The 102,645-nt window shown below is 37.4% G+C and overlaps 1 protein-coding gene across 1 annotated transcript; it reads left to right on the forward strand.

The window, feature by feature from the left end:
* The first annotated feature begins 5,448 nt into the window (after window positions 1-5,448).
* On the forward strand, window positions 5,449-100,088 carry cnksr2a (connector enhancer of kinase suppressor of Ras 2a). Its single transcript, XM_038291111.1, has 24 exons — window positions 5,449-5,877; window positions 30,416-30,579; window positions 31,155-31,357; window positions 44,116-44,203; window positions 44,635-44,676; window positions 53,413-53,532; window positions 56,207-56,266; window positions 56,497-56,565; window positions 58,571-58,717; window positions 60,290-60,402; window positions 60,491-60,645; window positions 60,910-60,999; window positions 63,634-63,848; window positions 70,018-70,069; window positions 76,734-76,909; window positions 78,598-78,671; window positions 78,782-78,853; window positions 79,040-79,107; window positions 80,353-80,450; window positions 80,782-81,000; window positions 81,322-81,463; window positions 84,499-84,723; window positions 89,776-89,963; window positions 98,959-100,088. Exons 1-24 carry the CDS (start codon window positions 5,814-5,816, stop codon window positions 99,175-99,177), a joined length of 3,063 nt encoding a protein of 1,020 aa, XP_038147039.1. The 5' UTR covers window positions 5,449-5,813; the 3' UTR covers window positions 99,178-100,088.
* Window positions 100,089-102,645: the final 2,557 nt, after the last annotated feature.

Raw genomic sequence — 102,645 nt, forward strand, 5'->3', positions numbered from 1 at the left:
CTAACCTGGCTTGCTTCAGACAAACTCTATCATTACCATTTTAGTCAATTTAGTTATTGTCTACTGGCTTCCTGCTGCTGCGGTATGACAGAGAGCTCTTCTAGTTTGTCCATCAGAAAGTGTGCAGTCTATTTTTGACGAATGAAAAAAGCATTAATTCATTAAAAAAAACATTAGCCAGGTCTTATGCATGTTGTTGTAAGACATGCGAAGAGTTAAGGCCCCCTAAAAATTTAGCAGACATATGTTCATGAATGTCTGGGAAGAATTGAGGAAAACTCCATGTGGACATAATGCTGTTTTTTTTTATGACAGCATATGTGTTGTCTAGGAATGATTTAGGCTTTCCAGGCACTAGCTGGCAGTGATACACTGCTCAGATAACCAGTCACTAGCATCACAGCCACTTTTTCTGCCATGATGGCTGGTTTGCAGTGGAGAAGAAATGGCACCCTACAGTTCTAGACTTTCTCTCTGTTGTTTCTGTAAAGCTTTTCCAATGACAGCATGGCAATGTGAGAAATTAAGGTAAAAATAAATGTGGTAAAGGTATAGTAGATTACGAAGACTAAAATGTTACAGCTCCTAGTATGTACACAGTAAATGAATGTATGTGAGACCCTTAAAATGTACATTTCAATACAAGAGGTGAGTACTGTATGTCCAAACCTAGGAACTGTTCTTAGTTATGTCCAGTGGGCATTGCTAAATGGCACATTTTGTGATGGATGAAATGAAATGGAGTAGATCTAAACCCTAGGTTAGCCCTAATCCAGAGGAGGGAGTCAAACTTTTTCCAGTCGAGAACCATGGCCTGGACAAGAACAGCTGCATCTCTCAGACTTGATGACGTATTGATGAGGTAATTCTGTGCTTTGTTACAGCAGAAAAACATCTAAAACTTGTAGAAAACTGGTTTATGAGGAGATGGACACAGATGGTTTAGATCAAAGCACATTTTTTGTGTTAGAAAAGTTCAGTTAAAGATCAGACCGGGTTTTTATATGGGCCTTATGGCTCATTGCTCAGAGCGCATGCCATTGGGACAGCACAAAAACTTATTATCTCTCACTGGGGCTGTGACAAAGCTTTCTATTGGTTATATACATATACAGTCAATGGTATGCGGGGTTACACATAGTCTTCTCACAAAAGTTTTTCTTCAGATTATGTTAAACTTAACATTGTTCATTTTAGTGTGAGGATCTAGACTGAATTAGGCTAAGTTCAAGCGCAGGCCTTAATGCTCATTTCCGATTTTTTTGTGAAATCCGATTTTTTTGTGTTGCATTTACACTTCCAAATATATGCGATATGTATGTGATCGCCTGTATGAACTGCATTCATACAAGTTTCCCGCGTGCGCAGTAGAGGAGGTAATGACGTCACAAGCCAGCATGCTCTGTGTTTATGGAAGTAAACATGGATGGTAGTGCTGGAGCACATCTAGCGATGTCATCGCATTATCATCTGCCATGGTTGTTGTTTTCTTTGCCACTTCTGCGTAGCAAGACGCAGAATATTGAACTTTGTCGGGTATTAATGGGGTATGGGTCGGATGAATGCGACCTGGCCATTTGGACACAGGTCACATTTGAAAAAAATCAGATTTGTATCGGATTAAGGACCACATAGCCAGGTGGCCTAGGTCGGATTGGAAAAAAATCAAATCTGTGTTGTTCAGATGGTCATGAAAAGATCAGAAACAGGTTGCATATGGGCAAAAAATATTGGAATTGGGTCACTTCAGGCTGCTATGTGAACATAGCCTTAGTTTAGCATCTAAATTATGTTGTTTGCTCAAGCCCTAACTGGATAACTGCTCAATCTTAACTAGGGGGGCAGTTGGAAGGGTTCACCAAGGCCAATATTTTCTCCTGAACTGCTAATGGAAACTTTGTCGGGTACATTCAGACACATTCTTCCCAATTTTATTCATTTAGGGCTTTTTGTAGAATAGATGCAAATTTCAGTAAGTAGATGTGAAAAGCTGTTCGAGGTGGACCTTTAAAACCTTGCAGATCTGCTATTAAAATGTGAATTATATAATGACTATAATGGCACACATTTTGAAACTCTGGATGGTGGCAGAAGAAAGACAATGATTGTAGGAAAATGGTGTAGCAACATTACTTTGTGGCCCTAAGGTTTCAAGGTAAGCCATTGTTAACATCTTGACACAAAAGCCCCTCTGTCAACTGTCAGAGTGAGATATTTAAAATGATTATGTCACAGAGCAACAGCTTCTATGACCTTTGTCTGCTAATTAACCAACATAAATGCTCTTATCATAACAAGAACAGATTACTTGTATAAATTGTGCATTCCCAATAGAAGTGTTGTCATAAATGTAACCTTACAATTATTTATCTTGTTGGCCTCAACTTTTTTCAGTTGTTTAGTATCTGCACATTGCAAAATCATATCTTTACCTTTGTAGCTGCTACAGTGTGTAGTGCTTATAGGGGATTTACCACTAGGCAATACCAGGCAATTGCTAGGGCCCCAAGTTTAGGGCCCAACAAAACTCTGTTTCCATGTATGGTTAATACAACCATTCCTTATTTGTGCACATGAATTTTGTTTTTGATGAAATTCCTTTCGTTAAAATACCATCAGTACGCTTATAATGTGTCCACCACATTGGATCAGTCCATTTGCTGCACATGTTCAGAAAGTTACAAACAGACAGTAGCCAACCATTTGAAAACAAACGGCGCGATAAGCTGTGTTGCTAACTTAACGCTTTTGTCACTATATTTAGCAACTTTTCAGACCCCTCGAGCCCTTTTATTTAAAAAAAAGCACCTAGTGCCAAATCTAGCAATTTTTTTCTGCAATTGGAGACTTTGGCAACAACATATAAAAGCACCAAACTCTGCTCTCTAGAGCAAGTAGATTGGTAAACATGCCTCCTGCTCTCCTCTATCTTGTCTGCTGTCATGAGCTATTATTTCATCCGAATGAAAAATGGAGAACAGGTAAGCAGATCATGGCTTGTTTACAGTGAAAAGAAGGACTGCGTTATTTACTTTTGCCATCAGCTTTTTGGAAACACAGAAAGGAGCAATCAGCATGCTTAGTGATTGGAAAAAAATCTTTCATTACTTTTGGGACAGCATAATAAGTCAGTTGAGTACTAAACATAGAGAGAAAAACATCAAGAAAGGGGACAAGAAGAGAGGGGAAAAATGTAGAACGAATAATGTATGTCTATTCTATTAAAATTTCTGTATCTGGGTCTGTTTTATGTGTTGTCTTCTCAAATCAAAGGGCCCCCTGCCTGTTCTTGCTTAGGGCCCCAATTTTCCTAAATCCAGCCCTGCTTATAGGTGACTAACAAGTGCAGATCTTCAACTCTGTATTAACTGGGTCACTTTTTCTCAGCCATGACAGTGTCCACATTCTACTCCTACTGCTTATTCTTTTTAATTTCTTTTAATGTTGATAAATAGGGTGTACTTTCTTTGTATTGTTTGTTATGTATGTTCAAAGCAATTTAGCAGTAAACTATTAATTCAACATTTCCACAAATCAACTTAAGATCTTCTAAGATTGCTAATATCGCAGCCTTGCTGACAAATGCAGGCCACATTTTTCAGGTTTTACATGTGTTAAATTATGGTCTTCACTGTCACTGTTACCTATGGTGACCCAGAGGTGTCAACACTAACACAAAAGCTGAAACACAAATACAAAAGCTGCAACGCCAAAACAAAAGCCACAGCACAAATATTTTGCTCTGTATTTGTGTTGCAGCTTTTGTATTTGCGTTGTGGATTTTGTATTTGTGTTGTAGCTTTTGTATTTGTGTTGTGGCTTTTGTATTTTTGCTGCGGCTTTTGTTTTTTTGTGCTTCTGTATTTGTATTGTGGGTTTTGTATTTGTGTTGCAGCTTTTGTTTTTGTGTTACGGCTTTTTTATTTGTGCTGCAGCTTTTGTTTTTGTATTGCGGCTTTCTTATTTGTGTTGCGGCTTCTGTATTTGTGTTGCAGCTTTTGTATTAGTTTTGCGGCTTTTGATTTTGTATTGCGGCTTTCTTATTTGTGTTGCGGCTTCTGTATTTGTGTTGCAGCTTTTGTATTAGTTTTGCGGCTTTTGATTTTGTATTGCGGCTTTTGTATTTGTATTGCGGCTTTTGTATTAGTGTTGCAGCTTTTGTATTTGTGTTTCGGGTTTGTATTTGTGTTGCGGCTTTTGTTTTTGTAATGCAGCTTTTGTAATTGTGTTGCAGCTTTTGTTTTTGTGTTGCGGCTTTTGTTTTTGTGTTGCGGCTTTTGTATTTGTGTTGTTGCTTTTATATTTGTGTTGCGGGTTTTGTATTTGTGCTGAGGCTTTGGTATTTGTGTTGCGGCTTTCCTATTTGTGTTGAGGCTTTTGTTTTTGTGTTGTGGCTTTTGTATTTGTGTTGCAGCTTTTGTATTTGTGTTGCGGCTTTTGTATTAGTGTTGCAGCTTTTGTATTTGTGTTATGGGTTTGTATTTGTGTTGCGGCTTTTGTTTTCGTAATGCAGCTTTTGTAATTGTGTTGCAGCTTTTGTTTTTGTGTTGCGGATTTTGTATTTGTGTTGCGGCTTTTGTTTTTGTGTTGTGGGGCTTTTGTATTTGTGTTGCAGCTTTTGTATTTGTGTTGTGGCTTTTGTATTAGTGTTGCAGCTTTTGTATTTGTGTTTGTATTTGAGTTGCGGCTTTTGTTTTTGTAACGCAGCTTTTGTAATTGTGTTGCGGGTTTTGTATTTGTGCTGTGGCTTTGGTATTTGTGTTGTGGCTTTTGTATTAGTGTTGCAGCTTTTGTATTTGTGTTGCGGGTTTGTATTTGAGTTGCGGCTTTTGTTTTTGTAATGCAGCTTTTGTAATTGTGTTGCAGGTTTTGTATTTGTGCTGCGGCTTTGGTATTTGTGTTGCAGCTTTTGTATTTGTGTTGCGGCTTTTGTATTTGTATTGTGGCTTTTGTATTAGTTTTGACACCTCTGGGCCACCATATGTTTCTATTTTGAATCCCCAAAAACAAACATTTAATTTGATTACAGAAATGCTTCTGTTACTTCAAGAGTCATCTATTGCACTGTTAACTGCAAACATTTGCACCAAGTTGTGCAGGCCTTGAAGGGAAGATGAACTGTCTCGCTCAGGTGCAACACTGCACCTGATTTATAGGGTCCAAATTGGGAAGAAGAGACATCAGCTGGAGGCTGAAGACTCATTAGGTTTCCTCACAGCAGCTGAAGCCAGCATCCCACGTTTTCAAATCTCAAATGTCTCCCCACCGACAATATCTTTTTGAATCATCCCCATCTCCATCATCCCTACATGATTCCATCGCTCCTTTGGGAAATACACCGACACGCGCGCGCGCACAGCCACCCACAAGGCGCGTGCGTGGATTAATCATATCTGAAGAGGGGGAAAAAGAAGAGAGAGAGAGATGTTGACTCCGGTGTGACTTAACTATCCTACACTCACTGCTTCTACGCACACCTACACGCGCTTCTCGTAGCTGTCACGCACACACTCAGCAGGACTGACGCACTGAGAGAGAGAGAGCCAGAGAGAGAGGCTCTGGAAGAGGGATGCAGCCAGCGGACACTGCCGCCTCAAACTGCCGCGGTAACGGAACCTACCGGCACCCCGGTGACAGGACCGGGACCAGTGTAGCCAGCCTTGATAAGTAAGGAGTCATCTGGCTGTGGGGAGAGGTGGAGGAGGGCTGGAAAGACACAGGGAGGAGGAGGAGGAGAAGGAGGAGGGGGCTCTGCTTTTGGGGTTACCACCACCAGGTTGCGCACAACGGAGAGTCCAAGCAAAGTTTCCTCGATGGCGCTGGTGATGGAGCCGGTGAGCAAATGGAGTACGAACCAGGTGGTGGAGTGGATGAAAGGTATGCTTTTGAAATAACAACCTGACTTAACTTGGAAAGATTCATAAAACTGAAAAACCTCGCATGGGGATAAAGAAGAGGGGAGGGTTGGAAGGGGCGCACAGGAGTAGATGTGTGTATGTTGCGTGGGAGGTGCGTTCACGGGAGAGTGTCCATGTATCATTCTAACACCTGATGATCAGTGGCTGATGATACATCCTGCTGTGAGAGTGACAGCAGGAGAGACAGACAAACTCCTCTGATGCCAGCAGAGGCGAGCATAGGGACCTCAGAGTCTGAGTGGGGGCAGTCAAAAACCTGAAAAAATGTGAAAAACCTGAAAAACTGTCAAAAACCTGAAAAACTAAGAACTACTTTGTATTTCATTTCACATAAAATACAAAGTAGGCGCCGCACAATGGCAGCCCACTGCTCCCCAAGGGGATGGGTTAAATGCTAAATGATAAATTTCTCCAATATGAGATTATTAAAGTTCAATTATTTATTATTATTATACGGGCCATTTGTGGAGAATTATATTTCTCTATTTTTTTTGCCCCTCACATGGGTTTAAGGATAGTAATCTTGTCCCTCTTGCATCAGCAGTTGAAGTAGACCTTTTAGGTAGGAACAATGGTGTAATGCAGAGGTCTTCAACAGGGGGTCCATAATCCCTAGGGGGTCCATGGAGTTATTGCATGGGGGTTGCAAAAGTTTTGGTTTATTAGACATTTTTATATTCCGCCCTGCAATTTTTTCCACTAATTGAAATGTCTTTAAATGCACATTAACATGAATTCAACATAGTGTAGTGAACAGATAAATAGAGGCAGAAGATGTCTTTCAGTCATCGATGCACACATTCAGCAATACACAGGAACTCCTTGAATGGAACCATTGGTGACAGCGCACCACTACATGTTACAGACAGCGCAAGGGCTTTTTTAACAAACCGTCTAATAAACTATACACAGTTATTAACATAGTAATTAAAAGTACCCCTGTCTGCTTTGCTATTGGTCTCGTGTTTAAATGGCTCACCATCATGTTAAAGGCACACTATGCAACATTTTTCAGTTAATTAATGTGTTCCATAACGTTTTGGATGATTAAATGAGTCATTTCAGGTTGAACAAAGGTATTCTCGGCCGCCCCGGTGGTCTGTGGGGGAAATACCGCACTTGCAATTGCAGGATCCCTCGGCCCGCACCCACAGGCTCAGAAGTCTCGCGAGAGTCGGTCTTGCTTTACGGCGAGAACTGCTACACGCCCCCAGTTAAAAGCATGCTCGTTGCTAGCACAGTGGCGATCTTTGTGCAGTTATCATGGCGGAACCAGCGTGAAAACAGCGAAAGCCCATGTCGGAGCAGGCAAGAAAGAGGAAAAGGGCTCCGGACAGAGAGAGGAGTCGTACACGGGTGAACATCGGGCAAGCTTTTTCCGAATGGAGAGAGCTAAAATAAAAAGAAGGCTGCAAGGCTGACGCGGACCTCGCGTTTCTGCTGATGCGATTGTAAGTAACATTGGAATGGTTTCTCTCTCTCTGTGTGCATGTTCATACTTTCACTGTGTTAGTCATTCGTTGCATTCGCCTGTCTGCTAAGCTCAAAACAACCGCGCCTGGCTTGACGGAGAAACCAGGAGAACAGCTGTGCATATTTACGACAGTGCACTTTTACTTTCGCCCTCTGGGGGGAGCCTCGCTGGAAAATCAACACCGGTTGCATAGTATACCTTTAAAATCTGGCATGCATGCAGTATAATTACCATCCAGCGTGGTCATTCCCCTTAGTATCAGGTGTGTTTTAGAGGAATTTTTCGCACCATTACATCTGCATAGAGACGTCAGAGTCAACAATTGCGTAGGGGGCCTACCAGATGTCAGTGATGGGGCCCCTAAGAGGTCAGGGGCCCGTAAGCACCTTCTGTCTCTGCTTACCAATATTTACACCATAGGGTAGGATGAAATTTGCACAGAAAATTTAAATATGAAAGGTAATATAGTATGTTTGTTCACCATGCATCTTTTATTACCTACAGTATTTTGCTTTCAGTATAATTTCCCTGCATCACAAAGATTGAGTTCCATTGTTATCAGTGGAGGCCTGACACCAATGTGAGAGCGCAAAAAAGAAACAAATAAAAAAAAACATTCATAACTTTACTCTGCAGAAAAATGGTACAACTTTTAAACAAAGAAAATTGTGAAAATTGACAATATATGCTTATTCCTGTTTTGTAAGTTACAATTAGTCTGAATCAGATGAAGAGTTGGTTTATGCCTAATGGACTTACATTCCTGTATGCTGATTACACAGCGTTTGCAGCTTTTTATATTCATTATGGCTTTTACCTGCTGTGCCCAGTATCCTGATAGACTCTAGGTGGCAGTGTAGGACACAGACCACGACCTTACAACACAGGTAGAGGTAGAAAACACAGTTGTATCCAACATTTTCACAGCCCCTTTGTGACATCCAAAAGTGATATGAATGTATTTCCTAGAGTTGGTATTGGTAATATTTATGGGCGAAACCATTTGATCTCTATGTCTATTTGATGGGAAAATGTCACTGGTTGGACCTGTTGCCTGCCACTAATGTCTTTTGGCTATGAACTCTCTGCACAGTAACCTTTTTTTTCTAGGTTGGCATTGTGAACAAAATTAAAGTGATGTTATTTTCTCAAGTGGTGCCCTGTGGACCTCTCAGACACGTCAAGCATTAATCAGCCTTTGGTTCAATTAGATATTAATTTGGACTTTGACTGCACCGTTCAAAAAATAATAATATTCTTTAATTCAAACTAATTCCTTGTAGCTAAATATTTTGGGTTGATGTCCTGCCAGTGGCTGAGTATATTACCACTGCAAGCTGTTCTGTAGAACTCATCTTTGTCCCTGTACTGTATATATATATATATATATATATATATATATATATATATATATATATATATATATATATATATATATATACCGTATATAGTCTACTTCAAATTTTGATGATGAAATACTTCAGGGCTAAATGGTTTTTCCAGAAATCAAAATTGCATTTTCTTTCTACCAATATTGCGATTCCACTTTCCTTTGCTTCAAAAACAAGCATGTAGATGTTTCAACCCAGGGTTTCATTGTTCTTCTGACCTTGAAAGCTTGCTAGTCCAAAGTTTATTGTAGAAGCTATTTGCTGTTACCGTTGCTTGGAAAAATGCTTACTTCTACTGCGTGAATCTACATGCTACAGTAGCTGCTATTCTTTCTTCCCTTCTGTGTGGTGGCAAACCCACTTTAAGAAATGACCACCATCTATAGGGCTGCACTGAGAAAGTCAATGTCTTATTCTAGTCAAATGGAATGTGACCAAAGTTGACTGCTTCTGGGATTTATTGCAAATGCAATTAATTGCCCAGCCTAATGTGCACAGGCACACAAACCATAATTGATTGATTGTTAACAAATAGAGTTTTGCATCTTGTTTTCAGCTGACAGATGGTTCCCAACCCTGCTCCTCTGGGACTCCTTTCCTGCTTGTTTTATGTTTCTCTTTGCACACCAAACACCTACCTTAACTGAATAGGTGATTAATAGACCTCCGCAGCTCCTGATGGTATACAGAGGAGGAGCAATCGTTTAAATCAGGTGCAATAGAACAGAGAAACATATGAAACATACAGGGCAGAGATCTCTGAGGATCAAAGTTAGGAACCACAGGAATATAACACCTTATATCGATCAAACAACATACAGGACTTCTTTTTTTTATGTAGGTCAGGTTTGTTGAGTGCACTTAATCTGATCTTGGATCTGCAGCTCACGTAGTAATTAGTATGGACCACTTAGCTTTTGATGGATCTAACAGAGCTTGTGAGATGTTCAAGTATTGGGATATGTTTTATGAGCTAACTCAGCTTTTACCTCCTCTATAACTTTATCCCTGACCTGTCTGTTAGTTTTCCTTATTCATGATGCGGTTTGTTCTCCAGTGAATGTCGGAGGTATATAGAACAGCTGGATTTATACTGAGGTTAGGTAAAACACAAGTGAACACAGTCTGATAAAGAGGGCAATCGGTTGACCTGATCTTTATTTACACCATTGGAGGGAGCTGAGCACACACGTACATTGTATTTTTGTCAAGGTTTGTTCGAGGTTTTTGAGGATCCAAATGCAGAGAAGAGGAGGCAGAGATGAGTTTCCAGATTTAATGGAAAGTTTCAGAGGCTAAATCCAAAATCAAGATACTGAAAAGCAATAAACCAGGAGAGGCCAGAGAGAAACACACAAAGGGAGCCAAGTAACAACAACGCAACAAGAAAGCAGCAATGAGGAACTGCAGAGGTGGTATATGTGGGGAACAGAACAAAGAATGGGCTAATGAGCTCATATGGAGCAGGTGTGGATAGAAGTCACTAGAAGGGAGCCAATGGGAAAAGAAATGGGCACCAGGGGGGCAGCAGAGAGTAACACAAAATCACAACACTACAAGAAAACAACTACAAAGACACAAAATTACAAAAAACTAAAAATAAAACCTAAAAAAGATGGCAAAAGCCTGACAATTTTTTTTACTTTATAAAGAATTTTTACATTAAATTTCACATTCTCTTCTCTTGAAAACATTAAGAAATACTACTTGTTTTGCTTTAATTCTACAAAATTTGAAAGACTTAAAATTTTAGCTAGACTCTGGATCCTAAAGACTAATACTTACATGGGAAATTTGTCTTAATACTATATGGGCGCCTCTTATATATTTTACTTATCTTATTTACTTATATTTACTTATACTTGTCAACAATAATCTACATAGCAATATCAGGTGAACTAAATGACTAGGCAACAAAAAATAATTTTGTTTGGGTTATATCAAAAGTAGTGGTTTTGAGTTTTTTGGTTAGGAAAATTAGGCATGAAGAAAGTGTTATGAGCACTTGGCAGAGCTTGATAAGGGCTGCATTTTTGGTATGCATGAAGTCAGGTGTTAATATTTTAGTTTGTCATACTCCCCGTCCTCATGTAAAACAAATATGGGACTTGGTCAGGTGAAAGCAGTGTCTGGTCCTTGCTAATTTAATGATTTACCCATTACTGCACTCTTTGTATCTTTAATTAAAGCCAAATTTGTTTGCATCACACATCTTTCTATTACCAAGTTGGACACAATTTTGCGTTGAGTACCACTTTAATTCTTTGTGGCAGAGATTCAATGACGTATTGGGGTCCATAATGACATGGGGCATCTCTCAGTCACTGCAGATGTGTTGTCTAAACATCCATAAATCTAATTTGTCATCCCAGTACATCTTTAAAGGTTCTCCATTGCTTTCAGGTTTAACAAATGTTGAGCACTCTAAAGTAGAGTACAGTAATTTTCTTTAAGGGACCATTTGGAGATGATTTGAGTTTTTCTGACATTGTATAGAAACTAGGATGACATGTTACTAAAGATGGGCACATACTGATCATATGGAAATCGATATTAACAACAACACATGTTGTGGGGTTTAAACCAGATTCAGTTGCTCTAAACTGTGCCAAGAAATTATGTCCTCCACCAGCATTTTATAAACAAGCCAGAATGAAGCCATGTTTTAATCAGAGATTGAGATTAATCAGACTTGGCAATGCTTTGCAATCATCCAGTTATAGTTGTGCACGGAGAATTGTAGCTTCAGTTTTTAAGCTGACAGAAGGCTTCCAGTGTGGTCTGTGTTTTAGTCCATCTGCTTCATGGATTGCTGTGTTGTGCATTCAGGGCTTGCTTTCTGCATACCTTAGTTTTAGTGAGGGTTTTTTCTTGTCTTTCCATCATCTCAAATCAGTGTATTCTTTTTCATCAGAAGTCTTAAATCAGTTAGCTGTGTTTGTCCTCAATGGATGTTTATGTGAAATCAGCATGTCTATCTCTATCGTCCATGCTATGCTATAAATCATTTCTCCCAAATTTAATGCTACATTTGAACATGCAGATGTCTGTATGAATTGAAATGTGACAGTCTGATTTGCTGGCTTTGTTAAAAAGCAATTGAACAGGTATACCTAATATACCTAACATGCTACTAGTTCTCTAACTGTATATGTTTATGAATGTCAAATGTTGGAAACATTTTTGTTTCTTAACTAAAATATGTCTGCAATCGGTTTTTCAATTCAATTCAGTTTATTTCTATAGCGCCAGTTCACAACACATGTCATCTTAAAGGAATAGTACACCCAAAACATGATTAGCCTTCATTTTCTACTCACCCCCATGCTGAACAACACCCTGGAGTACTTTTTTGATATCCCAAATGCATCTGGAGATCTGGGAGGCTTCTTGCTGTCTGCTGACATTCAAATAATGGAGGTCTATGGTGACCAAGACAGAAAGGTCCATAAAAGTCCACAAAAAACGTGTCAATATTCCTCCATACTGCTCGTCCAATGTATTCCAAGTGTCCTGAGTGGGTAGCATTCAGAATTTACTCGAAACGAAGTCATGTAGAATGTTTTTAGAGCATAAACAGTAGTGTAAAGGATTTCCTGAAAGCGCGCACATGCGTGATCACGACACTACGGAAGCCGGCAGACCAAACCAGATGAAAGTGCGCATTCAGCGTCTGCTCTGCCGATAATGCAAGCGTAGAAGAAGAAATGTGCTGTTTACCTGTGCAAAGAAAGAAACAACGAAAGAAAAATGTCTGAGGACTTCAGTGTTGAGGAAGAGCATGAGTTCTTTGCCGAGCTGAATGCGCTGGTTTGGTGTGCCGGCTTCCGTAGCGTCGTGAACGCGCATGTGCGCGCTTTCAGGAAATCCTATACACTACTGTTTATGCTCTAAAAACATTCTAAATGACTTTGTTTCGAGTAAATTCTGGATGCTACCCACTCAGGAAACTTGGAATACATTGGACGAGCAGTATGGAGGAATATTGACACGTTTTTTGTGGACTTTTATGGACCTTTCTGTCTTGGTCACCATAGACCTCCATTATTTGAATGTCAGCAGACAGCAAGAAGCCTCCCAGATCTCCAGATGCATTTGAGATATCAAAAAAGTACTCCAGAGTGTTGTTCAGCATGGGGATGAGTAGAAAATGAAGGCTAATCATGTTTTGGGTGTACTATTCCTTTAAGGCATTTTACAGTTCAACAGATCATCCAGTCAAAGTGATTCAAAGTTTTCTGAGGAAAACCAGTTTATTGCATTGACTCATTGACTCGAAAGCAATCCCTCACACCAAGCATGCTTGTAGCGACAGTGGAGAGGAAAAACTCCCTTACAACAGGAATAAACCTCCAGCAGAACTTTTCATGTGAAGTATTTTAAAGTTAAAAACATACTATTTTAAAGTTGTACCACCTCTATTTCTTGTGGTTAGCTTCCCCTTTTTCTAAAACATTTTTTCAAGAAAATAAGTTGAAAATGTATCTCCATCCATCCATCCATCCATCCATCCATCCATCCATCCATCCATCCATCCATCCATCCATCCATCCATCCATCCATCCATCCATCCATCCATCCATCCATCCATCCATCCATCCATCCATCCATCCAAGCTCAGCACTTTAACACGGTGGACGATTTTACTTGTAAGAGCGAAAGAAACCCCTCCAATGCAACTTATAAGCACTTTTAAAATTTTCTGTTTGCTACATCTTCACCAAATTGTTGCATAAACACAGCTAAAGGTTGTTTATCTGAATTGTTATTTGCAAGTTGGTATCCTGTCAGAAGAATAAACAGCTTCATCATGATTTTTCCACAGGTTGCTTGTTTAATTATTCAAATTTAGTCTGCCTGTGATTGTCTGCAGCCTTAACCCACTGTCAAAGTTGGACAGATTTGATCATTTGGCTCACTCTGGAGATTTTACTGCAATGCAGCCCATGAATGCAATCATCAAGTACTAACAAAGCAGCACGAAGCTTAGCCTTTAACCCAACCGCAGCATTCAAATACGTTATTCATAAATGTCCTCAGACTGAAAGATGTGCCAAAAATACATTCATTATGCAATAATATTGTTGAGTTTTTGTTTATGAGGGATTGTTATACCTGGCAGTGATCAGATGAGAGATTAATGCATGAATAATTCAGCAGCCAAGCTGATTAGGTCTGTACCCTCAGGCCTCACTGAACATTGGAGTAGACTTTTCAATTCAAAAAAGGACGTTAATGTGGAAGGGCAACTTATTTTTTAACATCTATATTCTAAAGTAATGCAGTTAAGTGTGCAAATACGTGAAAGATTGTTAGATCTGGGTATTTCTTAATTTGTTCGAAATCATTTTGTTTCAATCTCAGTCCTTTTAAAACAAGTTTCCCCTTAGCTTCGGCATTTTGGCTCTACTGTTCATTTATCTTAACCATAATATTCATGAATTATTCCAACACATTACGCATGTTGGTAGAAACTCATTTTTGCTCCACATGCATCCAGGCATCCCAAGGCCCCTGCCAACTCTAAGGACTAATACATTCATCACATTTATTATCTAAGCTCAAATCAGCTGCCAACCTTTTACTGTCAAGGCGATGATATAGAGCCCAGTTCCATTAGGCGAGTGATATATGTTCAGTTTGGCTTATAAAGAAAAACATGTGAAGGTCATTTATGACTTGATATACTGTCCAGTCCAGTTAGTACTAGCATTTAGGACAACCAGAGGCCCATTTAGGGCTGTTAAACTTTATTAAATGTTAATTTTAGATTCCTCTGGCACTTCTAAAATCAATTTTAAGCTTTGTTGTTTAAAGTCTCCTAATTTAGAGCATCATCACTTGCAAGGCTTGTTTGCTTTTAATTACTGTTTGTATTATTGAAATGCTAGTTGTTTCATCTTCAAGTACCACTAATACTTCTAAAATCTAGTAATTCATAACTTCTTAAGAAGTGTTTGTATTTCTCAAACCACGTAATTTTGTATAAACCTCAGATGAATGCAAAGACCTGCGATGCATTGAGAGTTTATGCTTTCCCCTCTTTTTCAGCAAAATCTAGAAAGTTGCCTCTACCCCCCAGACTCAATACTTTCTGGAAAGATTTTTTTCTCTCTAATTACAGCCCCAGGTTTTTAAGGGAATGCATTCATCAGCTTTGCACATCTAGACTTAAATTCTGTTCTGGTATGAGCTCATGAGAACAACTCAAGATGAACCAGATTACAAGAAGAGCATCTGTAGCATTAGTTTTCAAATCACGAATTTTTCATTTGATATAGGTTTGGGCTGATTAGGCCAGTGCAAAATCCTATACTATATAATTATAGTTTTTGTTGTATGTTCAAGGTGGTTTCCCTGCTGGAGGGTGAACCTCCACCTCACTCTCAAATCTTAGGATTACTCTTTATAAAGATCCACAAGACTTTCCATCAACTAGGACCAGTTTCCTTGCCCCTGTTAGCGTAAAACTTCCCCACAGTACGGTCCTTCTAATAACAATTTGTCCACCAAGGCGAGGACGTGTTCAGGGCAAAGAAGTCCCACTTATAGCATCTTCCTCCCGTCTAGCACATTATTATATATGCGTGCTGTGTTGCCTATGTGGTCAGTGGGAAACAGTAAATGCAACATCTAATGATTTCCTTAAAGCAAAGGCTCTAAACCTGTCACTAAAAGCCAGATTTCTAAAGTCCATGAATAATAGTTGTCCTGTTGGACAGATTTTTCTACCTGAGATGTGGATCTTGGCACTGCAAAAATAATCTAGAAATAAGTAAACATTTCTGAGTGAGTATTTTGACTCTTTAAATAAGATAGTTAGATAATATGCACTTGAAATAAGACAATGCAGTTGTGTCTTTCTTATTTTAAACGTAAATTGTCTTGTTCCATTGGCAAAGTGTCTCAGTTACCTCCTCAATTCAAGAACGAATGCACTTATTTAAAGAAAAAATGACTAGTAACCTCCTTGCCTAGCCTTTCAGTTTAGTTAGATTTCCGTTGTATTTCCAGATGGCTTAAGTATCAGAACCTCACGGGAAGCTCAAAGCTGGGGATCATGTTAAATGACCTAACACTTCTTTACCTTAATTCTAAAATTCCTGTTGTCTTCCTTGATCCTCATGATGCTGTTTGTTTACAAAGTTCTCTTACAGACGTTTTCAGGCTTCACAGAATAGCTGCATTTTTCTGAGTTAGATTTAAAGACAGATGGGCTCTATATGCTGTTTAGGTGACCGATCATGGTGGATTTTCTTTCAGGGCATCGGAGTAAATGAGGCCAAAAACAAATGCACACCTTACATTTAGGAATTATTATGTGTTAAATGGGGCTGAAACAATTAATTGGATTAATCGTGATTAATCGATTACTGAAATAATCGTCAACTAATTTAGTAATCAATTATTTGCAGGAGATAGTTTGCAGATCGGATTATTTAGATGAAAAACACCTACCAGCTGCCGCGGTGAACCGCGAGGAGGCGCCCCGGCCAGAGGCTGCTGATGAAGGGATTCCTACTGTTGGCGCACTGCTGGCATGTGGGGGGTCTGAGCGGCTCCGACAGAAATAACATTGGAAGGCAGGATTGTAATCTGGATGAACTGACTGCATTTATTAAGTTTTCAGGTGTATTTTCTCACTTAAAAACATATTAAAACTACTTTATTCCCACTGATCACAGCAAATATAGCTGCAAGGCAGAGAAAGGATAGAGTAGCTCCGCCCAACTCGCGTCAGACACACTTTTGCCCCGCACAGCCAGAGCAGCAAAGCTGCTTCAGCCGCATGTCAGAACTAACTGGTACAAGCAGCAAAAATGAAGCAGCAGACGCGATTTTGCTGCTCTTGCTGCGTCCGGTGTGAACGTAGCATTAAATGCGTGCGAGAGAATCCATTTCTCCTAATGCACACTCTGTTTAAAAGTTAGTGTTTGCATCGCTCATACAATCTTATTTTCCTGAAGAAGATTTCCACTATGTCAGACTCACCATGTGAGTGAAAATGGGGACGAGCACGTAGGACTTCATTATGTAAACATATCACCAGAATGATTGACAATTAGGACAAACACTTATTTTTATGATCCACCCTAAAAAAGAGCATCCTCGACTAAACCTTTAAGATAAAAAAAAATGTTTTGGTCAGTCAATATGCTCTATCCAGAACTCCTCAAGTTTTATTTTCACTTGGTTTAATTTAAAAAAAATCTTCCTTAAAGAACCTTTGGCTATCTGATTATTTATCGAAAAAATCATTAAAAGATTAATCGATTTGCTAAATAATCGTTAGCTGCAGCCCTAGTGTTGAATAATTTCTTCCAGCTCTTCAGGACAGTAACTGTTTTTTTTCCCTCCTGATTTTACCAAAGAGACGTCGTCGCCTTTCGATTCATCAGGCGCAGATAGCAAAACATGACCCACTCTCTATAAAATCTGTGACAAATGAATGATACCATCAAGCACTTGTTATTCATCATATCTCCATGCATAAAAAGCAGGTCAGAGGGTCTGTTACTTCAAATGCAGCAATAAAATGCAGGTGGTGATGAAGTGTTGTTTACGGGGCGTGGGGGGATCTTTGTTGTTCATGCTCATGTGGCATGTGCTTACATGTGTCTGGATGGGTGGTGGCTTGTCGGTCTCGGACCGTCTGTGCTCAACAGCTGACAGACTCACACACCGGCTCTGAACAGAAGGCTCCACCCGAGTCCTTGGTTATTTGTACCAACACGCACACACACATAAACCAGCTTAGACACGTGGCTCGCCTCAGTTTGGTATTCAGTTCATGCTGGTTCTGAGATGCGTCAGTGGCGACATTATGGGTTATGCGATACACCGTATTTTTCTACGTGTGAGTGTGTGTACAGTAAGATGTACAGTCCACACATGGGCCAAAAGGTTGCCACATTGTTGACTCTGTGCATCGATACACAAGCGTGGCTCTTTAACAGTAACGTGAGCGCTCTGATGGGAATGCCAGGAATTTTTCTCCTCTGTCATCTGTTCACGCTGTGATCCGGGCAGAGTTTCACCTCATTTCCATTTGGACAAATGTCGCCGCCAGACTTGAAAATCAGCAGCTAAAAAGACTTGAGAGTGTTTGATGACACTGTTTGCCATAAGAGAAATCAAACCAAGTGATTACAGCATTAAGGATTACTGGATTTCCTAAATAAATCTTAGAAATTTAGGATGAAGTTTTGATAGATATGGATTGAGTTCACATCAGTAGCTGTTTGTTTTTGTTTAATTATGTCTCCACTGGGAGACAGTTTACTGAAAGACCTAAATGAATACATAAGATAGATTCATGCAAATAGGTTTAGCGTATTTCAGTTTAATTTACAGAAATCTGAAGTGAATATTTGCATTAAAGCAAATTTGCATGTGGTGATGGATTATATTTAGCTTAAATGTTTTAATCTTTTGGTTGCTGATGCAGTAAACAAAATCAGAGAAGTTAGCTTGTGCTTTGCTTAAAGATTGACATTGTTTATCAACGTCACTTTAAAAATTTTCGTTCCTTTAAAGCTACTCAGAGTCTTGCAATCCTGTGCATGACAGGACATAAAGGAAACGCAGGGAATTTAACAGGAATAAATCATTTCTTCCATGTACTGGAAATTTTCAGCACTTTGTACATCTTTTTAACTTGCGTTTTTTTGTAGTTTTTTTTTTTAAAAGGCTGTAGTCCCACTTTGACAAGTAGAATTCCTGTATGTTTCCACACCTTGATGTCATTTGGAAAGCTAAAGGCTGTCCAAATTCAGCACAGCAGTCCAGAGTTCCTTTCCTACCCTTCCTTTCTCACTTTTCAACCTGTGAAAAGTGAAGGAAAAGGAGCAAGGAACAGGACCTAGGGGCTACTTTCTGCCATATTCTAATATACCCTCACCTGAAAATACGGATACAGTAAAAAAATAGTATTATTATTTAAATACTATTATTGCTAAGAATAGAATCTGCTTTAAGTTCAGCTGAGAAGCTTGTCCTTAATGTTCCTACAGATTTTAATAATTTATGTGAACCTGTTCTCAGAGAATGCACAGATAAACCTGTTCTTTATGGTCAAACAAATTGTTTACACTTTTAAACACACTGCAAAAAATGTAAATCTAAGTAAGTAAATTTTTCTTAAAACGAGTGCATTTCTTCTTGAATTGAGCAGGTAAGTAAGACTCTTTGCCAATGGAATAAGACAATTTAGATTTAAAATAAGAAAAAAAGACTATAGTCTCTTACTTCAAGCGCATAATATCTAATTTATCTTATTTTAAGGGTAAAAATGCTCATTCCATTGGCAGATCATCTTATTTTCCTACTCAAATTTAAGGTAAATACACTTGTTTAAAGACATTTTTACTAATTTTCAGAACGTTTTTGCAGTGCAGGATCTAGTTTACTCTGCTTGTTACATTTTAAACAGATATGTAGATGTGAAAGGGATGTTTAATATTATTAACTGTTAGTTTTTGTTGAGGCCGGGGAACTCAGTCTCCACAGACTGTAGCTTAAGCTGGATAAAGGTCTTTAGTTAGTTCTTCTACAGCTCTAGCATCCCTAGGGGAGGCATGTCTTTGACTTTGAAAAGCCCTTCCCAATCTGAAAATGATGAGACATCCAATGAAGAAATCCCTAATCAATGCCAAAATGGGCTTTAAGTTTGCCTAAAACACAGATGACTTTTTTCTGTAATCTTTCTGACCAAATATTCATCACAACCAAAAACATTACCTCCACGGTGGATAATAATAAACCTTTCAGAGACTCAACGGTGATAATTTGAAAATCACATCTGACACTGCTGGCCTATAATTATCTTTGGAAAATAACTCTCCAATTTTCGGAAATTCGATGGGTGAAGTGTATCCATGTTTTATATATTAGTGAAAAGACATTTGCAAGAACAGGCATTTCAACAATGAAAAATAATAATAATGAAATAAAATATATGATGTTGTTGTATAGACTGTGGATAATAATTACTATAAAACAAATGAGAAACATCTAATATATTTGATGTATCTAATGTTTTGAGTAACAGAGGGGAAGAATTTTATTTATAAACTATCTCCTGCAAAAGTAATGAATTCATCTGTAAAAGATTTTTATTTTACATACAGACTGGAAGGATGTATTTAGTGAATTTGAAAAAATAAGATAAAAAAATCAGAAGACTTATCATTTCATCAGGCAAGAAGGGAAATTTTCATAAGATTTTTAAGAAAAAAACAGTTTTTTCCTACGGTGATCCCATAAAAATGCAATATTCAGACATACGATGGGGGGAAAAAATAGATATTTTCCTAAATGTGTTTAACGCTAACAAAGTTTTTTTGAAAATAAAATGGATTTAATTGGACAGAGTCGCTTTTTCACGAACATCCTTCCTGTATGACTATCAGAGGCAGATAGAGCTGCTAGTCTAACATCTGTTGATCCTGAAGCTTACCAACGCGTAGACCAGATGACACACAAACCAAATGGAAGGGCTGGGCTCTTTTACCGGATTCGTGAACATCTCAGGAGTGAGTGCAAAATCTGATTTTATTAGCCGCACGTATGACCGAGAAAAAGAGGGTGTTAGTGGGAGTTTGGCTCGCCTGCTGTTGTGAAAAGTGTACTACTGTGGGAGTTAAGTATGTGAGTCAGCTATGAATCACGCTTTTTCCAACCATCCAACACAAGGACACACATGATTTCAATCTCTCGCACAAATGAACTTATTGAAATACAGGTAGAAGCATATAAGTGCACTGGTTCATTACACAAGAAACCCACGCAGACATCTACAATGATTTTCTCTCAATTTATAGAAAAAAAAATGGGTGTAAAGATGCCCGTATTTTGTTACAGTGGGAGTTCTTGTAATGAGCTAAATCTCTCTGCAGCTTTGAGGGGGCACATGCAAACAGTAGCTCATTTAACTAGTGAAATGTCTGAAATGCAGCTAAATGAAAAACAACACATAAAACTAGCAGCCATTAATAACAAGGAACTATTTAAGTGACTGACCACTAGTCATTAATTGCATCTTTATAGCAGTATGTTGCAGAAAAGATAAATCTTCCATAACTAATATAAAAAAGATGAGACTACAGACCACAAAATTACCTTATACTTGAAAAAAAAAATAGTGAGTATTTATCAGTCTGTTAAGTGGCAAATATGGAGTTTGCATAATTTTATAATGGCTTTTTACAGTGGTTTCTTTTTTTTGCAAAAAAAATAAAACCCTAAAACATAACTTTTATTCTAGTAGGCAGTTATTTATTTATTTATTTTATAGTGCCTTTCATAACACTTTTTTTTATTTTATTTTATGTAGTGAATTCTAATTGTATTCATACAAAAGTAAAAATATATTGTTAAAAGGTTTGAAATACTGGACAGGCACAGAATTTATTCACATATTCCAGGGGAGAAAATAAAAAAACATTTGGTTTTAGGTAACTTCAGAATAAACAAAAAATGTCAACTTTAAAATAATCCATAACATTTTACAGTAATCCCTAAAACACTATAATCTTGTAAAAGAGTACTATCTGGAGATTTGACACAACGGCACCTCATGGAGGACTTTAAAAGATGTATGATGTGTCCATGTAAAATTTTATCAGAATCTTAATGGATCATTCTGATCCAGTTCTGACTGGTATTACTATTGATCCCATGGTAACACTCCCATCCCCTCAAATAACTGTGTCTGTATACTCTAGAAAACTCTTTTTTATAAAGCTTTGCTTTGCAAAGTCAAATATTTTCCTCTTAATTTGATAGAATTAGAAATAATGTTCCAGTAGTTGATTCAAGAAAACAGTTTTCTATCTGTTTATATTTATACATAGACACAACCTATGTGAATGACTGTATGATCTGGCTGTTAACTACCTGCTCTAGCTATCATTCATGCATGTTGCATGAATGTTGTGTTCTCCTGTTTTTGGTGAATGATAAAAATAACTCCTTGCCTTTTTACTTTCACAATGCATGCTTTTATGTACTGCACAGAAGAGACTGACATTTTTTCGGGAATCCCACGGGTCACGGGGTTCCCGTGGGATTCCCGTGGGATGGGAGTCAGTATTAGTAACGATCAGGTGATTGGGACGGTACAGGATTAAACATTAACGGTAGCAGACGGGAGCGGGAGCAAACCAATAGTAACTAAAAAAAACTAGGATCGATGCCAAAAAAATAAATAAAATAGAAAGAAAAAAATCCAGTACTGGTGCCGCCATTTTGTAGTTTTTTTCCTTGAAGCCTACACTATAATGCGAGTCAAAAAAACTACACGACCCAAAAACCAACAGTGCTTCCGCTCTGAGTTTTTCACCCGCGCTCAAAAACAACAAGAATGGGAGTGGTGCAGGAGCGGGAGTCATTCTGAATGGGAGTGGGAGCAATTTCACCAGGAGTGGGACGGGACAGGATTTAGATTGCTACTCTGGCCCGGGATCGGGATGGGACACATTTTTTTCCCGTGGGAGTGGGACGGGACAGGAGTGAAAATCCACTCCCGTGTCAGTCTCTACTGCACAGTCAGTCTTTGTAGCAAAATGACTTGCTAACTTATCTTTTGGTCTCACCAATAAGCAGCTATACATTTGACACACAATACAACATACTGCCATCACAAAACAAACTGCTAAGATGCATTTTAAAAACTAATTATTTTTACTGTAAACTGTGCAAAGAGGCAGACTTTTATTTTTTGTATTTTATATATTGCTATTTATATATTTTGTTTTTTTGCACTTTAATCCTCTCTTTGCTTTTAAGCCACATAGCAGCTAATGGTGACACTAATATAAATGTATACCTGTAAAGTGCTGTTAGGTTTGCATAATGGTTGTTTACAATGTAGATGCCATCCGTGATAATATTGAGCTTCCTATATATAATAAACAACTAGTGCAACACAGTACTCGCATGAAGTATTTGGAAGAAAAAATGCAAATAAGTGTAATAATCATTTTAATATTTTTTTTTTGCATTAGTTTTTGCAAAGCTGTCATGCCTGTCATTTTCTTCTGATGCAAGAAAAAAAACTTAACAAAAACACAGCGATGCAAGAGGTATTATATTCTTTGCAAAATGCAAAAATATTTATTTATTCAAACATTAATATGTGATTTCTTTTGTATTTTCTTCCTGTTTTCTGGTAAATCTGGCTGTTGTTTCACAGTACTATTGTTCATTGTGCTGCTGCTGTGTTTTTGCAATGAATATCCATTCTTTATCCTGTAATGTCATAACTTATAAATTTGTTTTGCACTGTGTAGGAATATGCATGAGTGCTGTAAAAGGAAGACGAAAGTGTGAATTGCTTGAGTTGGCAGCTGCGGCTAAAATGGTTTTTAAAAAATTAAGGTTTGAAGAAAGAACTTAATGAAGATGGTTTAATAAGCTGATAAAGGTTGTGTTTAAACTGAGGATATAAAGACACTATTTTGCATGTACATATACCTACCGTATGGGAGTGCTTCACTTTTTGAGTGTTGCATACTGTGTGGGCGTGTGTGCTTGCTGATGCCACTTAGAATTTGACTCATCAGTATTCAGGGCATTCACGCTCTCCCTCACTGCCAGCGATAAGCGATGCTGATTATCGGTGAACTTTCGCCACACAGTACATCTCTCCTCTTCTGCTTCTGTACCTCCCTCTGCCTCTTTCAGCACGAGTAACAATCTGCCTGTGAGAGCCGGAATTGTTTTAATCAGCTACACTTCTTTCACTTCTGCTAAGACTCTGCCGCTTTTAAGAGTCATCACATCACAAGTTCAATTGTTTTGGGAGAAAGGGACCAATCTCTTATCAGAGCAAAAACAAGACTACAGTATAAAAAATTCCCAAACCCTAACTGGATGGCCGGAAACCATCTCAATTGTTAGAGCCATGCAAGGGTAAAAGTTTCAGATAGTTCAGATTTCTTTAATGGGGTTTTGTAGAGTTGCTATCTGTGAAGCTGATTTTGCCAGGAGCAGGTAGCACTTAATGTTGCCTTAGCTTGGAAAGCTGATGAGTTTTCACCAGGGTTAAACCCTGTCACTATAAAGTCAGGCAGAAGAATGCTTTAACCTGAAACACAGCCTCACAGTTAGCAGGTCAGACCCAGAAAGAGATTTAAACAAACAGCTAGTGATTTAAGCCAAAAGAAAATGACTCAAGCCAACAGTTTTTTTTTTTTTATTGAAACCCATACCCATCCCTTGATCTGAATACATGGAATCATAAATCCTAGCTCTTTACCTTTTATGGGGTTTTCATTCTGGACCAGAGTAGGAAAGCAAAGAGAGTATTTTTACTCTTCGAATAAGAAAATTAGATACTATGCACTTGAATTAAGACAATGCACTAGTTTTTTCTTATTTTAAATGTATATTGTCTTGTTCCAAAGTGTCTCACTTATCTCCTAAATTCTAGAACAAATGCATATATTTACAAAAAAAAAAATGACTTGTTGATATTTAAATTTTTTGCAGAACAGTATTTAGTCTTCTGCGCGTCGTAACCCAATTGTTATGCAATTGATGTATAGATGAAGCATGGCATGTTGAAGCTGAAGCTTTCCTTTCTAAAACCCAAAACATAGGAAGTTGTGTACGTTTGGATGTGCCACAAAGAGTACATGTGAAGAATGAATGTATTTTTGTTCAAATCCATGAGGTGGGCTGTGCCTAAAGGTCCTATCACCAAAGGATTGTTGGAATCCACATAGATCCCAATGACCAGATAACAATGTTCAGAGGTCCCTTTGCGAAATTACTTTTTCCTAGACCCTCCCTTATTGCCAGCACTATTCGTACAGCACCTACTGTACAATGGCCACTGCTTTGGGTTCAACTTATAAATAGAAAGCAAGAGAGTTATAGGCTTTTCAGAGAAGATGTATTTTGGGGTGTACTTACCATTGGGTTCAGCACAGTACCGCCCTGCCCTCTAGAGGCAGTGCACACTAGAGGGACTGCCCTCTAGTGTGCGGTCTTTTCAGCGTGGTGCTGGTTGGATTTGCAGTCTCTTGTGACTGTCCTGATAGCTAGGAGAAAAGAAACTGCAAGATCCAAGGTGGCATTTGATCAGTTTTCAGAGCAGCTGTTTCCAGATGTATTTGTGGCTCAGTATGGAGCAGTTTTAGAGTTTACTGAGTAGAATTGGACAGTGATATAGAATCTATATGATGAATATATATATTTGTCTAGCTTCTCCCGCATTTTGCTCTCTGGTCACATGCCTGATGAAACCATTTCCATTGCTTGCAAGTCTGCCACAAAGTTAATCACAGTTGAACGTTGACTGCAGCGTGTGTGCGAGCTCCCATGCACTGTGCTTGGCTCCACACAGTGCTTTGATCAAAGCACTGCTTCGCTCAATGCTGTGCTTTGGTACCATGGATTACAGAGTCCAGTAGTGTTCTTGCAGTGTCCAGTCTTTAAGGTGTTTAAGTGTATACCAAGTTTCACCTCTTAGCTGAGCTTAAATCTGTAAATCAAGCTAATGTTTAGTCCAACCTCTGAGCTTAAAAGAAATCCAAGATGTTAGTTTTTGTGCCTTTCATAGTGTTTTTATTTTATTTTACAGAGTTGGAGTAATTAGATAAATATCATCAGCCGTTTAAAATAACTGCTAGTGTCACCAGTATTTGCCAGAGATTTGTTGTTTATTTTTGCTAGATTAGCGTATAATTAGGACCTCTCCAATAGGAGCTGTCTAAATGACTGATACCAGATGCATCCACTGCTTCGACCAAGCAGGTGCATGGGGATGAATGAAGAGACAGTCTACCACAGAGCCTCAACTGCTTAAGAAATATTTTGACTGTAATATTTTGTGGTCAAATTTAAAGATGTCCCACTTCCAAAAGTCAGTAGTGAGGATCACTTGAAAATGGAGCAGGTATGGAAAGCCAAAAGTGCCCCATATTTAATACATTTAAAAGTGTAAGTATTAAAAGGCAATAAAGTGCTTTACACCATACAAACATCAGAACAAATGTGCAGTAAAATAAGTTAAAACATCAATCAAGCACACAACAGATTATCAAAACATCATCATACAAATTAATGACAAACATTTAACCAGATACACATGGTAATCGTAGAAGGATGGTCAATGTGTAATAATATATTTTGTTTAGAGCAGCTTTTCACCTGGATTTGTTCGGAGACTACTTCTCTAAGGAAACTCTAAACAGATGGGTCTTCAGCCTTGATTTAAAAGAATTTAGTGTTTCATATTTTTTCTAGTGTTTGTTGGAGTTAGATTGAGATTAAAGTTGCAAACAACTGAAAGCTGCTTCTCCATGTTTGGTTCCGGTTCTGGAAAAACAAAGTAGACTGGAAACAGAAGACCTGAGTGGGTCTGAGTAAGGTTCATATGACTATATAGTAAGTCTTGTGGTGCTGAACTGTTCATAGATTTACAATTCAATTAACATTTTTTAAAAGTCAATTATTGGAACCACAGGTAGCCAGTATAGGGGACTTTAAAACCAGAGTGATGTTCTCTAGTTTTCTGGTGAGAACAACAGCAGGAGCATTTTGGAACAGCTGCAGCTGTCTGATTGATTTTTTTTGTGTGAAGATACTCTTGTAGTAATCAACTTAAAGGGCAAGATTGATATTTGTAAATGTGAAAATGTCAGTGTTTTAACTCTTTAATAACTACTTAATTTGGGCTAAACCACCATCATTAATTTATTCTACCTCTCACTTTACACATCAATTTTTCTTACCGGATAAGTTTACTCAAATATGTTCATTTTTATGCATGGCTCTAGCAAATATTGGATTCAGGGATTATCATCATTATAGTTTGATATTATACATTATGATAATAATAACAGCTACTACTAGGTGTCATAACTAGTAGTAGTTGGTGTTACAAATAATGTTCTTTCTCTTTTGCATTAATTATTTTTGTGACAGCTCCAACTTTAAACCCAACTAATACTGGAATTAAGTAAAGATTAAATGTACATACTCGAAAAAAGTGCAATGACTAATCATTAAAGCTTACCAGCTTGGGAGTGTTTGGCGATCTAGATCATGGGGTTTCTTTTTTCCACATTGAGATAAGTTTCAGTTGGTAATGTCCTAATTTTTAAGTTGTATTAATACCCTTTATTTTAATGCTACAGAATCTATATTGCATTTCTTTATATTTTTAAAGGGGTTCAGTATATTTCAAAGTTATGATGGATTGCAGTCTGAAGCTGTTTATTTTTTACCCTTCCTAACTCGATATGGGCCATTCTGGGAACGAACGCTTCATTTAGACTTCAGAATTTGGTGACAGCTTAGGGAAGGAGCCGAGGCAGAAAAAAGGTCTGTTTGCTTGTCGCTGATGAGCAAAGAAATCTGTGTGTATGTGAAAGGGTTGAAAGCAATTTAGCAGCTGGCTTCGGAGCTTTTCCCTTTTCCTGTCCTCATCCTTTCTTCTTCTTCCTTTCTTTCATCCCGATCTTTGTTAGTGTGGTTATGATAGATGACTGTGTTATAAAGCTGGGGCTTGAAGCGAGGGAAATCAATGCTTCGTCCTCAGAGAGATGTGTGTGTGTGTGTTTTCTGTTGCCTGTTTGTTGAGCTGTTGAATGCTGGATGCGTTCATTGTTTTGGGAGCCAGGGGCTGCAGCTGAGCTGCTCTGTCTTGATCTGCTTTCCTTTGACTCAGCAAAACAGTGTCTGACCAGACACAGGCACAAACACCTAAACAATGCATGCACACGGATACTTGGATGCTCATGCTCTGGTAGGCCAATTATCATCCCACACATGCTCATAAATGTTATATAATCCAGCAGAATAAAGGAAGTCATGAACAGCCTGATTGCTCCTTAATTTCTCCTTTTAGTCCTGGCATCCTGATTCCTGCTTCAGGTTCAGCGTTGGGTCCTTTAGAGCAGAGGCTCCGAATATTTTTTCACACCCCGGATATTTCCATGGACCAATCTGTAGCAGAATCCTCTTCTGTCCCTTCACTGGACCAACTCTTCTTCCAAAATAAACTTTCTAAAGACACTTGCTCATTACTTGTTTTTGCTAGCAATGGAGTTTAAATTGGGGCTTTTAAAGCAGGAGGTACCACCTGTCATGGCTGACATATTTAACCACTGAGGATTAGACGGGTGTAATGAGGAGAACACATTCAGACTCAGAAAATAAATCAGTTATCAGTTATTTTTTCATTTTTTATAGCCTGGGACCCAATGACAGACGGACCGGCCTATTTGAACTTATCAAATCTTTATTTATTTGTTTGTTTCTTTCATAAAAGTGGACAGCAATATTTGGACATAAATGCACTCTACATTTAAAACAAATCTTGCTGAAAAAAATTGCTTGATTTCTACTAAGATACATCAACTTTGAAATACCTTAATCTGCTGATGAATTTTCTCTAAGCGGTGCATGGTAAATGCAAACTTCAGAGGTCTGAGGAAGTCTTATAATGTCACTATTTACCATCTCTTTTATTCATGATATTAGTCTCACAAGAATACCAACATTATAAATTGAAAAGCTCAAAGACAATAAACATGACAGCATCATGCTGGGGGGATGCTTTTCTTCAGCAAAGACAGTGTGCTTGGTGGAAGTCGATGAGAAGACGGGTGGAGCATATCAATGTTAAAGTTTACTCCTATATCTGATTTTAAACTAGTAGGAAATCCTGAAAATCTGTCTTTACAGTTGTCCTCCATCCTATCTGATTTAGGTTGTGCTGTTTTGTGAAGAATCTGTTTGGCCAAAATGATGAACGGCAGAAAAACAAAGTATGGTGTGTTAACATGAAGCTTGTGTTGGAACCCTGTGGGAGAGCCGAAGCACTGCTGTAGAATAATTTACAGTAAAAACACTTCTAGTTACAAATGGCTTTCAATAATATAGATATTTTTTATACCCTTGTAACTACCACCTCCAACATGATGTTATGCTGAAATGGCTTTTTTAGCCTTTTGATACGATGCCTTTGATGTTCTACTGTAATATTAACAGAGCAAGGCAATATACAAAACTGCAACCATAGAAAAAGCATTGGGAAAAACATGACGCAGCAGATGTTGTATTAGGAAGAACAAACAGAAACAAGCAGCAGTTTAACTGCCTTTTCCTGTGCAGAGAAAATCTGTCCTCCCTGCAGGCATAGCTTTATGAGGGAAACCACCAGTGAAAGCATGGTAGCAGAATCTGATGAGGAAGTCTGAAGTGCAGCCATATGTTGCTACTTTGGGCTGGGTGTGGTGCATTGATTGCAAAATTAGCACATCGTGGAGTGAAAGTGAAAGATGACACCCCTGCAGTGACTTAAGCTAATCATTTCTCTTTGTCTTATAAAAGAACTACAGTATTATTTTTTATTTATTGCTTTCTATACCCTCCGCTCGGTCAAAGTCACAGGGGACAACGAGTGCAACCTGGACAGAGCATGGGCCCATTGGCATACCGGACAACCGGGGAGGCCCACACACCATTGTTTAGTACCTACGGGCAGCTTTCAGACCCAAAGAAATGTAATTATAATGTTTCTGGACAATGGGAGGGAGCAGAGATACCCAGAAACAACCCTCATTGTCAGGCCCAGAACAAAGGACCCAGTATTCAAGGCGGAAAGTCAGTTAGATGCAACATAATGTTTATTTAAGACAGAAACTGCAGAGAACAGTCTCTAAGGCTTGAACCTCTGCAGGAGGAGAACACAGTTTAGTGAAAACGTCTTTCTGGTGGAGGATGATAATAAACGTGTGAGTTACTAACCTGGTCTTACAGTTCGGCCCGAGCCCAGAGGATGAGCTTGTAGGCTGCCAATGGGAGATGACGGGCACTGCTCAGAGAGTCCCAGACGCTGGTTTCACGGAGGTCAGGAAACGGGCAAGAGAACAGAATTAAACAGACAAAGGAAGGCAATCAGTAATCAGTACAAAGAGATCAATTGTCCGAAAAGGTACTGAAGGGAAATCTAGAACGGACTTGGGGAAGACTTCCAGGTTTGATAAACAGGCAGGCAGAAATCAAGCAGGAGTCCTAAGTCAGGACTAGATCAGAATCGGAACAGGCAGGCTCAGAGGTCCAGGGGCAGAATTGGAGGATCAGGATCAGGATCAGGATCAGGCAATCAGAAACACTAAGGTACATTAGAGAACTCTCACCAAAGGCTCGAACAATCTGGCACTGATGACTGGTTAAAGGCTGGTTGAATATAGGTTCGAAACAGGCGGATCAGATGAAAGATAATGGGAACTGGGCAGAGGTAGATAGATGAATGAAAAAAGTAATCAAGCCAGAGATAAGCGCCAAGATCATGTCACTCGTAAGCAAAGGGGAGAAGTTCCAATCTCTAAAACCTTCTTGCTGTAACACAAATGTTTCAGTATGTCACATTTGTACTCCTGCTTTTTGTTGTTAATGGACAAAAAAAAAACATTTATTTTTGTTTAATGTTTTTTTCTGGTCATAAATGCTTAAAGCACATCATTGAATCTATTAACTCCAGGGGACTATTTACAGCTTCCTCTATTAATATGTGCTGCTGATTTGCAAGACTGCTGTGTTCTTATTTATATCTCCAACAAAAGAGTAATTTTAAGTGACAAATGTTGACAGCTCTGCATGTGTTTATATTCCAGGTCTGGATGACTGTTTGCAGCAATACGTGGGCGTTTTTGAGCGGGCAGGTGTGACAGGAGAGCGACTGCTGAGGATCAGCCATGCCGAACTGGAGGAGCTTGGAGTGTCTCGGATCGGACACCAGGAACTCATCCTGGAGGCAGTCGACCTTCTCTGTGCTCTGGTGAGTGTCTCTGTGGTGCACTGCTGTTACTGACTCCTATTAGGCACCTTTGAAAGCCGTCGATTTAATTTGTTCCACTCTGCTTCAGTGCAGAGAGTAACAATTGGCTGGCAATAGATTGTTTGTGTCCTGCATCAATTCTTTACATTTCCCAAGTGTCAGTAAAGCTAAAAGAAAAGGCTGCTGTCTTGCCCTAACTCCTGAGAGGCCCTGCCTAAATACCAAACAGAGGGAACCATTTTCTGCACCATTAATGGATTTCTAAATGAACAAATATGTTGTGTCGTTTCCATCCAGCAGGTTACAAGGGTTAGCACAGCAGGTTTTCAGAAAACTAAAGCTGGAAATTACAAATGCCATCCTCATCATTGTCGTCATACGTGTTTTGACCTGCTGAACTGCACTCTTACATGACTCACCCTCTTCTAGTCATTCAGAATAATGATGTTGATCACATTTTTTAGATTAAACATTAATAGCATAACTGGGAATAAGAAATCAAAGCAGAATTTTTTTATTTTTTTTTTTTTGAGGAGTGCTCCCTCACCTTCATGTTCATTTATCTTAATCTCTAGAATTCTGGTCTGGAGACGGAGAGCGTCAGAACTCTGGCTCACAAGCTTGGAGCTTCAGCCAAGAACCTACAGAACTTCATCTCCAGCCGCCGGCGGAGCAGCCAGTTGGAAAGCAGGAGCTCACGGCGTCTCCCCAATGATCTGCTGACCTCTGTGGTTGACCTCATCACCGCTGCCAAGAGCCTGCTGGCATGGCTGGACAGGTTATACCTACTCTTGTTCCACAATTGATCATCTCTGCAGAGCCGATTTGCTGCTGGTTGGATTACTGTACTTAGCAGTTTTGATCATTTTTGCCTAACAAAGTATTACATTTATATAATATGGATCACAAATCTATTTTAGTGCTCCATATCAATTTGGGAATATATTGGGCTGAGCTTGACTTTTAAATGTTTTACATTTATGCATTATTAAATGACCAAATTCTTTTTAGAGGTTCATTGCATTTTGCAATTGCTGAAACATAGCAAAATATTACATTCGACTATATTTTTAAATACATGAACAGTTCATTCTGACCTTCAGAAGATCCTTCCTGCCTAAAGTACAGCTATTGGCATGTGCAGCAACTCATAAAAAAACCCTGAGTTATTACAAGGTTTATTTTCCTTTGGGATCAATAAAGTATTTCTAAATAATTATTTAAAATGAATTGATGGAGGAAAAACGTCAGGAACATTTTGGCCAATCAGATGCCTAATGTGCTTATAACAGATATAACTGATTCCTCCTTGCAGAAAGAAAGCAGGACAACATAAAATCAATGTTTATTGTTGTATACGGTTTTATTATTTAGTTGCTACTGATTTGATAAAAAAAAGAAGCAGACTCATCTCCTGCTGCTTAGAAGTTTCATTTCATAGCTGTTTTATTTTTCGCAGCCCCCCTTTACTACCACATACTGTATTTTAGACATCAGATGTATCCTTTCTTTTCTTGCAGTCTGACATTAGATCTAATACATTAGGATTAGCTACATTTCTGAATCAAGAGAACCTTACAGACACTCAGTATTTGTTAAATTAGCTTTTTAAATGGCATGACTTGATGGTCAATGTTTTCTCTCCAGAATATCTCCACAGTAGTTTGCTGTAATTTTGGCCCATTTCTCCCGACAGAACTATGTTAGCTTTGCGGGTTTTTCTGGCTCATACTGTTGTATATTTTCCCAGACATTTTCTGTGATATCAAGCCCCTGTGTACACAGCAGCAATCCACTAAAATGGGATTGGTTTTCTGTTTTGATTTTATTGTTGATTTCCCTGCACAACACACTAGTAGAGTCATTAAAAGTTGTGGAATTTTCTTACTGTGCCACCAATTGTGCTCTGCTTACTTTGAAGCACAACAACATGTGCAGGCATTGTCTACAAGCCTTTAACCTTTGACTTCCTTGCTAATGTCTTTAAGTGTAGGATTAATATTTCCATATAATGTTCTTTCCTTAAGAGTGCACCAGTCCCACTTCCAGCAAAATGCTTATCCAACATGATGTTGTATCACCGTACCTCCTGAGGTTAGCAAGCTTCCCTCTTTTTACCCCAAATGCAACATTGATACCTGTAGTCAAACACTTCAGGTTTAGTTTAATCGAACAACAGGACTCATTTCCAACAGAATACGATTTTGTCCCTGAGTACATTTGTAAAATCTAATCTTACATTTCTTTGGCTTACGGATATTGGCTAATCCCCCTCCAAGTGGCTCCTCAGCACAGTAACTAAATGATTACTTAGGTACTCTTTTAGTTACTGTGCTTTTTTGGCAACATGGATGAAGACAAGGGGGCCGGAAAAGTTGAAGATGATGGATCAAACTCTGAAAAACAAGTCATTACCCATCCTTTACCCTTTTATTTTATTGTAAATTTATAAGGGTATGTTTGAAGTGCAATTTTAATCTGAATGCTATTTGCAACTTAAATTCTGTGATTACCACAGCTCTAAAAGCATTCAGCTGCTTATGCAGGACTTATGTTCAGTTTCATTTGTTTTTAAACTGATTGAAAGTTGAATTTAAAGCAAATTTGAGTCAGTGTTTCTTATATTCAGTCATGTTGGTTTATAGCTTTTTGACTAACATGTACAATCACACATACACCAGCAGGTTTTAACATTTGATTTACAAAAGCAACAAGAATCTGGAAACCAGGAAGTCAGATGAACTCTCCGTTGGTCTGATAGAAAAAAGGACACTGATCAGGAAGGAGTTTGTTGATGACAGCTAATGACTGATGGATTTGCTTGCTTGAAGGCAAACTAGCATGGATCTGTAAGGGTTTGATTTAGGGGGCCTTTCAGACTGAGGTCTAGGAGAATGTAAGTCAGATCAGAGAGTGTTGGTATTTGCAAGAGACGTTGTGCTGGAGAGCGGGCAGGCCACACAGTTGGACCTTTTCAATGAAGATCAGAGATGAACTGAGGTTCACTGGTTGTAAGGAACAATATTCAAGCCCATATTAAAGGTATTCACAGGAAGACATTATCTATAGGTATAAGAATTTGCCTAAAGGTGCATTGCTTATCTCCTTAAAAAAATATCTAAACACTATTAGAATGTTCAGCAAAGACAAGAGTTTATTGAGAAATCTGTATTCAATTTCATCAAGAAGGAATATTCCTGGTTTAGGCCTTTGGATGTAATACAATCAGGGGTAATAATCTGGCAAAGAGAGATAATCCTTCAATTCAATTTGTTTAAAATGCGCCAATTTACAATACATCTTCTCAAGACACTTAACAGAATAAATCAACCAGATCTGTTCAAAGTTTTCTATCTAAAGAAAACCAACTCATTTGCATTGAATCATTCACTGGAAGGCATTCCCTCACACCAAGCATGCATATAGCGACAGTGGAGAGAAAAACTCAAGGCCAAGGCTGTTTGGATCGGATGTTTGTGGATCTCTGATAGTAAAGAATTACAATAGTCCAGCCTTGAGGTAACAAATACTCACTCACAGAAATACTCACTGTAATGCATCCGTTTTGACCCAGGCTTAACACCTTCTATCAACAGAGACCAAAAGAGAAAAAAAATAAGTACTTTTCTTTGTATATAACTGTTTTTTAAGTAGTTTTTAAAAAAATTGAAATTTTATTTTCTATCTTTTAGGACCAAAGCATAATTTTTGTTTCATAAGTACAATGTAGTACATGTGCTTTTTTATTTTTACTTAAGGAGTTAAGTCTGTATCTTTTCTTTCACCTATTTTTTCTTAAACAAGTATCTGTAGGTTTACTTTAGTAAAATGTGTGAGTACTTTTATCACCTCTGGAGCCTCAGCCAGCATCTTTACAAGGTTGTTCATGTTTTATACAAACTCTATTCTTTGTTGGACCTTCCCATCGTGTTTACAAGTGCAAAAAGTATTGTAAGTAGATAAATAGTAAGCCCTTAGGCAAATTATTATTCCTATGGATAAAGAAAAATGATGGACGTTGACATTTCTTCTCCTAATATCTTGGCTGATCTTTTTTTTAGCAATAGCACACAATGGCACACATTTTGATTTTATCTCAGAGATAGCTGAGGAAATTTGTATTTTAACGAGCCCTTTGATTGAATTTCACTCTGATGTCTGATTATTTACCCTAGCAGTGTATTCAGTTGCAGCCTTTATGTGATCATAGAAAATAATATTTCCCTATCAGAGCTACAGTAAAAAAAAAAAAGAAACAAACTTGTCTCCCGCTGCTTAGAAGTATGCTTTTCATATCAGATTTTATTTCATATCAGTTTTATTTCAGTTTCACCGTGTCTCTCCATCTTACTCTTTACCCTTTTCTTTGTGTCTCCTCTTGTATTCATGACTCGCCATGATCTCCCGCCCGCAGCACACAAACGTCAGACACAGAACTAAAGGTCTCGGACACCAGCTCTTGAAATGCCAGACACCCACACCTGTCCTCAGGCCATCTCGACCTCGAGCGCACACGAGCACACCGAGCTGGAGACCCACAGAGACGCCCACGCGCCCGCGCACTAAGCTCACATCAGCATGCACGCATCAAAGTAAACATGAAGGCATCACCCACATGCAATGATGCAACTCTAGGTGGCAATGTGACATTGAGACTCCCCAGACAGACCTCTGCAGTCCTGCCAGTCTCCTTGTTTATGATGAAATGCTGCTTGCTTAACAAAAAATACAAAACATGGAGTATATACAGTTTTTCTATCTGCATTAGTGCATACCCTATGAACAGCCAGGCCGGTGCAGAAGTCCCATCTTGTAGAATTGCTTTCTAAAGCCAGGGAACACAGAGTAATGATATGTATGAGTTTGATAATAGGGATAAAGGTTAGCATATCTTATGCATGATGACTCCTCCATAGAAAGTGTCTAGGAGAGGCAAATTGAAGCAACTAAACATTTATATGTCAGATTGCTGGGCTCTAAAAGAAGGCACAGCTATTCAGCTCTCAGTTTCTGGAGGGATGATTAGAAAAGACAGTTTGCGATCTTTTTTATATATAAAATAACTGCAGAGGTTCGTGGACTTTTATGTCTCCTCATGTATTCTTATTTTGCTGTCATTTTGTCTGAAACCATCAGCTGAACTCCATATTTGTTTCTTTGAACTTGTAATTTCTTCTCCCTACGAAGCCCGCACAACATGAATTATTAACACGACCAAAGAGAAGGCGTTTTATGTGTCATATATTTTGCTGATAGCTACAAAGTGCAGTATCTGTGACAGTCTTCCTTTATTTCAACCACAGTAATCGACAACAGATTTTAAAAAGTAATTTTTGGTTCACCTCTTCTTGTTTAGGTTAATCGTTAAAGGCTCTAAAATATAAAGTCAATACACCAACAACACAAAAAGCAAGTGATTTACAGCTTCCAAACAGCACCATCTAATTATGTCTTATAAAAGCTGCATCAGTCTTTAAATCACCGCCACTTTGGTCAACAATAATCATTGTACCGGATCAACTGCTTTTGACCCAGAATCAACCAATCATAGTGGATTTGAAATTTTAGGAATAAGTACCGGTATTTTAAAAAATGAACTATTTCAAAGAGAAGCTGATAAGTAATAGGGTTTTTTTCAGCAGAGAAAAAACATGTTTAAGAGCTTTATAATTTGAGGAGATTGCTTTTCGACTTTGGATTTAACAGTGAGCCAGTGAAAACAAGCTGATGATCTCTCCGTTTTTCCTCATCAGAGCTTTTAGATGAGCTGAAGACATTTAGCTAAAGGTGCTGGCTACCTATTAATAAATTATTGCAACAATCCAACCTTAAAAAAAATTCATGCACTAGTTTTTCTCTACAATGCACTTGTACTTTGTTTGAGTACCGTACATGAAATACTTCCACTGCTTATAATAATTACTGTCATCTCTACCAGGTTGAGTGTGACCTCACCCAGAAAAGAAAACAGGCTTTTTATCATCTCAATTTTCATGCTGCTTAAAATATAGATATGAAAAACATAGATATGAATTTCATGAAGAGAAAATATTTAATCTTATGCACCTGCATAAAGCTGGTGCAAAGCATGAGAAAATCATAGTGGGTCTGCCATACAGGCTTGACTTTTAAAGACATGTTTTAGAGGGAAGATTTGTTTATTAAGAATATTATCAATTTTGATTCAACACTGACAAATAAAGGCTTTACATAATTCACAGTTTTATTCTGACATTAGAGGAATTGGCAGATCTACTCTGTAAAAACAGCAAAAAAATAAAATAAAAAATGACAGAGGAGTTCTATGACCCAAAAGTGCGCACAGTCAGGCAGTATACCGTGGCATGGAGAGAATCAAAAACAGGCTTGCTAAACAATATTTACATGTGTGCGGTAAATGAAAAAAAGAAGCATATATAAAATGCTTTGCACTGTTGATACAGAGCTAAAGAAATTAGCAGGAGCAGATATGAAGGATTTGGCTGATTAGGAAACTAAGCATAACTACCAGAGGTGTCAAGTAAGACAGAACACATATTTTGTTACCTTACATAAGTAGAAATATTGGCTATCTATACTTAACTAGATTCATTCTTTTTTAGACAGCTATTTTATTTCTACTCTTTTTTTTTCTTACAATATCTCTACTTTCTACTCCTTACATTTTAAAAATATACTTGTTAGTTTATTTTCATTTAAGCTAATTTTCATTATGGCCTGTTGGTATAAAAACAAAACAAATGAAAACCATCAAAATAATTTGTTTTATCCAGACAATTACTCTATTTTTGCTACACCAACTTGTTGTTCACCACAAACTAAGAAAACTAATTTTAAGGAAGTTATCATCTAGATTTGTAAATTCTTCCTTTAAAAGGTTGTGCAATAAAGCATCTGTCCTTAACATTTTTTGCCTGCATTACTTTTAAACTCAAAGTAGTTTAAAAAATTGTATTTTTACACTTTTACCTGAGTAAAAAGCTTAAGTTGATACTCTAACTTCTACAAAACTGTTTTTAAACAGTAGGACTTTTACTTCTACTTGAGTAATAAACATTTATACTTTAGACACCTCTGATAACTAGAACTAAATGATGGTAACTGGGATGATCGAACAGATAAATCCAAACAGAAATCAGAAATAAACAAAGAATGTAAGTCTCTAAGAATAAGCTAGAAAGCTAGCTAACAAGTTTTCCTGAAAAAAGTGAACCTGTATGACAGACATGATAAACAATAATACTGAAAATAATGAATAAAAAAGGACGCAACAATCATAAATATCTGATTGCTGTGTTGATATAGTTACAGTCTGGGTTCATCGGTTACCATTGCGTGTTTCCAAGCGATACAAGGCGTTGTCTATATAAGACTCAAACTCACTGCGGATCCAGACATCTGAATTGAGAAAGCTTCCTGGAGAGGTGGCGAAACGTCTTCAAATCTTGAAAACCAAGTCCAGTGGATATTTTTTGAATTTTTACGGGATTACAGTCTGGTGTTACAGGTTTGATCTTTTTTATGTGTTCAAGCTTTGTTCAAAAATACATCTCAGTAGATAACAACCTGCTCCCCATGGTAGTAGGGCTGGGCGATATGGCTTCAAAATCTCTGATTTATTTTCCTACCAGAACATGATGAGTGTTTTTTTTTCCTCACCTAAGTTTCACAATAACAGTGAAAAACAGACATATATAGCTTAAAAGAATCTAGCTTTTATTTCAACCCTCCTTTTTGGGAGCTGACCAAAATAGCAATGAAATCCCAGCTTTTTAAAGCTGCTTATTAAACAATGTTTCACAGCAAAAAGAACAAATATAACAAACTGAATGTTTACAGCTTAGATGTGACACAATCAGGTTTAAGTATACATCTAAGTACAAAAAGTGAGCTATAGAAAACCTCATAGTGGACTGGTGGAAAGAAATCCTGAAATCCTTTCCAAAAATTATATCTTCATTAGCAGAAAATTCAAATAATCACTTTTATCAGTTTATCTCGCAGCCCTAAGTCACACCCTTCTCCAAATCTTAATTTAAATGCTGTTACTCCAAAAACACACGCTGCAGACGGCAATTAGCAAGAATTAATATTAGAGAGAAAATTATCCAGGAGACATGAAATGCTAAAATCTGAAATAATGGAAACCTCTCCATATTTTGTTTGAGTTCTTTCAAAGTAGACCTGGTTTACTTTGCCAATATGTTCTACTTTATGGCTATGTTCACACAGCAGCCTGAAGTGATCCAAATCAGATTTTTTTTTTCCAATTTTGCTATCTTTTTATGACAGTCTCAACAACACACATCTGATTTTTTCCAATGCGACCCAGGCTACTTGGCTATGTGTTCCTGAATCCGATACGAATCTGATCTTTTCAAATACGGCCTGTTTCTGAACGGCCAGGTTGCAATCATTCGACCTGAACTCCATTAATATTTAACAAAGGTACTTCTTTTGGGTCTTGCAACGCAGAAGCAGAAAGAAAAACAACAATGGCGGACAATAACGTGGAAAGCAATCTTTCTTTTTGATCTTCTTGAAAAATTGTGTTGTTATTGCAGTGGCTCCTGTTATCCATGTTAACTTCCATAAACACAGAGCAAGCTCTCTACTTGTGACGTCATTGCAGCCTCTACTGTGCATGCAGGACACTTAAGCTGTATGAATGCAGCTCATATGGAAAAGCACATGCAAGTCGCATATATATGGAAATGAGAAAAACCACGCTGAACAAATGGAGTTCCACCAAAAAATTGTGATTAACCTTAACCTTAACATCCACCTCATTTTGGGTAATCCTCGCCTAATTTGCATAATCAAATGGAAAAGCAAATAACTTAGGAACTGTAAGCCCAAATTACATGTGCAATACATTATTTGAAAGCTAACACCCTCTAGAATATATCAATTAAAATTGGGTAAGTAGAACACAGACCAAGCTGCATCAGTTCAAACATGACTCAAAGTATTTTTTTTCTATTCTTGGAAGTGATAGGGCTTTTTTAACAGCAGTAATAAAGAAATTCTTGAGAAAAAGCAGGTTTTATTGTATTATATTTGCTCTACATCATGTCAACCACATATGCAGAACATTTCAGACCTCTAGCTATAACAGTTCCAGAGCTGCGGGGTTTGGAACTTTTGGTGTCAGCTTGGAGCTGCATGCAGTGGCTCCACCTGCTGGTAAAAACTTTATCGGTGGAATTTTATGCATTCTGAATTATTACCCCCATTTAAGGTCCACTGGGTCGCCGGCGACCCAGTGGGTTTTAAGAGGTTAAGAATTAATGCCTGCAGTGTGAATGTAGCCTATATTTACTTATTACATTTTTGGTCTAACCAAACTAGATTCCTTGTCTATCTTGGTTAGCACAGAGAAAAGCTTTTGGTCCATTGAGCCCAATTCACATAATATAATAGATCTTATGCTTAATTATATCCAGTCTGTTTGTGTTCATTTGTAATGATGTCAAAGATCCCCTGCAGTCAAATTTGGTTTAGGACCCCAGACATTCTTGGCCGACCCCTATACTTTAACATTGGATTTTAGAGAACTGACTTATTTCTTAACAGCTGTCCGTTCCAATAATGCAGTGGCTAAATCTTTAAGTTTTTCCTTCCTTTTAAACTCTCCCAACAGAAAGCTTAGGTTAAAAAACAAAGAGTTGTTTTCAGGACGGTTGCTTGGTGGTTAGCAGACTTCTTGCATAGCCTTAGGTTGTGGGTGTATATATAGTAGCCAACCTCAATTGTGATGACCCAAATCACACAAACCACTGATAAACCATTCACTAGAGGCTGTGGCTGAGTTTTTATCTGGGTCTTTGGAACAGCATAGGAAATGTGCCTGTTTCTGCTGCCATCCTAATGTGTGTCTCTCTGCTCTTACTTTGCTGCTATCTGTAATGTTGCATTGCCTTTGTCAGTTCGTCTGTGTGCTGTCATTAGCGCCTCATTAACTTCACAGCGCTCCTTATCACTCACACCTTGTTCACACCTGAGCACTGGCAGGGTTTAATTTATGAGCCTTGTGTTTGCTGGATGGAGCTTGTTGTAGATCTGTCTTTCACTGGAAAATGCTATTTTTTATTATTTAGGGAAGCAGACTTGTCAACAAAACGGACAGTGTGCTTGAGTGGAAACTGAGTGTACCACCACAAAGGAGAGACTGTGAGCTGACAGAGCTCAGGGCAAGAAAACATAATAAATTCAAGCTGGTTTAATAGCTCAGCTCACAAAGCAGTTTAGAGGGAAACATCCAGACATTAACAGAAGTCTCTGTGGTTGTTTGCTTTTAAAACCTGAATCAGAATTTTATATGGATGGAAAACTTGGTGCTCTTTGAAAAGGATGCGCTGTCCACCTTCACCAGAGCTGCTTTTTTGCACTAATTTCTTTTCCTCTGACAACAAATAATTCAGTTAAAATTCTGGGATTTCCCACCTTAAAAAAGGAAATCTCTGCCAACCTTTTACAAATATTTGCCTGAATACATTTCGAGGCGGAAATGTTCCAGTTCAACATTATGCAAAAGTTGACCTTTTTTTGCCTTCTGGTTTTTACATTTGTAAACATATATTGAAAATCCACACCATTATTTCCATTTATAATTTTTATTTATTATTACTTTTGTGAATTTCTATTTATTTGACTGGCAGCAGATTGTTTATCTCTATTTAATAGAAGGCATGTAAAAATGTAAGCACAGCTTTATGTATTCGAGTGTTAAACATTCAGGGTAATAAATGTAGCTTGAAACAATTTCATAACTTGTTAAAAAACGTAAACCTTTTATTTGTTCCTGGATCTAACCCTTGTTGAGCTAGATGTGACTTTATGCTTTTGCATTTAAGGATAAGAGATTAATATTCAGTTAATTGTTCTTGAACATAATGGTTATATAGATTAACAATATGTGTTACATAATGCAATTATAAGAGCCTTCAATAAGTAATTTACTTTAATGGATTGTATATACTAAAGTGTTTAATGTAACATTTATGACTTATTTATGAACATTTTAAAAATATAAATATGAAACATTATTTCTTTTATCTGCTCTGAAATATTTTTCTGACACTGTTAATAGGAACACCATGTCAGCCAACAGGCGTTGATAACGTTCATTTAGAACCAAATTGATTCAGTCATACAGAATGATTAACAAATGCATTTCAGATGCACAAAAAACTACATCACTGACATTTAACAACCTATGACTGACAGATGGTAACCTTTAATTTTGACAACTGTGAAATATGATGACAAATTAGTGACATCCATGATAATTAACGCTAAACAATTCATCAAAAATATCTAGCAAAATAAAACATTTTATGCATCATCGACCTTGGATATGTCTCAAAAGAAAAAAGTTATAGTGAACTTGTATTGGTACAGACTAAGCCAAATTGAAATGGAATAAAGTATAATTAAAAGTCTTATCCCTTTAACACACAGGGAGCTAGAGCTGTGAGCAGTTATATATGATCGATTTCCCTGCTGTTGGTCATCGCTCAGGCAGCAGCATTGTGGATGAAATTAAAATACCTGATAATCATTAATGAGATCTACACACAATTAAAATAACATACAAAAAAAAAAAAATACAAACCACTCATTATGGGTTCTGTTTTATATTTTTAAAGGATTTTCTTAGCAGAGATTTATAAGATAAAGATAAAAGAAGGGAGACTCTGTGATTTACTGTTTATGGACGTTAAAGTTACTGATGAATTCATTACTTCGTGGTGTACTTAAAGGAGTAATAACATGGTATTTTACATAGATGATCCTTCTGAAAAATTTGTTTTATTTTTCAAAGAAATATAATCTAAATTAGAGGTTTTTGGATCCCTTTTCATACCTGCCCTCAACAAGAACTTATGTGTTCATGTGGATGTAGCGTTAGCAACATTTTCAATGGGAGGGGGGGTTCTTGTGTTGGCCCTTCTCATGCAACCTTGCTCTGAGGTCTTTGGCTCTTAACAAAAACTATTGAGCATTTTCCCCATGGATAAACCTTACACACACAATCACACCCTCACAAACTCCTACAGGTGCTTGGATCTGGTTACTTATATACATTGATTAATACTGTTTGTTGCTGTATTGTATATATCAGTTGGGGCTGTTCTTGCAGGTGATGAAGAACACTGATGAAGTTTGGTCAATATCTCTCTTTTGTCTTCTCGTTCTTTCACCTCTTGCCTTTTTTTGTAATGTCCACATAACATTAATTATTACCTACAGAAACTATTTACATATATAAATCAAGCAGAGCGCCCTGCGGTGGACTGTGGTGGACTGGCGACCTGTCCAGGGTGGCAAAAGTGATAATGCTCCACTTGTCAGAGTAAAATCTGTTTAGCTCTTTCTGGCTTTAAGACAACAATTCCTATTGCCACATTGCCAGACAGTACACACACACACACACACACACACACACACCAAAAAAAAAGCTAAATTAGCAGTTGGCCAGGGTTTTTTTTTTTTATTGTACCTTTGTTTCTCTGTCTCCTACACAAAAGATAAAAAGTTATTTCCGATCCAGTCTGATACCAATGCCTGGGGTGAGGGTATCAGATAATCGGTATCAGATAATCTGATAAATGGATGAACCATACACCTTCACAATTTTAGTGAAGGCTTTAGCTTTAACATAAATAATAATTTATAATGACAAATATAAATATACTTGTTATCATTTATGAACAAATATTCAGCAATAATAAGAAATAACATGTAAAGTGCACTGGACTGGATCTCTGATATCCAGTATCATAGCACTGATATCCGAATGAGTCAATGTCTGAGCCGATCCAGGTATCAGATCGGTGCATCTCTAATTTGAAGATTCCACACCAAGATTCTGTCGCACTTCAGGTTTTCTGACATGTTTCAACTGAGGCCTAACACCAAAACCAATGTTTTACCATGAAAAAGTCTAATTTCTGGGTGATGACACCGTTAAATGAACAAATGCTGTTTAGTCTTTAGCTTTAAGGCATCCAATTGACTTCTGGTTTCTACCCTCAAGAACCATCAGTTTCTTTTCTGCATCACATTGGAGGAAATGTATACATATCCACTCATGGATATTTTGGAGAGACTGACTTAGTGACTGCTGTGGTTTATGCTTATAGAAATAGAAAGTTATATGCCTAAAGGATAGATTATATAAGAATAGTTGGGAGTAGGCTGCACTAAAGCGAATCTCACATTAATTATCAGTCATTATTTTTGATCAATATCAAAGGTGAACATTTTATCATTAGATGTTTCAAAAGTGCTGAAGGGTAAAAGTAAAAAAAAAAAAGCGAGACAGGTTTGCTCTTTTCTTTTCTTTAGAAACTCTTAATGGTGCAAATGTTTAATGAATACTGCTTTGAATATTACAGCATGGTGTCATTCTATTCACCCCATCCTGTCTCCTCTCTCCCTTCAACAATACCCCTGTCCATCTCCCCTGCCCATCATCCAGAGCAGCAGCAACATTAAAAGACTCACTGCGGCGTTATCTTTTTCTCCCAGGTCTCCCTTTGCTACTGTGGCAGACTACTCTGTTACCCGAAATAATGTCATTCAGCTCTGCCTGGAGCTCACCACTATCGTACAGCAGGTGTGTGGAAGCGTTTGTGTGCATGTTTTGAAGGCTGATAGCTTTTATTCTGCTGTGCTTGAAGCGCGAGGCTGAGGGGAGCTTCCGTGGGTTGACATATCCCTCTAAGTGCGCTGTATGCATGTGTGTGTGTGGGTGGCTGGGATGCAGCAATCTCAGTCTCCATCTTTAAGCAAGACTCTATTCTTTGCTATTTATGTCCTTTTCAGTCTGTCTTTTATATGACTGATGTGTGTATAAATAAAAGATGAATGCATGTCTCTTTGTGTGGGTGTTTGCTGTATCAGTAGCGGTATATCGTATACAGGTGGCAGGGGTTCAGGAATGTGAGGCCCAGACAGCATATAGAGCTACTTTAGCAGCATGAGATGATGAGCGTGTGCATGACAGGATGTTCTTGTGCTACACTGAATTTCTCTCTGTTCCCTTAGGACTGTACGGTGTTTGAGACGGAGAACAAAATCCTTCATGTGGTGAGTTTGTCTTGAGCCAGATGTTGCTTTTGTGTCTCACTCCCACTGAAAGTTGACTCTGTGAAAGCACAAACCTAAACAGGGTTTAATTTTGTGTTCATAGTGTGGGGGGATGAGCTCTCCTAATGTTGATAAATTCAGAGTTCCGGCTAGAAGTGATTAGCATATCTTAGTAACGGGTAAACATCTTCAGCAGCGCTCCTTTTAATGTATGTTTCTTTGTGAAATATTACAGGGTTGTCAGCAACATTTAATAGTGTCTCATTTTGTTTTCATCTTTTCTTTAGTACTTCTTCAAAGTTTATCTAATAATCTCAAGTTCTCATTAAATATTTGCAAAAAAACGCAGATACCGGAACCAATTAGCAAACACTTGGTGTAAACACTGTACTTCAGCCTTAATTATCTTCTGTCTAAAAGGATTTGCATTAATCAAATAACAGAGAGCATTTTATGTTTTTTCAGTACTTGTAATTTGCATTGCCAGCATTGTTTGCAATGCTTAATTAAGGGAGTTTTTTTTAGGTGAAATTCATGTGTTGTGCAAAGATAAAAGGTATAAGGGAGGATTTTCCCTAATTTTTGAAAAGAATTGCCCTTTCGACTTTAGAAAAAATGCACATGCAAAACCCTGTATCTGTTAATGAGAGGGAATGCCTATTAAATGTGTGCGAGAGCATGCACAAGCCCATTTCTCCTTGTGCACGATCTGTTTACAAGTTGCTGTTTGCATCGCTCCAAATGGAGTACCGAAATTTACAGTACCTGTCGAGTGGAAACTTTGCAGACGAGACATCAAGCCCAAGCTGTGCTCTCAGTGTACACTACTGCATGAAAGAATCTCCCACAAACACTCTGGTCTTGTTTCTCTCCTCTGAGGCCTTTCTTTTCTTCTCATACACTTTGTAGACCCTTTTTCTCTTATGACCCTCTGCCATTTTCAAAGAAACACAGTGGGAAAGGTGAGCTACAATGACTGTCTGAAACCGTAGCTCACCACAGATATACGCCTGAAAGTGCTCATGCGCAGAAAAATATAGCTAATGGAACAAGCAAATAGGAAGGCGTTACTTAAACATATCAATAGAATGACTGACAATTAGGAGAACCGCTTATTTAGATGATCCACCCGGATAAAGAACATCCTCCCCTATGCCTTTGCAATGGCTTCTCCTGTGAATTATGAACAAAAAATGGTTGATTATAGAGGTCAGTCAGAGCCATGAACAAAACGAAATAGCAGTGCCACATTAAAAACAGACAAGTTAGCCTAGAGTATGATGCAAGTCAAACATCCCAATAAGAGACTGGCTGAGTCCTAGTGTTGTAGATTGGTTTGGTTTGATACCTAAAATCCAGGTTGAGCCAAATCGGAAGAGAGTTATTAATCAGTATTAGAGGGATGCACAGATTTTAAAAAAATATGGCCAATATTGATATCCTGTATTATTATTATTATTATTATATCTCTGTTGATTTGTAACTAATATGTACTGATATAGTTATTTCCAAATCTTTCAGCAACTGTGAAAAAACTACCACACCTCTACCGTTACTTCTCTTTTATTCAAATTCCCACAATCCTGTGCTGTATAAAGTCACTTTCCATCCTTAAAGAAATACCACATGGCCATCGCCTTCTCCTCTTCCTCCTGAAACATTATTGATAGCAACAACATGGAAATAAACATTATGTTCCCATTTTAACTTGTTGTTCAAGGATGTGTACAAAATCACTTATCATTGATGCATACCAGTTTTAATACCAATACGTTATGCTTGAATACAGAGAGATATTTGAGCCATTAGGATCTAAAGAACAGTTAGAATTCACATTAAAATATTATTTCATTTATATTTCAGCAGAGAGAATACGCTTTGTTATCAAGGTAATGCAAAAATAAAAAAATTAAAACAGTTAAAAAGAGTGCCTGTTACATCAAATGTGTCCCGCATCAGGAAATAAAGGCCTTCGCTGATTCAAATTCAGATGAAGTTAACAGCCCATAATTAAGAAAACATACCGTCCATACGTTGTTCTATGGTGTGCGTTCTATTTCAATTTTAAAGTTAAACAAAAGCATAAAGTCATTCTCATGTAAAATGTGCTATATTTTTAGTGCAACACATTTGTGCAATTATAACTGACACATGCTATAGAATAACCTTTCAGACGGATCCTCCCCCACCCCAAAAACGAAAAAAAAAAAAAAAGGGCGCCATGTCAACTGAGCCTGAAGCTTGGAAGTCATGCATCAATGGTAATGTAAACATACCTTTACATACTGCAAGCTGTCAATCCAGTGTTCATTTCAAAAGGTCAGTTAGTTCCCTGCAAAATTGCAGAAATAGCTTCAGAATACATATAATCCTGTACATTTGAGCTTAGACATCATTCTGGGGAGTGAGAGTTAAAAATCCCAAGTGACACTGGCAACTAGCCAAACGTACCGCAAATGGCTAGAGGCATCAAGTAACAAAGTACAAATATTTTATTACTTTTTTTTTTGGTTTGAATTCCTTATTTGGCCTTTTAACAAGATATGTAAAAAAAAAAAAAAAAAACTGAAATAAATTTTTGATATTAATCATTTATTACTATGCGATTTTTTGTGTAGTCTTCTGCCCTCTGTTATCAGGTATATCTGATTGTGTACAATAGGATTTTGAGCAAAGTTTTTACCATTAAATTATGCAAAAGGTGTCAGACGCAAAACATTTCAGAAACCGTATGTATCAAATATGATACATTTGGCATTATAGGGGTAAATAGAACATTTTGTTATCTATACTTAACTGATTTTTTACTCCTACTCCTTAAATTTTTTGGCTATTATCTCTACTTTCTACTTCTTACATGACCTTATATTACCTTGACAGTGTGCAGGCATCCCCAAACTCGGTCCTCAAGGCCCACTGTCCTGCAGGTTTTAGAGGTTTCCTCGCTCCAGCACAGCTGATTTTAATTGATAGTTGATTAACAGGCTTTTGGTCTACTGCAATCATTATAAGCAGCTGCGCTGAAGCAGAGAATAATCTAAAACCTGCAGGACAGGGGGCCTTGAGGACCGAGTTTGGGGATGCCTGGTGTAAAGCATCTGTCCTTAACATTTTTCCTGCGTTACATTTACTTTATACTTTAAAAAATTGAACTTTTACACTTTTACTTGAGTAAAAAGCTTAAGTTGATACTCTAACTTCTACAAAAGTGTTTTTAAACAGTAGGATTTATACTTCTACCTGAGTATTAAACATGAATACTTTTGACACCCGTGTAAATGCCAAAACACGTGAAAAGAGATATGATCATACACATTTATTTGTATAGATATATGAATAAAGAAATAACTTGTTTCAATTATTTTTTTGTTTAAATCTGTAGAGCTGTGTTTAACTAGGGTTATCAAATAAATTGATACTCCGAAATGTATTGATACTCAAACGCTTATCTAGATACAAACCATGTTTTTTAACATATTTTTGCTTCTGTTAATTTTGCATTCTAGATTCTTTTCACATCAAAAGAATAATACCATAATAATAAAACTACCTTAAAAAAATTATTTTAGATTTGGGTTGTTATTTTGGATTTACGTGCACATTATTTAGCTAGTCAAGATTAAAAAGTTGTTTTTTATGCTTTAATAAATATATTTTATATGTTTTATCCCACTGTTATTGAAAATTGTATGGAGTACCAAATCCTTTCCTGGGTATCGATATAGAGGTTGGACTTTCAGCACCATAAAAACTCCTAGTTTTATTTTAATCAAATTAAGGGAAATTAATCAAAATTAATTCAGTCAATTCAGTCCAAAAATCACTTCAATTTGCAGTTATGTGGTTTGTTTTTGCCAATTTAAGCTCTGCATTGTTACATGTTTACATTTACTGCCTCTGCAAGTTTGTATTTTGGGTCTTGGTGCAGTTGATACATAATGAATCAGATTCCAGCTTCCAAAAACATACAATTCAGTTATAGAGATGATCCCTTCCAGATATCACCCCCCACCCCATCACAGAGGAACAAAGCACCTACCCGCTCCAGCCGGTGAACAATACATCCTTCACGAACGACCCTTAACAATCATAGACAGGTTTCAGGTATTATAGGAGACAATCCCTCCCTTTAACGACCAACCTTCAGAATTATAGACAGGTTTCAGATATTACAGGCTAACAATGGAACCAAACGACCCATTCATCAGTTACCATTTGCATGTTTCCAAGCAATACAAGGCCTTGTCTATATAAAGACTCAAACTCACTGCAGATCAAGACATTTGAATTGAGAAAGCTTCCTGGAAAGGTGGCGAAACGTCTTCAAATCTTATAAACCAAGTCCAAGTTTTTTTTTTTTTTTTTACTTTTACGGAATGACTATAAACTGGATGACTGAGAATCTTCATCAGCATAATGAATCTGAATATTCTTGCGTATTCGATTCTCCACTTGCAAAAAACATGGTTTCTATGAAAAGCCCAGAAAGGATAAAACTAGTTTAGCTTTACATAGGCGTGTGTTGGCTCAAAATGAATATTGATAATGCATCAAGTTCGCCATGAAAAAATAACATTTCCAGGATTTCGTTTTACTTTAATTTAAGAGCAACTTCAATGCTATGAATAACAGAGCGCTAAAGTGATTTAGCTGCTCATGCAGCACCTCTGTTCAGTTTTATCGATATTATCCTTTCTAAAATCTTAATTCAAAATAAAACCAGACCCAGGCAGTAAAAAAGGTTTCTGTACATAGAAATGTTTTTTTAATAATAGAGTTTTTTTTTTAAAGTTGTTTGGACATAATTTAAGGGACAAAAATCATACAAAAGATTTACTTTTTCACTTTAGGAGTTTCAGTCTGTAGTCTCAATGTTACAGCTTTTCACAGATATCTGTAATTCCTTTTTAATTAAAGAATGAGAGTACATTTTACACCTTGTTTAAAAGATTTAAAGTTATTATTATTTTTTTCAAAATGGAAGATTTGTTAGGAATGCCGGTTAATTGTCATTTTGTCTTTAAAAAAGGCAATCAGGTATGTGTGGATTTAGATATGAATAAAAAAGCCACATAACACATCATATTTTGTGTTTTTGTTACAAAGGACCTGGATTTTAATCTCAGTTGCAGCAGAAACTCGGTTTAGGTGATAGTTTACTGGCTTGCTGGGCTCACCCTCCTGAAGGGAGCAGCCTAAACAGCTCACATCTACACCATCATTTAGCTGCTGGATTAGATATGCTATGCTTATTAATCTAACACAACCAAGATACAGTTTTCCTGATTTTAAAATGTTCTTTCTCTAAGGGTTTAATTAAGTTTGTGAGTAAACGATTAAATCTAGCTACCACTTGTACTTCCCGATTCAGTGAAGTAATTCAGATAGTCTCTGATTGATTTAGAGAAACAGTGAACCAATTATTTCCACATTTAAAGTAATTTCCCCAGGGGCAATTGATTTTACAGCCTGTCACAATAAATATATATATAAAAAGTAGCATTTAATAAGAGGGCAGGAGACTAAATGCAACAGTAGCTTCCACTGAGTTGTTAAAAACTATGAAAAGTTGTAAAATAATTGCTTATACAGTGTTTATAGGTCTAAACTTTAAATCCTTTACTGTAAGAATATGGAAAACCTGAGTGGCTAAAAAAAATCCCAGTTGCAGGCAAAAGTGAGAAAAACAAGATCCTCAAGAGTAGAGGGGTGTTTACTGGCAGCAGATTGGATAGATTTAGCTGTGACTCTCTTTTTAACTAAGCACAAGTTCATTTTTTTCAGCAATCTGAAAGGCTTTAACCTCTGTCGGGCATCTTCATAGATGATTAAATGATTGTTTCTGCACTTTAAAATCCCCAAACACATTTTTACTAAACTGCGTAAATATTTGTTTTTGATTAATTTGTGAAGGCGGAAGACCCAGGACCTGGTATATTAACTATATGCAGGAAATTCATCCCGATCAGTGTAGCTGTATATAATATGCATTTCCTCAGTAACTGCTTGGACTGCAGTAAATGATATTATTTTAAGTGTCATGCATTCTGTAATATCGGACACTTAAGATGATATGGAAGGTAGAGGAGGCAAAGTCACAATGAAAATTAAGTGGTCTCTCAATGAGATTCCATTTTTATTTCCAGTACTTTCTTTGGCTCTTTCCCTATGAAGCTGTTATAACTGCAATAGGAACTGTAGCTACATGAAAAGATAGCATTTGATGCTAAACTCAGGCCAGGAAAATTAGTTTCTGGTTTCAAAATTTGAGTACAAAACCGGGGCACAGGTTGCGGTACAAAAAACAATACTCTTTTTTTTTTTTTTTTTTTACATATTTTGTTCTTGTTTTAATATAAAAATTAGTTTCAAATTCAGAACTAAGACATTATAACCATTCATCACTGGTCAAATATGGTTTAGGGCTGCAACTAAAAATAATTTTGCGCTTATCGATAAATCTGTTGATTATTCTTTCAATTAATCGATTAATTATCAGATAGCGAAAGGTTCCTTAAAGAAGATTTTTACGAAATTAAACCAGGTGAAACTAAAATGATTCCACTTGAAGAGTTCTGGATAGAGCATGTTGAAAAACAAAAAAGCTTTTTTTTTTATCTTAAACATTCAATGTTTATGTATTTTTTATTAATTTTTATTATTCTACAAGTTTGGTATAATTGCTGCTAAAGGGTTGGTTGCTCTGTCAGCTAAAGTCATATTTTATAGTCTCTAAACTCCAGTTAATGATTAATCTATTACAAAATTAGTTGACGATTATTACAATAATTGATGAATCACGATTAATCCGATTAATTATTTCAGCCCTAAGATGGATCATCTTATTGAAAAAGATACTAAACCTTCATGCATAGTTGGTAACACTGCTGTCTGGCAGCTTGGAGTCTCTCTGCATTAATTTGCATGTTACCCTGTGCATTAGTAGGTTCTCTCATAGGCTTTTCCTTTCAGTCACACAATCATCAATGTTGGTTTAACTGATCTCAAAAAATGCCCTGAGGTAAAAGTGTTGCAAATGGCTTTAATTATAACAGATTGGTACAAAATCAGCTTAGAATGAAAGAATTAAATAGTAGAATACAGAGAGGTGGCTTATTTTTGACAAAGCAATCATTCAGTTTATGTAAATAATACAATTACAAGAAACAAAAACAGCCTTTAAAAGTTGAAAGTGGAGATTGCATGTATCTTTAGGGCTGATGAAGATTATTTTCACATCAGTCAAACCTAATCCCTGATTTGTGTTTTCAGTTTTGGGGCCGATTCATGAAATTGATATTTCTTACACGATACGAGGCCCAATGATAAGAAATTCTTACACAATTTTCAATATTAACAAAAAAGAAACATAAAGAAACATGCAAAACATGAATTTAGTACCAAATGAGGCATTCATTTTATGTGATCTCAAAGCAGGGCTGCTAAATACACCGAAGAATCAGCAAACACATGCACATACCAGCAAACGCCTATTTAGCAATAAAACTCCAGGATGGGCGAAAAAAATCAGCTGGCAGAGGCATAGAGTCTAAATCTCATGTAAAATAACCACGTCATGCTCCAAGTTTACTAGAAAAAACAAACACATCATTTGGAGAAAATATTAAATTATTTCTTTACGTCTAGTTTGTTCTACTTTGAAAACAAAGGTGAGGGGAGTGCAGGAGTGGGAATTTTTGCAAATTCCCTACAGAAACATTAACTGTAGCTTTGATTGATTTTATTCACAGACAATGCCTAGTTCATTAAACAATACTGAACTAACAGCAGCTGAACTTTGTAGCTCATCTTTTAGATACTTTTGAAAAATAGTAAATTGCACTATTTAAAATAGCCTAGGTTATTAAACGAAAGCTGATGTGGTATTTAGAGCCATTAAATGACATTTAGAGTCACCAATTGGTTCCAACTCCACTAAAGACTTCCCATTAGTCAACATTCAAATGTAATTGTCAGCTAAAGTTGGATTCACCTTCTTTACAGCAGATGCGCCTATGTTTTTTCTTCACATTGAACGTTTTGCATCAGTGATCAATGGAGTGGAGCCACATTTAATACCATTAGATGCAGCCAGGCCTTTCCTTGTTATGACAAATCGACATGTCCAGTGTGAGGGATACCTCTTAGTCTGATTTGTTTGTGACTAATAAAGACACAAAAGGATGATTATGCCAAGAGTTTCGTGATATTTTTAGTAAAAGGAGCCTTTCAGTAAAAAAACGGAGGTCTAGAGAGACAGGAAATGATGAGTGAAGGTGCTTAAAGGAGAAATCTATAATAGGTAGCACAGATATAACTGTCGACTTGGCAGAAAACTCTTCATGAAAAAGTTTGGTGATTTCCGCTGTGGCCGATCAAAAAATAGAGTCAGCAGTTTTTGTTCAAACCTCTCTCTCTGTAATGAAGAATACGACTAAAACTGCAGCAGTTTAACACAGATTTCTTGTGTTTGCCTGGAATAAGAAAACAAAAATGAAATTTACCAGTATTATATCCGGGGTGTGGGAGGGTGCAGTTATTGGGGTTTACTGAAGTGCTGAATTGATAAACGAAAATAATATTAACTGTGGTGGAACCTGCCCGTTTTCATGCAAGCCGTGTGTTTCCTATCAGAATTTAATCTGCTTTCCCACGGCTATAAAAAGACTATTTTTGTTTTTATAGCTTTGGTCGATAAATATATTTGTTTAGCAGTTTTATTCCTCTCTTCTGCAGTGTAAGACTCTGTCTGAAGTGTGCGAGCACATCGTATGCGTGTCATCGGACCCACTGGTTTCCCAGTCTGCCCACCTTGAGCTGGTCCACCTCACAAACACCAAACCCTCTGAAGGCCTGGTACTGTTCTTCACGTCTGTTTCTGTTAGCTAAGCAATTTAATAAAAAAAGCTTTGTGTTTCATGTCTAAGAGCTGTCGGACACTACAACCAACAGTGCTGGGAAAAATATTCACCCCTTGCAGATGTATTCAGTTTTAGCCTTTATTTTGTCCCTATTAAATATCTTTAATCAAAACTAATTATACTTATACAAAACTAATTATAATTATTAAAGGTAACATAAGTATACACAAAAGAATTCATTTAAAAATGATTTTTCAGTTCATAAAAGGAAGAAAATAATCCAAACCAACCCAGTCCAATGTGAAAATATTACAACCTCACCTCTAACCTTGTTAAATCTTTTTCTCCAGTTTTAGAGTTTGGCTTATGATACAAATCAGGCTGGATTACTGCCTGACGTCTTAACTAAAGAAATTATTTCAATAGAACATTGCTGATTTTATTAGGTTGCCAGGCTGTCTTGGTTTGGTTAGGGCCCCAATTGTAGAGAAAATGGCAAGGATGGGAAACTTGGATGGGAAAAGGTAAGAAGATAAACCTACAGAGTCCATGGAGCTAACCAAAGAATCCAACAAAGAACTGTGACAACAGGAGAGATGATGGGCAGCTGGAGGGCAGGTCTACCTCAGTTTGCTAAAAAACTTCTTTATTATCCATCAGGACTTAAAGGGATAGTTCGGTATTTTTGACATGAATCTGTATGGCATCCCCATCACCAGCGGCATGCAATCACACTGACTTACCCCTGGCAGTGTCCTGTGAGCAGAGTTATCGTCCAGTTTTGGTCAAGCCGAAAGTAGTCCTGCAGGTTTTTAGGTACAGCGAAATAAAACTTTTCTCTTCCCAAAACATTATGTGTTCAAAAGAGTGATATTTTCGCATCCCAAAAACATTGTAGTGGAAAAAGTCACACGTCGTTATCTATTGGTCCTATTTTCTCTCTGTTCGTATCAGTGCGCGCCGTCATTCAGACAGCGAGCCCAACAACAGCCATGTCTCCCTCCGCCGCGGAGGGAAGCTGAAGTCCTGAAGCTGTAAACACCTGTGGATCTGCTGCAGGGGGTAATCATAGCACCAGCAGGTCCAAAAAAAGCAAAGGATTTAGTGTCCTAGCCAAAGTCTTGCTTCAACAGACTGTGCTTCAAAATCCTCCAATGTGGCTTACATAATAAGTATGATAAAAAAGACAAGTTGACAGAAGTACTGACACAGAAGTGTTAAAGTCTCATTACCAGTTATTGAAAATGCTTAATGCCCGCCAAGGGTATAGTAGAACCAGTAATTACCTTTTTCATTTGAGTGGGTCTGGATTGTTCATTTCCCAACTTTAATGATAAATTATTATTTAAAAATTGCATATTTGCTCATATTATCTTTGTCTGATATTATAATTTCCTTGATAATCTGAAACATTTTAAAAACGTGAGGGAGCAACCACTTCTTCAATGGTACTAATTACTCTCCTTCAGCATGGTGAATTATGTGTCTGACATTTGGAATAATAAGGGAGGTTTTCTCTAAAACATACAATGTTTTCAAATTGTCTAAAGACTTCTTTTAGAGGAACCTTGATGCTCTTCAGGATTGGATCAAATTTGTTTGCATAGAAATTTTTTTTTTCCTTTTACGACCAACTCCATAAAAGTCATACAAAAGTATTTTTGTAGAATTCTCTTTTACCTCCAATTCACTGCAAAAACAATCTAGAAATAAGTAAAAAGTTCTTAAATTAAGGGTTTTACCCTTAATTTAAATAGGTAAAAAAGATGATCCATCGATGCAATTAGTATTTTTAATCTTAAAATAAGATAATTAGATATAATGCACTTGAAATAAGACAATGATATTGTTTTTTCTTCTTATTTTAAATGTAAATTGTCTTATTCCACTGGCAAAGTATCTCACCTCCTCAGTTCAAGACAAAAAGCACTTATTTTAAGAAAAAATTACTGATTTAAATTTAAATTGTTTGCAGTGTAGTTCCAATTTTTAGTACATAAGACTTTCTGCCACAGATAAATCTGGTTGGATTGCAGAGATGCAAGTAAACCAAAATGAAAAACAAAGCCATAAGTGAATTTAGGAAGTTAATCTAGACTACTAATATTGTAATCTTGTGGTTGATCTGACTGAGAGTGAATGGTTAGATGTTAACAAAAAAAAAAATCCGGTTTTCCAGGTTTTATGACTGATAGTTAACATTTTAGATGTACCATTTTTATTTTCAAATCTAAATTGCACTTTAGATCAAATAATGTTTTTCATTTTTATTAAGTTCATAGATAATTATTGTTACTGTTACCTCCAACTCAATGGCAAAATGCAATCTTTCTTTTCTGGCTGCACTCAAACTACCATGCAGTTAACTCATTTAGATAAAGGAGAACTGCACTGGGTAGCATGTTTGCACATGCAAATATCTCTGTAAATCCTCTACAACTTAGCCTTCCATTGGATGCACAGTTAAAAACTCCTTATTTCGTTATTTGTAATCTTTGAAGATCAGCCACTTGGTGTTTCATGCAGAAAAAACCCAAAACAAATATTTGCTCTAATGTTTAATGCAGAGACTAAGTGGATTTTTTTTAGCCTTTTTATGGTTAAACTTCACAGTAGATTTTTGGAGACTTTTATTCAGAATTAAAGTTAATTCCATTTCTGTTCATCAGGGGATGTACATCAAGTCTACCTACGATGGTCTCCATGTGATCACAGGAACGACTGAAGGGGTGAGAAGAGTTTTGGGGTTGTTAAAATTTCTTTTGTCAGCAAATCGGTCAACATCAGTGTCCAACAAGAGCCTGTCGGATTCCATACAGATGACTCCGCATGGCTGCCTGCTTTATGGCATTGGTTATTTAAGTGGGGGCTGCTGCGAAATGTCAGAAAAGTGTCAGACAGGAATCAATACGCTCAGATGAATTTTCAATCTCCTCTTTGTGTCCTCTGTGATTTTCAGTCTCCGGCTGACCGATGTAAGAAGATCCACGCAGGAGATGAAGTCATTCAAGTTAATCACCAGACTGTGGTAGGTTTATAACCAGTCTGTAAGCCCATATTTTATATCATAAAGCAACAAATACGTGGTGGATGATGTTTTTTTTCTCCCTTTTTACACTTTTAACCTTGAATAAACTTACTTGTAAAAGGATTCAGTTTATAGGTAATTCAGCCTCAGACTAAATACAGCTCAGTGGAATGGCAGAAAACCTTAAATAGCAGCATTATTTATCACATGGTAACTCTGGAGGAGCTGCAGACATCCACAGCTCAGGTAGGAGAATCAATTGACCAGACATCTATTAGTCCTGTACTCCAAAAACTTTGACCTTAAGAAAAGCAACATTAGGATGATTTGTTGTTGAAAGAAAACTATAATTACATGAATAAAAATGTATGATTGGGTTAAAATGTGTTTGGATAAAAAACAAAAACTTATCATATTGTGCTGTTTATGAAGACATAATTAACAACTAATCTCACAAAACAGTCGATTGGAACACAAATTTGTCAGTTGTTTCAGTCGGAATTTTCTGATATTCTAACTAGAACATGTAGCCACTCAAAGGGGAACTGCATCACATTAATTCCTGATGCTGATGCAGACTCAGGTTAGCGTATGCATGCCTATCAGTCAGTCAGCAGAAACCTTTCTTCTTAAGCTATGATAATTTGTGCATAAGTAATCAGAATAAATGGCTGATTGGACAGAAATGAGTGGCTTGATGCTCTGGCTCTATGCTTATTCATACTAACTTTTATTCTGATTGTTTATGTTAACAGTGCAGTCTAATATTTTTTTTTTTTTTTATCGGAAAAAAATTCTATTCAATCGTGAAATTTTGTGGAAGCTTCAGTAGTTTTATAATTTTATTATCAGATCAGACAGTTATGGTCACAGGACACATTTTTTGTCCAATTGGCCATTTATTACATTGATATATCCATATAGACGTAAGCATTGAGTCATTAGGGGCTCTTTTTAAAGTTTCTCATTAGCTATGTAGGAGAGAGCAAACGTGAAATTAGGAAATGGCAAAATTTTGTGGCTTAGATGCAAAGCAACATGTAACGCCAAAAAACCCCCAAAAAAACTATTGACATCAACCTAAATATACAATTTCTACTGTGATGCACGGTGGTGACAGAATAATACAATGAGGATTCATCGTAAGCAGAAACAGAAAAGCTGATTAGAGATTTAAAAAAGCCTAATTTAACTCCTCAGAACATAACATCTATATATTCATCCTTCTATTTATCTACCTGTCTTTCAATCTGACCTTTGTTTATTTGTCCATCTACCAAACATTGTCTTTATTGTCTGTTTTTTTCATCAACCTCCAAAAAACTCAATGCTTTATGCTATATTAAATTAGGAGGAACTAGAAAGCATCTCAGGAAAAGTTTGAAACTTTTATACAACCAGTTTTGGGAAATACTCAATCTGGAGAAAGCATCCCACCAACTTTAAATCCTTAAATACATGTTACATGGATAAAAATTAAAAGGCGATTATTAATCTAAAAAGAAAATCCAGTGTTGATATTCTGTTTTAGTGGTCTTGGGGCGTTTTGCATTACTCTAAATAATTTCTCTCTTTGATCACAAACAGATCTGAGGTCAGCTCGGTAAGTTCAGGTGTGACGAGGCTATGAGTATCTCACCCTGGTGGGCAGTTTGATGTTTGTTTACAGTTTGTATTTGATCACAAATTTGCTGCAGGCAGAAAGTGTAGGTGTGGCTTTTTGCACATGGTGGATAAAATGTAGAAAAGATGGATGATAAGATGCTTTTGTTTTGAAAATGAGGGCAGATTACATCACATGATGCCTCTATAGATAGATTTACCGCCTCGCCACCTACTTGCTTCGCTCTGAAGCCTCAACAGGCAATCACGATGTGGACTGGATTCAAACTTCAGCCTGCATGTAAATGATCCTCTGTGGAGCATAAATGAGTGAGCTTTTATCCTGACAGAGGATGATATCGCCGAAGCTGCTTTCTCACTTTCCCTCCTCTCTCTTCTACAGGTGGGCTGGCAGTTACGCAACCTGGTCGGCTCGCTGAGGGCCGATAAAGGCACCGTGTCCCTGACCCTGAAGAAACGTCCCCAGAGCACGCTTAGCTCCGCCCCTGCGCTACTGAAGAACATGCGCTGGAAACCCCTTGCTCTGCAGGTGGGACCGCCGCTACCTTTTATGAACTTTATTAAAGCGCCGTGCTGGTCCGCATCGACTCCCCAAAGCATTCCTCCTCCTGCTAGGTCGCAGCCAAAGCGTGTAATTAGGTCACAAAGCTGTGGCTCAGCACGGGGTTCGTTAGCCGGCCGAATGGAGTGAATGGGAGGAAAAACTAATGGCTTTCCACCCACATTCCCAGAGCTCAGCTGAATGTGAAATTTCCCCCACTAATTATCTCTAATTGGCGACACAAACAGAAGAAACAAGAAGGAAAAGTGTTTGTGCATCAAAACCTGACTTTCTTTGTGTATTTTTAGTTATCTGCTTCAAATATTATGTATTTAAAGTCATGCTTTTTAATATAAACAGCTTTTAGCTCTTATGTTCTAGAAAGCATTAAGATAAAGTCAGCTTCCATTACAGTACAAAAATGTAATATTTTCTCTAATATTTGCATTATTTTGGCACTTATTATGTGTATTCGTTTTGGTCTATTTTATATAGAAAAATTATATAAATATTATATATATATATATCTATATATATATATATATATATATATATATATATATATATATATATATATATATATATATATATATATATATATATATATATATATATATATATATATATATACATATATACATATATATATATATATATAAAGTCCCGTGGATTGTTTTTATTTTTATTTTTTTGGAAAGTCTGTCTACACGTTTGTCCTACTGTACCCTTTACGTTCCTGATACTTTTTTTGGGAAAACTTTACTTGTTATGAAATATTTGCCTTTAACAAAATCATTTACATGTTAACTAGACTTAGACTTTACACAGATTTATTTTGTCATTTTTTATACCCAAGTATAAACAATAACAGTTATCTAGACAATTTCTGTTTGGTTACCAAAAGCAGCTCCTCAAACTGTACAATTGAGTTAAATTTCTAATAAGTTAATGTTTACAAAGACTGGACTTTTCTTTAATTTAAATGATACCTCACTTGTCCAAATGTATCACACTGTCAGGAGGTTTTATGTAATTGATGTGTTCCTGTTTTTCTTGGATTATAAAGGTGAAGATTTTTAATGACTCTTCAATTGGGTAAATACATGCAAACATAGCTTTGCAGTAACATCATAAAAATAGGTTAAGCTCATAAATATGGAAAAATGTCTGCAAATAAATACTTGCCTAATAGTTTCAGGCAGGATTTGAAAACAAACATTAGCTCCAAAGGCCAATTTGTAGCCCTAAATCATCTAGATGGATGATTTCATGACTTTTACGTTATTTCAACTTCATAGCATATATCTTCCAGACTTTTAGATTTTGTGCTCTGTAAATGAAATAAATTATTTTTTTGCACACTTCCAAAGTCACCGGTTATCTTGTAAGAGCAAATGTGTGCACCTCTTTCCATCTGTAAGGTTGAGGACCTGTCATGCTGTGGGCCTGTTTCTTTATACTGGATAGATCTTTAGGGTGTAGTGTACCAAATATCTCTTAAGCAGAATTTTATGGACTTCACCAAAAAACTAAAAATGTTCTCCTTCTTTTGTTATCCAGCCAACCAGAAGTCCAGGCAGTGGCTCAGCCACACCCTCAGGCACGCCCACCAAGAGCTCAGCTCTACAGGAACTCTACATCCCACCTCCACCTGCTGAGCCCTACACACCCAGGTACCTCCTTTGCTTCTTCTTAAGGATAACTACAGCCTTCAACATGCTCATATCTTCTGATGAGTGCCTGCCTCTGGTGTTGCCATAGAGATGAGACAGGAGCCTTGTCTGGAGATGAAGCATCCCGTAACCGTGGTGGCATCAGTGCTGCCAAACGCTCTGAATCACCAAACTCCTTCCTGGATCAAGAGTCTCGCCGGCGAGAAGAGGAGGAGCCAGTGTACTGCACCACGCCCACATATGGTCCGCAGGTTTTACCCACAATGTATCACCACATGATCTGTTCTGTAGACGGAAATCAATAATTATTAGAAAGGAAATCCACTCATCAGACATTCATGAAGATTGTTACAAGGGAGAAATTTACAATTCGTTTTGTAATAAAATCCAAATCATGCAAAATGAAGTTATATTGAACTGAAAAATTTCTTTCAAAATGAAAATGGAATATACAGGCAATTTGGAAAGCCAATAATGAGGACATTTTATTCTAATGTGCACTTGTAGGCAGGTTGAGGCCCATCTCCATGCCTGTGGAGTGCAACTGGGTGGGCGACTACGAAGACCCAGCCAAGCTGAACAGAGAAACCCGCAGAGGTGAGCGCACGGGTTCGTATGCGTCTCCAGAGGAGCAGGTTGGGTCCCGGTAAACGTTCCCATTTGTATGAATTACAGAGCCATCAGCTAGTATGCAGATCTGCAGACCTCTTTTCTACTACCCCCTGTCATTAGCAACACAGAGGAACCAAATAGAAGCTGATGAGGAGCGAAGGAGGTAAAGACAAAGGCAGAGGAAAATGAAAGGCAGCCATGAAAGAAGAAAAAAAATGAAGAACCAAAAGAAGAGGAGATGAGAACAGACAAAAAAAGGAGTAAAAAAGATCGTTCTCTCTGACCTCCACCTGAATCACTCACACAGTTTCCATGGAGACGCTGACAGCTTCTCACTTTCCTCCGGTCGCTGCTTAGCAACCCTGGTAAGGACAGGAGGGAGGAAACTGCAGAGGGAGTGGAAACATCAGTTTATAGGGAAGGTGGAGAGAAGTTTGAGAGGTGGAGGGGATGCACGGAGCTAATCCAGTGAGCAGCTATAGTCCTGACAGATTACAACACTGCTTTCATTTATAGGATCAAACAATAAACCCAGGTGCAGGACACCTGTTTGATGGCAAAGTGCAATTTGATTTAATTTCTATATTATTGATGTTTATGTTGAACTTAAAAGAAGCTACATAAAAATGAAACTATTTGTAAAGGCTATCGACGGGTCTATCTGGGTCGGCCTATACCTCAGCCTCTTCCTGGTCCTTCCAATATTCAGCAACATAGAAGAGGAGAGGAGCAAAATCCAGCAGCCGAGCAGATGTGATGGTCCAACCACATCCTGATTTGTTTTTCAGAATCTTTCCAAGATGCTGTTAAGCTGTGAGGTGGACGACTTAATGTCATTACTGAGAGAAACTGAACTTTTGTGTACATGAAAGAAGTCTAAGATGGGTTTTAGCTCATGAATAATAGGAGCAACAAAAAAAATTGTTGCTCTTTTATTGTGACGTGTATATAATGTATACACACACATCGCTACAACAGTATAACCAGAGATGTCAAAACTATTAATGTCTATTACTCAAGTAGAAGTAGGATTCCTACTGTTGTAGAGGTTAGAGTATCAAAGGAAGCTTTTTACGCAAGTTAAAGTGTAAACATATAATTTTTACTACTGCTTAAAGTATAAAAGTAAAAATAATGCAGGAAAAAATGTTAAGGACAGATGCTTAAACTTTATACTGGTTATGGCGCCACTGTATTAAAGGAAAATGTTTCTACAATTCTGGATGATAACTTCCTTATACTTAATTCTCTTAGTTTTATGAGTAATGACAACAGTCTCAAATTTAACTTGCATCATCTTAAAAATGGAATATTTATTTTGGTATTTGGTGAAAAGCACGTACGTAACGTAATAGTCTGGATAAAATAAATAATTTTCATGGACTTTATTTTTTTTTTAAATACCAGACCATAACAAGAATGAGCATAAATGAAACAAAACTAAAGAATCTATTTTTGAAATCTAAGGAGTAGAAAGTAGAGATAATTGCAAAAAAAAAAATGCAAGGAATACAAGTCAAAAGTTGTCTAAAAAGAATTCCTCCAATGAAGTATAGATAGACAAAATTTCTACTTTAGTAAGGTAATGAGTATTTGTACTTTGTTACTTAAAACCTCAAAATACAGCTATGCTGCAAAAAATGCTTGTTAACGAGCAAGCATTTACAGTATACCAAATTATCTGCCAACAAAGAGGTATACATTTAAAAAGTATTTTTTTTGCTATTGACTATGTCAAAATGTAGTTGTGATTGTGGAAATTAAAAGGTTTCTATCGCTCCATCACAAATGTAAATATGTTGAGTTTTTATGGACCCAGTGATGTCAAATACCAAGGTCAGACTAGCCTTAGACAGAGCTTAGGCTAACCTAATGTAAGGGAAAGGATGAGTATGTTGGAAACAGCTGGTGTCCAGTGTTTATTAGAAGAAGGGGAGCAGAGGAAAATTCAGAACAATCGTACTGACATGAATAATCTAAGATCTCTCTCTTGTAAGGATCAAACCTTTTTGAAGAGTTTGCTAAAGCAGAATCTATATTTACTTGCAGTAAGGGATTCCACACTGAAAAGGTGTGTTTGTTAACTTTTGCTGCCGTTTGTTTCTGATAACACTTTTAAAACCCCATGGCAAGGTAAAAAAAACAGAGATGGCGATCTATCGGATTAATGTCTTTCTTATCAAGTGATGTCGCCCAGAGGGGATCGGTACCTCATTTTTTAACCAGAGCTGCTGAGTTCAGCCTCTCTGCTACATGTTGGCAGCTTTAATGCATCGTCAAGGTTTAGATAAGGTGAAGATGACAGTCCTTTAGTTTGATTTTGACTGCTGGCAAACTTCCTGTTTTATTAGGTTTATTTTAGTGCTCAAACTGAAAAGAGATGTAGATCACATCACAAAGGAGGCTTGTGAATATAATTCATCCCCAGATAAGCCAGTATTGATGTTATCATTATTGGTTCAAATTTAAATACAATTACCTTTTTTTGAATCTGTTCGTCTTTAAAATGTTTTAATGAATCCAGAAAACTAGAGCATATTTATACCTAAGTCAAACACAATGGAATGGTTTTGAGAATCTAAAAGAATGAGTGTGATACTGATTATTCGTGTTTTACAGATGCATCATTGTTACGTTACGTGGGCTTGTCCACTGGGGACGAGCGTACCATCTCTGAGGACTACTCTTCACACACGGCTCAGCCAAATAAGCGAACCAATGACACTGCGAAGCGTGCAAAAAGGCGGAGCCACCACAGCCAAAGCCCCTCCCACTATCTTCTTCAGACAAATCAGAGGGAGTCTCCTCCCAGAGAGCAAACCTCTATGTATCATGTAAGTCTGGACTTCAGCATTTTCTCTTATTTTGTTTCTTTTTATTCTTTCTTAAGCCTCTTATTCTGCCTTTCATGTTGCTGTTTTATTTTTAATCTCAAAGGGATTACACAAAGTTAAGACAATTTTACACTGCTCATATTTATTTATTCACTTATTTTTTTTATTTACTTATTTACCAGACCAAGAACTATATTTATAAAAAAGAGAAATAACAAGGAAAAAAATGACACCATCACAGATTTGGCTATAGAAGTACAATTTGTATCACCCGTCTTTTTCAGCTCCTGCCCCTCATGTCCTGATATTATTATTTGTGTTTTGGGAAAAATGTTGTAATATTAATCTTCTATCTTGGAGCAAATTTTTGACTCATACATATAAATGTGTTTATAACATTTTAAAGGCATTTAAACCTGAAATATGTCAATTTAAATACAAATAACCATAGAATTAGCAATCAACTTCGATTAATTCATGCTTGCTTACCTCAACTAATTTCTATTGACATTTGGGGGTGGAAGAGGGGTTATTGGTCAAAATAATTTTACAGTAAATCAGGGATATACCATAAACCTCCCATATCAGCACTGGTTGGGGAGGTTAATCTGGGGGAGCTTTATTAAGGTGTTGTCAGGCAAGGGGGAGCCATATAAGTTTCTGTGTTCGTTAACGAAGAAGTCAGGCTTGATTCTGCAAAAGTAGTATAGTTTTTTTTTAAATATGCTCATCTGCCACTTTCCATATAAGGGAAGCACTTTGTCAATTTTATTGAAACTGTCCAGTTAAGAAAATATATCATCCATCCATTCACGCAAGGTGGGTGCACTTTTTATGTTACCTATTTAGGACCATTTTGGAATATTTACTATCCCTCTGAGGACCAACAGACCCAAGGCTGGTCCTGCTGTATTTTTTTCCTGCTTTTATTGTCATTACATTGTAACAAGTAGAGAGCAACGAAACTAACTCTGCATTTAACTCATCCCCTTGGAGGGCAGTGGGCTGCCATTGTGTGTCGCCAGGGGAGCAGTGTGGAACGTTATGTAGTTCTGAACTGGAATGTAATCTGGTTGTCTTGTGGGGTGCCTCAAAGGACGTTTCAGCTGCTAGCGTATAGTAAACTGAACTCAAGATGAAACAGTAAAAAAAAAAAAAACATGCTTTAACCAAACCAGTAAAAAAAATCTGTATATTTATGCCTCTGACACAGTTTTGACACCAATCCAAGCAATGTAGGAGGTCCGGTTCTTTGCCGTTAAGCCGTGCTGTCCACATGATTTTGTCAAAGGAAAGTTGACTCAGGAATGCACCTTTGATCACACAGTCTTTATTTCATGGTTTGTGTATGTTCTTTTAAAACCGTATCAATATTTTTTCTATTCAAAGTAACTTCAAACAGCAAATAGATTAGTCTTGTTAATTTATCTGAGCCTGCTCCTGGCAAATCTGTTTAGGGAGAGGCTTGGAAGAACTTTCCATTCTTATTAAGTTAAGTGACACCAGAAGCTTGGTTTGGCTACTCAAAAGAATAAATGAAAATGTCTTAAGCAGCAGGCGCCAAAAGAAACCACCACAAGTTATGCTTCTAATGCTCTGACTGGTGGTCTGTCAAAGATTCTAAAACGGATATGGCGCACCTGTTTTGCGTGTGTGTGTTTGTGTTATACAGTACATCTGTGCTATGTGTATTTTGGCTTGGCTGGGCTGGGTTCGTCAGCTCTTGTTTTGGTCACAGCTATATGTCCTGTTTTATACCATAATACTACAAAGATATTGGCAGACCTGTTTTTGATCAGTCACAAATGTTAAAGTGGAAGCCGTACAAGATGGCTGCTCATGTGTTTGGTAAAGCATAAATCATGCTATTATTTATCCTACAGGCAAAGTTAGGTCTGAAGATAAAAAACAAAAAAGCCTAACTTTGTTTCACTTTTACTATGTACACCCGGAATTGATTTTTTTAGCATATCTACAATAAAAAAGTAAATTGAACCTATAGGAAAATATTAAACAGACCTAAAATATTCCAGAAGGTCTTTCTCCAATCTAATTTAAAAAAAGATGCATATTAGTCATTAGGTCTGTTTCCATTAACCAAACTGCAACTATTGTAAATAAAAAAATCACTTTTCTAATTGAAAAATTCTGCAATTCCTAGAAAGGCTCGCATTTTTCAATAAAACATGTAAATCCTTCAATGGAATAGTTTTTTAGGTTATATCGTAAAGGTCATATTTTGCTAATCTGCAATGGAATCACTTTTCTTATCACACCAGTCACATGATCTGCAGCTGGATTTCACTGCCTTATAAAAAGACGAAGAAGACCGGAATAATAAGACCGGATGATGGTACCCTTTGTTTGCCCTTGCTACCCCTTGATGGTAGCCCTTGCAGTGCACTCGTGGACCACTAAGGCCAATATCTTTGTAGTATTATGGTATAAAGCAGGACATATAGCTGTGACCAAGAGTACCCCTGTCGCTACCTGATCTGTACTGAAAGCACGATCTGTACCATCAGCTCATTTGTGCATGAGCAACCGATATACATCCGAGTTTCCACAAATAATGTAATAATGGTACTAAAATTACTTATTTCTATCCGTACCTGACTAAAGAATTCTAATAAACATCTTTAAAAATGTTTTATGACTTTTTTGAGACAATTTTTATGCTTTTTTTTTTTTACAGATGATTAAACCATCTTTATCTGCATTTTAGTTGTTTCCTTCTTTATATTATACATTGCATACTATAAGGTTAGTATGAAAGGAAAAAAACAAAACTTGAAAAGACTAGATTTGTGTTTAAATCCAAAGCCAAAAATGTTAGCTCCCGGAAATAGCATACAGTAGGATCGCATTTCCGGTTCAGATCAGGCAGAGATGAGTGATAAAACAGAAAGGATTTTAAGGCATCTATTTTTTCAGGAAAGACATTATTAACCTTAAACACATTATAGTTTAGTATGCTTACTATTTTTGGGGAGGAAGAAATTTAATTTAGGTCTTTTTTTAGAAATTAAAATCCAGGGTGACCCGGATGTATATCTGGTTGTTCATGCGCAAATGAGCTAATGATACGAATCGGGTAGTGACACTCCCTGTTGGGAATCACCGAGCTACTCCACTAAAACCTTTTCTCACTGACCTGTGGCGAAACACTCAAATAAATACTTACATTAAATAAAAATAACAAAACCTGCGGTCGGCAAATATTAAATTTTATATTTTGGTACTTTTCACCACAGACGCACAAAAAAAACGCCATATATTCACTTTACAACTACCTAATGTTTTGCAACTTACTAAATAACGTGAAAGGAAAATCAATGACAGCCTGGCCTGCTTCTTAAGGCTTACACTTGGGAGTCCCAGCACTCTCACCCATCGGTAGGTAGGGAGTTCTGCAGCTCTGAATAGAACAGAAAACATCAGTAGGATCATAATCCGAATGAACTGACTGCACAGACGACATTTTGAATTTGACCTTCTAGCTCAAAACATGTTAAAACTATTTATGTTCCAACTCATCTAAGCAAATAAAGCCAAGCCAATCTCTAGTTTGCAATGAAAGAACAGACGTCTGCCGCAGAGTATCCAGAGCTCAAAATGCACAGGCGTCCAAGTAGAGATGCCTTTTTGACATCAGTGTAAATGCAGCTTTGACCTCGCAGACCTCTTAAGCCTCAGTAAAGGTCAGAGATCATCATTAAAAAAGGAAAAATGGAGATTAGACAAAAAAGCCTGCATAGGAGATTTTCAAGAAACACTTGATTGCTAAACAGAAAATAATGGCTTGTGTCACCAAAAACTGTTTCATTAAAAATTATACCTGATTGACAAATTAGAAATCTCTGGGGGATAGTGAGTGTTCAGATTGGAAACAGAATGTCATTGCAACAGTCAGTAATGATGCAACTATTCTTTGTCAGGACCTGGGTGACTTGTAATGAATAGAAGCATTATTTCTTGTCTTTAGCATCAAATCTTGGAGGAGAATCTGATTACTTAAAGCTTCTCCAAACTTGGATTATGCTGCTGGACAATGATATTTTAAATATACCAGCAAATCTAAGTCTAAATCGCTAAGAAGACCCAAACTAAAGGTTTAGGACTGTCTTGGGAAAAGTCTGCTTTTCAGTCTCACTGAGAGAATGACAGAGAACCAGCTAGAATACTTTAGTGGGTCCAAATTCTGTCTTTTGCCTGATTTAAGTGGAACTAAACTTGAATCTTGCTGCAGTATTTCTTCAGTCAAACTGAGTCTGTACTTAATTGCATTAGCATTGTGCACAACTGTAAACTGTGGATCGAAACTATCCTCAGTCAGAAAACTTCTCATTTAAATTCACCTTGCATCTGAACATCTCCAACATTCCTGACAAATATTTCAGCTTTGACCCCCAACTGAAATCTCTGCAGTCAAGTGTGACTCTGGCAAAGGCTGACTTGTTGTTACCCCCCTGCCACATTCATGAGATCTGTTCACCCCGTCTGTCCGTCTGAGTTCAACACTCCCTGGTCCAGACTGGCTGGTTTGACCAGCAGTGACCTTACATGTCTTGTCAGAATCTCTTTGAAAATGAGAAACATCTGCATGTTTTGTATTCCGGGTTGTGCCTGCGTGGCAGTGGCAGCATGCGTGATGCTCTGATGACAGATGGCGTGTCGGTGGGAGTGGGAAGGCCCTCGTCATCTGTCCGTCTGCGTCTGCGGCTGTTAGTGGCTGCGCTGCGTCTCCTGAGATGTGTAATACTGTGACATCAGAGCTGGTCTGTTGCCCCATCTGATCCACTGAAAGATTTAATGTAAACACGGGGGTCAGGATTATGACGATGTATAAACCTAAAATTAGCACACTTTGTATCCAAAGATACTCGTCACTCTAACTAATAAATACAGTAAATACACTCATATACAGCATGTTGTGTTGAATACATATATTTTAAAATACCTTTACACAATGTACTACTATATACAAATAAATATCCGTAATTTCCAACATTTCAGTGTAAATTAAAGTCTATGATTACAGCATATGTCACTGAGTAACATTAGTCTTTTTTTGTAGGCTTAGTGTTTTGTATTTTAAATCAAATATTTATAAAATAAGCAAAATATTGAATTTCTATGGGCATGTGAACGCCAGGCTTTCTATACCTTATTTTGTTTAAAACAATGCATTCACCTGAATTAAGAAATTTATTGTGATTATAGTCTGTGTTTAAATAAGACCTCTAAATTTGCTTTACTTATTTAATTCATGTTGCAGTTGTTCCATATTTTAAACACATTTCTGTCATGGTTCTCCTTGTCTGCAAACAGCTGCTCTATTTTTCTTTCTTCTCGTAACATTCCTGCATAACTTACATTTATTTATTGCAAATTACATATTTTCAAATTAATTTATATCAACCTTTGCCTGTCTGTGTGAAGAATAGTATCACCTCAGATGATTTCTTGCGTTTATATAACAATTACCAACAAAGCTTTTAATGTGATTCTGTGTGGCACATTTATTGTGACAGTACTGATTTCTATTATCTTTTCAAATAAAGATAGAAGTCTGCTGTACATTTATGAATAATAAAAAAAAAAATGAACCCAACGTTTTTCTTTTAGATGAAAAAAACATTTAGTATAATCTGTATATTTTGGCCACATATTTGAAGTAATAGCTTTGGGTGATCAACTCCAAATGAGGGATAGCAGAACCACTTTATTCTTCTGTGTACCAACTGTAAACTGTAGCAGTTCAGTCCTTTTTATTGTCACATTATAAAATAACTAATATATGTGAACCGTTCTCAGATGTTATTTATTTATAGAGCAGCCACCCCAGCCTCAGCTTCCCACACTTCCTCCATCACCTGGACGTCCTATTGTGCCACCTGAATGTTACCCCTCAGCCCTCCGTTCTATGTTTAGAAGTGTGAAAGCGGCTCGCTCTGACTGCTCCAGCCCCGGCTGTTTGTGTCTGAGTGTGAGAGGACATAATGAGAGATGTGTTACTGTCCTTCATGTCTGTTTGTCTTCAGCCTCCTCTCCTTGTGTCCTGCCGCCTATGAGAACTGTCATCTTTTATATCCCAGGATTCACTGCACTGAACAAGTTCCACTGATCCGTCCTGACAGCATGCTCTGTCTCCCTGTTCTTTCCTCAGACATACCAGCAGTCATCCTCTTTGCAGGCGAAAAACAGGAAGAAGAATAAAGGTAAGGGGTGCTGACTACTCTTCCTCCCCTTGGGCAGAGGCCTTGGTCACTCACTTAGGAAAATGTTTGGAGTATGCAACTTTCATTTAATATGTATTTTAATAAATTCTCCTTTATCCCTGAAAAGCAGTTTGCATGTTTTGCAGTGCTATGCTGCTTTTGCCTAAAAAAAAGCAATTTTGCTAAAACATCACACCAGTCTCTCTCATGTTGTAGCTCCTGAGAAACCTGCAGGTTCTCTGTTGTTGAGATTCCTAATCAAACAACAATCAGATTATGTATTGTAGGCGACTATCACCCAAAAATTAGTCACGGAGAGGAGAGCAGGGATCTGTTTGACGCATCTAAGGAGGAAACAAAGCTTTACTGCAGTTAGGATGTTTATTGTACCCTTTTTATGTGAAGCATTGTACAACAGGTAGATTTGCAGACTTATTTAAACTTGCGGTCAACAGAAATATTGGCACCCTGCCTTAGCATCTCTCTGAATCAAACAAACAAAAAGCCTCAGAGCAGCACCTGCACCCTACCCTTAGGGTGCAGGTGTTAAAGGTATGTATGGGCATGTGCGGGTGCATCCTTGCCTCTACATGTATTGTGCACATTCAAACACCTCAGCAACATGTGAAGTAAATGTGAATTTCTATTTAATTAGGAAAACAATGGCCAAAATGGCAAAGAAAAAAATATTTCTACAGATTTCACTATTTATTTATAATAATTGTTTAGAAGTGACAGCCGTACTCAGACTTTTAGGTAATTGTTGTTGAAAAACATTTTTTAAGTTACATATTGAAGTTGGAATTCTAACTTTGGACGCAATTAGCACAATGAAAGCTGTATTATAGCTTAATTAAATCCCAAAATAAATGAGTTTTGTTTTAACTCAGGATATTAAGCACAAAAAAAAAAAAAAAAACTAGACACACTGTATATCAGGCATGGACTGATAAGTCATATTTAGGGTATGATTGTGTAAAACTTTCTGTAGTTTGGGGGTAATAAAAACAAAAGGATTGTTTTTTTAATGATAAGATATAGAGAGGAAACCAGATGGAGGCAAAAACCCAATTGTTCTGTTTTTTGTCAACTAATATGACAGATATACTGTATGTCTTTGACAAGGGTTTATGTAACCTTGTACAGATGCATACAATATATTCATAAAAGATAAACACAATGCAATAACACAAGCAAATCAAATTAGAAAAGACACACTGACAGAAATAATTATGGGGGTTTTTTTGTTTTGTTTTTTGCCAAGATGCCATCATGAGTAAATTAACGACCAGCAATAAAAAAGGAATTTTGAAATATGCAAATTATGTGAAGCAACAATGCAGATTGTAAAGCAGACACATAAATATATCACAGCAATATAATACTGGAGATTAACAAAACTGATCTTTTTTGATGGCTCTGAGCTAAAAAGAGAATATTAAGTCAAAATGATTATTGAGAGATTGCAGTGAAACTGAAATGTGTCTATTTCCCAGGTACGGCTGACACCAGTGCTGATTATTCACCATGAAGCCATTTATCAATATCAAGTCCTAGTACTAAACGTAGTAAATAGTATTTCATCAACTCATCACATTCTGAACACTGTAGTCTCTCTAATCCATTTTCCTTGTTGGTAAAAAATATTTTGTCCCAACCAGTTTCAGCAGGTCACCCTCAAAGAGAAAAGAAAATTAGGAGAAATGTATTGATACAATTACTTTGTCTTTGGCGCTCAGACCTCGGCAGGAAACTTAGCACTTAATTTGATAGATATGCATGAACAGGAGCAAAGAATAGGGCTGTTTCCCCCCAAGGCCTGAAACTGGTGGTGGAGTGGAGATAGATGAAGTTGGTCAGTCTGTAGACTGCTGTTAGTGAGACGGTCTGCTGAGCTTTATGGGGAGATCCAGTGAACTGCGTGAGCTGATACTAGAGCTTCACTCAGGGACCTGGAAGATGGAAGTCTAGTTGGATAAGACAGGTTTGAGAGAACCTGTCCATGATGAGCAAGCATGAAGCGACAGTGGAGCGGAAAAACTCCCCATTGGGAAGAGATCTCTGGCAGAACCAGGCTCAACATGGAGGCCTTCTGCCGGATCGGTTAAGATGGGACAGGGAACGCAGTAAGAGTCCAGGAGGAATGACACTCTAATGAAGCTTTAGCTACGATGGTGGAGGAGGGGTGGAGGTGGGTTGAAATGGTGTCCTCTGAATGAAGTCACAGCGCATCTGCTGTCTGCACAAAGGAGCAGACAGATGCGTATCGGAGGCCTTTTAAGATGAACTTTGGATGCCGATTGGCTTTCGTGGAGGTGTGGTACAAAGGTGATTGCCTGCGTCGCAGGTGGATGTAGGAGAGCAATCAGTTTCTTCAGTTGAACTTCCGCCTAGGCTCCTTAATGAGAACATCCAGCTGAGCATCTGAGATCATCTCCACTATTCCTGTTAATTTAATTAACTTTTTCAAAATAAAGGAGCTGTTTGTTGAAAGTTTTCCAATCATTTCTCAGTTCCTATCTGGCATAAGTGTTTTTGTCTCTAGGACAAACTTTCCACACCGTCATTGATCAGCATGTTGGAGGATTTGCCGAGTTTTTTTTTTTCCCAACAGTCCAATCACTTGTTCTGCCATCTGCTGATGTGAGAGGCTCCAAAAGCTTTAGCTCCATCTGCACTCAGCTTTGTTTGTTTACAGCAATAAAACTAACGTTTCCAAGTAAATCTGATATTATAAACTGACATCTAACTACACTGGCTTTAAATGATTTAAGGAAATTAAAGTAATTAGTAGAATTGAGTATGTTTTAAAAAACCTTTAGTGAGGAAACTCTAGCAACAGCGAGGGGTTTGAGCTGGATGCACAAAAATGAGAAAAAATATTAGAAATATTGCTCTCTCATGCAGGAATATAAATGATTAATTGTCTCTAAGCTGAAAAGCTTTTCACATTGCGTGCAAAAGCTTACTTTTTTATGTCAACACCTCAGCAGAGAGTTGTTTCCTTTAGAAACAGGCTTCCAAAGAAGCAAATGGAATAATGGATCAGAGTCTTCTTAAAAAGACATTTCATGCAGAGCAGCAGAGGCTTCATCGCAGGTCTCACCTGGAAGCCAAATTTGCACCTGTTATCTTTTAATGAGAAGCTCTCTGTGAACACCGCTGCGGCACTTTAAAGCCAGAAAGAAGGGCTCTGCTTTTATTGAGCACTTCTTACCAAACCATGGTGATGTGGCGCTCTGTGTAATGGTTTGATTCAGAGACAGAGCTCATAGCGGAAGCCTCTTTAACATTAGCATTTCAGCATTTTTAGTGCCAGAACTAGACCAAAGGGTAGTTGGACGGGTGGGTGCTGTCAGTGGTAATATGTTATAAAGAAAATGCCTACTTGACAAGCTTTTCTCTCTACTTGGCATTGTTGGGCTCAGGCTTTGCAGTTTGACCTAAAATGTCTTAAAGGTTATCCTTATCAGATTCCAGTTCAGCTGTCTGTTCAATATTGCCGTTTTAAGTAACATTTACTATATTTACTATCAGGTCCTGCGGGTTATGTTATGGTTCGGTTTTGATTCATTATGTTTATCCTTGTTTTGTTATTTTGGCCATTTGGAGTTGGTTTTTTTTTGTTCTGTTTTTTTGTGCCAGGTGTTTTGTAGTTAATTTCTCTTGTCTATTTCTTTGTGTTCTTAGATGTTTTTGCCTTTACTTTTACTAGTTAATATTTATGTATTGGTTCGTTTATTTCTTTAATCATTATGTCCTCATCCAGATCCTTTTATTTAGTTGATTTCATGCAACATGTTTCCCTATTTCTTCTGTTTCTTCAATCTGGTTTGTCAACTGTTTAAACTGTCAGTCTGTTGTAAGTAGGGGTGTTAAAAATAATCGTTTTGCATCGATCCAACAGCCAACGATCCGATGCATCGACACGTCCGCAAGAGTATTGATTCATGTTTTTTTCCCTCTGTTATATTTTTATCCATTTGCTCCTGGACATATTCTGACTCCTGTGCTGCGGTGTAGTATAGGCCTATTTTTGTTACTCAATCTGCTAGTGCACTTATGCACTCATTGCAGTATTTTTTAATGCAAGGCCTTTCAGACGATAAATTAGAGTCATTATTATTTTTCAGTCAATGAGGTTTTCATAGGCCTAGGTGGAGTACAACTTTGCTACTTCTGTTATTTGCTGGTGTTTCTCAAATAAAAAGCATTAGGGTATTACATCTTTCATTTATTTATTTTAAATTTAAAAAAATTTTCTAGCCTGTAAGGCGAAAAAAAAAAACAAATTAATGAATTCGAATGGTATCGTGGTATATTCTTGAGTTTCGAAAATAATCCAATCGTTTGATCGGGAAATCGATACTGAATCGAATCGCCATGATGTGTGTGATTTACACCCCTAGTTCTAAGTATTTGCAGTTTCTGTACCTGTGCCTTTTTTCAATTTCAGTTTATTTATTTGATTCCTTAAACTTAGCATGTTGCTCAGATCCGGACATAGTTTGATTACTTACTACATATTACTGTATTCTTCAAATCATCTGTGGCATTCCTGCCTCCTCATTTACACTCTTTGTCTTTCGGTCAAATTTTATGTTGTAGGTGCAGTTAAACTGCTAAGATCAACAGTTGACGTGATCTGTCTGAATTCAATCAGTGTAGCAGAAATGAAAAGAAGATCACCCCTAATGCATATTAAAGAACAAAGATAAACCCCTAAAGTTAATAAAAAAAATGTGGTTCATTGTGATTTTATTTATGAAACAATAGACGTACTTTCATACTCTACCATTCTGCTCTTCTTGTTTGGTGAGGCGCCACTTGTAGGCCGTTACTCCGGGGACCAGCTAAAGGGGTTGGCAACACTCCAAAGCATCTTACATGGTTTGAATATTGCATTATGCCTTGCAAATGGACAGAAACAGCCACTATAAACCATGTTGTAATCATCTGATGCTTTGACCTCTCTATGGCTTTTAAGAGTGCCCCTCTCTAGCTCTGTCCCTGGGTATTTTTTAGGGCTGGTTTTAGGAAAAAGAGCCCCTATGCAGTGAAGGTATCATAAAAGCTTTGCCCACCATCCACATATTTCTTATTTGAGTTTTTTTTTTTTTATTAAACATTGATGTTTTAGAGCCTCAAATATATTCTAATTTTAATGAAAATCTGAGCAAATTCAAAAATATTATCGTGTTTTAAGACAGAGAAAATAGGTATCCAAACCAAACTGTCACCATGTGAACACATTTTGGCCCTTAAAGCTGTTCAGTTGTCTGAAACCTGGTGGCAACGACTGCTTTCACGCATTAATCAAAATTGTTGATGAGTTTTTTCTTAACATCACTCAGGAAATTTTGACTCACTCTTCCTGGCAGATTTGTTTTAATTAAGCCACACTGTGGGGTATATAGGCATGCACTACCTGTTTAAGGTCGTGCCAAATTTAGGCCATTCTGAAATCAGAAGCATGATCATTGCTGCATCATAAACTAATGATTTCCTGATAAACATAAGGCCTAATAGTTTCCTGAATTACTGGAAGTTTCCAGATCTGGAAGAAATAAAGCAGATGGAACCATTATATTAACACTTCCATTTTGGAATTTTGGTATGAAGTTAATTTCCTATACTTCTGTGTTAGTTGATGTAAAAGGATGCATACAGCTTAAAAAGAATTTACTTTTATCTTATTGGTCCACAGTAGGTTTTCTGCTCATTTTTTTGTCTCAAGAATTTTTTTGGCAAAAGGAGAGTGTCCTATTATCCTTGGTCATTAGTGGCTTTCTGCCATGTATGTTTTTGCTATTTTTTTTCTTTCTATTTTTTGGAATCGTGAACATTTATCTTAACTGAGACAGGTTAGGTCTGCAGAAATTTGAATCATAACTTTTATAAACTAAGTTTGAAGCACAAACAAGGACTTTAATTTTTTTACATGTTACATATCATACCAACATTAGTAAAAAAAAAAAAAAAAAGAATATAGAGAAAAATAAGCAACAGCATGTACCCATTCTTTTAGTGTTTTGTTTGTGTTCCAGCAGAGTAGAGGACTCTTATTTCTGTAAGGTTTTTTATAAGAGAGAAAATCGGAAAACATGCAATTAATTTTTATAAAATGATGCTCTGTGATGCCGGCCTAAAGACCAAGGTCTAAGCTCTTTGTGACTATTAGGTGTGGAGTCTGCAGAGATGCTAGCTGTTATTTTATTGACCCCTGATGAGATGTCAATAGTAAGTTTGGTATTTAAAGTCTTAGAAATACAGTTACCCTTGACAGACTGAGAGTCAATGGGTTTGTTTCTTGTCTGGTGTTGAAAATTTTCTTAGTTTCAGACATGAAGTATTTCTTTGTAAGATATTTCAGCTGACTCCATGTTGACTATCTTTTTCATTGAGTTCTTAAATCAGCAAGTCAATCATCCCAGGTTTTGGTAAGTAAAATGTCCCCTTGGACCACATGGCTTGAAAAGTGATTTATTTTTCATTTGGAATTTGCAAAACCTAACAGAGAAGAAATGTATGTCCTGAAACAGTCAGCTTCAGGAAAATGTCCTGCAAAGCTTTGGCTTCAGAATTCTTTCTTTCTTGCCGCCGCTCTAAGCATTTCCCTTGTTCATAAACACCACTCCCTTATGCTTCCTTTGTCTCATTGCAGGACGGGGTCTGGCCTCGCTGAGTCGGAGACGAGTTTCCTGCAAGGCGCTGGGCAGAGGAGACTGTGAGGGCTGGCTGTGGAGAAAGAGGGATGCCAAGGGTTACTTCTCCCAGAAATGGAAGAAGTACTGGTTTGTGCTGAAGGACAACTGCTTGTACTGGTACATCAATGAGGAGGTGAGGATCAATGTTCCTTCTAATTTTTCATATTTGGTCATACGTACAAGCCTCCTGAGTACATTAAGGGACACAGTGAGCAACATCAGATGTGCAAGCTGAGGCAGATTTTATAGCAGGTTTAAAATTAGTGTGTAAACTTGTTGTAAACCAGCTATTTTAGCAAGTTAAATTGTTTATTAAAACAATAAGAGAGTACAACAGCAATTTAAATTAGTTTATTTTTAATGTAAGTGAGTTGGACCACAAAAAAACAACAACAAAAAAAAACACTTTGGATGTGATGTGTAGTATGCTAAGAGTCCTGCTTGGCCAGGATGGGGTCCTGCTCTGGAAGAAATGAGATGTTAAACCTTTCAGAAACATTAAAACATTCTGATTTTGCAAAATGACATGTGCCGTGATACAGTATAAATTCCTTTAACTCTTTGTCTGTAGATTTTTTTAGGCTCTAGTGGCCTTTATTTAGTTATTTTTGAAAGTATGTGGACAGGAAAGTGGGTTACAAGAGAGGGGAGAGACATTTGGCAAAGGTCAGCAGGACTGGGAATTGAACCTGTTACAGTCAGTATATAGCTCATGCGCTCTACCTCCACACCATAGCAGTGTGTAGATTTTTTTTATTTATTTACAGTGTTTTGTGTTTCTTCTAACATAAATTATATAACCGTAAAAGCACTACATGATTAATATCCATAAATAAAAAAGTCACTAGAATATGAACAAATCTGACTTTAATTTGATCTTTTTTCCGCACTTCTCCAATGGTTGTCCAAATATGATGCCTTAAAATGCCTTAATCTCTTGATGCTCCTTTGATATGATTCATTAAACCAAATCTTCTTTCACCGTCAGCACTGGATGCTTGAAATGTAGCAGTAATATCCAGAGGCTGTGAGATCTCCTTTAGCTCTTTACATCTTAGAGCTGCAGCCACCTTATATGGGAAGACCTCTGTTTATGTTTCTGCTTTATCATGTGCTTGAATTTAACAAAAGGAGAAAAATACAAAATAAAGCAGAGCATTGAGCTACACTGAGAGCAGCATCTTCTGCTGTGTGCATGTTGGATAGCAGGGCTGTTAGAAATGTATTTATGCATCTTTAGCAATCTTTGGTGCACTGAATAACTAAATAAAAACATTTGCTGAACTTTCAAAGTCAGATTTTATAAAAATATATTCCTCCAAATAAAAGTGGAACATGTATTTGTTTATTATTATACTGCGGCATTAGATTTGGACTATTCTAAGTTTTAGTCGAGGTCAAGATGATTACTTTTTCCTAGATACAAGCATGCAGAGAAGACTGGACCTTGCATTTTTGACTAAAACTTTGGCAAACAAGTTTTGAAAGCCCCCTTAATTCTTTGTGACATTTTGTAAATGTTTGAGCACAATGTAACCCAGACATTTTATGTCAAACTTGTTAATGATGTTAGCACACTTTTTTCATCTCTTTTTAGCCTCACATGCCAGATTAAACGTTAACGCTGGACAACTTTGGTTTATTATGCAGGCACCAGCTCATCATGTAACCATTAATCACATTTTTAACACTGGGAGGTTGTGAAAATGTGCATGATTCGTAGCGCCATAATAGCTTCAGTAAAATAAACTATTATTACCTATAAATAATTACCTTTTGCCTGTATTTATATCCTTATCTGAGTTTTTCTTCTCTGTTTAGGATGAAAAGGCAGAGGGTTTTGTCAGTCTTCCAGAGTTTAAGATTGACCGTGCAAGTGAATGTCGAAAGAAGTAGTAAGTGTCTGCCTTATTGCATATTTATGTTATTTTCCCTTACGTCCAGCTTGTGTGCTTTTGAATGCGTGAAGGTGTGTGGGCAAAAATAGCTCTCTCTGCCTCTCTAGTGCTTTCAAAGCGTGCCACCCCAAGGTCAAGAGTTTCTACTTTGCAGCAGATGGAGTGGACGACATGAACAGGTAAAGGCAGCAGGTGCTAGACGTGGAGGCAGGTTGGGCATCTGGATGGTGTCCCAGCTGGGTGGCAAAATACCAATAAATATAAGAGCATAATAGTTAAATTTGGCTCAATTTTTGTAGTGTTTGCTGTATCACTGAAGCCTGTGTTGTAATCACTGCAGTTAAGTTTCTCCTTCTGCTTGGTAGATGGCTGAGTCGCCTCAACATGGCAGCTGTGGGCTACGCAGAGCGGGAGAGGATGCGCCAGGAGCAGGGTGAGATTATGTTCCAGCAGAAATGTTCTTACTATTGCTCCTGCTTTAACACTTTAGAATAGAGAATTATTGCCCTATGGAAAAAATACGAGGATGCCTCTCATTTATTTTCAAGCCTCAAATCATAGATGACAATTTTTCTCACCTCACAAGTTTCCTCTTCCCTTAATTGACATAGTTAATTGGATTTAACCTAACAGTTTTGTCAAACTTCTGAAAATTCTGATCCATCAGTTCCTGATTCTTTCTTAAAAGGCCTTTGAGTGGAAATAACTCTGTACCAAGAACCAGAATGACAGATGCTTACCTCTGGGCTCACCTCTCAGGCATTTTATACATCTATAGTCTGCAACATCATCACATCATACATGTTAGCAGATGAGTGAACATCCATGGTTCCAGCCTATCAAAATATTACACTTTGTTCTTAGCTGAAGCATACCACTCTCATTCCATTTCCAAATCTTTGCCATGTATAGAATGAAGAGTATAACTGTATATCCAGACAGAGGGACTGTCTTAATTAGATTAACTATTCTGGAAATCATTAGTTCTGCCACGCAACAGGCAGCCAATAACAACCTGTGATAAACTCACACATCTTCACAGATAATTATCCTAAAAATTGATATTAAGTTTTGTTAGCCCCATCTATGAGATAAGGAGTACATTTATAGGAGCTCAGTTATAGTTCCAGAGATTTGCCAGAAGTTTGCTCCCTCTGATGACATATAGTAATGACTAGTGTTGTGTACACATGGGGGAGAAAAAAAGCACAACGCTCTTCCACTGCGACTGCACAGGGGTTTGTTTTTTAGAGGTTCAATGTCATCTAGGGTCAGAAAGTGAAGAATATTAAAGTCATTTTTAGCATTGTACCGTTTTCGCAAAAATAGGTTCCCTCCTAAGGCAAACCTGAGCTCTCTTCTCCAGTATTTACTCTCAACTAATTCCACCACCAATCAGACACCATTTAGACCCTTTTCTTTCTGTAGGAAGTCAGTCAGTCAGTCAATTGGAACATTTTAAACTATTACTATACTCTGGATTACCTTCTTAAATGCTTTCATTATCAGATAAAGAGTACACCAATATCCTGTTAACCAACAGTATAAATTCTATTAACTTCTCCATTTTCACCCAAGGATTTAGTCCAGTAGACAGGCTCTTAGGTTAAAGGATGATTAAATCGGGGATATAAATCCTGTGGTAGATACTGATTTACTGATGATATTATCTGCTTAGATTACTGGAGTGAGAGCGATCATGAGGAGGACACCACTTCCAGCCCCAAACAGGACAGCCCCCCACCTCCATATGATACCTACCCACGGCCTCCATCAGTGAGTCAACCCATACGTCAGAGCTCTAATCTTTATCTCAGTTCTCTCCAACTGCTCATTTCAGGAGCCTGAATTATCTTTTATTAAGCCTTTATTGAATACTGATGCTATATTTAGCTTTAACCGTTGCCAGAGTGGAACCTCAATATGGTTGTTGTAGATCATAAGTCTTTGAAGAGGTTCTTTTGTCCTAACCTAAGACTTTTCTGTGTTTTAAATATGCAGTTATTAACATTCATCTTTGCCTAGTTGCTTTGTGACCAGATAAAACCCCTACTTTAGTGGTTGAATTATACGGTACCCAGGCTGACATCGTCACACTGTGTTTCAGATGAGCGCTTATTTGGAAGGCCGGACCACTCGCCTGTCTTCCACAGAGACGTCACGCTCTCGATCTTCTCAGGAGGACTTTTTGTGTAGTGAGCCCCCTGTGACCGCTGCAGAGCCGCAGTACCATCCAGGCCCTCTGGGGGGAGGCACCACACACAGCGGGAGGAAGCCGCTGGGCAGCAGCAGCAGTGATGTGCCATACAGATGTGATCCTGTGGAGGTGACTGTAACAAATGTTAATGATAAATGTGGCTTTTTCCAAAAAAAAAAAAAAAAAAATCCTTAAACACAATTTACATTTTTGTAATCAAGGTTATAGAAAATATAACATAAAATGTAGTCTTTCAATGTCCTTCTTTATGATGGTTTAATGGATGTGCCCCAGTTCAGTGATGTCATGTCAAATGTCATAAAACTGAATGTTGTTTCTTTTCAAGAGTCCTATTCCTCCAATGACACAGCTTTTTCTTTGTTTTGGAAGATAACAGGGAGCTCACTGGTTTTCCAAATTTATCTAAAAAAATCTTACTGCTCCATATAGTACCGCTCCAGTCCAGCAGGGGGCAGCAGTGAGACTGGCTCCCCGGGTCGTTCTTCATCCTCGCAGAGACGGTCGTGGCAGGATCTGATTGAGACTCCGCTGACTGAAGCCGGATTGCATTACCTGCAAACTGGACCACTTGGTAACATTATTAGCACTTTGATTACATTGACCCAAGTATGAACTTAATTTGAGTTCTTTTTAAGAATTGTTCAGGTAAATATTGAGCACTTGGGGCATATCAATCCTTTTGCACATCATTGTCCAATTTGCACAAATATTTCACTGTCCGCTTGCGCTTATGTCCCAAAAATGACAGAAAAACTGTGTACCTTAACAGATTGTTTTTTTCTTAGAAATATTACTCACAAAAATCAAACAGAATATTTTATTATATACACCAATCATGAACAATTTTAAACTAACTTAAAAAAACAAGAGAAAATATGGAAGAAAAACAGTCTCATTGGAATCTGCCTTTTTTTTAACACTGAATTTTAAACACTGATTTTTTTTTTTTTTAGACATTGAATTCCTTACACTTAATTTTTATCTGGTAAAAATTCACCAGAAAAAAATTCTGTTGCAAAAAAATTCAGCTGCAAAAAAATTCAGCTGCAAAAGTGTTGACCTTTTGGTGAACTCAAGCCAAAGCAATCTACTCTCGATAGAGTCGAGCAGCTTCTAGCCAATGAAATTAGCTCATTTGGTCACATGACACAACGGCTGCGCTCAGCACCTAAAGGTCAACACATTTGAGGCAGAATTTTTGCAGCTGAATTTTTGCATCTGATTTTTTGCAGCTGAATTTTTTTGCCGCTGATTTTTTTCTGGTGAATTTTTACCAGATAAAAATTGAGTGTAATGAATTCAATGTCTAAAAAAAATCAGTGTTTAAAATTCGGTGTTATAAAAATTCAGTGTTTAAAATTCGGTGTTAAAAAAAGTCAGATTCCAATGAGACTGTTTTTCTTCCATAAAAAAAACAATTGCACAAATCACAGATTATATTGCTAACTATAGTTATGCAGTCTGCCAGTAGGTGGTGACGTGTTTACATGAAGCTTGATGAAATGTTTGATTCGTTGAAACAATTTGCCCAAACGGTTCATTTCACCTTCACTACATTAGGCATCAAAATAGATATGGCCTTTAGATCAGATATATTTTTGGTTCTCTGATGTAGGTTTTAATCTTGAGGAGTAAATAAAGCCTTGTTTTTAGAGGAAACTCCATGACTTCTCAGTCTGCTGTTGAACGTTCTCTGCTATCAGATTCCAAAACACTGAGGGAGGATCTTTTATTTTGCAACAGCACAGTGTTGCTAGATTGCTTTCAGAGACGTTAAACATGGAGGATACAGGTCTAGCGCTCCTAGTGGATTAAAGTTACACAATGTTGCTTTGACACTTAAAATTAGATACTAACTAACTAGTGTCATCAGATACAATTAATGTACATTAAAATAGATAATTTAAAGTCAGTATTTAAATCAATAAAAGTCATTTTGATTCAAGACAACCATGTAGCCAGGTTTAGCTGCAACATAGCAGATTTAATCCAAACCATTAACAGTGCGGTCAAATTCTAGAGACTATAACTCCAAGGTCATTAAAGGTATTGCAGCTGAATATTTTTGATCCATTTCCATCAGCTTTTCCAGATCTGTATTAAGTTTTTATGCTACTTTTTGGCAAAAAAAAGAGTTAATTCACAAAACCGGAGATGGAAACCCTTTCCTTCGAAACAGCTCTGATCAGCTCAGAAGCAAACTTTTATCTCATGTGACTGATCCGCTCGTTCTGATGTCAGCGTCTTCCTGGATGTTCCTATCATGCGTATAAACATGGATGGAAGCAGCATCTCCATTACTAACGGACATGTTAATGTAAGAACAATTTGCCCAATTGCAACACATTTCTTAAAACTTTCCTCCAATACTGATCTGTCATGCTAATTCTAATTTAAATACTCCATCAGCTTGTGCTGTCCATGCTTTGCCCATGCCCTTTTATCGTTACGATGGCTTATACAGTATGAGTCACTGGGTAAGGATACCTTGGGTAATCATCAGTCCATCGCAGGGCAACACACAGGGCAAATAACTAAGCAGGTACAAAATGAGACCTAAGACACATTTTAGAGTACTCTGATGATTCTGGACAGTGGAAGGAAAACAAAGTATCAATGCATGTGCAGGAAGAACATGCAAACTCCATGCAGAAAGAACCCAGAAGTGGATTCACAGCCAGGACGTTAATGCTGCACGGCAACAATGCTACCGACCATCAACACCATGCAGCCCATCCTTAACTATTTACTCTATAAAAGTTAAACATTACAACTGAAAGTTACATCTCTGAAAACACAATGGTACAAAAAAAGAAAAAATCCTATTATTGCAAATGTTCCAAGGTTCTCTCAATACAATTTGATGCTTTATGTCTCCCATTGTATCATTTTTTATGCTTCCTTTGTTCACAAAGGGAGTTATTACAAACAACATTACTGGATTTTAATGAAATAATAATGACAAGGAAAGTCTTGCAGAGAAGAATATTACACTCTTTTTTTGTGGATTGTGAATAAAGTAAATAGTTTATAATTATTTTTCAGCATTAAGTGCTAGTTTCAATTACACACCTGAAATGTATGTTAACATAATTTCTTATCAGCTTCTGTTACATGTAGTTTTATTTACTATAGGATGTATTGACCAGTTTGTCTGTTATCTGACTATTTGGAAAAGTGGAAAATGAATAATCAGACAGGTAAAAACAAACTTCTGCCCTAATAGAATAAATTAAGTTTTAATTTAATCGAGTAGGCGTAGGTATTTTTGAAAGTTCACAGAGGCCAGTTTGAACAGGTTGGAGTAAAACACTGATACATATTTTCCCAAGTAAACAACCAGCTTTCTGTAGTGGAGCTCAATTTCCATTACTGTTGTTTATTTTTTTGTCGGTTTAGAGAGAGAATTCATTGTTTCTTTTTTTTATTTATATTTGATTGTCTTAGTTTTAAGTGTTAGAAGAGTTTCAGCTATATACAAGATATTCTCAGTAACACAGTGGATATTTACTGCAAAAAACTGTTTTTGTTGCTTTTTTGAAGAGTTGGGGCTTTCTGTATTGATTAATTGATCTTGTTGATTTTTCTCTTAATTCCCCGATGCAGAGGATGCCGTCTTTGCAGAGCCTGGCCTCGGAGGCAGTTCAATGATGGCTGGAGCGGTTTACACTCTTCCTCCTCAGAGGAACGTCCCTTTGCCAGTGGCGATGCAGAGGCTGATCCCCATGGCAACCCAGGGAGGAAAACCCCGCAGCTTCACGCTGCCGCGAGACAGCAACCTGCACACACTGCTGGCACCGCCTATGAAGGAAGAGCAGCAAACACATAATTGTAAGTTCAGTATGGTGCAAAAATGTGGCTTCAAACACATAACAAAGGCTGAGACATTGATATATGGGATATAATTTTAAATAATAAGGTATCAGCCGTAAGGCTAAAAGGATCCAGTGGCTGTAGCCAAGCCCTGGTCGGCATCACTTAAGAAAGAACAAAAGTATAATTCCTATTTTTCTTTTTTTCCCATAGTGTTAGTGGCCTTTCTTTTATGTGGAGAATATTATTAGAGAAAGGTAGAGAGAAAAGAAGTCATTGTTTGTGAAGGACCTAGGCCTCTGTAATTGTGTTTCAATTCAATTCAGTTTATTAATATTGCGCCAATTCACAACACAAGTCATCTCAAGGCACTTTACAGTTCACCAGATCATACAGTTAAATTGATTCAAAGTTTTCTATCTAAGGAAAACCAGTTGATTGCAGTTGATTCATTGACTCAAATGCAATCCCTCACACTAAGCATGCTTGTAGCGACAGTGGAAAGGAAAAACTCCCTTTTAACAGGAAGAAACCTCCATCAGAACCAGGCTCAGTGTGAGCGGCCATCTGCTGTTTCCTGATCTGCTCTGGGTTCTGCCCCTTCTCATAACATAATTATTTGTCGACCCCCCTCGGACAAACTGTATGGCACCCATTCCCTAAGAATCAGATCTCTTCTGAAGTCTCAACATATGATCACCTATATTTGCTAATATTTTTCATTTCATTGGCGATCTAAAGTAGCCTAAAGCAAACAACAATCATTCTCAGTCATGAAGGAAAGCACTGTCTTCTAATACAGACTGAGCTCTGCCATTTATCAAGGAGAGACAAAAAGTCTCAGTGCTTCTTCTTATTCTTTTTATTAAGATCTGAGGACAGTTGGGGACAATGGGACATCTTAAAAAATGACTTTCATAGAGATTTTAGACAAAGAAAGCAGTTATTCTACATATAGAAAATTAACGGTTGTTGTTGACACAAAGTTAAAAGTAGTGTAGCTTAATATGGCTAACTGACCGAGCTAAAATAGGCTAATCTGTTAGCTACTGCACACAGCTAGCCACAGCGCTACCCAGCTCTCCCCCTTTATATCATGGTCTAACAGTTACTTCTTTTTTCAGCTTATCAATTGAGTGAAACTTCATCGTTCATTAGACACTTTAACACTACAGATACTCCCGACTCGGCACACAGATGCTGCATTATTATCGTTGTCTTGGCAACCACAATGTTTTATGTTGTGTGACACTGTTCGGCCAATCATATTGCATAACGTCACTGGCATGCACAGGGCCCAAGCAGATCTGGTACCTCCACAGCTCTAACAGCAATGCAACATGAACCACGGAAGAATAAAAAAAGAAAACCATGCTGACAGGGAATGTGACTTTTCTTAAATAAGGGAAGTAATATAAGCATACATGGCCAATGCCTCGATAAATAAAATATTCGCAAATTATAAATTACTGGAAAATGGTCAAGGTTAATGTTTGGCCTTATTGCAATGTGGTCATATCGGAAAATATAAAATGTTTGTCGAGCTATTTGAATATTTTGACAACAGTCCCAAGTTTTCTCATCTTGATCCCAATGGACTTTTGTAAAATGTAACCCCGTACTCCATTCATTTTTATTGTTATTTTGTTTTAGTTATTTTCTTTTATGTGTGTATTTTTCCTTTTTTTTTTTTTATCAGGTGATGCTCAGTGAATTTGACAAGAATTGACTTCTGTCATTTACTGTCACTGTTATTTGCATGCTTTGCTAAAACTGAAATAGTAAATAAAAGAAAAAAATCTTATCAACAAAGATTCCTCTAATTTGCATCCCATGAGATGTTCATAGTTTAGGCGTGATGAACATTGCATTTGGAGATCAGTTGCTTTTTTGAAAAAGAAGCTTTGGTCAATTTTTCTTTGCAGGATTGCATCCATTAAGCCGTATAGGAGGGTCTTTCATCATGAACAGCCTTTTTTAAGCTTGTTATTATGCTAATCCATAATAGCTGATCTCTTTTTCGTGTTCATTTTTAATGGCATTTGAAATGAAATTTCTGATGCTGAAACTATGAGAGCTTAGTAGATTAGCTTGAGACAAATCTGTTCCTGTGGAATTGACCAGGGGGCGTCATAAAGCAGGCTGGAAACGTGTGGCATAGCTTGTATAAACTCATTTTATCAAGGGGTTATTCCATAGTGCTCAATTTATACTGTTTAAAATAATTAAAGCCTTAAATCTTTGTAAATACTGTTAATTCATTCGAAGTTACACACCACACTGTTGCTGTCCCTAAGTCTCATAACTTTTTTTTCAGAAAACAGTATTTTATTGTGAGTATAAGACAGTGAATGGTAAAACTAAAGGAGGAACAGAATAAAAAAAGCTGGAAAAAACATAGAAATGTTATTAAAAACCTAAACCACATAGCTCATAAGAACCCACTCATTGATTTTTATGTTACCCAAAGTGCTAATTAACCTTGTGTAAAAGATGAGTGTTTTAAATCATATGAGCTTCTTGGCAGGTTGGTTGTTTTCAGTGTTTTGGCAGCACTCCTGCACCTCCTCTCTGAATCCAGGCTTTCTCTTTCTGCTGCTTCTCCTTGTAATCCTTTCCCAATTACAAGGTTTTTAACGTCTGCTGTTTTGTTTTTATGTTGCAATGATAGTTTGTAGGAAGTAGAATTATATAATGTAATTAATGTTGGAATGCTAATTAAAAAACATATTCATTTTTAAAAATAATGCTTCTTAAGAATTTCAATATGAAGGCAAAGTAAAAATTGTGGACAGGATTGCAAAATAATGAGACTTTATCAAAACAGAAATCCAGAAGATGTCACAAAGTTTTAACAAAGATGAGACCAACATATGACCCTAGTATTTCCACTTGTAGCAACAATAGCTCAGAAAAGCTGTCTGACTTGAATAGTCTTTAACATTGTTTTGAAGAAAATCAGGCATAGTGTTCTGTATGATGCTTCAGATTTCCAGACATTTGTGTGCAGCAGTGTTTTTAAAATCCAACCGAAGAATTTTAATGACGTTCTAGACCAGGTTACAACTGTCTCACTGCAACACCTTGATTAACTGCTTTTTCCATAATTTGTTGTAGATTTTTAGCTATGTTTAGTTCCGTTGTCCCAAATATAGAATGCATACCTCTCTTTCAGCCTTACCAGGCCAAGGTAGTAGTGAATGTGCCTGTTCCCCTCGCTGTTGCTTAACATCGCAGCTGCCAGCAAGATAGAGCTCTTCCTTGGCTTGAAGGGCTCAATGTCCGACACCCTCCCAAAATGAAAAATAAAAAGTTTTAAAAATCTACATTAAAAGAGCTGCTCTTGATACTCATAATGGTTTTGCAGCTGCAATAAAAGCAGTAGGTAAAATATATATATTTACTGCAGTGAACTTCTATTAACTTTAAAAAATGTAGTTATTCATGCGAGTCCACTTGTAAAAAGTACAATTTAAATACAAATCTGAACCATCCCCAAATTAAAATCCCTTCGACTTAGTATACAGGGTACCTATACTAGGTATGATAAGTACCTATGATGATGATAATCCAAGGTCCAGGGTGAATCCAGCTGCATTGAGTCCTTCACATCTGTGCTAGCAAGCTGATTCAAGGTGTTTGTACTGATTTTACCAGACAGGTCTACTTTGGTTTCATCTTTCCAAAATGAAATTGTATCAGAGGTCCTGTGGTTTAACAGAACAACATAACTTAATGGTATAGTGGAGGATTTCAAATATTTTTTTTTTAAAGACCTGCCCTCTCCACTTAAAAAAAAATAATACACATGCACAACCCTGTGCCAGCTTCTGAAAGGGAACGCCTATTGTCTCCTTGTGCATGATCTGTTTAAAAGTTGTTGTTTGCATCGCTCATACAAGCTTACTTTCCAAAAGAACATTTGCAATTTTTCCACTATGTCAGACTCACCACCGGTAAGTGAAAATGGGAACGAGCACATAGGACGGTCTTAAGTAAACATATCACCCAACTGTTGAAGATTTGGCCACATTGCATCAACCAAAGTATTTGAGGCTTGGATGGGAGGTTATCTGTCTTAAACTACACTGATTCCTTGAAAACCACTGAATTGTGGGATGTGCTCAGCTTTTTGGTTGCTTTATAAGTGAATAGGAATAATATTTTCAAACATTCAGGTTTTACTCAGATAATTCTATAACCTGAAACAGGGCCTTTACCAGGCCTGTCTTTTTCTTTCATCCATGATGCAACTCTACTATCAATCTGTTTTTTTTTTTTAAAACTAGCGGCACTGATAACATTACCCCTCCTTAATCCACAGCCTGACAGCACACCCAATTAAAGTCATATCATAGTTTTGTGTTTTCTTATTAAAACCACATCTAAAATGTAGACAGCAGCAATATGACACTTTGACAGTTCTTTTCTTCATTACCATCATCTATTGAATAGCAGCTTTCATTTGCCGTCACTCACTTTTTTTTTAGGATTTGAATCAAGAGTCTTGATTCTGTTTTTCTCAGACTGATTTCACAACAACAAACACATCATAAGAGTCGTATCTTTGTAAGAGGCAACCCAACAGCAGAGAGAAGGAGGAAGAATATTTTTTTCTTGACTAACAACCAAAAAAGCACATAGAGGTACCAGATTCAGAAATGCTTTTAATCTGACACGTATCCATTTAAGTCACCATCAGTACCTATTAACACATGCTGCACTCACGCTCTGTTCTAATGAGGCTAATGAGACTGGCGGTGCTCTGGCTGCCAAGATAAGGCCGGCGGCAGAAGGAGAGCGTCAGACTAAAATAGTAAATAAGGCTGATTTTTGTAATCAGGAGATATATATGTGAAACACAGAATGAAAAATTTATGTGGATGTGGAGGAGGAAATAAAACTGCCTCAGAGGAGGGAAGGTCCCTGAGGCTGTCAGAGGAGAGATGAGCCTTTTGTCATCATTAATCATTTATCTGTGGGTAGAAGGAAATATTACACTGTGTAGAATAAGACCTGTTGCTGTCGTCCTCAGACTTAACATTCACACGTCTGTTTTCTGTATTAAAGGTGGCAGTGAGGGAGCATCCCTGGGTGACCTGTTTCGTGCGTGCGAGCAGGGCGGAGTCTGTCCTTTAGGGCGGGGATCAGAGGCCAAAGGCCAAACAGAATTCAGGCAGTCCTTCCTCCGACGGGCTGCAGATCCTCAGCTCAATGAACGTCTGCACCGTCTCCGTATACTGACCTCCACGCTAAAGGTGCGTCCCCCACCACCGGCCCAGCATTAACGCAAAGATTTAAAGAGAAACAGTCTGAGGAATCATGATGTCTGAACTATAGAAGGTCAGCAGATAAATTTGCAGTGTATATTTATATTTTCCGAGAACCTCTTATTAAGACCAAGTAACTATTTAACTACTACAAATACAAGGAGATTATGGCCACTTCTTATTTGACAAATATATTTTAGCTCTTTTTAAATGACATCAACTAGCGGTGCAATCTACTGAAATTTTCTTAATTGGTGAACAGCCAATATTTAAATGTGAAACAGATCTTCCAACAATTATATCTACCTCTACAATTGTCTGAAAATCCCCCACTCTCAAAGCTCTAAACTTTGATTTATATTTGAGAGCGGCTGTTTCAGCAGTTTTTATTGTATCACGAGTACTGATTAATTGATGTCAGTAACATAAGATTGAAATATTGAAGTTGTCTCGATCTTATAACAGTTGACAGTATCAGTTATAAAAAAAAAGCAACATGTATTGGTCAGTGAATTGTTCAAAATCAGTATTGGCAATGTACTTTAAAAGTTGCACAATAAAAAAAAAAAAAAAGTTGGTTTAAAAAGGGTCAATTAGACACATAATTGTTTGGAGAAAAAAAAAAAGATATTTTTATGAGCCTATAAAAATTTAAAACAAATATTTCAAATTTAATCTTACCCATTTATTACAAAAATGGAATTTGCTTAACTTATGCTGCCTCTATCTGGTATCGTAATTATCGTAAATACCAAAAACTGACGTCAAAATTGCACATAGACACCCCCTCATGTTGTAATTTCTACTGGAACACTGGAGAAATTGTATGAACCTTATTTATCAAGATAAGGTCAACTTTGACCTTTCAGCATGGCGGAGAGCAGGGAAATTATTCTGTATGGCGAATACTGCATCATTAAGGGTTCTCTCCTGTTGTGTTTGTATATATATATTTAAACCTGTGTAAACCGCTCCAGCCATCACCTGTTGTTTGATTTTATCAAATGCTCGCTAGCACTCAGTCGATGCATCCTCTTCTTCCTGTAGCAGATGAATTACACGGTTTCCGCGGGTCATTAAAAATCATTAAAAGTCCTTAAATCATTATTTTTTTAATTAAGGCCTTAATTGGCATTAAAAGTCATTAAATTTGATAATCGTGGCATTAAAATGCTTTGGAAAAGAAGCTTGAGGCGGAGAAAAGGCTAGAGAATGGGAAAAATGCAAATTTGAACCAAAGTGGCGGGAAAATGAGGAACTCGGCACGTGGCTGCAGCCTGTCCACGGTGAAGATGACGAAGGATTTTGCCCTGTATATATATATATATATATATATATGTACACTCACCGGCCACTTTATTAGGTACACCTGTCCAACTGCTCGTTAACACTTAATTTCTAAGCAGCCAATCACATGGCGGCAACTCAGTGCATTTAGGCATGTAGACATGGTCAAGATAATCTCCTGCAGTTCAAACCGAGCATCAGTATGGGGAAGAAAGGTGATTTGAGTGACTTTGAACGTGGCATGATTGTTGGTGCCAGAAGGGCTGGTCTGAGTATTTCAGAAACTGCTGATCTACTGGGATTTTCACGCACAACCATCTCTAGGGTTTACAGAGAATGGTCCGAAAAACATCCAGTGAGCGGCAGTTCTGTGGGCGGAAATGCCTCGTAGATGCCAGAGGTCAGAGGAGAATGGCCAGACTGGTTCGAGCTGATAGAAGGGCAACAGTGACTCAAATAACCACCCGTTACAACCAAGGTGGGCAGAAGAGCATCTCTGAACGCACAGTACGTCGAACTTTGTGGCAGATGGGCTACAGCAGCAGAAGACCACATCGGGTGCCACTCCTTTCAGCTAAGAACAGGAAACTGAGGCTACAATTTGCACAAGCTCATTGAAATTGGACAATAGAAGATTGGAAAAACGTTGCCTGGTCTGATGAGTCTCGATTTCTGCTGCGACATTCAGATGGTAGGGTCAGAATTCGGCGTCTACAACATGAAAGCATGGATCCATCCTGCCTTGTATCAACGGTTCAGGCTGGTGGTGGTGGTGTCATGGTGTGGGGAATATTTTCTTGGCACTCTTTGGGCCCCTTGGTACCAATTGAGCATTGTTGCAACGCCACAGCCTACCTGAGTATTGTTGCTGACCATGTCCATCCCTTTATGACCACAATGTACCCAACTTCTGATGGCTACTTTCAGCAGGATAATGCGCCATGTCATAAAGCTGGAATCATCTCAGACTGGTTTCTTGAACATGACAATGAGTTCACTGTACTCAAATGGCCTCCACAGTCACCAGATCTCAATCCAATAGAGCATCTTTGGGATGTGGTGGAACGGGAGATTCGCATCATGGATGTGCAGCCGACAAATCTGCGGCAACTGTGTGATGCCATCATGTCAATATGGACCAAACTCCCTGAGGAATGCTTGCAGCACCTTGTTGAATCTATGCCACGAAGAATTGAGGTAGTTCTGAAGGCAAAAGGGGGTCCAACCCGTTACTAGCATGGGGTACCTAATAAAGTGGCCGGTGAGTGTATATATACATATATATATGTATATATATATATATATATATATATATATATATTAGTGCTGTCAATCGATTAAATTTTTTTAATCGCGATTAATCGCATCAATGCCTGAGTTAACTCGTGATTAATCGCATTTTAATCGCAAATTTTTTTTCTGATTGAAAATCATTTAAATACTCTCGATGACATACAAAAAATACATACAGGCTAGGTTTGTGCCAATGTTCTTTTTTTAAAATGAAAACAGGTCACAGAAACTGATTTATGCCATAGAAACATATAGCAAGAAGATGGGGAGGCATGTAGCAAAAAATAACAAATATGTAGCCAAAAAAAAGGCCCTGAAAACAGGCTGATGTAAAAGACAGTCTTTACAGTTAATACAGTCTTTTGAACAAAGACAAGCATTTTACCCTACTGCTATAAAATGTAGTACAGTTAACATTAGATGTCAATTAACCAAGGTAATAATGAACAATTTTCAATCAATACATCAAAATCAATAGACCGACATCACTAGAAGGAGGTAGTCTATGCTCTAGAAAGTTACTTTTCAGCCTCTTAACAAAAATGAGAACACACACACACACACACACACGATACCAACCTGTGGCGTACACAGACAGCAAGAGTGCCGTAGCAGATTCCATTTCACCTCAGTAATCTGTTTTCTCAGCGTATTTCAGGTTGCTACTAGTTACCAGACACTCAACTTGTTTGTTGGTGGTGGGGCTTAAAGAAAAGGCACTAGCGCTACCCAGTGTATGAGCGTCTTTTTTCCTTGAGAAGCTCCGCTCTCGAAGCCTATGAGAAATGCATAGACTGGGGGAAAATAGCCCCGCCTTCTCGCAGGCTGCAGCGGGATGTACTTGGAAAATTTTACCATAAAACCACATAGCGTTAATCTCACGTTAAAAAAATTATCGCCGTTAAAATGGCCTCGCGTTAACATCTAGACATCTAGTTGATCATCTACAAAGAACCATTCTCTGCAAAGAGAATTTCAAAATGATTGAGGTTAGATTTTTTTTTTTACAGTTGCGCATGCACATCAAAACAATTGGGAGTGCCTGGACCCAATTCAGACAAATCTTATTTCTCTTTCAACAGCTCCCCTGCTCTGTGGATGTATATATAAGAAAAATTATCCTACGTACTTGCTAAAACAGAAGTAGCTCTGCTACCTTTTCCATATCGTAAAACCAGTGTTTGCTAATTGGCCTAATTCTTAAGGGTTTGTTATAAGATATACTTAAAGGCACACCATGTAAATTTTGGCCACCAGGGGCGCTATACCTGTAACTGCCGGTATTTTGTTTCTACTAAACAAACAAAATAATAACAGAGATATATGACTGTATACTAGGAGCACTAGGATTGACAACTTGAAGACGCAAGGAAACCTAAAGAATCTGTTTGTAACATTTATAAGAAGCAGTAGAGTAGCTCACTAGCAGCATCAGCTGGTAATAGCTCTAAGCGTCTTTAATTTCTAAAGCTAACATTTGCCTGATATGATAATAATCTGAATTTTACACTTTTTTGAAAATATCCCAAGATAATTGAACCAATAAGCTACCTTTCTTCTCATGATGGCTAAATAAAATGTGTAAATGTGCATGAAACATATGAAATTGTACAAATTAGATATTTTAAAGAGCTTTTCAGTATTGACCAGTTAAAAAGCTTTCTATCAGTGTAAATAAGATATTCATAGACAGTAAATTAATTCAATCCTACATGCATCTCCTGCTTCCTTAAACTTAGCCATTCTTTATTTTCTTTTAAAATAAAGTATTTTCTTATTTTGGGGAATTTTACTTAGGTTATTTTACACAGCAGCAAATGTGATCCAATGCAATCTTTATCTGACATTTAAGCTATTCTCCCTGCCCCGCTACCATCGTGACAACTCTAAATGTATTTAAAACTAAAAATAGACTTAAAGAAATAATTGAAAATGTTACAATTTAGTTTGAACTCAAACTACAGAAATAAATCTATCTAAAATATCAAATTCAACCAAAAGATAATTATCGGGGGCACAGATGAATGTCAGGTAAATAAATTACTGATGCTGTGTGCAAATTGAACGCACTTATTTATTTTAGAGCAACAGTTTTAGATATAAACAAGGTATTCCATTACAAAATATATCAACAGTTTATTTACAAGCTGCTCTGTAATCCAGGGCAGGATCATGTGGGACATATTATCGAGTGGAGTCCCTTTTCTGCTGTAACTGCAGGCTCGGTTTGCTACACAACAAGGCTGCTGTCAAATGTACAACCTGTGCTTCTAAAATGGGAGGGGCTCACAGCACTCACTAATCACTGCAGATGAAAACTTCAAAGTGATTCATAGTTTTATACGTTGTCACCAAAGTCTCCCGCTACACAGTAAAAATGTTGCTGGATTTGTTGTCAGCTTCTTTCCTCTTAAAAAAGTTGCTACATATGGCAGTAAACTCACTAAGTTAGCAGCAGCGCCCACTTTACATCCACACAGACGCCTTAACAGTAGTAGCAGTCACTACTACTGCATGAAAGGCAGTAAAAAGCTCTAATGGAGCTTTACACTGTATTTAATACTTCTAGAAAGAGTGATATCTATAAGCAGTGTGATGCTGTCTGAAATCTTCCTTCTTCTTCTTTTGCACGTGTACGTAAGTCATTTTGGAGTCATAAACTGTGCAGATAGAAGTCTGATAGTTATTGCATTTAAAGGAATGAATGACCATGTTAAAAAAAAGAAAAAAAGATTTCATTAATAAGGTGAGCATCCAACCTAGAGTGTGTATTTTAGCCTAAATGGGGACCTCAGTTTTGCTTCCAGTCGTACCTCACAGTAAAGAAGTTGATTTAAATAATTCTGCTTTCTTTCTTTCTTTCTTTCTTTCTTTCTTTCTTTCTTTCTTTCTTTCTTTCTTTCTTTCTTTCTTTCTTTCTTTCTTTCTTTCTTTCTTTCTTTCTTTCTTTCTTTCTTTCTTTCTTTCTTTCTCTATTTTTCTATCTAGTGACTCTGATCTGCAGATAAACATGAGCACATTCACATAAATGTATGTCCTGTTTCATCATTTCACCTCTTACATCTTCATAGTTTGGTTTTCATCAGTCCAACAGCTTTATGTGGCTTAATGTTGTCTGAGCCCTGTTGATGCGTCTGGCCTAAATTGCTCTTCTGGTTTCTGTCTGTTTAATTTATGAAGTTTTTTTTTTTCTTTACTGCTCCAAAAATACTTTTCATCTCCAAGTGTCTGTAGATTTGGCTGTCTTATTCCATCAGCTCCAGTGTTTGATACCTGTCTGGTGTCTCTGAATGGAATATGCCAAGCTTTGGGGAGAGCTTTGTTGAAAATATTGCAGTGATGACAGTGACCCTACTAGACAGTATCTTTTATAGGCAAGCTTTCTCCTGAAGAATAAAGCTGCTTGTTTGGACATTTCAACATATCTGCATTGGTTGCTGTGGAAACAAATTGACCCTGGACATGCTCTCTCTTTCTTCTTATCTATGATGAGTGGATTGAAACAGAAGGATACAGTCTAGATGAGAATGGTAGAGAAGCAGAACATCCCTCTTGAGGGGAATAGAGAAAATGATAGAGGTGGATTGCTATTCTACTAGTGTTGCATTGAATTTGCAACATTTTCGGAAAATATGAGTTTACAGTTTGAGGCTCCATAAACCTACAAAAATACCTTGGCCTTTTCAACAAACTGATAGGGAACATCCTGCTTTAAGAGGGGAGATGTTTCTCATTCCAATACTAAAAGGTTTGAAAAGCTTCAATGCTACACATTTGTAAAATTAGTACTTTTTATGCATGTTCACAGGGGGAGGAATTAAGCCCTGGAGTTTTAACCACTGAAGACATACGTAACCCCCTTACAACTGTTTACCAATCAAAAGCTGAAATATGCTCTGTCGGGAAATTGGACAGGGTCCAATCGGACGGGTGCAGATAAGGGATAAATGAAATGAGGTCTAGCTATTACAGCCAATATAGCCTACTTATTAGCTTGAGCAGCTGCTGTATTGACTACTGTTATGAACAACAGTTAGCTTGAGAAGCCCTTTGGCTTAAATAAATGTATACATAACAAATTATTTAACGTTTAACTAATCAGCTATAAGCCTGATGCCCAACTCTTTGTCTAATGGTGCATTCACCCTGAAAATTAAAAAACTGTGGTAAATTCAACCAGTTTTGTGTGATTTTGCAAAAATCTTCTCTCATGTCGGTTTCAACTCAACATGGCAGACAGGTATTTTATGGAACAAGTCGCAGTCCTGTGTTTAATCTGGAAACCCGAATAAACCATCTCTTGGTCCACAAGATCCTTAAGAGACGCTTTAGATGTCCAGGAGCTATGGCTGGGCCACGGCTGCTTTCTACAGAGTTTACAGTAAGGTGAAGTAGGGTTCTAGAGCTCAGACAGGAGCAACAGGGAAAGCAGATCAAGAATCCCAGAAGAGAGCACCAGAACCAGAATTAGCTGGCTGGCCGTGTCCCCTCCTGAGCCAGGAACCACAGCAGTTGATCGGAGAAGTACCAGAAGAGAATGGGAGAGGCGTGGCTGGCTCGGGCTCGATCTGGATATGCAGCGGGCAGACAGAGCGCCAGAACAGGGGAGCTGACTGGGGGTAGTCCTGCAGTCTAACAGTTGGAGACTGGAGGAGGACAGTAGTACATAGGCAAAGTCGGCCAAGTCGGCTGGCCGTTCTCTGCGCTAAAGTAAAGGGAAGGCAATGTACAGTTCTTTTAAAGTAAATTAAAGTGGCTTTTTAAGAAGCCACGAGAATGGCGTCACGAGAATGGCGACCTTAGCCTTGCTCTGCCTTGCAGCACTCATGAGCCGTGCTCTACATAGAGATGAAATGTAAAACATTCCCCTGGCTGCAAAATCTGCATTTGGCATGATCGCACCTTTGTTTTGCATTTAGCTTGTCTCTGTAGTCTTAGCTTGAAGCTAAGAATGATGTCAGACTTAAGTATTATTTCCTTATGTTTCTGAAGCCTAGCTTATATTAAGAAAACAAGTAAACAATGATAAATATCTAATTCTAAAGTTTTAATACTTAGATATTTTACACCCAGTGCGTGCCACTTAGACACACACCTATCAGAAGTTGGATACATCAGTTTATATAAGCTTCTGTGACGTTTCACATTTTCGTAGCTGGGTCGAACACTAAATTTGAAGTTTTGTGTCAACCTCCAACGTTACAGCATTGAAATTCAACAGCCAACCACCAAGGCCCAACAAGACACAATAGTATTAGCTGTTAGGATGAAAAGTTTTATACTAACACAACTGTTAACTTAATTTCCTAAACGTAATGACTTTGACTACTGTCTTCTTTAGGTCGCGTGCTGTGACTACTCAAATTTCTAAGGCAGTAGCTCTCTCTAGTTGGCACTATAGCCTTTCTGATAACTGGCAATGCCAGGCTTATTTATTTATATTTCTATGTTTTACACTTTTTTGTGCTTTGTTAAACATTAGGCATATTGTATATTTATCATAACATTACATGACCGAAGGGGGCGAGATCATGAATACAATGAGAAAACAAAAAAGTAATGGAGCCAAGCCAAATGTGAAAAACTACAAAAAAAAATAAATAAATAAATATATATATATATATATATATATATATATATATATATACCAAGAGGGATACGACATGAGTAGATCGATTTGTTATAAACGTTGCTGCTCATTGAAGGAACTAAAGCTGCAGTAGCTGCCAAGTTGCAGGATGCATGATTAAGCACTGCCAGCAGATTGACACCTCGTACAACAGTTTTTATATCTTCTCATCACATTCTGTGCAAAAATGATATTCAATGTCAAGATAAGACAAAGTAAACACTATTAGGACAAATTATTTTTGTATATTGCTTTATTCAAACATTAATATGGGTTTTGGTAGGTATAGTACATGTCAATGCCCATTTTATGCAATGATGCTAAAGTTAATTATTTAAGAATGCAACAATAAAACATGTAATCCCATTAATTATGTATAATGCTGCCTGTATTATTAAAAGTAAATTATATATATGAATTTTTAGGTGCATTTAGTCTCTTACCTCTAGGTAAAACTGAACTGTTAATAAGCTTTGTTTACTAATAAGCATTTAGTAAATTTTATTATAACTTGTAATTATACCTTAAATTGAAAAGTCACCGTATATTTTTAAAGAAACGACATTGTGTAATGACTAAAAGGGGTCTAAAGATACTACCGTCAAATTCCCTCCACTGTCCAATAATCTATAGACATAAAACTCGAATCTCCCCAAATCTAAGTGTATCCAGTCACGTCTGTGTCTTTTTTTCCATGTGTCTACGTTTGTCAGAGTAGTGGTAACAGAAACTCTAAAAGTGATCCACCCCTCCTGTGTTTCTGCATCCTCATAGGACAGGGAGGGGGAGCTAGCGCTGATTGACAGGCTGCTGGCCAATCCCCAGCTGTCGTCGGCAGAGTTCCAGGAGTGGAAGAGAGCCTATCAGGAGCTGTTCACTCAGGAGCAGAACTCAGCTGCCGAACCAGAACCAGAACCCGAACCCGCTGACCCGGGGCCGCCCCTCACCCCCTCACTGTCCCACACACACTCCTACATCGAGACACATGTCTGACCTGTTTAAAAAGAACACTGAAATCGTGTGGTTCTGAGTAAGAATGCTGATTAATCAGGAGAAAGCGTCACGGGGCATCAGAGTCGTGTTTTCTGCCGCCTCAGCGTAATAAGTTCACCATGACAGATTACTGAGGAGCGCCTCATGTCACTTGAGTCAACGATCTGTCGGGTCAAGCCACTCCAGCTGATGACAGGCATGAAGATATGCTAATTCTTGAGTATAACTAGTTAGCTTTTGTGCTCTGTACCTGAAATACTCTCCTTGGAAATGCCATTCAAAGAACTCATTATTTTATGTGGATGATTTTTTTTTCATCATCTCCATAAAAGGTATAAATCACAGAATGTATCTTTACTCATCCTGCTTGTTGTGCCATGTTTACACTGAACGCAAAGTGTCTCATAGCCAGTAAGTTGACAGGCTTTTTACTCCATGAAGCCTTATACTTGATAATATTGATATTGACTGTACAGTGAGTGTTCCAGCTGACCACAATCAAATCTTTTTTTTTTTTTTTACTTAGTATTCCATCTAGATTTAGAGGCTTTTGTTTGTGCAGATTTAGTAGAATTACGTACAGTGCTGGGCTGGACCTAAAGCATGCATCCTCCTTCTGGAACAGGAGCCATTTAAAGGAAAATCCACCCTAAAAAAGTTAAAACAGCCTTTAACAAACAAACTGAATTTAATTTCAAAACAAAGACAGCTAAAAAAACATTTTCTGATCCTACTGAGTACACACACACACAACTACTAAATAAAATATATGACAAATATTATTTATAGAATTCAGAGACCACTATATTCAATTATATAAATCTTTTATAGCACAATTCTTAGATAATAATACAGATTTTTAATCTGAAAGCTTAAAAAAAATATTTTCTATCTAATATAAAATACAGTTAACTATGATTACAAAATTATAATGATTTTTATAGAAAATCTAGGAAGGATATTTAAGTAAGAGGGCACTCTGAATGTATGTAAACAACAAATTAATTACAAAATTGTTAAAAAAATGCAAGATTTTATAATGACATATATTTGGAGATAGATGAAAGTAGTTTCAATATCCAGTGCCTTTTAAAATTATTAAAACACCTTAAAATTATTCATATTTTCTCACATCAATGCAAACTTTAATGTGTTTAACATTTTCCCCATGAATAATTCAACCTAACGGCATCATGAAGAGAAAGGAACACAGCAGACAATTTTAAAGTAGGATTAGGTACTGGAATCATTTGTTTAAATCATCATCGAAACTGCATACATACCAAGACGTGGCTGCACACCTAAGATAACTAATCAGGTAAGAAACGCATTGTTTTGAAAACCCAACCCAAAGCTTCTTTATAATCCTGTAGCTGCAGACATCTGCAGCTCAGATCGAATAATCTGTCATCAGGTAAGCTAGCTGTTGTACCAGCAGAGCAAAAAGATTTTGATAGAAATATAAAAGAATTCTGATTTCTAGTTTGCCACAAAGCCCATGGAGGAAGGTGCACTGGTCAGATAAGACAAAACCAAACCTTATTAGCTTCATACAAAATGCTATTTGGAAGAGGAGCGAAACTGAAGGTCACACGATATATATTTTTTTTAATCCCAATAGGAGCAAGGAAAGGGAATTGTGTTAAACTCAGAGCAATCTGAAAAAGCCATTTCAGAGTCTGCGGCAGTTCTTTATACCCTGAACGGCCCTCCATAAGTCATTTTATAAAGGTCTGTACTGTAAGCGGCTAGCTACTGATGGAGCTTACCCCTTGTGGAACAGGCACTGAATAAAACAAATAAATTGTAGAGTTATAGCTCTGTCTTGACCTCAGCCGATGAGCTCAAAACTCCCCTTTTTCTATCCGTCTTATACCTTGTTGTGCTATGTGTCTGCCAGGAGAATGGTTATCTAATGTGCGTGATCATTTGACACACCCATCATATCACAAACCCTCCCTTCTTTTCCCTGCTGCATCTTTTCATTTCAGGATATTAACATGTGTTCCCCTTTTCATTTCTGCTCCTTGAAAATGGTACATTTATTTACAGTGATATAGGTTACTATATCTATTTAGGTTGCTCTGTATTTTCTCATTCTCCAGACCTTGGAACTTAATGATGATTACTAATTTTAAACTAAGATGCAGATTAAATAACGCATTAGAATTTATACCTTAAAGTATTATACTATGGGTAGGAAAAACTGTAATTTATGAAGAATGTACACATCTGTTATATTCAGTATTTTTTGGGTTTAAAAAAACTTTTCATGAATGATAAAGATTAATCTTAACACATCAAAGGGCCAGAACTTTAGTCTCTAAATGTGCCAAGCAGATAGAGGCATACTTCCAACCATTAACTGTTCAAATGTGATGTAGAGATGATATTAAAAAATATTGATTTAAGAGTCTTAATGTGCATGTATAAAATACCTGTTTGTCATCTTAATGTCATCTTTAGTATTTCACATTATACTTCTAGAGGATCCTATTAAAATAGTAAAGGACCTGTACTTACATAGTACTTTATTAAGTCCAGGGACTGCAAGCTCTTTACACTAAATAGAGTCATTCACACATTTAAATCCATTCACACGCTGAGTATGGAGTAGGGGTGTAAATAATAATCGTTTTGTATCGATGCATCGATCCAAAAGCCGACGATCCGATGCATCGACACGTCCGCAAGATAATCGATTCATGTTTTTTTTTCCTCCGCTCTATTTTTATCCATTATCTCCTGGGCGTAATTCTCCCTCCCGTGCTGCGGTGCCGCTAAACCTATTTTGCGCTCCTACCTCGCTTCCTGGTTATACTCTTACAGCAGTGTGTTGCAGTAAGCTAGACACAGACATTTTTAAATTATGCTCAGTATTGAAGCGTGGTCTGAGCTACACGCTGTGGGTCTAGATACGGCCGAGGCGGTGAGGAAGTGGGGACGAGTTTAGTCCGACGACGAAGGGACATGAGGGCAAAAAGAGCGGGGATTCAGCTGGAAAAAGGGTCCCAGCGTTCTCGCGCACCTCGCTCTTCTAGCGGGTCAAACTTCACGAGTTGTTTTCCGCAATTTCGGTCATAAAAACAAAACAAGCCGGCCTCCTGTCTGGTGCACTGTTTGCGGTCAGCTACAATCTGGGAGAGGAGCAGCAGAGCGTCTCTCAAGGGGGCGGTGACGTCAACACACTGAAGCCTTCTTCTTCTTTTTTTTTTTAATGGCGGTTGGCAAACAACTTATAGGTGCATTACCGCCACCTTCCAGAATGGAGTATGGACCAGACAAACTATTATATTCTCCCTAAAATACCCGTTCTTCTTAGAAAATTAAAAATACTACCAAAAACTACATCCCCAGATGACCTTTGAAACAATTCCCTTATATGTAGTTTATTTTTATTCCTGTCTAACTCTCTAAGCAACATCTCTCTTTCCTGAGTATATTTATTACATTCTAAAAAAATATGTT

The sequence above is a fragment of the Cyprinodon tularosa genome, unplaced genomic scaffold (genome assembly GCF_016077235.1).
Source record: "Cyprinodon tularosa strain WSP-4 unplaced genomic scaffold, ASM1607723v1 ctg294, whole genome shotgun sequence".
In the NCBI taxonomy this organism is placed as follows: Eukaryota; Metazoa; Chordata; class Actinopteri; order Cyprinodontiformes; family Cyprinodontidae; genus Cyprinodon; species Cyprinodon tularosa.

Coding starts and splice junctions, on each gene's coding strand:
- cnksr2a (XM_038291111.1), top strand. CDS start 5,814: ATGGCGCTGGTGATGGAGCCGGTGAGCAAATGGAGTACGAACCAGGTG. Junction 30,580..31,154: donor TCGACCTTCTCTGTGCTCTG/GTGAGTGTCTCT, acceptor CTTAATCTCTAG/AATTCTGGTCTGGAGACGGA. Junction 44,204..44,634: donor TCACCACTATCGTACAGCAG/GTGTGTGGAAGC, acceptor CTGTTCCCTTAG/GACTGTACGGTGTTTGAGAC.